Source organism: Rutidosis leptorrhynchoides, chromosome 8 (assembly GCF_046630445.1).
Source record: "Rutidosis leptorrhynchoides isolate AG116_Rl617_1_P2 chromosome 8, CSIRO_AGI_Rlap_v1, whole genome shotgun sequence".
NCBI classification, from domain to species: Eukaryota; Viridiplantae; Streptophyta; class Magnoliopsida; order Asterales; family Asteraceae; genus Rutidosis; species Rutidosis leptorrhynchoides.
Window position 1 is genome coordinate 211424427 of NC_092340.1, and position 144179 is coordinate 211568605.

Consider the following 144179-nt stretch of genomic DNA (forward strand, 5'->3'; position numbering starts at 1 on the left):
CTGAACGAGGATGTAATTGTAAGCATTTTTGTTAAGTAGAAGTATTTTGATAAGTGTATTGAAGTCTTTCAAAAGTGTATAAATACATATTAAAACACTACATGTATATACATTTTAACTGAGTCGTTAAGTCATCGTTAGTCGTTACATGTAAGTGTTGTTTTGAAACCTTTAGGTTAACGATCTTGTTAAATGTTGTTAACTCAATGTTTATAATATCAAATGAGATTTTAAATTATTATATTATCATGATATTATCATGTATGAATATCTCTTAATATGATACATATACATTAAATGTCTTTACAACGATAATCGTTACATATATGTCTCGTTTAAAAATCATTAAGTTAGTAGTCTTGTTTTTACATATGTAGTTCATTGTTAATATACTTTATGATATGTTTTCTTATCATAGTATCATGTTAACTATATATATATATATATATCCATATATATGTCATCATATAGTTTTTACAAGTTTTAACGTTCGTGAATCACCGATCAACTTGGGTGGTCAATTGTCTATATGAAACATATTTCAATTAATCAAGTCTTAACAAGTTTGATTGCTTAACATGTTGGAAACATTTAATCATGTAAATATCAATCTCAATTAATATATATAAACATGGAAAAGTTCGGGTCACTACATCGTCAACCCCCGAAGTCCTTAAGTTGTAACAATGACCCGGGAACCTCTAAACCACCAGGTTTTTCTAAACCAATGTGGACAACGACGGCTCGTATTAGGGGAACATCATATATCCCTAGAAACTTGGCAAAACGAACCAAAACCGAAGAAGAAGAAACGAGCGAGTCGGAATAAGATAGTTGTATTCGTGTGGTGTAATATATGGAATATAGTGTTCTTATGCTTTATGATATATGTAAAAATTGCTTGTATTAATAAGTATTTTTTTTTATGAATCTAACTCTTGTCTATTTTACAGTTTAAAAACACAAAATGGATAGACAACCCAATATTTTAAGAGACCTACCCGGAGACATGATTGATGAAATCTTGTCTAGAGTCGGCCAGAATTCTTCGGCACAACTATTTAAGGCGAGATCAGTTTGTAAGACATTCGAAGAACGTTCCAAGAATGTCTTGGTTTATAAGAGACTTTCGTTTGAAAGATGGGGGATATCACATTGGGAAACCCATAAGTTACGATGTGTTTACTTTGACGCATATATTGCGGGGAACCCAAATGCTATTTTACGCAACGGGTTAAGAAATTATTTTGACTCAATATATCCGAATATTGGACTTCGTGATTTAGAAAAAGCGGCTAACATGCAACATAAAGAAGCATGTTATGCTTACGGATTAGTAATGTTCGCTTCTCACCAAAGTGAGAACAAGAACATCGGGCTACAACTATTAAACAAAACGTTTCCACAAGTGACGGAGTCGGTAATTGGGGTAAGAAATGAGGTTTTTAGATTATTACGGGACTGTTGGACATTACGTAACCCTCGTCCCTTTGATGACGTTACAACACGCTGTCTTATCAACGGCCATAACGGTTATGTTGCACAAGACCAAGGATGGGAAGTAGTCCTAGTAAAACCAGAATGCATGACTTGTTTCTGGACGTATGAATTACGTGTCTTTATTGCCTTTGCTGAACGACTTGTGTACTAGCTAGAATTGTCTTCACAACTATCTTGTATCAAAGTTATTGTGTGCTATATTTCATGCTTTATGTAAAATAAGCGGTATTGTAAGTTTGTAAAATATTGTATAAAAGTTTGAACGCGAAATATTATTATAATCAGTTTTTCATATAGAATTGTAGGAGTTGAATTGTATATTAGCTACTAAGTATGAACTTAACGGGTAGGTACTACCCGAATTTAAACTTATAAAACGCTAATATGAAGAAAAAGCTTTTATAAATGAGTTCATATTATGCTACGAAATACTATTAACTACTCTTAATATTCTGTATGATTAACTTGTTCCATTTAACTATTTTGAAGGAAATGGCACCGACTACTCGACACACCGTGAATATGAATGAAGAGGAATTCCGTACTTTTCTAGCTTCAAACATAGCCGCAGTACAGGCTGCGCTACATACCAACAATAACCTTGGATCTAGCAGTACAGGAAATCGTGTAGGATGCACCTACAAAGAATTCACTGCCTGCAAACCTTTGGAATTTGATGGAACCGAAGGACCGATCGGATTGAAACGGTGGACCGAGAAGGTTGAATCGGTGTTTGCCATAAGTAAGTGTACTGAAGAGGACAAAGTGAAGTACGCTACGCATACCTTCACAGGTTCTGCGTTAACATGGTGGAATACCTATCTAGAGCAAGTGGGACAAGATGATGCGTACGCACTACCGTGGTCAGCATTCAAGCACTTGATGAACGAGAAGTACCGTCCCAGAACCGAGGTCAATAAGCTCAAGACAGAACTTAGAGGGTTACGAACCCAAGGATTTGATATTACCACGTACGAAAGACGATTCACAGAATTGTGCCTATTGTGTCCGGGAGCATTCGAAGATGAGGAAGAGAAGATCGACGCGTTTGTGAAAGGATTACCGGAAAGAATCCAAGAAGATATAAGTTCACACGAGCCCGCCTCCATACAACAGGCATGTAGAATGGCTCACAAACTAGTGAACCAGATTGAAGAAAGAATTAAAGAACAGACTGCTGAAGAGGCCAATGTGAAGCAAGTCAAAAGAAAGTGGGAGGAAAACGGTGATAAGAATCACCAATACAATTACAACAGCAATTACAACAATAATCGCAACAATTATCCCAACAATCGCAACATCAATCGCAACTACAACAAACGGCCCAACAACAACAACAACAACAACAACAACAACAGCAACTACAACAATCATCCCAACAACAATAATAACCGCAACAACAACAACAATCAGAAGCAACTATGCCAAAGGTGTGAAAAGAATCACTCGGGGTTCTGCACCAAATTTTGCAACAAGTGTAAAAGAAATGGTCATAGCGCGGCGAAGTGTGAGGTCTACGGACCAGGGGTTAATAGAACGAAAGGAACAAATGGTGTCGGAACGAGTAATGGCGGAGCAAGTAGTGTCGGAGCAAGTTATGCCAATGTAGTTTGTTATAAATGTGGAAAACCAGGCCACATTATTAGAAATTGCCCGAACCAGGAGAACACGAATGGACAAGGCCGTGGAAGAGTTTTCAATATTAATGCGGTAGAGGCACAGGAAGACCCGGAGCTTGTTACGGGTACGTTTCTTATTGACAATAAATCTGCTTACGTTTTATTTGATTCGGGTGCGGATAGAAGCTATATGAGTAGAGATTTTTGTGCTAAATTAAGTTGTCCATTGACGCCTTTGGATAGTAAATTTTTACTCGAATTAGCAAATGGTAAATTAATTTCAGCAGATAATATATGTCGGAATCGAGAAATTAAACTGGTTAGCGAAACATTTAAGATTGATTTGATACCAGTAGAGTTAGGGAGTTTTGATGTGATAATCGGTATGGACTGGTTGAAAGAAGTGAAAGCGGAGATCGTTTGTTACAAAAATGCAATTCGCATTATACGAGAAAAAGGAAAACCCTTAATGGTGTACGGAGAAAAGGGCAACACGAAGCTACATCTTATTAGTAATTTGAAGGCACAAAAACTAATAAGAAAAGGTTGCTATGCTGTTCTAGCACACGTCGAGAAAGTACAAACTGAAGAAAAGAGCATCAATGATGTTCCCATTGCAAAAGAATTTCCCGATGTATTTCCGAAAGAATTACCGGGATTACCCCCACATCGATCCGTTGAATTTCAAATAGATCTTGTACCAGGAGCTGCACCAATAGCTCGTGCTCCTTACAGACTCGCACCCAGCGAGATGAAAGAACTGCAAAGCCAATTACAAGAACTTTTAGAGCGTGGTTTCATTCGACCAAGCACATCACCGTGGGGAGCTCCTGTTTTGTTTGTCAAGAAGAAAGATGGTACATTCAGGTTGTGTATCGACTACCGAGAGTTGAACAAACTTACCATCAAGAACCGCTACCCACTACCGAGAATCGACGACTTATTTGATCAACTACAAGGCTCGTCTGTTTATTCAAAGATTGACTTACGTTCCGGGTATCATCAAATGCGGGTGAAAGAAGATGATATTCCAAAGACTGCTTTCAGAACACGTTACGGTCATTACGAGTTTATGGTCATGCCGTTTGGTTTAACTAATGCACCAGCTATGTTCATGGACCTTATGAACCGAGTGTGTGGACCATACCTTGACAAGTTTGTCATTGTTTTCATTGATGACATACTTATTTACTCAAAGAATGACCAAGAACACGGTGAACATTTGAGAAAGGTGTTAGAAGTATTGAGGAAGGAAGAATTGTACGCTAAGTTTTCAAAGTGTGCATTTTGGTTGGAAGAAGTTCAATTCCTCGGTCACCTAGTGAACAAAGAAGGTATTAAGGTGGATCCGGCAAAGATAGAAACTGTTGAAAAGTGGGAAACCCCGAAAACTCCGAAACACATACGCCAGTTTTTAGGACTAGCTGGTTAGTACAGAAGGTTCATCCAAGACTTTTCCAGAATAGCAAAACCCTTGACTGCATTAACGCATAAAGGGAAGAAATTTGAATGGAATGATGAACAAGAGAAAGCGTTTCAGTTATTGAAGAAAAAGCTAACTACGGCACCTATATTGTCATTGCCTGAAGGGAATGATGATTTTGTGATTTATTGTGACGCATCAAAGCAAGGTCTCAGTTGTGTATTAATGCAACGAACGAAGGTGATTGCTTATGCGTCTAGACAATTGAAGATTCACGAACAAAATTATACGACGCATGATTTGGAATTAGGCGCGGTTGTTTTTGCATTAAAGACTTGGAGGCACTACTTATATGGGGTCAAAAGTATTATATATACCGACCACAAAAGTCTTCAACACATATTTAATCAGAAACAACTGAATATGAGGCAGCGTAGGTGGATTGAATTATTGAATGATTACGATTTTGAGATTCATTACCACCCGGGGAAGGCAAATGTGGTAGCCGATGCCTTGAGCAGGAAGGATAGAGAACCCATTCGAGTAAAATCTATGAATATAATGATTCATAATAACATTACTACTCAAATAAAGGAGGCGCAACAAGGAGTTTTAAAAGAGGGAAATTTAAAGGATGAAATACCCAAAGGATCGGAGAAGCATCTTAATATTCGGGAAGACGGAACCCGGTATAGGGCTGAAAGGATTTGGGTACCAAAATTTGGAGATATGAGAGAAATGGTACTTAGAGAAGCTCATAAAACCAGATACTCAATACATCCTGGAACGGGGAAGATGTACAAGGATCTCAAGAAACATTTTTGGTGGCCGGGTATGAAAGCCGATGTTGCTAAATACGTAGGAGAATGTTTGACGTGTTCTAAGGTCAAAGCTGAGCATCAGAAACCATCAGGTCTACTTCAACAACCCGAAATCCCGGAATGGAAATGGGAAAACATTACCATGGATTTCATCACTAAATTGCCAAGGACTGCAAGTGGTTTTGATACTATTTGGGTAATAGTTGATCGTCTCACCAAATCAGCACACTTCCTACCAATAAGAGAAGATGACAAGATGGAGAAGTTAGCACGACTGTATTTGAAGGAAGTCGTCTCCAGACATGGAATACCAATCTCTATTATCTCTGATAGGGATGGCAGATTTATTTCAAGATTCTGGCAGACATTACAGCAAGCATTAGGAACTCGTCTAGACATGAGTACTGCCTATCATCCACAAACTGATGGGCAGAGCGAAAGGACGATACAAACGCTTGAAGACATGCTACGAGCATGTGTTATTGATTTCGGAAACAGTTGGGATCGACATCTACCGTTAGCAGAATTTTCCTACAACAACAGCTACCATTCAAGCATTGAGATGGCGCCGTTTGAAGCACTTTATGGTAGAAAGTGCAGGTCTCCGATTTGTTGGAGTGAGGTGGGGGATAGACAGATTACGGGTCCAGAGATTATACAAGAAACTACCGAGAAGATCATCCAAATTCAACAACGGTTGAAAACCGCCCAAAGTCGACAAAAGAGCTACGCTGACATTAAAAGAAAAGATATAGAATTTGAAATTGGAGAGATGGTCATGCTTAAAGTTTCACCTTGGAAAGGCGTTGTTCGATTTGGTAAACGAGGGAAATTAAATCCAAGGTATATTGGACCATTCAAGATTATTGATCGTGTCAGACCAGTAGCTTACCGACTTGAGTTACCTCAACAACTCGCGGCTGTACATAACACTTTCCACGTCTCGAATTTGAAGAAATGTTTTGCTAAAGAAGATCTCACTATTCCGTTAGATGAAATCCAAATCAACGAAAAACTCCAATTCATCGAAGAACCCGTCGAAATAATGGATCGTGAGGTTAAAAGACTTAAGCAAAACAAGATACCAATTGTTAAGGTTCGATGGAATGCTCGTAGAGGACCCGAGTTCACCTGGGAGCGTGAAGATCAGATGAAGAAGAAATACCCGCATCTATTTCCAGAAGATTCGTCAACACCTTCAACAGCTTAAAATTTCGGGACGAAATTTATTTAACGGGTAGGTACTGTAGTGACCCGAACTTTTCCATGTTTATATATATTAATTGAGATTGATGTTTACATGATTAAATGTTTCCAACATGTTAAGCAATCAAACTTGTTAAGACTTGATTAATTGAAATAGGTTTCATATAGACAATTGACCACCCAAGTTGACTGGTGATTCACGAACGTTAAAACTTGTAAAAAAACTATATGATGACATATATATGGTTATATATATAGTTAACATGATATTATGATAAGTAAACATATCATTAATTATATTAACAATGAACTACATATGTAAAAACAAGACTACTAACTTAATGATTTTGAAACGAGACATATATGTAACGTTTATCGTTGTAACGATATTTAATGTATATATATCATATTAAGAGATATTCGTACATCATAATATCATGATAATATAATAATTTAAAATCTCTTTTGTTATTATAAACATTGGGTTAACAACATTTAACAAGATCGTTAACCTAAAGGTTTCAAAACAACACTTACATGTGATGACCCGGAAATTTTCGAACAAATTTAAACTTTAATCTTTATATATATATCCGACACGATAAGAAAAATCTGTAATGTTGAGTCCCAAAAGTTTTGAAAACTATATTCATATAATCAATTACCCTTTGACCATGCCAAACGATTCACGAACAATTATGTGTAAATAAATATATATGTATATATACATGTGTGATTATTAAATTGAGATATATTAGTAAAACATTGGACGGATTAGTTAATATGAAAATAAGCTATGAGATCTAATTTATGAACTTGGAAATGCTATCAAGGTATTGAATGAATAATACTTTATATGAACGTATTTGTTCGATGTAAGTTTATCGACGAGATTAAGAGATAATATCAAATGATTGAATTATCAGATACATTGAATTATGATTTCGAGTCTCTGTTATGAGGCCCACTTTGAATTAGAAAACTCTTACTTTTAACGGTATTCGGAATAAATGGTAAAGTGATTTACAAGTAAGAACAAAGTATCACTTATTGGGAGTTAGACAAAACTTAGTGGAGAATTGAATTTCATAATACTCGATTGATCATATAAAAGGAATAATTGGGATAAGATTCGTTGACTAGATAAACCCATTTGATATGTTATATTTTGATTTATTATTTAGAAAGTTAAAAAAAATTAAACTAAGCTTTTACGCATAAAAGAATGAAATCAAATTAAGTTTTAAAGCATAAACGTTATAGGATTTTCGATTATGTAAATGATCTTAAATTATATAATTAGTTTTGAAAGGATAACTAGTATGTTATTAGATAAATATTTCAAAAATATGTATAAGATTATAAATTTAAATTTGTCACAAAATGTTTTGATTTTAAACTAATATTAATAAATAGGCTTTGATAAATAACAAGATTATGAATTATATAAGGAAATGATCAAAACACTCAAAAGATTAAGTTACACTTTGAGTGGGTTAGTTTTTAATTAATTTAAGTCTAGTTATTAATAAAGGTACATGTCACAAAACGTTTAATTTAAAATAAAATATTGTGACAAACAACGAGACTTTAATTTATAAAAGGAAATGACCACAACACTCAATTTTATAAGTTATATTTTTATAAAGGTAATTTATTGTTGAGTAAGTCTAATTTTTTGTAAAAGGTACACGTCACGTAACGTAAAAGGCTAGTTTTCTAAACGTACGAAAGTGCACCCGAAAAACCGAAAGTGGTACATGAGTCGTGAGACCACGACCGTGTCATTTTTGTAAAAATTATATTTTTACCATGAGCGTAAATATAATATAATATTTAATTAATTCTAAAGATTAAATATATTATATATTAATTAATATATAAAACCTATTACTACACGTTCTTTATGTTAATGAAAAAGTGTCGGCAACAAATTTTTAGTGCATATGAGCTGGGTTTGGTGAGGCCACATTATAAAGGTTGATCATTCTGGCCGATTTTTTTTTATATCATCTATCTATCTACTCTCTAAATCTATATGTATATATATTTATATATTATTATTATTATTATTATTATTATTATTAATCTTATAGTTAGGAGTATTAATATTAGTAGTAATATTATTAGTATTATACATAAAATATTACGACGAGGTCATGAGCGGGTCATTTCAAAACAAGTTTTATGAGTATGATAGGGCTAAGGAAATTATGGGTTATAGCTATGGAGGTGATGGGTATGGTCCATGGGTATGCTCTTGAGGTCAATTTAGTGTTTGTCATCTCCGTTGCGTCTACGTACCTTTCCTACAATATTGAATCTCAATATTGATACGTGAGTACTCATAATTTTTTTTTTATATACTAATAGTGTATCCCTGACTAGTGCTCGAGAATATAGGATTGTGCATGCTTGTATATTTGATATTGCCCTTAGATAAGTTATGTTGAATCTTAAAGGTGGTTATACTAGGGATGAAATAAGATATAAGATATGCATGTCATTGGAAAGCTAGCGAAAAATTAAGAACTTTTCGTTTAGATATCGAATGGATTCAATGAACGGTTAGAAAGTTATGAATTAAACAATCAATTTCGTAATTAAAATTTCTGATATTAATTAGTGAACTAATTTTCTGGGTTATAAAAAGTGGTTATTTGAATTCTACTCGTCGAGTAGATGAATTTTCATATAAAGCACGTCTCGTTTCGTTGAACGGTTGTCAAGTTATGGACAAAAGAAGTTTTGTAAATTTTGATGAAATGTTGAAACGGAAACTGAAATTCTCGCTGACCTGCGTTGTTTCAGATTAAAACAAAAATAACACTAAATTCTTTGCTGTAAGGTCTAACAAACGACTCTGGCCGTTTGTCAATTCGAGTCTCGACGATTTTTCTAAAAATCGTCAAAGTTGACTGTTTGGTCACATTTTAAAATTCTAAAAAGAGCTGGAACTTTTTATTAAAAATGTCAGTTTTGTATCAGTTGCCATGGTCGACCTGATGTGTGTTTACTTTTGCCAAAAATCATGTTATATCTTTGTGGTAACGAGAATTTGAAGGCTTTGACCGCTTGTCAATCCGAGTTTCGAGGAATTTTCTAAAAATCTCCAAAGTAGGCTACTCGGTCACTTTTGTAAATTTATTAAAGCTGAAAAATTAACTTTGAAACGCCGAAACCGCGTTGGCAACTACGAGTTGTCTAGATTTAGTTTACTTCTGTAAAAATTTATGATTAATCTTTTTGGTAATGCGTAACTTTTATCTTTGGCCGTTTATCAATCGGAGTTTCGATAATTTTTCTAAAAATCGCTGAAGTGGTCGTTTAGTCATGTTTGACCGAAAAAAATCATTTTTGTATAAGTTATTGTATTTTTGCATGCGACCTCGTTTTTACTTTAACCTTTGACTTTTGACCTTGAACTTTGACTTTTCCCGTTAACTTTTCAGTTAATTTTTTCGTGTTGACTTTCTCTAAATACTAAAATACTATTTTATGATTATGATACCATTTGTGTTACGTTGTTTCACACGTCACCTTTTACTAGAATTTTAAATGAGCATGGGTAATATAACATGTTACTATACTGTTGAGTCAGACTCGAGCATTAGGATTGTGGTACACTATGACTTGGCCTAAATTGTTAGACAAATATTGACCGTCATATAAATATATATAATTAATATAGGTTCGTGAATCCAAGGCCAACCTTACACTTGTTCGATGATGTTATATGTATTTTTACTACAAAATACAGTATGGTGAGTTTCATTTGCCTTTTTTTCCCTTTATATTTTTGGGACTGAGAATACATGCGCTTTTATAAATGTTTGACGAAATAGACACAAGTAATTGAAACTACATTCTATGGTTGAATTATCGAAATCGAATATGCCCCTTTTTATTAAAGTCTGGTAATCTAAGAATTAGGGAACAGACACCCTAATTGACGCGAATCCTAAAGATAGATCTATTGGGCCTAACAAACCCCATCCAAAGTACCGGATGCTTTAGTACTTCGAAATTTATATCATGTCCGAAGGAGGATCCCGGAATGATAGGGGATATTCTTATATGTATCTAGTTAATGTCGGTTACCAGGTGTTCACCATATGAATGATTATTTTTGTCTCTATGCATGGGACGTATATTTAAGAGAACTGGAAATGAAATTCTTGTGGTCTATAAAAATGATGAAAATAAATGATTATGATAAACTAATGAACTCACCAATCTTTTGGTTGACACTTGAAAGCATGTTTATTCTCAGGTTTGAAAGAGATCTTCCGCTGTGCATTAGCTGATTTTTAAAGATATTACTTGGAGTCATTCATGACATATTTCAAAAGACGTTGCATTCGAGTCGTTGAAGTTCATTAAAGATTATATTTATGTAGATGACAGATTAGGTCATTTATAGTTTGGATATTATGAAATGGTATGCATGCCTGTCAACTTTCGATGTAAATGAAAGCTTTTCTTTTAAAACGAATGCAATGTTTGTAAAATGTATCATATAGAGGTCAAATACCTCGCTATGTAATCATATGTTATTGTATTCGTCCTTATGGATTGGGACGGGTCATCTCATGTGGTATCAGAGCGGTGGTCTTAGCGAACCAGGTCTTGCATTAGTGTGTCTAACTGATAGTTGTTTAGATGCATTAGTGAGTCTGGACTTCGACCGTGTCTGCATGTCAAAAGTTTTGCTTATCATTTAGTCGGAAATCATCTACCTACCATCCTTAGAAATTACCTGATTATCATTCTTTAGTCTATACGCGTTTTCTTGCATTTATTGCATAATAGTGTATAGACGAAATCTTATCCTGGCATATCTGTTACTGTGAACTTTGACTGACATCTTTCAAAGTTTCTTCCGTAATTTATGGGATTTTGATAATATATATACATATGTAAATTATGTATTGAAGAATATCAAATCTAATTCCTATAATTTATTTCATAACAAAATTCTTTCCCTAATCATACAAGATGGATCCCTCAACCAGTTCGAACTCCTCAGATTTCGATAGCTATGTCGATATGGATTTCCATTCGAGCTCCGAAAACAGTGTGACCGGAATAGATCAACCAATCAGTCATCATCTATTCTGGATGAAATGGGGATGGGTTCGTAGCCTCCTCAATTATTGGAGACAAGAAGAAGGTGATCCTTTTCATCCACCACATTACCCTCTTGGCGATGAAACTGAAGCACTTACCGGCGAACCTGTTCGTGAAACCATTTTCTCTCTCATTTCCAGAGTATCTCGTCACGATTATATACTACATCAAATTCTAGATTTTATTTATCCGCTCGTCCCAACCAACAATCATCCCGGTATACTAGCAGAAGTTAACGAACTTCGTGCTCGTGTGACGGCTTTGGAGCTTATGGTGCAAGGATTACAAACACCATCAGCAGCACCAGCAGCATAATCAGTACCGCCAGTAACATCAACATCGCAAGCCTCAATACCCTAAGCACCAGCAGCATCACCGGCATCAACAACACCACCATCAACAACAGGATCATTACCACCACCAACAATCACATATGCATCACACACCTCAATATCCCAATCTATATATATGATATCAACGTCACACGCACCAAAGATACCAAGGAGTACCAACAACAACAAATGATGAAGTATTGATTCATAACTTCATCGGAGAAACATTCTGTGGTGATTATGTAATCTCTAAAGTTTTAGAGATTATCTATCTCAGCCTTAACCAAAAACTAGATGAGTGGACAGAGATGATAGAGAGAAGAACCGAAACCCTAACAAGACTAGTGCGTAAGGTACAAGCTAGACTTGTTTTACCAACAACATCAGCAGTACCAATAGCCTCACCAACACAGTCAAATGCTGTCAACATAGTGAGAATCGTCAACACCTCCAACCTCACAAGCTTCGCCAGTTCAAGAATCACTGTGGAAATCATTACGAATTAATAACGAGTATATTATATCAACGAGTTATGAAGTATTAACTCAGTTCCTCCAAAGAATTTATATGTATATCCTATATATATATATATATATATATATATATATATATAAAAAATAAAAAAAAAAAAAAAAATTTAACCATAATAAATCTTTCTGTACTAAGCTATTATGTATGGAACTTAACTATCCGGTTAATTCATATTACTAATATGCTATGATGTACATTATTCGTTAACAATTTCATCATTGTTAACCACAATCTCTGCTTCAATTCAATGAATTCCGTCTCATAATAAGTCAAGTGTATCATTCAATAACATGTTTGATTTTACACTTTCATCTTCGATGCACTCGAAACTTTCTAGAAAACATCAATCGTACTTTGCGAAGTTCGCAAGAATTCTTCAAGTGTCAACATCCTTCACTGAAGAATATCAATAAGAATAAATATTGAAGTATTGACTACATTAGTGAAATACTCCGCAAAGATTATGAAATCTCTAATGTTTTAGAAAAAAAAAAAAAAAAAATTCATTTCTAATTCAATCTGAAAATCAAATGAGCTTAGTATGATTTAAACTCATTGAATCTGTATTACATCTGAAGAAAATATATTCACATATATTTTCATAAGGACTGTAATGAAAATTCTTATTCAAAACATTATTTGTGAATTTTTTTTAACGGGTAGGTAATACCCGAGAGATGTCTAAATTCACAATTAATATGTTACATTCTTTGAATCTGATTCAGCAATCACCAACTGTATTCACTACTCTCTCAACAATATACATTCTTTCGTAAAAATCAAAATAACTATTCTCATCCAAATTTGATTACATATTCTAATTTTGACAAATTAAAAAAAAAATCCAAGTCAAGATTTAACAGAAGACATCACTCTTAGAATTCCTACATCTATCAAAGTCATACTTTGAATTCAAAACTGTGACAGAACATCACTTTTATTCGTAACACTCAGAAATAGATGAAATTCATTCGGGAATCAGGACGATTTTATCATTTGGATATTGACTATGACAATCTGCATTTAAAACCCTTCGAAATCCTGGAAGACACTTCAAACATTGAACAATCGAGATGATGATCCAACCACACATTATCCGAAGTCTTGTACCTGAAAAGCTCTCGAAACCAAAGTCGTAGTTTAACACGTACCCTCGTCAAATTCTTTAGCATTTATTAGCAAAAAAAAAAAAAAAAAAAAAAAAAAAAAACATTTCAATTCCTTTTCAAAGTAGCCGATTTTGTCACAGCTTCAGCAAGTCAACTTCGACGTTTCAGTCGGACTAGTCTTATTTTAACCCCGATAAATACGTTGCCCTTTCGTCATTATTACTGGAAAACCTTTCATATTACACCATATTACCACCAGCGTTTAATCATCTAAAACACGATTCTTCTGAACCCACCGCGGATTGATAACCAGAGATTCAGATATTATAGCATTAAATGCAGAGGAAACATAAAAATGGTAGATGGTTTAAACGGTCAAAAGTCTGATGATAAAAGATAGTGAGTTGGTAAAGCACAGAAAAAGAAAGAATTTGGTACTGAAAAACGGATTGAGCAAAGTATGAAGGAAGCCATGGACAAATCACAGAGACTGAATCTGCCTTCAAAGGATCCAAATGATTCAGTGCCTGCTGAACTCGTTAGCAAACACCTTACTTCTTATTCTAAACCTTCACAGACAGATATTCTTCATCATCATCATATCTAAAATATTATAAGATATCTTCGTATCTTCCATTATACAGATTCTCCATATCTTTGGAGATATTTTCACAACTATTCTTATCAAGTATCATTTATCTCTCCGTAATATCTGCAACATAAAAGAAACTGTGTTAGTTTCTAAATTCTGAAAAATTTGAATATGAATGTTTTTGAAGTGGTGTTGGGAACTGATGCATGGGTTAGTATAATATAATGACACTTGATCAACGTCATTATATTACAGTAATTCATGCTGAGTTTCTAATGGACGTGATGATTCACAGGACATACCGTCATCATGTGTCATTTACACGACTCTTACATTCTATCTAACCTCTAAATATATCAAGAAAATATTTCTTGATGATTCGGTCTTTTCCAGGGTATTCTGGTAATTTAACAAATCAATATTTTACCATTACCATTTTCTTCTTAGAACAATTACTATGTTCATTCTGAAATCTATACCTACGAATTCTGGACCATTACAAGAGATGTTAAATCGAAAGAAGAAGAAACGAAAGGACAAAGCTCCGAAACAGAAATTGGAGTATAGATCGCAACAAATAGAAGGGAGCATTAACTATGGATGACAATGATTATAGAAGACAGAAGTAGGGACATCGAAGTATAAGGGAAGATATAAAACCCAACAACCACCCGTAAATTATAAACCATAGATGTCAATGCAAATAGCAATATAAAGACACGGGACAACTAGAAAAACTATAAACCCAAGAGTATATTAGAAGTAAATAGATTCTTCCGGTGACAGATTAAAAAGAAGAATGACAGATATGAAAGTTAAGAGGATATCAAGGATCAGGATGGGATGGAGCATATTAATGAATACTTTAAAGTATGAATTGAGGAAGAAAGAATAGAAGGTGTAAGTTGTAAGAAAACGAAGGGGGTGGATTTATAGACACAGCAATCAAAGCAGATTATCGCGTATAACCAAAGAGGATCCTAATCTCCTTAATTACCGACGAATCAAATCTTATTATGGAGATCTTCTTCTAAATTCCTTAAATTTCGGAAATCAATCTTGACTACGCCACCTGTTAGGTCAAACGTGCATTTATTCATTTTCACTCTTAGGTGATAGCTTCATTCGTGCTCTTCACAAAAACAAATCGTTTTATCTATATCATTCAATTATGATAAAACTCTATTATCGATTCATATTCGTCATGAAAACATTTTATTAGTTAACCATGACGACCTCGATCAAATTTCGGGACGAAATTTCTTTTAACGGGTAGGTAATGTGATGACCCGGAAATTTTCGAACAAATTTAAACTTTAATCTTTATATATATATCCGACACGATAAGCAAAATCTGTAATGTTGAGTCCCAAAAGTTTTGAAAACTATATTCATATAATCAATTACCCTTTGACCATGCCAAACGATTCACGAACAATTATGTGTAAATAAATATATATGTATATATACATGTGTGATTATTAAATTGAGATATATTAGTAAAACATTGGACGGATTAGTTAATATGAAAATAAGCTATGAGATCTAATTTATGAACTTGGAAATGCTATCAAGGTATTGAATGAATAATACTTTATATGAACGTATTTGTTCGATGTAAGTTTATCGACGAGATTAAGAGATAATATCAAATGATTGAATTATCAGATACATTGAATTATGATTTCGAGTCTCTGTTATGAGGCCCACTTTGAATTAGAAAACTCTTACTTTTAACGGTATTCGGAATAAATGGTAAAGTGATTTACAAGTAAGAACAAAGTATCACTTATTGGGAGTTAGACAAAACTTAGTGGAGAATTGAATTTCATAATACTCGATTGATCATATAAAAGGAATAATTGGGATAAGATTCGTTGACTAGATAAACCCATTTGATATGTTATATTTTGATTTATTATTTAGAAAGTTAAAAAAAATTAAACTAAGCTTTTACGCATAAAAGAATGAAATCAAATTAAGTTTTAAAGCATAAACGTTATAGGATTTTCGATTATGTAAATGATCTTAAATTATATAATTAGTTTTGAAAGGATAACTAGTATGTTATTAGATAAATATTTCAAAAATATGTATAAGATTATAAATTTAAATTTGTCACAAAATGTTTTGATTTTAAACTAATATTAATAAATAGGCTTTGATAAATAACAAGATTATGAATTATATAAGGAAATGATCAAAACACTCAAAAGATTAAGTTACACTTTGAGTGGGTTAGTTTTTAATTAATTTAAGTCTAGTTATTAATAAAGGTACATGTCACAAAACGTTTAATTTAAAATAAAATATTGTGACAAACAACGAGACTTTAATTTATAAAAGGAAATGACCACAACACTCAATTTTATAAGTTATATTTTTATAAAGGTAATTTATTGTTGAGTAAGTCTAATTTTTTGTAAAAGGTACACGTCACGTAACGTAAAAGGCTAGTTTTCTAAACGTACGAAAGTGCACCCGAAAAACCGAAAGTGGTACATGAGTCGTGAGACCACGACCGTGTCATTTTTGTAAAAATTATATTTTTACCATGAGCGTAAATATAATATAATATTTAATTAATTCTAAAGATTAAATATATTATATATTAATTAATATATAAAACCTATTACTACACGTTCTTTATGTTAATGAAAAAGTGTCGGCAACAAATTTTTAGTGCATATGAGCTGGGTTTGGTGAGGCCACATTATAAAGGTTGATCATTCTGGCCGATTTTTTTTTATATCATCTATCTATCTACTCTCTAAATCTATATGTATATATATTTATATATTATTATTATTATTATTATTATTATTAATCTTATAGTTAGGAGTATTAATATTAGTAGTAATATTATTAGTATTATACATAAAATATTACGACGAGGTCATGAGCGGGTCATTTCAAAACAAGTTTTATGAGTATGATAGGGCTAAGGAAATTATGGGTTATAGCTATGGAGGTGATGGGTATGGTCCATGGGTATGCTCTTGAGGTCAATTTAGTGTTTGTCATCTCCGTTGCGTCTACGTACCTTTCCTACAATATTGAATCTCAATATTGATACGTGAGTACTCATAATTTTTTTTTTATATACTAATAGTGTATCCCTGACTAGTGCTCGAGAATATAGGATTGTGCATGCTTGTATATTTGATATTGCCCTTAGATAAGTTATGTTGAATCTTAAAGGTGGTTATACTAGGGATGAAATAAGATATAAGATATGCATGTCATTGGAAAGCTAGCGAAAAATTAAGAACTTTTCGTTTAGATATCGAATGGATTCAATGAACGGTTAGAAAGTTATGAATTAAACAATCAATTTCGTAATTAAAATTTCTGATATTAATTAGTGAACTAATTTGCTGGGTTATAAAAAGTGGTTATTTGAATTCTACTCGTCGAGTAGATGAATTTTCATATAAAGCACGTCTCGTTTCGTTGAACGGTTGTCAAGTTATGGACAAAAGAAGTTTTGTAAATTTTGATGAAATGTTGAAACGGAAACTGAAATTCTCGCTGACCTGCGTTGTTTCAGATTAAAACAAAAATAACACTAAATTCTTTGCTGTAAGGTCTAACAAACGACTCTGGCCGTTTGTCAATTCGAGTCTCGACGATTTTTCTAAAAATCGTCAAAGTTGACTGTTTGGTCACATTTTAAAATTCTAAAAAGAGCTGGAACTTTTTATTAAAAATGTCAGTTTTGTATCAGTTGCCATGGTCGACCTGATGTGTGTTTACTTTTGCCAAAAATCATGTTATATCTTTGTGGTAACGAGAATTTGAAGGCTTTGACCGCTTGTCAATCCGAGTTTCGAGGAATTTTCTAAAAATCTCCAAAGTAGGCTACTCGGTCACTTTTGTAAATTTATTAAAGCTAAAAAATTAACTTTGAAACGCCGAAACCGCGTTGGCAACTACGAGTTGTCTAGATTTAGTTTACTTCTGTAAAAATTTATGATTAATCTTTTTGGTAATGCGTAACTTTTATCTTTGGCCGTTTATCAATCGGAGTTTCGATAATTTTTCTAAAAATCGCTGAAGTGGTCGTTTAGTCATGTTTGACCGAAAAAAATCATTTTTGTATAAGTTATTGTATTTTTGCATGCGACCTCGTTTTTACTTTAACCTTTGACTTTTGACCTTGAACTTTGACTTTTCCCGTTAACTTTTCAGTTAATTTTTTCGTGTTGACTTTCTCTAAATACTAAAATACTATTTTATGATTATGATACCATTTGTGTTACGTTGTTTCACACGTCACCTTTTACTAGAATTTTAAATGAGCATGGGTAATATAACATGTTACTATACTGTTGAGTCAGACTCGAGCATTAGGATTGTGGTACACTATGACTTGGCCTAAATTGTTAGACAAATATTGACCGTCATATAAATATATATAATTAATATAGGTTCGTGAATCCAAGGCCAACCTTACACTTGTTCGATGATGTTATATGTATTTTTACTACAAAATACAGTATGGTGAGTTTCATTTGCCTTTTTTTCCCTTTATATTTTTGGGACTGAGAATACATGCGCTTTTATAAATGTTTGACGAAATAGACACAAGTAATTGAAACTACATTCTATGGTTGAATTATCGAAATCGAATATGCCCCTTTTTATTAAAGTCTGGTAATCTAAGAATTAGGGAACAGACACCCTAATTGACGCGAATCCTAAAGATAGATCTATTGGGCCTAACAAACCCCATCCAAAGTACCGGATGCTTTAGTACTTCGAAATTTATATCATGTCCGAAGGAGGATCCCGGAATGATAGGGGATATTCTTATATGTATCTAGTTAATGTCGGTTACCAGGTGTTCACCATATGAATGATTATTTTTGTCTCTATGCATGGGACGTATATTTAAGAGAACTGGAAATGAAATTCTTGTGGTCTATAAAAATGATGAAAATAAATGATTATGATAAACTAATGAACTCACCAATCTTTTGGTTGACACTTGAAAGCATGTTTATTCTCAGGTTTGAAAGAGATCTTCCGCTGTGCATTAGCTGATTTTTAAAGATATTACTTGGAGTCATTCATGACATATTTCAAAAGACGTTGCATTCGAGTCGTTGAAGTTCATTAAAGATTATATTTATGTAGATGACAGATTAGGTCATTTATAGTTTGGATATTATGAAATGGTATGCATGCCTGTCAACTTTCGATGTAAATGAAAGCTTTTCTTTTAAAACGAATGCAATGTTTGTAAAATGTATCATATAGAGGTCAAATACCTCGCTATGTAATCATATGTTATTGTATTCGTCCTTATGGATTGGGACGGGTCATCTCATTACATGTAACGACTAACGATGACTTAACGACTCAGTTAAAATGTATATACATGTAGTGTTTTAATATGTATTTATACACTTTTGAAAGACTTCAATACACTTATCAAAATACTTCTACTTAACAAAAATGCTTACAATTACATTCTCGTTCAGTTTCATCAACAATTCTACTCGTATGCACCCGTATTCGTACTCGTACAATACACAGCTTTTAGATGTATGTACTATTGGTATATACACTCCAATGATCAGCTCTTAGCAGCCCATGTGAGTCACCTAACACATGTGGGAACCATCATTTGGCAACTAGCATGAAATATCTCATAAGATTACAAAAATATGAGTAATCATTCATGACTTATTTACATGAAAACAAAATTACATATCCTTTATATCTAATCCATACACCAACGACCAAAAACACCTACAAACACTTTCATTCTTCAATTTTCTTCATCTAATTGAACTCTCTCAAGTTCTATCTTCAAGTTCTAAGTGTTCTTCATAAATTCCAAAAGTTCTAGTTTCATAAAATCAAGAATACTTTCAAGTTTGCTAGCTCACTTCCAATCTTGTAAGGTGATCATCCAACCTCAAGAAATCTTTGTTTCTTACAGTAGGTTATCATTCTAATACAAGGTAATAATCATATTCAAACTTTGGTTCAATTTCTATAACTATAACAATCTTATTTCAAGTGATGATCTTACTTGAACTTGTTTTCGTGTCATGATTTTGCTTCAAGAACTTTGAGCCATCCAAGGATCCATTGAAGCTAGATCCATTTTTCTCTTTTCCAGTAGGTTCATCCAAGGAACTTAAGGTAGTAATGATGTTCATAACATCATTCGATTCATACATATAAAGCTATCTTATTCGAAGGTTTAAACTTGTAATCACTAGAACATAGTTTAGTTAATTCTAAACTTGTTCGCAAACAAAAGTTAATCCTTCTAACTTGACTTTTAAAATCAACTAAACACATGTTCTATATCTATATGATATGCTAACTTAATGATTTAAAACCTGGAAACACGAAAAACACCGTAAAACCGGATTTACGCCGTCGTAGTAACACCGCGGGCTGTTTTGGGTTAGTTAATTAAAAACTATGATAAACTTTGATTTAAAAGTTTTTATTCTGAGAAAATGATTTTTATTATGAACATGAAACTATATCCAAAAATTATGGTTAAACTCAAAGTGGAAGTATGTTTTCTAAAATGGTCATCTAGACGTCGTTCTTTCGACTGAAATGACTACCTTTACAAAAACGACTTGTAACTTATTTTTCCGACTAGAAACCTATACTTTTTTTGTTTAGATTCATAAAATAGAGTTCAATATGAAACCATAGCAATTTGATTCACTCAAAACGGATTTAAAATGAAGAAGTTATGGGTAAAACAAGATTGGATAATTTTTCTCATTTTAGCTACGTGAAAATTGGTAACAAATCTATTCCAACCATAACTTAATCAACTTATATTATATATTATGTAATCTTGAGATACCATAGACACGTATACAATGTTTCGACCTATCATGTCGACACATCTATATATATTTCGGAACAACCATAGACACTCTATATGTGAATGTTGGTGTTAGCTATACAGGGTTGAGGTTGATTCCAAAATATATATAGTTTGAGTTGTGATCAATACTGAGATACGTATACACTGGGTCGTGGATTGATTCAAGATAATATTTATCGATTTATTTCTGTACATCTAACTGTGGACAACTAGTTGTAGGTTACTAACGAGGACAGCTGACTTAATAAACTTAAAACATCAAAATATATTAAAAGTGTTGTAAATATATTTTGAACATACTTTGATATATATGTATATATTGTTATAGGTTTGTGAATCAACCAGTGGCCAAGTCTTACTTCCCGACGAAGTAAAAATCTGTGAAAGTGAGTTATAGTCCCACTTTTAAAATCTAATATTTTTGGGATGAGAATACATGCAGGTTTTATAAATGATTTACAAAATAGACACAAGTACGTGAAACTACATTCTATGGTTGAATTATCGAAATCGAATATGCCCCTTTTTTATTAAGTCTGGTAATCTAAGAATTAGGGAACAGACACCCTAATTGACGCGAATCCTAAAGATAGATCTATTGGGCCTAACAAACCCCATCCAAAGTACCGGATGCTTTAGTACTTCGAAATTTATATCATATCCTAAGGGTGTCCCGGAATGATGGGGATATTCTTATATATGCATCTTGTTATTGTCGGTTACCAGGTGTTCACCATATGAATGATTTTTATCTCTATGTATGGGATGTGTATTGAAATATGAAATCTTGTGGTCTATTGTTACGATTTGATATATATAGGTTAAACCTATAACTCACCAACATTTTTGTTGACGTTTTAAGCATGTTTATTCTCAGGTGATTATTAAGAGCTTCCGCTGTCGCATACTTAAATAAGGACAAGATTTGGAGTCCATGCTTGTATGATATTGTGTAAAAACTGCATTCAAGAAACTTATTTTGTTGTAACATATTTGTATTGTAAACCATTATGTAATGGTCGTGTGTAAACAGGATATTTTAGATTATCACTATTTGATAATCTACGTAAAGCTTTTTAAACCTTTATTGATGAAATAAAGGTTATGGTTTGTTTAAAAATGAATGCAGTCTTTGAAAAACGTCTCATATAGAGGTCAAAACCTCGCAACGAAATCAATTAATATGGAACGTTTTTAATCAATAAGAACGGGACATTTCAACTCCGTCGTAATATTTTATGTATACTAATAATATCTTGAAATAATACGAAGTAAATATATATATATATGTAAATCGATTGAGAGAGTTTAGAAAAAAATATTTTCAAGTTTCTATGAAATAATGAAACCTATTGAATTCTATTTATAATAGATTTTTGAATTATTAAAGTGAATTATTAAAGTATGAATTATTAAAGTGAATTATTGAAGTATGAATTATTAAAGTATGAATTATTAAAGTGAATTATTAAAGTATGAATTATTAAAGTAAATTATTAAAGTATGAATTATTAAAGTGAATTATTAAAGTTAAAGTAAAGTAAAAATAAAGTAAAGGTAAAGTTTAAGTATAGTAAAAGTATAAAACTATGTACGTATAATACGCGTATAAATATATATAATATTAATTTAAATCGTTATATATATTTAATAAAATAAAATATAAATATCGTTATCTTTATGATACTAGTTAAGTAATGAGTTATCAAAAGTGGTTCTAGATATTTATAAAAGTTATATACATTTTAATAATAAAGTTCTTTTTAAACTAAAAACGTTTTTGTACGTTTGAAAATAAATCAAATAAATATGATAATTTTATTTTCCAAAACTAAATATATTTAAGAATCATTTTGTTAAAAGGTTAAAATAATGGAAATCGTTATATCATAAAACGTTTTAGAAAAGTAGAATCATATATATTCATAATAGGTTTCAAGTTTTTAAATTCGGTCTGTTGGTGAAGCATGGGATAAAGTCCAAAGGTTAAATAAACGTATGAAAAATGTCGAGTTACTTAACTTGTCGATATCCAACATCTAAGTTATTTACACTCCACGTTCTTACTTATAAATCACTTTACCATTTTCCGAATGTTGTCAAAAAGAATAGATTTCTTAAATCACAGTGGACCTCATAACATAGACCCGTAATCATATCACAATGTATCTGATAAATCAATCATTTGATATTATCTTCTAATTCCATCGATAAACATATTGAAACAAATGCGTTCATGTAAAGTAATATACGTTTAATACTTTATTAATATTCTCAAGTTATAATATATATATATATATATATATATATATATATATATATATATATATATATATATATATATATATATATATATATATATATATACATATATATACATATCTATTTATATATAACGGTTCATGAATCGTCGGAATTTGGTCGAGGTTCTAATGAATGTATGAACACAGTTTAAAATTCTTGAGATTTAACTTAACAAATATTTCTTATCGTGTCGGAAATATATAAAGATTAAAGTTTAAATTTGGTTGGAAATTTCCGGGTTGTCACATTGTTACCGGGTGCCTACAACTTATAGAATACTTTTATACATTTGCGAGTGTACATATATTTATAAACGGAAATCTTGTGGTCTATTAATATATTGAAATGATTGTTATGATAAACCTATGAACTCACCAACCTTTTGGTTGACACTTTAAAGCATGTTTATTCTCAGGTAGTAAAGAAATCTTCCGCTGTGTATTAGCTCATTTTAAGGATATTACTTGGAGTCATTCATGGCATATTTTGAAAGACGTTGCATTCGAGTTATTGAGTTCATCAAGATTATTATTAAGCCAATTATAGTTGGATGTATTATGAAATGGTGTGCATGCCGTCAACTTTCGTTATAAAGAAAGTTTGTCTTTTAAAAACGAATGCATTGTTTGTAAAATGTATCATATAGAGGTCAAATACCTCGCGATGTAATCAACTATTGTGAATCGTTTATAATGTATATGAACGGGTCCTTTCACCTAACCCCAAGTAAAATATAAAAAGTTTTAAAATTTAACAAATATCTTCTAAATACATTTTTAATAAGCTTATAATTTATAAAAACTCATTTTTGAATCACCGTTTATTTTAAAATCGCATAAGTTTAATTTTAACTTACTTATTATCTATCGAATAACAATTGAGCGTTATTGTTGCTTACAAAATAAATTCAAAACTATATATATATTCATTATACATGAATTACATATATAGTTATATTTTAAATATTAGTTGTTAAATATTATTTTATTTTACATTAATAATTCTAACAATTATGTCATATATTATTTTAATTCATATTTTAAATTTATTTATTTTAAATATATACGTATCTATTTACAAATAGTGGTTCGTGAATCGTTCGGGTGTAGTCAAAGGTCAAATGATATAATGAATATAGTTTACAACTTTGTTACTCAACATTACTAGCTTTGCTTATCGTGTCGGAATTCTATAGAGATTAAGTTTAAATTTAATCGGAAATTTCCGGGTCGTCACAGTACCTACCCGTTAAAGAAATTTCGTCCCGAAATTTGAGTGAGGTGGTCATGGTTAACAATAAAAATGTTTTCATGACTAATATGAGTTGATAATTAGAGGCTTATCATCATTGAATAATAATGATAAAATAATTCGATTATTCGAAGGGTACGAATGAAGCTATCACCAAAGAGTGAAATAGAAAAGTAAAGATTCATCTTAACTTTTGACAGAGTCAGGGTTGAATTTCGGAATTCAAGGGATTTAAATAAAATCTTCGAAATCTAAAAGATTTGATTCTTCGGGATTTATGGAAATTAAGATCTCTATAATTAAATACGGTGATCTGCCTTCATTACTCTGTCTGATATTTCCATTATATATTTACCTTTTCCGTTCCATTTGTTTCCATCACTTCTATACTCAATTCCCAAATTCAAAAGATTTATGAAAATGCTTAACCCTGTTTTGATCCTTGTTCTTATTCTAACTATCGCAATGATCGTTCTTCTTTTCCAACTCCCACCTGAAGAATCTGTTTATTTCTATTATGCTCTAGGGATTATTGTATTCATAATCCTCCCGTGTCTTTATATTACTATACGCACTGATATCCACAGTTTGTAATTTCGGTGTTGTTGTTGGGCTTTATATTTTCCCTTATATATCGGAGCTTCATGTTCTTATTTTCTCTTCCCGATTTTAAATCAAGCGAATAATGGTCTAGAATTCGTAGGTATAGAATTTCGAATGAATTTAATGTTCTAAACAAGAAAGAACGTAATAGCACGATTTGATTTGTCAAATTACCAGAATCACTGAGAATAGAACTATCAAGAATATATTTTCTTGATATGTTCAGAAATTAAGCAGAATGAAAGAGTTATGTAACATGACACATGATGATGTTATAGTCTGTGAATCATCACGTTCCATTAGAAACTCAGCATGACTTACTATAATATAATCACGTTGATCAAGTGTCATTATATTATACTAATTTATGCATCAGTTCCCAACATTACTTCAATAACATTCATATTCTAAACTTGAAAGTTTACAGAATATAGAAACTAACAGTTTCTATGTGATGTAATACTGATTGCACCAAGAGATTAATGATTTCAGATAAGAATAGTTATGAAAATATCTTCAGAAATATGGAGGATATTTATAATAAAAGATACGATAATATCTTTGAATATCTAAGATTAAAGGATGATGGAGACTTTTGTCCGCAAGGGTTTAGAGTAATGAGCAAGATATTCGTTAAAGACTTCAGCAGGCATTGAATCTTTTGGATTCTTTGAAGTCAAACTTATTCTTTGTGATTTGTCCACGGTTTCTTTCATAGTTTCGCATAATCCACCTTTCGGTACTAAATTTTTCTATTAAATGTTTCCAATATAATGATACACGAGAAGCACGAAGAGGTATATAATTTTAGACGAGAATATTTATGAAAATATCGTCAGAAATATCGAAGATATTGATGATGATATTTTGGAATTTCTAAGTTTGATGGTTGATGGAGAAAAATTTTCCGCAAGATTTTAACATGACTTTGGAGCAAGATATTCTCTAAAGATTTCAATGGATTCAGAATTATCTGGATTCTTTGAATACAGGGTATGGTCCTTGTATTTGTCCTTGGTCTTCTTCGTGGTTAGCTCAATCCATTTTCCAGTTCCAATTTTTCTGAGCTTTTCCAACATACTATTCCTTATCATCAAACTTTCAATGATTAAGGTCGTTTTATGGTTGTCTATGGTTTCTGCTGCTTCATTAAGCTTTTTCAACATTCAGAGTATTGATTTGTGACTGAGTGTTTTTCAGAATTTCAGAATAATAGATCATCATTCTAAGAGATAAATGTCATACATATAATTGTGATGTAGATATGTTGTGAGCTTTCAAAGTACTGATTGCTGATTCTCGGTAACTGTTATGGCAGTTCTCGTTACCAGATGCGGATGAGTATATGATTGTTGAAACAGATTCGAAGAACGTACAATGTAACTTATTAATGTGAAATTTAAATATTCCTCGGGTATTACATACCCGTTAAAATATTTTCACCGTTAACAGTTTGTACAAGAGAATTTTTAATTATGAAAACATATATACATATATATTTTCTTCAGATGTATTCATGGATTTAATGAGTTAATATGATATTAAACTCATTTGCTTTTCGGTTGAGACTAGAATAAATAATCTTTAAAACTTTAGAGATTACATATTTGTCATGTCCAACGAAGATAAACGAGGTAGAACGATACGTAGAACGAAGATCATACTCAAAGTACAGATGATGATATTAAAGCATGGATTGTTGGTGGTACTGGTGCTGTTATTGATGGTACCGTTGGTGCCGGTGATATTGCTGAAGCTGGTACATTTTGCACCATATTCTCCGAATTGATTATTCGAGCACGAAGTTCGTTGACTTATTACTCCAGGATAATTGTCGGTCGAAACGAGCAGATGAATAAGGTTCAGAATTGTGGATAGAATATAATCTTGTCGAGTTACCCTGAAAATGAGACTGAAAATGGTGTCTCGAACAGGTTCGTCGGTAAACATTTCAGGTTTATTGTCAAGAGGTGAATTTGGTTGGTGGAAGGGATCGTCTTCTGCGCGTTTCCATTGATTAAGTCGACTACGAACCCATCAGATGAATTGATAATGGCTGATTGATTGATTCATGCCAATGACGCTGTTTTCGGAGCTTAGGTGAACATCTATGTCGGAATAGCCGTCGGAATAACTATCGGAATAGCTATCGGAATCTGAGGGACTCGAACTGGTTGCAGGATTCATTTCGTACGATCAGATGAAGGATTTTCGATAAGAAATAGATTATAGGATGTAGATTAGTACTCTGCAATACATAATTTACATATGCATATATAATACTAAAATCCCATAAGTTACGGAGGAATCTACGGAAGTTGTCAGGCAAAGTTACAGTAACATATACACTAAGATATAAAGTAGCAGATACACTAAGATATGAATTTTTCTATACACTATTCATGCAGTCAATGCAGTAAAACGTGTCTAGACTAAGAATGATAAGAAAGTAATTTCCTAAGGATGATAAGCAGATGATTTCCGACAAAAATGATAAGCAAAACTTTTAACATGCAGACACGGTCGAAGTCCAGACTCACTATTGCATCCTAACGACTTATCAGTTAGACACACTAATGTAGACCTGGTTCGCTAAGACCATCGCTCTGATACCAACTGAAAGGACCTGTCCTAATCCATCCGGACGAAGTCCATATCGATTATAAACGATTCACAACAGTTGATTACATCGCGAGTTACTTGACCTCTATATGATACATTTTACAAACATTGCATTCGTTTTGAAAAGACAATCTTTCATTACGTCTAAAGTTGACGACATGCATACCATTTCATAACATATCTTACTATAATTGATTCAATAATAATCTTGATGAACTCAACGACTCGAATGCAATGTATTTTGAAATATGTCATGAATGACTCCAAGTAATATCCCTAAAATGAGCAAATGTACAGCGAAAGATTTCTTTCGTACCTGAGAATAAACATGCTTTCAAGTGTCAACCAAAAGATTGGTGAGTTCATTAGTTTAACATAAATAATCATTTCATAATTTTAATAGACCACAAGATTTCAATTTCTCATAAATATGCGTCCCATGCATAGAGACAAAAATATCATTCATATGGATTGAACACCTGGTAACCGACATTCACAATATACATATAAGAATATCCCCATCATTTCGGGATCCTCCTTCGGACATGATATAAATTTCAAAGTACTAAAGCATCCGGTACTTTGGATGGGGCTTGTTGTGATGACCCGGGAATTTCCGACCAAATTTAAACTTTAATCCTTATATGTTTCCGACACGATAAGCAAAGTATGTAATGTTGAGTCATAAAATTTTGAAAACTGTTTAGATGAATTCATTTGACCTTTGACTATTCCCGACGATTCACGAACCATGGTTGAAAATAAAGACGTATATATATATAACTTTGAAGATAAGTATATATAAAATACAAATTTAATCCCTAGAATTAAAAATGTAAAATAAGATACAGAATAGTTAAACTGCTAAAAGAATAAATATTTGTATATATATTAAAATGTATAGGTATTAGATAAGCAAATACATAGTATATATTATATAACTATCATGTATTACATAAATAATAAGATGTAATATTAACAAAGTGAATTTGATTACAAATCAAAATTTAATTGTTGAAATAATATAATTATTATTTTCATACGAATATCAATATTTTGTGTTATTACTTGTTATAGTAGTAAACATTAAAAGTCTAATAAATTTAAGGCTAGGATTCTTAAAAGAAAGGTTTTATTCGTATAAGAATGATTAAAATTGTAATTTAAATGTAATTCAAATATTATTAGTTATTATATTACTACTTTAATAATTGTCTTTAACATTAAAAATCACTGTGATAATTATAAGTTATCATTATTATTATAGAAATTCATCAATTACAATACTATTATCATTTTTGATTAATATCATTATTATTATTAGTATTATTATTATTAACATACTTATTTATTCATTTATACCAAATATATTATGAAATTAAGTATATATATAAATATTTACATATAAATTCAGTTACATATTTATATATATAAAATAGATATGCAGATAAACATATATACTACAATTATTATTATTAATAAATTTAATTGTTATTAATAATAAGTTATACAGAATCCAGATGTATATATATATTACTCTTTTTGTTCCAATTGCCATCAACGATTTATTTTATATTTTTCTGACCTGCTAAATGGATCTGTCCACTTCAATCAGCATTCCATATCCAAAATCTGTTACATGTCGATATCTAACATGGTACAAAATCTATTTTTAATTCATTATCTGTTTTATTTTTTTTCTTTTCTTTTTTTTTCTTTTCTTCTTATGCTATTTCTGATTTGATTCCTGTCGACAGCCTTTAGCCATAAAACAAAGAAATGTTGTTTGTATTCTCATAATCATACTAACTACTTCCATCACTATCAATTACAGCTAATCACACTTGAAGAGTTTAACCAGAAAAACCCAAGGAAAACCCGTCAGTTCCCTGTTTTAACTCAATTACTCAAAAGTCAGTAAACGAATTGAATAAAAGAAATCTATTAATGTAGTTTCATTTTAAATCTTTCATTCAAGCTATCTGGAAGGTTTCGTGATCCAATTTCTCCTATTGATGTCAAATTTTGAGAGTCAAGGTTTCGGTTTCAAAGGTCAAACGAAGTGTTCATCCTAAAATTTGGATTCATTTCAGTGTTTTCCGTCAAATTGACTTTCCAGAAAGTTTCTAAAGGTGAAATGGAATCACTTTCATGTTTTAATCATTAGCTAAAACGTCTTATAATTGGAGTTTGATTTTCGAGTTCTTAAACGAAGGAGTTAGGTTACAGAAATTTTATTTTGAGTATTTGATTTTGTTTTAATTAGTTTAAATGATTACTAAAGGATTCTGTATCACTTATCAGTCCTAAAACAAATTTTAAATCAAAATTATGATTTCTGTAAGTTTGATGCAGTAACGTGGTTGAAGGAGATGGGATTTAAGCAGTTTAATTACGGTTTATATGAATTAAAAGGGGTAATAAATCAGAGAAAAGGCAACAGCCTAGACGGTTTAGGGAGGTGACGAATATCTGAGAGGTCGAGGGTTCGAGTCACTAATGGAGCATTTTTTTTATAGCCTTTTTCATTGAAGGTAATTTTTATCTATTTATTATCTTTTCCTTTATTATTATTATTATTATTATTATTATTATTATTATTATTATTATTATTATTATTATTATTATTATTATTATTATTGTTATTATTATTATTATTATTATTGTTATTAGTATTATTATTATTATTGATTGAAATTATTATTATGTCTTAGTAGTATTAATATCATAGTTATTACTATGATTATGAATATTATTAATATTATTAAAATTTCTATAAAAATCATAAAATTTATTATTTGTTCATTATAAACTAATACTTGTATCATTTTATAAGTTATAATATTATTATTAGTATCATTACTAGTACTATAAGTATTATTAGTATTATAATTATCATTTAAAAGTATTATGTACATTATAATGATTATTAGTATTATGTAATTCCTAAAATCATTAACATAACTAACAATAACAGTAAAATGAATATTTTCTTTTATATATATTATTAATATCATTAATTTTATTACTAATAGAATTATTATCATTATTACTAATGTTAAGTATTATCCTCATCATATTTATCATTACAAGTGTTAAATTGGGTATTACTATAATAACTATCTTAATAAACAAATGATACATATATAAAGATATATTTAGTACTCATAACATAACAAAATTAATATTTTATATACAGAATGAATATATGAGATGTATAAATATGTTATTAATATAAAAATGATACAATTAGTAAATTATATATATATATATATATAAACTTATCCGATTACGATATGTATATTAATAAATATACAAATGATATAGGTTCGTGAATCCGAGGCCAACCTTGCATTGTTTAGTCGTTCAATGTCGTTATATGTATTTTTACTACAAAATACAATACGGTGAGTTCATTTACTCCCTTTTACTCTTTACGTTTTTGGGCTGAGAATACATGCAAATGCTTTATTAACTGTTTTACAATATTTATATGTGTGAGTTTCATTTGCCCTTTTTACTCTTTACATTTTTGAGCTGAGAATACATGCAAATGCTTTATTAATTGTTTTACAAAATTTATATGTGTGAGTTTCATTATTCCCTTTTTATATATATATTTTTGGGCTGAGAATACATGCAATGTTTTAATAACTATTTTACAATATTTATATGTGTGAGTTTCATTTGCTCTCTTTTTTACTCATTACATTTTTGGGCTGAGAATACATGCAAATGCTTTATTAACTGTTTTACAATATTTATATGTGTGAGTTTCATTACTCCCTTTTTAAATGCTTTTACACTATATATTTTTGGGACTGAGAATACATGCGCTGCTTTTATAAATGTTTTACGAAATAGACACAAGTAATTGAAACTACATTATATGGTTGAATTATTGAAATCGAATATGCCCCTTTTTTATTAGGTCTGGTAATCTAAGAATTAGGGAAAAGACACCCTAATTGACGCGAATCCTAAAGATAGATCTATTGGGCCCAACAAGCCCCATCCAAAGTATCGGATGCTTTAGTACTTCGAAATTTATATCATGTCCGAAGGAGGATCCCGGAATGATGGGGATATTCTTATATGTATATTGTGAATGTCGGTTACCAGGTGTTCAATCCATATGAATGATATTTTGTCTCTATGCATGGGACGTATGTTTATGAGAAATGGAAATATGAAATCTTGTGGTCTATTAAAAATTATGAAATGATTATTTATGTTAAACTAATGAACTCACCAACCTTTTGGTTGACACTTTAAAGCATGTTTATTCTCAGGTATGAAAGAAATCTTCCGCTGTGCATTTGCTCATTTTAGGGATATTATTTGGAGTCATTCATGACATATTTCAAAAGACATTGCATTCGAGTCGTTGAGTTCATCAAGATTATATTTAAGTCAATTATATTTGGATATATTATGAAATGCTGTATATGTCTGTCAACTGTCAATGTAACGAAAGTTTGTCTTTTAAAAACGAATGCAATGTTTGTAAAATGTATCATATAGAGGTCAAGTACCTCGCAATGTAATCAACTGTTGTGAATCGTTTATAATCGATATGGACTTCGTCTGGATGGATTAGGACGGGTCATTTCACTTGTTGGGCCCGATAGATCTATCTTTAGAGTTCGCGTCAATTAGGGTGTCTGTTCCCTAATTCTTAGATTACCAGACTTAATAAAAAGGGGCATATTCGATTTCGATAATTCAACCATAGAATGTAGTTTCACATACTTGTGTCTATTTCGTAAAACATTTATAAAAGCATTTCATGTATTCGCAGTTCAAAATGTATATCAAAAGCATTTAATAAAGCAGTTGTAAAAGTAGCGCATGTATTCTCAGTCCCAAAAATGTAAAGAGTAAAAGGGAATCAAATGAACTCACGCATGTAAATATTGTAAAATAGTTAATAAAGCATTTGCATGTATTCTCAGCCCAAAAATGTAATGAGTAAAAAGGGAGCGAATGAACTCACCTAATGTATTTTGTAGTAAAAATACATATGACAAAATTGAACAATGCAGGGTTGGCCTCGGATTCACGAACCTATATCATTTGTGGATATATTAATACACGTAATCGTAATCGATCAATTAAATATATATATATATATATATATATATATATTTGTTATTAATTATACTTGTTATACTATATGTTATTTAGATAAATTTAATATATTTAGTTTATATGTTTTATATAACCATTACCTATCATTAATAATAAAAACTATATATTAAGGTTTAATATATATTTATATATTAATTGATATAGCTTAGCTAATATCTTTTTAGTAATAAAAGTATAACGTAATGTAGTTTTATATCAAAGTATCTTTTTATGATAATATTGATAGTTTTAGTGATAACAAAATAATAATTTATAAAAATGATAATAGTGATAATAAGTTTAGTAATAATGATAGTAAAGATATTACTTTTAATGATTCTATTAGTTTTAACAAAAATGACAGGTTTGAAAGTAATGTTACTTTTAGTAATAATGATATTGCTAATAATACTAATACTGATAATAATAATAATTGTAATAATTTTACTACTGATGATATTAGTGATAATGATAATACTAATAATAGTAATAATAATAATTGATATTCATACTACTTAATAATAATAATACTAATAATAATAATATTATTACTTATTAATAATACTAATACTCATATTAACAATATTACTAATATTACCCATAATGATAATACTTTTAATACTAATTACAACAATAATATTAATCAGAACAATGATAATAATATTAATAATAAAAATAATAATAATAATAATAAAAATAATAATAATAATAACTTGATAAATGAACTACCTTCAAGACTCCAAAAAGATTAATAAACTGTCCAAGCCGGGACTCGAACCCGCGACCTCTCGTTTCCCCCACTAACACCTTAACCATCCATCTATCTGGTATCTTTCTATTTAAACACCGGATATAAACCATATAACCCTAATCACGTAATCTAATTAAATTTGAATTATGGTCCAATTTAGAAAAACTGAATTGTGGCTCATCCCTTTTACTTGGATCACGGCCCAATCACCTATACACAGCCCAATAACCTGTTAAAATATTGCTCGATGTAATTTGTCTGGTAACATGGTAACAGGAACATAAATATGTCTTCCTCATCATTGCATCGTTTAACCTTCATCATCATCCAGATCATCATAACCCTCATAATCTTCACTTCATCATCGTGATATGATCATAACATCACCATAATCATAATCACACCCGTATCATTATCATACATAATCATCATCGAAAACAGCATGTATCATCATCATCCTGTATACCCGTAATCATTATCTTACGCGGATCACGTATAAGTTCAAGCAAAATGCTTAATCTAGTGATTAAAATACGCGGAACGTATAATTAGGTACATGAAACGCGTAATATTTTGGCCATCATTTACTGTAGCATCATCATCTTCGTGGTTTTCATCGTGATTGTTCCGGTTGAAGATGGTGTTCCTCTGGTTTCTGCAACAGTAAACAGCATCATAACGTGATGGTCTTCGATGGAGGTGGTAGTTTTAGTTATCGCAAAGAAGAATTGTAGAGAGACAGAGAGAGTGACGGTTTAGTTCAACGGAGGTGGTGTTGTGTTTATCGAATAATAAAATAGCAGCGGACAGTAAATGGGTTCTCATGGTTTTCAAGTGGTTGATTACAGTGGTGGCGATCCTTGGGTGGTTGTTGAGGTGGTGAAGTAATGGAGGCGACGGGTTGTAGAAGAAGGAGAAGAAGAGGGAGAGTGGTCGTGAGAGATAAAAGTGACCGGAAGTCTTACAGTAGATGGCAGTCGGTGGCCTGAGGTGGTTAAATAGCCACATATAAATAGGAATACGAACAGTAACAACTGATCTCGGTTTTGGAGCAGATTACAGTCACGAAGATTAAGCAGGTGGGTGTTTGGGTTTGAGTTACCCATACAGGAAATAGAATAGAAAATCATGGCGGTCGAGTGGTTGTGGTCACGAAGGGAGAAGGAAAGAAGAAGGGGGAAGAAGTTGGCTAAGTGTTGGTCGATGAATGCATTTATTAATTTAACACAGTGTTGTTTGATGATTGCTATTAGGAAAGTGATGGGAAAGAAAAAAAACACCATTCATAGATTATATGCATATGATATCTATAATTGCATAAAGATAGAATATTAATAATAATAAAATAATATTAGTAATTAAAACATGTTAATGAAATAGATTATAAAAGTATTAGCCATCTTGTTTTCTTGTATATTAGTCAGAAAGAGAAAAGCAAGTGGGCTCTAATTTGTGTGGTGATTTAGTGGTTAATCTATGGTGGTTTAAAGGGTGATAGTAATGGGTTTGTTGATTGATCGAGCAAGTAGTCCAAATATTTCTAATTCATGTAAGTGCATATGTATTATATATTATATCTAGTAGTCTAATAAAGTAACAATAATAAAATAATAAATATACAGTAGAGCACCCATATATATTAGCTTCTTATTACCGACATCAAATATTAGGAGTATTATTTCGTGCCCCATTGTTAATTAATGGCGAATAAAAGTCTTCGGAAAAAATCCCAAATTTTTAAATTAACTATATTTATTTATTTCAGTCATTATGATATAAAATTCGGTCATTAACTACTAAATAAAATTTACATTAATTATTCACTCCTAACCCCAAGTAAAATATAAAAAGTTTTAAAATTTAACAAATATCTTCTAAATACATTTTTAATAAGCTTATAATTTATAAAAACTCATTTTTGAATCACCGTTTCTTTTAAAATCGCAAAAGTTTAATTTTAACTTACTTATTATCTATCGAATAACAATTGAGCGTTATTGTTGCTTACAAAATAAATTCAAAACTATATATATATTCATTATACATGAATTACATATATAGTTATATTTTAAATATTAGTTGTTAAATATTATTTTATTTTACATTAATAATTCTAACTATTATGTCATATATTATTTTAATTCATATTTTAAATTTATATATTTTAAATATATACGTATCTATTTACAAATAGTGGTTCGTGAATCGTTCGGGTGTAGTCAAAGGTCAAATGATATAATGAATATAGTTTACAACTTTGTTACTCAACATTACTAGCTTTGCTTATCGTGTCGGAATTCTATAGAGATTAAGTTTAAATTTGATCGGAAATTTCCGGGTCGTCACACGGAGATTATACAAGAAACTACCGAGAAGATCATCCAAATTCAACAACGGTTGAAAACCGCCCAAAGTCGACAAAAGAGCTACGCTGACATTAAAAGAAAAGATATAGAATTTGAAATTGGAGAGATGGCCATGCTTAAAGTTGCACCTTGGAAAGGCGTTGTTCGATTTGGTAAACGAGGGAAATTAAATCCAAGGTATATTGGACCATTCAAGATTATTGATCGTGTCGGACCAGTAGCTTACCGACTTGAGTTACCTCAACAACTCGCGGCTGTACATAAAACTTTCCACGTCTCGAATTTGAAGAAATGTTTTGCTAAAGAAGATCTCACTATTCTGTTAGATGAAATCCAAATCAACGAAAAACTTCAATTCATCGAAGAACCCGTCGAAATAATGGATCGTGAGGTTAAAAGACTTAAGCAAAACAAGATACCAATTGTTAAGGTTCGATGGAATGCTCGTAGAGGACCCGAGTTCACCTGGGAGCGTGAAGATCAGATGAAGAAGAAATACCCGCATCTATTTCCAGAAGATTCGTCAACACCTTCAACAGCTTAAAATTTCGGGACGAAATTTATTTAACGGGTAGGTACTATAGTGACCCGAACTTTTCCATGTTTATATATATTAATTTAGATTGATATTTACATGATTAAATGTTTTCAACATATTAAGCAATCAAACTTGTTAAGACTTGATTAATTGAAATATGTTTCATATAGACAATTGACCACCCAAGTTGACCGGTGATTCACGAACGTTAAAACTTGTAAAAACTATATGATGACATATATATGGATATATATATAGTTAACATGATACTATGATAAGTAAACATATCATTAAGTATATTAACAATGAACTACATATGTAAAAACAAGACTACTAACTTAATAATTTTTAAACGAGACATATATGTAACGATTATCGTTGTAAAGACATTTAATGTATATATATCATATTAAGAGATATTCATACATGATAATATCATGATAATATAATAAATTAAAATCTCATTTGATATTATAAACATTGGGTTAACAACATTTAACAAGATCGTTAACCTAAAGGTTTCAAAACAACACTTACATGTAACGACTAACGATGACTTAACGACTCAGTTAAAATGTATATACATGTAGTGTTTTAATATGTATTTATACACTTTTGAAAGACTTCAATACACTTATCAAAATACTTCTACTTAACAAAAATGCTTACAATTACATCCTCGTTCAGTTTCATCAACAATTCTACTCGTATGCACCCGTATTCGTACTCGTACAATACACAGCTTTTAGATGTATGTACTATTGGTATATACACTCTAATGATCAGATCTTAGCAGCCCATGTGAGTCACCTAACACATGTGGGAACCATCATTTGGTAACTAGCATGAAATATCTCATAAAATTACAAAAATATGAGTAATCATTCATGACTTATTTACATGAAAACAAAATTACATATCCTTTATATCTAATCCATACACCAACAACCAAAAACACCTACAAACACTTTCATTCTTCAATTTTCTTCATCTAATTGATCTCTCTCAAGTTCTATCTTCAAGTTCTAAGTGTTCTTCATAAATTCTACAAGTTCTAGTTACATAAAATCAAGAATACTTTCAAGTTTGCTAGCTCACTTCCAATCTTGTAAGGTGATCATCCAACCTCAAGAAATCTTTGTTTCTTACAGTAGGTTATCATTCTAATACAAGGTAATAATCATATTCAAACTTTAGTTCAATTTCTATAACAATAACAATCTTATTTCAAGTGATGATCTTACTTGAACTTGTTTTCGTGTCATGATTCTGCTTCAAGAACTTCGAGCCATCCAAGGATCCGTTGAAGCTATATCCATTTTTCTCTTTTCCAGTAGGTTTATCCAAGGAACTTAAGGTAGTAATGATGTTCATAACATCATTCGATTCATACATATAAAGCTATCTTATTCGAAGGTTTAAACTTGTTATCACTAGAACATAGTTTAGTTAATTCTAAACTTGTTCGCAAACAAAAGTTAATCCTTCTAACTTGACTTTTAAAATCAACTAAACACATGTTCTATATCTATATGATATGCTAACTTAATGATTTAAAACCTGGAAACACGAAAAACACCGTAAAACCGGATTTACGCCGTCGTAGTAACACCGAGGGTTGTTTTGGGTTAGTTAATTAAAAACTATGATAAACTTTGATTTAAAAGTTATTATTCTGAGAAAATGATTTTTATTATGAACATGAAACTATATCCAAAAATTATGGTTAAACTCAAAGTGGAAGTATGTTTTCTAAAATGGTCATCTAGACGTCGTTCTTTCGACTGAAATGACTACCTTTACAAAAACGACTTGTAACTTATTTTTCCGACAATAAACCTATACTTTTTCTATTTAGATTCATAAAATATAGTTCAATATGAAACCATAGCAATTTGATTCACTCAAAACGGATTTAAAATGAAGAAGTTATGGGTAAAACAAGATTGGATAATTTTTCTCATTTTAGCTACGTGAAAATTGGTAACAAATCTATTCCAACCATAACTTAATCAACTTGTATTGTATATTATGTAATCTTGAGATACCATAGACACGTATACAATGTTTCGACCTATCATGTCGACACATCTATATATATTTCGGAACAACCATAGACACTCTATATGTGAATGTTGGAGTTAGCTATACAGGGTTGAGGTTGATTCCAAAATATATATAGTTTGAGTTGTGATCAATACTGAGAAGCGTATACACTGGGTCGTGGATTGATTCAAGATAATATTTATCGATTTATTTCTGTACATCTAACTGTGGACAACTAGTTGTAGGTTACTAACGAGGACAGCTGACTTAATAAACTTAAAACATCAAAATATATTAAAAGTGTTGTAAATATATTTTGAACATACTTTGATATATATGTATATATTGTTATAGGTTCGTGAATCAACCAGTGGCCAAGTCTTACTTCCCGACGAAGTAAAAATCTGTGAAAGTGAGTTTATTTGCCTTTTTACCCTTTATATTTTTGGGCTGAGAATACATGCGCAATTTTTATAAATGTTTTACGAAATAGACACAAGTAATCGAAACTACATTATATGGTTGAATAATCGAAGCCGAATATGCCCCTTTTTGCTTGGTAGCCTAAGAATTAGGGAACATCACTAATTTTGAGAATTAGTGCACGCCTAATTGACGCGAATCCTAAAGATAGATCTATTGGGCCTAACAAACCCCATCCAAAGTACCGGATGCTTTAGTACTTCGAAATTTATATCATATCCGAAGGGTGTCCCGGAATGATGGGGATATTCTTATATATGAATCTTGTTAATGTCGGTTACCAGGTGTTCACCATATGAATGATTTTTATCTCTATGTATGGGATGTGTATTAAAATATGAAATCTTGTGGTCTATTATTATGATTTGATATATATTGGTTAAACCTATAACTCACCAACATTTTTGTTGATGTTTTAAGCATGTTTATTCTCAGGTGATTATTAAGAGCTTCCGCTGTCGCATACTTAAATAAGAACGAGATTTGGAGTCCATGCTTGTTTGATATTGTGTAAAAACTGCATTCAAGAAACTTATTTTGTTGTAACATATTTGTATTGTAAACCATTATGTAATGGTCGTGTGTAAACAGGATATTTTAGATTATCATTATTTGATAATCTACGTAAAGCTTTTTAAACCTTTATTGATGAAATAAAGGTTATGGTTTGTTTTAAAATGAATGCAGTCTTTGAAAAACGTCTCATATAGAGGTCAAAACCTCGCAACGAAATCAATTAATATGGAACGTTTTTAATCAATAAGAACGGGACATTTCACTATCATCGACCACTCTTTAACCTTCTTTCTCCTCTTCCTTTCCAAACTAATGTTTCCATTTCAAACCGCCACCTTCATCACCACCTTTGTCTCCCTCTTGTGCTAGTCGACTACCATCACAACCAAAAAAACCATCGAGTATGGGATCATGTTTCCTGTTGAAAACCGTTGCCTGCACCACATATGAAACTCAATTTTTTTTTCTTTTCTTGATCACTCCTGCTCCGGCTACCTACTGCTGCTCGATGTATTCTATTCCTATTTAACTCACTAACATAAGCCCACTTCTTATTACTAGGACGATGAAAGTGGTAATAAACTGTAAATGATGGTATAATATTATTTAAACTATTATTTGTTGCTACAACTTGCATCCCCCTGTCGTTTTCTTTTTACCGAATCCCATTACTTTCCATTGCTTTTTGAATTGGTTTATAGTTGAGCCATATTTCTGTTTTTATACTTGAACCGAGTATATATATATATATTTTTTTTTGTTGTGGGCCGTATTAATTTTGTGAACAACCTGTTGGACGGTTATGATTCTGATTTTAGGCCATAGATTTGGTTATGATGATGAAGTAACATTTAGAAGATGGGTGTTAATTATTGCTGCTACACGCTGAAATGTCCCGTTCTTATTGATTAAAAACGTTCCATATTAATTGATTTCGTTGCGAGGTTTTGACCTCTATATGAGACATTTTTCAAAGACTGCATTCATTTTAAAACAAACCATAACCTTTATTTCATCAATAAAGGTTTAAAAAGCTTTACGTAGATTATCAAATAATGATAATCTAAAATATCCTGTTTACACATGACCATTACATAATGGTTTACAATACAAATATGTTACAACAAAATAAGTTTCTTGAATGCAGTTTTTACACAATATCATACAAACATGGACTCCAAATCTCGTCCTTATTTAAGTATGCAACAGCGGAAGCTCTTAGTAATCACCTGAGAATAAACATGCTTAAAACGTCAACAAAAATGTTGGTGAGTTATAGGTTTAACCTATATATATCAAATCATAATAATAGACCACAAGATTTCATATTTCAATACACATCCCATACATAGAGATAAAAGTCATTCATATGGTGAACACCTGGTAACCGACATTAACAAGATGCATATATAAGAATATCCCCATCATTCCGGGACACCCTTCGGATATGATATAAATTTCGAAGTACTAAAGCATCCGGTACTTTGGATGGGGTTTGTTAGGCCCAATAGATCTATCTTTAGGATTCGCGTCAATTAGGGTGTCTGTTCCCTAATTCTTAGATTACCAGACTTAATAAAAAGGGGCATATTCGATTTCGATAATTCAACCATAGAATGTAGTTTCACGTACTTGTGTCTATTTTGTAAATCATTTATAAAACCTGCATGTATTCTCATCCCAAAAATATTAGATTTTAAAAGTGGGACTATAACTCACTTTCACAGATTTTTACTTCGTCGGGAAGTAAGACTTGGCCACTGGTTGATTCACGAACCTATAACAATATATACATATATATCAAAGTATGTTCAAAATATATTTACAACACTTTTAATATATTTTGATGTTTTAAGTTTATTAAGTCAGCTGTCCTCGTTAGTAACCTACAACTAGTTGTCCACAGTTAGATGTACAGAAATAAATCGATAAATATTATCTTGAATCAATCCACGACCCAGTGTATACGTATCTCAGTATTGATCACAACTCAAACTATATATATTTTGGAATCAACCTCAACCCTGTATAGCTAACTCCAACATTCACATATAGAGTGTCTATGGTTGTTCCGAAATATATATAGATGTGTCGACATGATAGGTCGAAACATTGTATACGTGTCTATGGTATCTCAAGATTACATAATATACAATACAAGTTGATTAAGTTATGGTTGGAATAGATTTGTTACCAATTTTCACGTAGCTAAAATGAGAAAAATTATCCAATCTTGTTTTACCCATAACTTCTTCATTTTAAATCCGTTTTGAGTGAATCAAGTTGCTATGGTTTCATATTGAACTCTATTTTATGAATCTAAACAGAAAAGTATAGGTTTATAGTCGGAAAAATAAGTTACAAGTCGTTTTTGTAAAGGTAGTCATTTCAGTCGAAAGAACGACGTCTAGATGACCATTTTAGAAAACATACTTCCACTTTGAGTTTAACCATAATTTTTGGATATAGTTTCATGTTCATTATAAAAATCATTTTCTCAGAATAACAACTTTTAAATCAAAGTTTATCATAGTTTTTAATTAACTAACCCAAAACAGCCCGCGGTGTTACTACGACGGCGTAAATCCGGTTTTACGGTGTTTTTCGTGTTTCCAGGTTTTAAATCATTAAGTTAGCATATCATATAGATATAGAACATGTGTTTAGTTGATTTTAAAAGTCAAGTTAGAAGGATTAACTTTTGTTTGCGAACAAGTTTAGAATTAACTAAACTATGTTCTAGTGATTACAAGTTTAAACCTTCGAATAAGATAGCTTTATATGTATGAATCGAATGATGTTATGAACATCATTACTACCTTAAGTTCCTTGGATGAACCTACTGGAAAAGAGAAAAATGGATCTAGCTTCAATGGATCCTTGGATGGCTCAAAGTTCTTGAAGCAAAATCATGACACGAAAACAAGTTCAAGTAAGATCATCACTTGAAATAAGATTGTTATAGTTATAGAAATTGAACCAAAGTTTGAATATGATTATTACCTTGTATTAGAATGATAACCTACTGTAAGAAACAAAGATTTCTTGAGGTTGGATGATCACCTTACAAGATTGGAAGTGAGCTAGCAAACTTGAAAGTATTCTTGATTTTATGAAACTAGAACTTTTGGAATTTATGAAGAACACTTAGAACTTGAAGATAGACCTTGAGAGAATTCAATTAGATGAAGAAAATTGAAGAATGAAAGTGTTTGTAGGTGTTTTTGGTCGTTGGTGTATGGATTAGATATAAAGGATATGTAATTTTGTTTTCATGTAAATAAGTCATGAATGATTACTCATATTTTTGTAATCTTATGAGATATTTCATGCTAGTTGCCAAATGATGGTTCCCACATGTGTTAGGTGACTCACATGGGCTGCTAAGAGCTGATCATTAGAGTGTATATACCAATAGTACATACATCTAAAAGCTGTGTATTGTACGAGTACGAATACGGGTGCATACGAGTAGAATTGTTGATGAAACTGAACGAGGATGTAATTGTAAGCATTTTTGTTAAGTAGAAGTATTTTGATAAGTGTATTGAAGTCTTTCAAAAGTGTATAAATACATATTAAAACACTACATGTATATACATTTTAACTGAGTCGTTAAGTCATCGTTAGTCGTTACATGTAAGTGTTGTTTTTAAACCTTTAGGTTAACGGTCTTGTTAAATGTTGTTAACCCAATGTTTATAATATCAAATGAGATTTTAAATTATTATATTATCATGATATTATCATGTATGAATATCTCTTAATATGATATATATACATTAAATGTCTTTACAACGATAATCGTTACATATATGTCTCGTTTAAAAATCATTAAGTTAGTAGTCTTGTTTTTACATATGTAGTTCATTGTTAATATACTTAATGATATGTTTACTTATCATAGTATCATGTTAACTATATATATATCCATATATATGTCATCATATAGTTTTTACAAGTTTTAACGTTCGTGAATCACCGGTCAACTTGGGTGGTCAATTGTCTATATGAAACATATTTCAATTAATCAAGTCTTAACAAGTTTGATTGCTTAACATGTTGGAAACATTTAATCATGTAAATATCAATCTCAATTAATATATATAAACATGGAAAAGTTCGGGTCACTACAGTACCTACCCGTTAAATAAATTCCATCCCGAAATTTTAAGCTGTTGAAGGTGTTGACAAATCTTCTGGAAATAGATGCGGGTATTTCTTCTTCATCTGATCTTCACGCTCCCAGGTGAACTCGGGTCCTCTATGAGCATTCCATCGAACCTTAACAATTGGTATCTTGTTTTGCTTAAGTCTTTTAACCTCACGATCCATTATTTCGACGGGTTCTTCGATGAATTGAAGTTTTTCGTTGATTTGGATTTCATCTAACGGAATAGTGAGATCTTCTTTAGCAAAACATTTCTTCAAATTCGAGACGTGGAAAGTGTTATGTACAGCCGCGAGTTGTTGAGGTAACTCTAGTCGGTAAGCTACTGGTCCGACACGATCAATAATCTTGAATGGTCCAATATACCTTGGATTTAATTTCCCTCGTTTACCAAATCGAACAACGCCTTTTCAAGGTGCAACTTTAAGCATGACCATCTCTCCAATTTCAAATTCTATATCTTTTCTTTTAATGTCAGCGTAGCTCTTTTGTCGACTTTGGGCGGTTTTCAACCGTTGTTGAATTTGGATGATCTTCTCGGTAGTTTCTTGTATAATCTCTGGACCCGTAATCTGTCTATCCCCCACTTCACTCCAACAAATCGGAGACCTGCACTTTCTACCATAAAGTGCTTCAAACGGCGCCATCTCAATGCTTGAATGGTAGCTGTTGTTGTAGGAAAATTCTGCTAATGGTAGATGTCGATCCCAACTATTTCCGAAATCAATAACACATGCTCGTAGCATGTCTTCAAGCGTTTGTATCGTCCTTTCGCTCTGCCCATCAGTTTGTGGATGATAGGCAGTACTCATGTCTAGACGAGTTCCTAATGCTTGCTGTAATGTCTGCCAGAATCTTGAAATAAATCTGCCATCCCTATCAGAGATAATAGAGATTGGTATTCCATGTCTGGAGACGACTTCCTTCAAATACAGTCGTGCTAACTTCTCCATCTTGTCATCTTCTCTTATTGGCAGGAAGTGTGCTGATTTGGTGAGACGATCAACTATTACCCAAATAGTATCAAAACCACTTGCAGTCCTTGGCAATTTAGTGATGAAATCCATGGTAATGTTTTCCCATTTCCATTCTGGGATTTCGGGTTGTTGAAGTAGACCTGATGGTTTTTGATGCTCAGCTTTGACTTTAGAACACGTCAAACATTCTCCTACGTATTTAGCAACATCGGCTTTCATACTCGGCCACCAAAAATGTTTCTTGAGATCCTTGTACATCTTCCCCGTTCCAGGATGTATTGAGTATCTGGTTTTATGAGCTTCTCTAAGTACCATTTCTCTCATATCTCCAAATTTTGGTACCCAAATCCTTTCAGCCCTATACCGGGTTCCGTCTTCCCGAATATTAAGATGCTTCTCCGATCCTTTGGGTATTTCATCCTTTAAATTTCCCTCTTTTAAAACTCTTTGTTGCGCCTCCTTTATTTGAGTAGTAAGGTTATTATGAATCATTATATTCATAGATTTTACTCGAATGGGTTCTCTATCCTTCCTGCTCAAGGCATCGGCTACCACATTTGCCTTCCCCGGGTGGTAACGAATCTCAAAATCGTAATCATTCAATAATTCAATCCACCTACGCTGCCTCATATTCAGTTGTTTCTGATTAAATATGTGTTGAAGACTTTTGTGGTCGGTATATATAATACTTTTGACCCCATATAAGTAGTGCCTCCAAGTCTTTAATGCAAAAACAACCGCGCCTAATTCCAAATCATGCGTCGTATAATTTTGTTCGTGAATCTTCAATTGTCTAGACGCATAAGCAATCACCTTCGTTCGTTGCATTAATACACAACCGAGACCTTGCTTTGATGCGTCACAATAAATCACAAAATCATCATTCCCTTCAGGCAATGACAATATAGGTGCCGTAGTTAGCTTTTTCTTCAATAACTGAAACGCTTCCTCTTGTTCATCATTCCATTCAAATTTCTTCCCTTTATGCGTTAATGCAGTCAAGGGTTTTGCTATTCTGGAAAAGTCTTGGATGAACCTTCTGTAGTAACCAGCTAGTCCTAAAAACTGGCGTATGTGTTTCGGAGTTTTCGGGGTTTCCCACTTTTCAACAGTTTCTATCTTTGCCGGATCCACCTTAATACCTTCTTTGTTCACTATGTGACCGAGGAATTGAACTTCTTCCAACCAAAATGCACACTTTGAAAACTTAGCGTACAATTCTTCCTTCCTCAATACTTCTAACACCTTTCTCAAATGTTCACCGTGTTCTTGGTCATTCTTTGAGTAAATAAGTATGTCATCAATGAAAACAATGACAAACTTGTCAAGGTATGGTCCACACACTCGGTTCATAAGGTCCATGAACACAGCTGGTGCATTAGTTAAACCAAACGGCATGACCATAAACTCGTAATGACTGTAACGTGTTCTGAAAGCAGTCTTTGGAATATCATCTTCTTTCACCCGCATTTGATGATACCCGGAACGTAAGTCAATCTTTGAATAAACAGACGAGCCTTGTAGTTGATCAAATAAGTCGTCGATTCTCGGTAGTGGGTAGCGGTTCTTGATGGTAAGTTTGTTCAACTCTCGGTAGTCGATACACAACCTGAATGTACCATCTTTCTTCTTGACAAACAAAACAGGAGCTCCCCACGGTGATGTGCTTGGTCGAATGAAACCACGCTCTAAAAGTTCTTGTAATTGGCTTTGCAGTTCTTTCATCTCGCTGGGTGCGAGTCTGTAAGGAGCACGAGCTATTGGTGCAGCTCCTGGTACAAGATCTATTTGAAATTCAACGGATCGATGTGGGGGTAATCCCGGTAATTCTTTCGGAAATACATCGGGAAATTCTTTTGCAATGGGAACATCATTGATGCTCTTTTCTTCAGTTTGTACTTTCTCGACGTGTGCTAGAACAGCATAGCAACCTTTTCTTATTAGTTTTTGTGCCTTCAAATTACTAATAAGATGTAGCTTCATGTTGCCCTTTTCTCCGTACACCATTAAGGGTTTTCCTTTTTCTCGTATAATGCGAATTGCATTTTTTGTAACAAACGATCTCCGCTTTCACTTCTTTCAACCAGTCCATACCGATTATCACATCAAAACTCCCTAACTCTACTGGTATCAAATCAATCTTAAATGTTTCGCTAACCAGTTTAATTTCTCGATTCCGACATATATTATCTGCTGAAATTAATTTACCATTTGCTAATTCGAGTAAAAATTTACTATCCAAAGGCGTCAATGGACAACTTAATTTAGCACAAAAATCTCTACTCATATAGCTTCTATCCGCACCCGAATCAAATAAAACGTAAGCAGATTTATTGTCAATAAGAAACGTACCCGTAACAAGCTCCGGGTCTTCCTGTGCCTCTGCCACATTAATATTGAAAACTCTTCCGCGGCCTTGTCCATTCGTGTTCTCCTGGTTCGGGCAATTTCTAATAATGTGGCCCGGTTTTCCACATTTATAACAAACTACATTGGCATAACTTGCTCCGACACTACTTGCTCCGCCATTACTCGTTCCGACACCATTTGTTCCTTTCGTTCTGTTAACCCCTGGTCCGTAGACCTCACACTTCGCCGCGCTATGACCATTTCTTTTACACTTGTTGCAAAATTTGGTGCAGAACCCCGAGTGATTCTTTTCACACCTTTGGCATAGCTGCTTCTGATTGTTGTTGTTGTTGCGGTTATTATTGTTGTTAGGATGATTGTTGTAGTTGCTGTTGTTGTTGTTGTTGTTGTTGTTGTTGTTGGGCCGTTTGTTGTAGTTGCGATTGTTGGGATAATTGTTGCGATTATTGTTGTAATTGCTGTTGTTGCTGTATTGGCGATTCTTATCACCGTTTTCCTCCCACTTTCTTTTGACTTGCTTCACATTGGCCTCTTCAGCAGTCTGTTCTTTAATTCTTTCTTCAATCTGGTTCACTAGTTTGTGAGACATTCTACATGCCTGTTGTATGGAGGCGGGCTCGTGTGAACTTATATCTTCTTGGATTCTTTCCGGTAATCCTTTCACAAACGCGTCGATCTTCTCTTCCTCATCTTCGAACGCTCCCGGACACAATAGGCACAATTCTGTGAATCGTCTTTCGTACGTGGTAATATCAAATCCTTGGGTTCGTAACCCTCTAAGTTCTTTCTTGAGCTTATTGACCTCGGTTCTGGGACGGTACTTCTCGTTCATCAAGTGCTTGAATGCTGACCACGGTAGTGCGTACGCATCATCTTGTCCCACTTGCTCTAGATAGGTATTCCACCATGTTAACGCAGAACCTGTGAAGGTATGCGTAGCGTACTTCACTTTGTCCTCTTCAGTACACTTACTTATGGCAAACACCGATTCGACCTTCTCGGTCCACCGTTTCAATCCATTCGGTCCTTCGGTTCCATCAAATTCCAAAGGTTTGCAGGCAGTGAATTCTTTATAGGTGCATCCTACACTATTTCCTGTACTGCCAGATCCAAGGTTATTGTTGGTATGTAGCGCAGCCTGTACTGTGGCTATGTTTGAAGCTAGAAAAGTACGGAATTCCTCTTCATTCATATTCACGGTGTGTCGAGTAGTCGGTGCCATTTCCTTCAAAATAGTCAAATGGAACAAGTTAATCATACAGAATATTAAGAGTAGTTAATAGTATTTCGTAGCATAATATGAACTCATTTATAAAAGCTTTTTCTTCATATTAGCATTTTATAAGTTTAAATTCGGGTAGTACCTACCCGTTAAGTTCATACTTAGTAGCTAATATACAATTCAACTACTACAATTCTATATGAAAAACTGATTATAATAATATTTCGCGTTCAAACTTTTATACAATATTTTACAAACTTACAATACCGCTTATTTTACATAAAGCATGAAATATAGCACACAATAACTTTGATACAAGATAGTTGTGAAGATAATTCTAGCTAGTACACAAGTCGTTCAGCAAAGGCAATAAAGACACGTAATTCATACGTCCAGAAACAAGTCATGCATTCTGGTTTTACTAGGACTACTTCCCATCCTTGGTCTTGTGCAACATAACCGTATGGCCGTTGATAAGACAGCGTGTTGTAACGTCGTCAAAGGGACGAGGGTTACGTAATGTCCAACAGTCCCGTAACAATCTAAAAACCTCATTTCTTACCCCAATTACCGACTCCGTCACTTGTGGGAACGTTTTGTTTAATAGCTGTAGCCCGATGTTCTTTTTCTCACTTTGGTGAGAAGCGAACATTACTAACCCATAAGCATAGCATGCTTCTTTATGTTGCATGTTAGCCGCTTTTTCTAAATCATGAAGTCCTATATTCGGATACATTGAGTCAAAATAATTTCTTAACCCGTTGCGTAAAATAGCATTTGGGTTCCCCGCAATATATGCGTCAAAGTAAACACATCGTAACTTATGGGTTTCCCAATGTGATATCCCCCATCTTTCAAACGAAAGTCTCTTATAAACCAAGACATTCTTGGAACGTTCTTCGAATGTCTTACAAACTGATCTCGCCTTAAATAGTTGTGCCGAGGAATTCTGACCGACTCTAGACAAGATTTCATCAATCATGTCTCCGGGTAGGTCTCTTAAAATATTGGGTTGTCTATCCATTTTGCGTTTTTATACTGTAAAATAGACAAGAGTTAGATTCATAAAAAAAAAATACTTATTAATACAAGCAATTTTTACATATATCATAAAGCATAAGCACACTATATTACATATATTACACCACATGAATACAACTATCTTATTCCGACTCGCTTGTTTCTTCTTCTTCGATTTTGGTTCGTTTTGCCAAGTTTCTAGGGATATATGATTTTCCCCTAATACGAGCCGTCGTTATCCACATTGGTTTAGAAAAACCTGGTGGTTTAGAGGTTCCCGGGTCATTGTTACAACTTAAGGACTTCGGGGGTTGACGATACATATAAAGTTCATCGGGGTTGGAATTAGATTTCTCTATTTTTATGCCCTTTCCCTTATTATTTTCTTTTGCCTTTTTAAATTTAGTTGGGGTAATTTCTATAACATCATCGGAATTCTCGTCGGAATCCGATTCATCGGAGAATTGGTAATCCTCCCAATATTTTGCTTCCTTGGCGGAAACACCATTGACTATAATTAACCTTGGTCGGTTGGTTGAGGATTTTCTTTTACTTAACCGTTTTATTATTTCCCCCACCGGTTCTATTTCTTCATCCGGTTCCTCCTCTTCCGGTTCTGATTCTTCTTCCGGTTCCGACTCTTCTTCCGGTTCCTCTTCGGGAACTTGTGAATCAGTCCACGAATCATTCCAATTTACATTTGACTCTTCATTATTATTAGGTGAGTCAATGGGACTTGTTCTAGAGGTAGACATCTATCACATAATATCAAACACGTTAAGAGATTAATATATCACATAATATTCACATGTTAAAAATATATAGTTTCCAACAAAATTTGTTAAGCAATCATTTTTCAAGTAAACACGGTCGAAGTCCAGACTCACTAATGCATCCTAAAAAAACTCGATAAGACACACTAATGCAAAATTCTGGTTCTCTAAGACCAACGCTCGGATACCAACTGAAATGTCCCGTTCTTATTGATTAAAAACGTTCCATATTAATTGATTTCGTTGCGAGGTTTTGACCTCTATATGAGACATTTTTCAAAGACTGCATTCATTTTAAAACAAACCATAACCTTTATTTCATCAATAAAGGTTTAAAAAGCTTTACGTAGATTATCAAATAATGATAATCTAAAATATCCTGTTTACACATGACCATTACATAATGGTTTACAATACAAATATGTTACAACAAAATAAGTTTCTTTAATGCAGTTTTTACACAATATCATACAAACATGGACTCCAAATCTCGTCCTTATTTAAGTATGCAACAGCGGAAGCTCTTAGTAATCACCTGAGAATAAACATGCTTAAAACGTCAACAAAAATGTTGGTGAGTTATAGGTTTAACCTATATATATCAAATCATAATAATAGACCACAAGATTTCATATTTCAATACACATCCCATACATAGAGATAAAAGTCATTCATATGGTGAACACCTGGTAACCGACATTAACAAGATGCATATATAAGAATATCCCCATCATTCCGGGACACCCTTCGGATATGATATAAATTTCGAAGTACTAAAGCATCCGGTACTTTGGATGGGGTTTGTTAGGCCCAATAGATCTATCTTTAGGATTCGCGTCAATTAGGGTGTCTGTTCCCTAATTCTTAGATTACCAGACTTAATAAAAAGGGGCATATTCGATTTCGATAATTCAACCATAGAATGTAGTTTCACGTACTTGTGTCTATTTTGTAAATCATTTATAAAACCTGCATGTATTCTCATCCCAAAAATATTAGATTTTAAAAGTGGGACTATAACTCACTTTCACAGATTTTTACTTCGTCGGGAAGTAAGACTTGGCCACTGGTTGATTCACGAACCTATAACAATATATACATATATATCAAAGTATGTTCAAAATATATTTACAACACTTTTAATATATTTTGATGTTTTAAGTTTATTAAGTCAGCTGTCCTCGTTAGTAACCTACAACTAGTTGTCCACAGTTAGATGTACAGAAATAAATCGATAAATATTATCTTGAATCAATCCACGACCCAGTGTATACGTATCTCAGTATTGATCACAACTCAAACTATATATATTTTGGAATCAACCTCAACCCTGTATAGCTAACTCCAACATTCACATATAGAGTGTCTATGGTTGTTCCGAAATATATATAGATGTGTCGACATGATAGGTCGAAACATTGTATACGTGTCTATGGTATCTCAAGATTACATAATATACAATACAAGTTGATTATGTTATGGTTGGAATAGATTTGTTACCAATTTTCACGTAGCTAAAATGAGAAAAATTATCCAATCTTGTTTTACCCATAACTTCTTCATTTTAAATCCGTTTTGAGTGAATCAAGTTGCTATGGTTTCATATTGAACTCTATTTTATGAATCTAAATAGAAAAGTATAGGTTTATAGTCGGAAAAATAAGTTACAAGTCGTTTTTGTAAAGGTAGTCATTTCAGTCGAAAGAACGACGTCTAGATGACCATTTTAGAAAACATACTTCCACTTTGAGTTTAACCATAATTTTTGGATATAGTTTCATGTTCATTATAAAAATCATTTTCTCAGAATAACAACTTTTAAATCAAAGTTTATCATAGTTTTTAATTAACTAACCCAAAACAGCCCGCGGTGTTACTACGACGGCGTAAATCCGGTTTTACGGTGTTTTTCGTGTTTCCAGGTTTTAAATCATTAAGTTAGCATATCATATAGATATAGAACATGTGTTTAGTTGATTTTAAAAGTCAAGTTAGAAGGATTAACTTTTGTTTGCGAACAAGTTTAGAATTAACTAAACTATGTTCTAGTGATTACAAGTTTAAACCTTCGAATAAGATAGCTTTATATGTATGAATCGAATGATGTTATGAACATCATTACTACCTTAAGTTCCTTGGATGAACCTACTGGAAAAGAGAAAAATGGATCTAGCTTCAATGGATCCTTGGATGGCTCAAAGTTCTTGAAGCAAAATCATGACACGAAAACAAGTTCAAGTAAGATCATCACTTGAAATAAGATTGTTATAGTTATAGAAATTGAACCAAAGTTTGAATATGATTATTACCTTGTATTAGAATGATAACCTACTGTAAGAAACAAAGATTTCTTGAGGTTGGATGATCACCTTACAAGATTGGAAGTGAGCTAGCAAACTTGAAAGTATTCTTGATTTTATGAAACTAGAACTTTTGGAATTTATGAAGAACACTTAGAACTTGAAGATAGAACTTGAGAGAATTCAATTAGATGAAGAAAATTGAAGAATGAAAGTGTTTGTAGGTGTTTTTGGTCGTTGGTGTATGGATTAGATATAAAGGATATGTAATTTTGTTTTCATGTAAATAAGTCATGAATGATTACTCATATTTTTGTAATCTTATGAGATATTTCATGCTAGTTGCCAAATGATGGTTCCCACATGTGCTAGGTGACTCACATGGGCTGCTAAGAGCTGATCATTAGAGTGTATATACCAATAGTACATACATCTAAAAGCTGTGTATTGTACGAGTACGAATACGGGTGCATACGAGTAGAATTGTTGATGAAACTGAACGAGGATGTAATTGTAAGCATTTTTGTTAAGTAGAAGTATTTTGATAAGTGTATTGAAGTCTTTCAAAAGTGTATAAATACATATTAAAACACTACATGTATATACATTTTAACTGAGTCGTTAAGTCATCGTTAGTCGTTACATGTAAGTGTTGTTTTTAAACCTTTAGGTTAACGGTCTTGTTAAATGTTGTTAACCCAATGTTTATAATATCAAATGAGATTTTAAATTATTATATTATCATGATATTATCATGTATGAATATCTCTTAATATGATATATATACATTAAATGTCTTTACAACGATAATCGTTACATATATGTCTCGTTTAAAAATCATTAAGTTAGTAGTCTTGTTTTTACATATGTAGTTCATTGTTAATATACTTAATGATATGTTTACTTATCATAGTATCATGTTAACTATATATATATCCATATATATGTCATCATATAGTTTTTACAAGTTTTAACGTTCGTGAATCACCGGTCAACTTGGGTGGTCAATTGTCTATATGAAACATATTTCAATTAATCAAGTCTTAACAAGTTTGATTGCTTAACATGTTGGAAACATTTAATCATGTAAATATCAATCTCAATTAATATATATAAACATGGAAAAGTTCGGGTCACTACACACGCGTATATAATTATGTGGTATACGTTTTCTGTTCCATGTAACGAAGATGATGCTTGTTAATGTTGATTCGATGAGAATGATGTATGATTGTGATGAAGAGCTGTTATGATAAAGGAATGGATAATAATTGAGGTTACATAAAATGATAAGGATGAATATAGAAGAGCAGAAGATATAGAATATATAAATTATAATTCGAGTTTAATACAGAAAAGAGATCGTAGAAGGATGGTTGGGCGTGTTGTGCTTAACCAAGTGGTCCTGAGTTCGAATCTAGGCATCCACGATTTATTTTATTTTTATCAAGTAATTGTACAAGTGGTTGGGCTGAATTTCATTTTCAGTTGGGCCGTAATAATAAGTTCGTAGTTGGGCCGAGGATTAGATTAACTGTTGGGCTTCTTAAAATGGGTTAAATAGTCTTGGGTAGCAAACTAAATCAGATAAACAGAATCAGATGGATAGTTAAGGGTGTTTGCGAGTGAGCGGGAGGTCGTGGGTTCAAGTCTGGGCAATGGCATTCTATTCTTTTTGAAGCCTATTTTATGTGAGGTAGTAATTTTGTTATCTTATTATTATTATTATTATTATTATTATTATTATTATTATTATTATTATTATTATTATTATTATTATTATTATTATTATTATTATTATTATTATTATTATTATTATTATTACTACAATCATTATTATTATCATCCTTAGTTTAGTATTATTACAATTATTAATTTTTGCAAACATAAGATATATATACAAAAATATATTTATGTATACTAATATTACATAATATTATGTTTTAATTAATATTATATTATTTATATTAATATAACGTTAATTAAATCATATATATAAGCATTATGATATATTATTAGTATTAACAAAATTATATATGAATATTAATCTTAATACATAACTAAATAAAGTTTTTCGATAAAATTATATGTGTTAATATATATAATTGAATATAGGTTCGTGAATCCGAGGCCAACCCTACTTTTGTTCAATGTCGTCATATGTATTTTTACTACAAAATACAGTATAGTGAGTTCATTTGCTCCCTTTTACTCTTTACATTTTTGGGACTGAGAATACATGCGCTGTTTTTACAACTGCTTTTTTATATGGTTTTGAAATATATTTTGAAATGCGAATACATGAAATGCTTTTATAAATGTTTGACGAGATAGACACAAGCAAAACATTCCTCGAATGAATTATTATGCAGACAGAAGTTCTGCGGATTATTATTGAATTATGTGGACATGATAATTGCCACCATTGAATCATGTGGACATGATAATTGCCACCATTGAATTATGTGGACATGATAATTGCCACCATTGAATTATGTGGACATGATAATTGCCACCAATTGAAGTGAATGTTATATATCGAGAGAATGATTTTATACAAATTGTTATGTGTATGATATTTTGTACACGAGATATGTGTACGGTTACAAAGATTTGTTAAAATGGTTTCGTACACAAGAAAGGTGTACTGTATTTAAAAGATATCGCATGTACATTACAGGTGGGTATAGGATTCGGGCCCATTTGTACCATGCAGCATTTAAATCTTGTGGTCTATCAAAATAATAAATTTTATTGTTTTATGATAAACTTATGAACTCACCAACCTTTTGGTTGACACTTTAAAGCATGTTTATTCTCAGGTATTAAAGAAATCTTCCGCTGTGCATTTGCTCATTTTAGAGATATTACTTGGAGTCATTCATGGCATATTTCAAAAGACGTTGCATTCGAGTCGTCAAGTTCATCAAGATTATTATTAAGTCAATTATAGTTGGATATATTATGAAATGGTATGCATGACTGTCAACTTTCGATGTAATGAAAGATTGTCTTTTCAAAAACGAATGCAATGTTTGTAAAATGTATCATATAGAGGTCAAGTACCTCGCGATGAAATCAACTGTTGTGAATCGTTTATATTGTATATGAACGGGGCATTTCAGTTGGTATCAGAACGGTGGTCGTAGCGAACCAGGTCTTGCATTAGTGTGTCTAACTAGGAGTTGTTAGGATGCATTAGTTGAAATGTCCCGTTCTTATTGATTAAAAACATTCCATATTAATTGATTTCGTTGCGAGGTTTTGACCTCTATATGAGACGTTTTTCAAAGACTGCATTCATTTTAAAACAAACCATAACCTTTATTTCATCAATAAAGGTTTAAAAAGCTTTACGTAGATTATCAAATAATGATAATCTAAAATATCCTGTTTACACACGACCATTACATAATGGTTTACAATACAAATATGTTACAACAAAATAAGTTTCTTGAATGCAGTTTTTACACAATATCATACAAGCATGGACTCCAAATCTCGTCCTTATTTAAGTATGCGACAGCGGAAGCTCTTAATAATCACCTGAGAATAAACATGCTTAAAACGTCAACAAAAATGTTGGTGAGTTATAGGTTTAACCTATATATATCAAATCATAATAATAGACCACAAGATTTCATATTTCAATACACATCCCATACATAGAGATAAAAATCATTCATATGGTGAACACCTGGTAACCGACATTAACAAGATGCATATATAAGAATATCCCCATCATTCCGGGACACCCTTCGGATATGATATAAATTTCGAAGTACTAAAGCATCCGGTACTTTGGATGGGGTTTGTTAGGCCCAATAGAACTATCTTTAGGATTCGCGTCAATTAGGGTGTCTGTTCCCTAATTCTTAGATTACCAGACTTAATAAAAAGGGGCATATTCGATTTCGATAATTCAACCATAGAATGTAGTTTCACGTACTTGTGTCTATTTTGTAAATCATTTATAAAACCTGCATGTATTCTCATCTCAAAAATATTAGATTTTAAAAGTAGGACTATAACTCACTTTCACAGATTTTTACTTCGTCGGGAAGTAAGACTTGGCCACTGGTTGATTCACGAACCTATAACAATATATACATATATATCAAAGTATGTTCAAAATATATTTACAACACTTTTAATATATTTTGATGTTTTAAGTTTATTAAGTCAGCTGTCCTCGTTAGTAACCTACAACTAGTTGTCCACAGTTAGATGTACAGAAATAAATCGATAAATATTATCTTGAATCAATCCACGACCCAGTGTATACGTATCTCAGTATTGATCACAACTCAAACTATATATATTTTGGAATCAACCTCAACCCTGTATAGCTAACTCCAACATTCACATATAGAGTGTCTATGGTTATTCCGAAATATATATAGATGTGTCGACATGATAGGTCAAAACATTGTATACGTGTCTATGGTATCTAAAGATTACATAATATACAATACAAGTTGATTAAGTTATGGTTGGAATAGATTTGTTACCAATTTTCACGTAGCTAAAATGAGAAAAATTATCCAATCTTGTTTTACCCATAACTTCTTCATTTTAAATCCGTTTTGAGTGAATCAAATTGCAATGGTTTTATATTGAACTCTATTTTATGAATCTAAACAGAAAAAGTATAGGTTTATAGTTGGAAAAATAAGTTACAAGTCGTTTTTGTAAAGGTAGTCATTTCAGTCGAAAGAACGACGTCTAGATGACCATTTTAGAAAACATACTTCCACTTTGAGTTTAACCATAATTTTTGGATATAGTTTCTTGTTCATAATAAAAATCATTTTCTCAGAATAACAACTTTTAAATCAAAGTTTATCATAGTTTTTAATTAACTAACCCAAAACAGCCCGCGGTGTTACTACGATGCGTAAATCCGGTTTTACGGTGTTTTTCGTGTTTCCGGGTTTTTAAATCATTAAGTTAGCATATCATATAGATATAGAACATGTGTTTAGTTAATTTTAAAAGTCAAGTTAGAAGGATTAACTTTTGTTTGCGAACAAGTTTAGAATTAACTAAACTATGTTCTAGTGATTACAAGTTTAAACCTTCGAATAAGATAGCTTTATATATATGAATCGAATGATGTTATGAACATCATTACTACCTTAAGTTCCTTGGATAAACCTACTGGAAAAGAGAAAAATGGATCTAGCTTCAACAGATCCTTGGATGGCTCGAAGTTCTTGAAGCAGAATCATGACACGAAAACAAGTTCAAGTAAGATCATCACTTGAAATAAGATTGTTATAGTTATAGAAATTGAACCAAAGTTTGAATATGATTATTACCTTGTATTAGAATGATAACCTACTGTAAGAAACAAAGATTTCTTGAGGTTGGATGATCACCTTACAAGATTGGAAGTGAGCTAGCAAACTTGAAAGTATTCTTGATTTTATGTAACTAGAACTTGTAGAATATATGAAGAACACTTAGAACTTGAAGATAGAACTTGAGAGAGATCAATTAGATGAAGAAAATTGAAGAATGAAAGTTTTTGTAGGTGTTTTTGGTCGTTGGTTTATGGATTAGATATAAAGGTTATGTAATTTTGTTTTCATGTAAATAAGTCATGAATGATTACTCATATTTTTGTAATTTTATGAGATATTTCATGCTAGTTGCCAAATGATGGTTCCCACATGTGTTAGGTGACTCACATGGGCTGCTAAGAGCTGATCATTGGAGTGTATATACCAATAGTACATACATCTAAAAGCTGTGTTTTGTACGAGCACGAATACGGGTGCATACGAGTAGAATTGTTGATGAAACTGAACGAGGATGTAATTGTAAGCATTTTTGTTAAGTAGAAGTATTTTGATAAGTGTATTGATGATGCGGGTGAGCTGGGCAATGTAACCAGCAACACAGCCAGCTCGAGCTCAAAAGATGTTACACCCGAATCAGGCCAAGCAATGGTCGTGTTGCCATCTATTTCGTATCATCTAAGTATTTTTGGAGCTGGTTCAAGAAGCTCAGGGGTGACCCTACTTCAGTCCTTAAACTGAAGTAGTTATGTTTTCATGAATAAAGTTTTTGATAGTTGAAGGCAAGCCAGCAACGAAGAAGAACCAGCTAGCCGAACCAGCAAATGAGTTTAGTTCAGCCAGTAAAGCTTTAATTCACTCAGCCGGGTAACCAGCAAATCGAACCAGCAAAGTTATGCTTAGGCGAACCAGCTAGTTCAACCAGCTAAAGAATTTTAGTTCAATCAGCACACGAAACTCTAGTACAACCAGCACGCGATGCTTTTTTCTGTCTGAATGGCCAACTTGCTGATACAATTCAAAGTTTACTTATGCTTTTCAATAAACCGGTCAGGTCATGTGCTTAACACGTGTGTGGCTGTTCTAGAAGAATGTTAGCTGTCCAAGGAAGACTCCCATTTATCATTGGATGCTTTTATCATGGGAAGGAGCACTAACAAATGGCAGGCTTTTTACAGATTGTGTCCTTTATTCTTATTGGCTAATTTGTAATTGTTTGTCCTTTTTTGTCTCCATTTCCTTTTTATGTTTTTGTCTTATTTAGAAAATAGCTGTTAAGCTTCTACTATAAATAGAGAGTTCTTGTAATTGTAAAAGTTGGTTGATGATTGAATGAAAAGTTTGATAGAGCTTATCTATTTACAAAATCTCTGTGTCTTTACGAATCTTTGATTCCGGTGGCTAAGAGTGGTTTCTTTATCAGTGTTTGTGGTGTTACTTTATCAAACATTGTGGTGAAATCCAAATCTTCATATCTGATATTATAGTTGTGGTGGAATCTTTATCAGCTGTAGTTGAAGATTTGGAGTGTTTCTAGATCTCTAATTGTGGTGGTATCTTTATCAATTTGGGGTCTAGATTCTTCTATCCTTGTGTTCTTATTTCAGAGTTTTATACTCTGTTTTTGGGGCTGTTACTGTTACAAATTTGGGGGTTTGTGTTCAAATCTGTTTAGGTGAAGAAAGCTTGTTCTAAATTGCGTTTTTAAAGTCATTATCACGCATCAAAGTGGTATCAGAGCTTAGGTTGTTCAAATCGAAGCTTTCTTATCATTTTTATTGTTGTTTCAGTTCATACTCTGTTTTAGAGCTGTTAAGCTTTATTTCAGATCTGGGTTTCTATTTGTTGCTAAAGGTCTATTTCAGATCTGATATTTGAAATGGCTGATATTCCAAGGAATATGACTCTTGAAGAAGCTCATAATCTTAGAAGGGATAGAGCTATTGAAGCTCTACAACATCAGATGGAAAGAATGGTTAACTTATTGGAAGATGGTGTTCCAAGAAGAAATAGAATTAGATCTGAAAATGGAGATACAACTATTGTGTCTTCTAGTACTGAATCTGAGGATGGTAGCCAATCTACTGATGGATCTCATGCTTCTTCACAAAGAAGAAGAAGGCATAGGAAAAAGGCTGATGATTTGAAAGATATCAAGATAGACCCACCTGATTTTGAAGGATCCTCTAATCCTGAAGATTACTTTGAATGGGTTCAGGCCATGGATAGAATTATGGAGGTTAAAGGCTATGATGATAAAAAGGCCTTTAAAGTTGCTGTAATCAGATTAAAGAAGTATGCTTCAATGTGGTATGATAATCTAAGAAAAGAAAGGCAATATGAAGGGAAGAAAACAATCAAAACCTGGTCCAAGTTAAAAGAGTGTATGCAAAATAGGTTTGTTCCTCAAGCTTACAAGCAAGAGCTGTATATCCTGATGAATACACTCAAGCAAGGCAGCATGAATGTTGTTGATTACATCAGAGAGTTTGAGCAGCTCAAGATTCGTACAAATGTTAAAGAAGCTGAAGAACACACTATAGCAAGATTCGTTGGAGGCTTAAATGCTTCTATTGCTGATCAAGTTGAAATGCAGCCTCTATGGACTTTTGAGAGTGCTTGCAAGCTGGCTATTCAAGTAGAGAAACAAGCAAAAAAGAAAATTAATTTTAAGTCTTATTCCAAGCCAGCTGTGCTGCCAATGAAGGGTCAATCATCTATGCTGCCTAGGCATAATGAGGCAGCATCCAAAGTATCTAAAGGCAAAGAGCAGGTTGTAGCTGGTCCTAAAGATGATAGGAGAAAATGCTTCAAGTGCCATGGATTTGGGCATTTTCAAGCTCAATGTCCTAACCAGCGTGCTCTTACACTAAGGGAGATTGAAGATTTGGAAGGGGGTTTTGAAACTGAACCAGCATATGATGAGTCTGATAGTGAAGAGTTTGTTGCTGCTGATATTGGAGAGTTTTTAGTGGTTCGAAGAGTAATGCACTCAGCTGAGACTATTGAAGATAAGAGCCAGCGAGAAAACATCTTTCATTCAAGATGCACAGTCAAGGGTAAAGTGTGCAGCCTGATTGTTGATGGAGGCAGCTGTGCAAACGCAGCATCTGCTCACATGGTGGAAAAGCTTGAGCTGGTTACAAAGAAGCATCCTCATCCATACAAACTTCAATGGCTTAACCAAGGCAGTGAGGTAAAGGTTACTCGCCAAGTTACTGTTCCATTTTCTATTGGTACTGTTTATCAAGATGAGATTACTTGTGATGTTATTCCTATGGATGCTTGTCATTTGCTGCTTGGTAGACCTTGGTTATTTGATAAGTATGTCTATCATAATGGACACCAAAATACTTATTCAATGTATGTGAATGGAAAGAAGATTACCCTCACTTCTTTAAAGCCTAGTGAAATACCTAGAGCTGATCCTACTGTTAAGAATGATAAAACTTTGTTTATGACTCAAGCTGAAGTTGATACTGAGTTAAAGGGTGGTACTGGTGCTTATTTATTGCTGATGGTTGAAAGTGATGAGTTGAACCAGCATGATGAAATACCAGCTAGGGTAAAGCCATTGTTATCCGAATTTACTGATGTGTTTCCTACTGAGTTACCTACTGGTTTACCACCAATCAGGGGTATTGAACATCAAATTGATCTTGTACCTGGATCTGTTCTTCCTAATAAAGCAGCTTATCGATGTTCCCCTCATGAAGCAAAAGAATTAGAAAAGCAAGTTAATGAGTTGGTTGCCAAGGGATATGTTAGAACCAGCATGAGTCCTTGTTCAGTACCAGCTTTGTTGGTTCCAAAGAAAGATGGTTCTATGAGAATGTGTGTAGACAGCAGAGCTATTAACAACATCACCATCAAATATAGGTATCCCATACCTAGATTAGATGATATGCTAGATGAGCTGCATGGTTCTTGTGTGTTTTCCAAAGTTGATCTTAGAAGTGGGTATCATCAGATTCGAATGAAAGAAGGAGATGAATGGAAGACAGCTTTCAAGATCAAAGGTGGATTATTCGAGTGGTTGGTTATGCCTTTTGGGTTGTCTAATGCTCCCAGCACATTCATGAGGCTTATGAATGAAGTGCTCAGGCCACTTATTGGTCAGTTTGTGGTTGTTTACTTTGATGACATCCTAGTGTACTTAAAAACTAAAGAAGAACACTTGGATCATCTGAGGAAAGTATTTGAGCTATTAAGGCAGAATCAGTTATATGCAAAGCTGGAGAAGTGTGATTTCTTTGTCAGCAAAGTAGTGTTTCTTGGATATGTGGTTTCTGAAGAAGGCATTTCAATGGATCCATCTAAGGTGGAAGCAATCAGATCATGGCCTAGTCCTTCTACCATCACTGAAGTCAGAAGTTTTCATGGTTTAGCTTCATTTTATAGAAGATTTATCAAAGACTTCTCCACAATTGTTGCTCCAATTACTGATTGTATGAAGAAAGGGGTATTTGAATGGTCTAGTTCTGCCCAATCAGCATTTGAATCATTGAAAGAGAAGCTAAGTTCAGCACCTATACTTGCTTTGCCTAATTTTGATATGTTGTTTGAACTTGAATGTGATGCAAGTGGTGTTGGCATTGGAGCTGTGCTAGTGCAAGGAAAAAGACCAGTAGCTTATTTCAGTGAAAAGCTAAATGGGTCAAAGCTGAATTATAGCACTTATGATAAAGAGTTTTATGCCATCATTCGAGCTGTTGATCATTGGTCACATTATTTGAAGCCAAGGCAGTTTGTTCTCTTTTCTGATCATGAAGCATTAAAATACATTAATGGGCAGCACAAATTAAATCCAAGGCATGCAAAATGGGTTGAATTCTTGCAGATGTACTCCTTTGTGTCTAAACACAAGGCTGGTACTTCTAATGTTGTTGCTGATGCTCTTTCAAGAAGATATTCTTTGTTGTCAATTCTAGAAGCTAGAGTTCTTGGATTTTCATTTGTTAAGGAGTTATATGAAGCTGATCCAGACTTTGCTCCTATTTTGAACTGTTCTCCTGCTGAGTCCAAAAGAGATTATGTTGAGCAAGATGGTTTTCTATTCAAGGGCAGCAGATTGTGCATCCCAAAAGATTCAATCAGGGAGTTGCTGATTAGAGAAGTACATGGAGGTGTTTTAGCTGGTCATTTTGGGATTAACAAGACATTGGATATCCTAAGTGAACACTTCTACTGGCCATGTATGGATAAAGATGTCAAAGCTGTGATTAATCGTTGTGCTACCTGCTGTCAAGCTAAGTCAACTTTTCACCAGGGTTTATATACTCCTCTTCCTGTTCCCAACCAGCCATGGGAAGATTTGAGCATGGATTTCATTGTTGCTTTACCAAGGACTCTGCGAGGCAAAGTGATGCGGGTGAGCTGGGCAATGTAACCAGCAACACAGCCAGCTCGAGCTCAAAAGATGTTACACCCGAATCAGGCCAAGCAATGGTCGTGTTGCCATCTATTTCGTATCATCTAAGTATTTTTGGAGCTGGTTCAAGAAGCTCAGGGGTGACCCTACTTCAGTCCTTAAACTGAAGTAGTTATGTTTTCATGAATAAAGTTTTTGATAGTTGAAGGCAAGCCAGCAACGAAGAAGAACCAGCTAGCCGAACCAGCAAATGAGTTTAGTTCAGCCTGTAAAGCTTTAATTCACTCAGCCGGGTAACCAGCAAATCGAACCAGCAAAGTTATGCTTAGGCGAACCAGCTAGTTCAACCAGCTAAAGAATTTTAGTTCAATCAGCACACGAAACTCTAGTACAACCAGCACGCGATGCTATTTTCTGTCTGAATGGCCAACTTGCTGATACAATTCAAAGTTTACTTATGCTTTTCAATAAACCGGTCAGGTCATGTGCTTAACACGTGTGTGGCTGTTCTAGAAGAATGTTAGCTGTCCAAGGAAGACTCCCATTTATCATTGGATGCTTTTATCATGGGAAGGAGCACTAACAAATGGCAGGCTTTTTGCAGATTGTGTCCTTTATTCTTATTGGCTAATTTGTAATTGTTTGTCCTTTTTTGTCTCCATTTCCTTTTTATGTTTTTGTCTTATTTAGAAAATAGCTGTTAAGCTTCTACTATAAATAGAGAGTTCTTGTAATTGTAAAAGTTGGTTGATGATTGAATGAAAAGTTTGATAGAGCTTATCTATTTACAAAATCTCTGTGTCTTTACGAATCTTTGATTCCGGTGGCTAAGAGTGGTTTCTTTATCAGTGTTTGTGGTGTTACTTTATCAAACATTGTGGTGAAATCCAAATCTTCATATCTGATATTATAGTTGTGGTGGAATCTTTATCAGCTGTAGTTGAAGATTTGGAGTGTTTCTAGATCTCTAATTGTGGTGGTATCTTTATCAATTTGGGGTCTAGATTCTTCTATCCTTGTGTTCTTATTTCAGAGTTTTATACTCTGTTTTTGGGGCTGTTACTGTTACAAATTTGGGGGTTTGTGTTCAAATCTGTTTAGGTGAAGAAAGCTTGTTCTAAATTGCATTTTTAAAGTCATAATCACGCATCAAAGTGGTATCAGAGCTTAGGTTGTTCAAATCGAAGCTTTCTTATCATTTTTATTGTTGTTTCAGTTCATACTCTGTTTTAGAGCTGTTAAGCTTTATTTCAGATCTGGGTTTCTATTTGTTGCTAAAGGTCTATTTCAGATCTGATATTTGAAATGGCTGATATTCCAAGGAATATGACTCTTGAAGAAGCTCATAATCTTAGAAGGGATAGAGCTATTGAAGCTCTACAACATCAGATGGAAAGAATGGTTAACTTATTGGAAGATGGTGTTCCAAGAAGAAATAGAATTAGATCTGAAAATGGAGATACAACTATTGTGTCTTCTAGTACTGAATCTGAGGATGGTAGCCAATCTACTGATGGATCTCATGCTTCTTCACAAAGAAGAAGAAGGCATAGGAAAAAGGCTGATGATTTGAAAGATATCAAGATAGACCCACCTGATTTTGAAGGATCCTCTAATCCTGAAGATTACTTTGAATGGGTTCAGGCCATGGATAGAATTATGGAGGTTAAAGGCTATGATGATAAAAAGGCCTTTAAAGTTGCTGTAATCAGATTAAAGAAGTATGCTTCAATGTGGTATGATAATCTAAGAAAAGAAAGGCAATATGAAGGGAAGAAAACAATCAAAACCTGGTCCAAGTTAAAAGAGTGTATGCAAAAGAGGTTTGTTCCTCAAGCTTACAAGCAAGAGCTGTATATCCTGATGAATACACTCAAGCAAGGCAGCATGAATGTTGTTGATTACATCAGAGAGTTTGAGCAGCTCAAGATTCGTACAAATGTTAAAGAAGCTGAAGAACACACTATAGCAAGATTCGTTGGAGGCTTAAATGCTTCTATTGCTGATCAAGTTGAAATGCAGCCTCTATGGACTTTTGAGAGTGCTTGCAAGCTGGCTATTCAAGTAGAGAAACAAGCAAAAAAGAAAATTAATTTTAAGTCTTATTCCAAGCCAGCTGTGCTGCCAATGAAGGGTCAATCATCTATGCTGCCTAGGCATAATGAGGCAGCATCCAAAGTATCTAAAGGCAAAGAGCAGGTTGTAGCTGGTCCTAAAGATGATAGGAGAAAATGCTTCAAGTGCCATGGATTTGGGCATTTTCAAGCTCAATGTCCTAACCAGCGTGCTCTTACACTAAGGGAGATTGAAGATTTGGAAGGGGGTTTTGAAACTGAACCAGCATATGATGAGTCTGATAGTGAAGAGTTTGTTGCTGCTGATATTGGAGAGTTTTTAGTGGTTCGAAGAGTAATGCACTCAGCTGAGACTATTGAAGATAAGAGCCAGCGAGAAAACATCTTTCATTCAAGATGCACAGTCAAGGGTAAAGTGTGCAGCCTGATTGTTGATGGAGGCAGCTGTGCAAACGCAGCATCTGCTCACATGGTGGAAAAGCTTGAGCTGGTTACAAAGAAGCATCCTCATCCATACAAACTTCAATGGCTTAACCAAGGCAGTGAGGTAAAGGTTACTCGCCAAGTTACTGTTCCATTTTCTATTGGTACTGTTTATCAAGATGAGATTACTTGTGATGTTATTCCTATGGATGCTTGTCATTTGCTGCTTGGTAGACCTTGGTTATTTGATAAGTATGTCTATCATAATGGACACCAAAATACTTATTCAATGTATGTGAATGGAAAGAAGATTACCCTCACTTCTTTAAAGCCTAGTGAAATACCTAGAGCTGATCCTACTGTTAAGAATGATAAAACTTTGTTTATGACTCAAGCTGAAGTTGATACTGAGTTAAAGGGTGGTACTGGTGCTTATTTATTGCTGATGGTTGAAAGTGATGAGTTGAACCAGCATGATGAAATACCAGCTAGGGTAAAGCCATTGTTATCCGAATTTACTGATGTGTTTCCTACTGAGTTACCTACTGGTTTACCACCAATCAGGGGTATTGAACATCAAATTGATCTTGTACCTGGATCTGTTCTTCCTAATAAAGCAGCTTATCGATGTTCCCCTCATGAAGCAAAAGAATTAGAAAAGCAAGTTAATGAGTTGGTTGCCAAGGGATATGTTAGAACCAGCATGAGTCCTTGTTCAGTACCAGCTTTGTTGGTTCCAAAGAAAGATGGTTCTATGAGAATGTGTGTAGACAGCAGAGCTATTAACAACATCACCATCAAATATAGGTATCCCATACCTAGATTAGATGATATGCTAGATGAGCTGCATGGTTCTTGTGTGTTTTCCAAAGTTGATCTTAGAAGTGGGTATCATCAGATTCGAATGAAAGAAGGAGATGAATGGAAGACAGCTTTCAAGATCAAAGGTGGATTATTCGAGTGGTTGGTTATGCCTTTTGGGTTGTCTAATGCGCCCAGCACATTCATGAGGCTTATGAATGAAGTGCTCAGGCCACTTATTGGTCAGTTTGTGGTTGTTTACTTTGATGACATCCTAGTGTACTCAAAAACTAAAGAAGAACACTTGGATCATCTGAGGAAAGTATTTGAGCTATTAAGGCAGAATCAGTTATATGCAAAGCTGGAGAAGTGTGATTTCTTTGTCAGCAAAGTAGTGTTTCTTGGATATGTGGTTTCTGAAGAAGGCATTTCAATGGATCCATCTAAGGTGGAAGCAATCAGATCATGGCCTAGTCCTTCTACCATCACTGAAGTCAGAAGTTTTCATGGTTTAGCTTCATTTTATAGAAGATTTATCAAAGACTTCTCCACAATTGTTGCTCCAATTACTGATTGTATGAAGAAAGGGGTATTTGAATGGTCTAGTTCTGCCCAATCAGCATTTGAATCATTGAAAGAGAAGCTAAGTTCAGCACCTATACTTGCTTTGCCTAATTTTGATATGTTGTTTGAACTTGAATGTGATGCAAGTGGTGTTGGCATTGGAGCTGTGCTAGTGCAAGGAAAAAGACCAGTAGCTTATTTCAGTGAAAAGCTAAATGGGTCAAAGCTGAATTATAGCACTTATGATAAAGAGTTTTATGCCATCATTCGAGCTGTTGATCATTGGTCACATTATTTGAAGCCAAGGCAGTTTGTTCTCTTTTCTGATCATGAAGCATTAAAATACATTAATGGGCAGCACAAATTAAATCCAAGGCATGCAAAATGGGTTGAATTCTTGCAGATGTACTCCTTTGTGTCTAAACACAAGGCTGGTACTTCTAATGTTGTTGCTGATGCTCTTTCAAGAAGATATTCTTTGTTGTCAATTCTAGAAGCTAGAGTTCTTGGATTTTCATTTGTTAAGGAGTTATATGAAGCTGATCCAGACTTTGCTCCTATTTTGAACTGTTCTCCTGCTGAGTCCAAAAGAGATTATGTTGAGCAAGATGGTTTTCTATTCAAGGGCAGCAGATTGTGCATCCCAAAAGATTCAATCAGGGAGTTGTTGATTAGAGAAGCACATGGAGGTGGTTTAGCTGGTCATTTTGGGATTAACAAGACATTGGATATCCTAAGTGAACACTTCTACTGGCCATGTATGGATAAAGATGTCAAATCTGTGATTAATCGTTGTGCTACCTGCTGTCAAGCTAAGTCAACTTTTCACCAGGGTTTATATACTCCTCTTCCTGTTCCCAACCAGCCATGGGAAGATTTGAGCATGGATTTCATTGTTGCTTTACCAAGGACTCAGCGAGGCAAAGATTCTATTATGGTTGTTGTTGACAGGTTTTCAAAGATGGCTCATTTCATAGCCTGCAACAAAACCAATGATGCTACTGTTGTTGCTACTTTATTCTTCAAAGAAATTGTTCGTCTTCATGGAGTTCCCAAAACCATTGTGTCTGATCGAGATACAAAGTTCTTAAGCTATTTTTGGAAGACATTATGGAAGCTTCTTGGAACAAAGCTTTTATTCAGCACTTCTCACCATCCCCAAACTGATGGTCAAACTGAAGTTACCAATAGAACTGTGGGAATGTTGCTAAGGGCACTTGTGAAGAAAAGTTTGAAGGAGTGGGATTTGAAGCTTGCTCAAGCTGAATTTGCTTTTAATAGAGCACCTAATTACTCCACAGGAAAATCACCATTTGAAATCTGCTATGGTGCAAATCCACTCACACCGATTGATCTGATTCCTTTTGCAGTTGAGCCTAAGGTAAGTGTTGATGCAGTAGCAAAGGCCAAAGAAATGAAGAAGCTGTATGAGCAAGTGAGGGCCAAAATTGAGAAGACCAACCAGCAATACAAGGCTAAAGCTAACCAGCACAGAAAGCAGCCCACGTTTGTTCCTGGTGATCTTGTTTGGATTCATCTAAGGAAGGAAAGGTTCCCAGCAAAAAGGAAGAACAAGCTGATGCCAAGAGCTGAGGGTCCATTTAAAGTGTTGGAAAAAGTTGGTGATAATGCTTACAAGGTCGAGCTGCCTGGTGATACTGCTGTGTATAGCACTTTTAATGTTGGTGATTTGATGCCCTACTTGGAAGATGACAACCTCGAGAACTTGAGGTCAAGTTCCTTTTTAGAGGGAGAGGATGATGCGGGTGAGCTGGGCAATGTAACCAGCAACACAGCCAGCTTGAGCTCAAAAGATGTTACACCCGAATCAGGCCAAGCAATGGTCGTGTTGCCATCTATTTCGTATCATCTAAGTATTTTTGGAGCTGGTTCAAGAAGCTCAGGGGTGACCCTACTTCAGTCCTTAAACTGAAGTAGTTATGTTTTCATGAATAAAGTTTTTGATAGTTGAAGGCAAGCCAGCAACGAAGAAGAACCAGCTAGCCGAACTAGCAAATGAGTTTAGTTCAGCCAGTAAAGCTTTAATTCACTCAGCCGGGTAACCAGCAAATCGAACCAGCAAAGTTATGCTTAGGCGAACCAGCTAGTTCAACCAGCTAAAGAATTTTAGTTCAATCAGCACACGAAACTCTAGTACAACCAGCACGCGATGCTATTTTCTGTCTGAATGGCCAACTTGCTGATACAATTCAAAGTTTACTTATGCTTTTCAATAAACCGGTCAGGTCATGTGCTTAACACGTGTGTGGCTGTTCTAGAAGAATGTTAGCTGTCCAAGGAAGACTCCCATTTATCATTGGATGCTTTTATCATGGGAAGGAGCACTAACAAATGGCAGGCTTTTTGCAGATTGTGTCCTTTATTCTTATTGGCTAATTTGTAATTGTTTGTCCTTTTTTGTCTCCATTTCCTTTTTATGTTTTTCTCTTATTTAGAAAATAGCTGTTAAGCTTCTACTATAAATAGAGAGTTCTTGTAATTGTAAAAGTTGGTTGATGATTGAATGAAAAGTTTGATAGAGCTTATCTATTTACAAAATCTCTGTGTCTTTACGAATCTTTGATTCCGGTGGCTAAGAGTGGTTTCTTTATCAGTGTTTGTGGTGTTACTTTATCAAACATTGTGGTGAAATCCAAATCTTCATATCTGATATTATAGTTGTGGTGGAATCTTTATCAGCTGTAGTTGAAGATTTGGAGTGTTTCTAGATCTCTAATTGTGGTGGTATCTTTATCAATTTGGGGTCTAGATTCTTCTATCCTTGTGTTCTTATTTCAGAGTTTTATACTCTGTTTTTGGGGCTGTTACTGTTACAAATTTGGGGGTTTGTGTTCAGATCTGTTTAGGTGAAGAAAGCTTGTTCTAAATTGCATTTTTAAAGTCATAATCACGCATCACAAAGATTCTATTATGGTTGTTGTTGACAGGTTTTCAAAGATGGCTCATTTCATAGCCTGCAACAAAACCAATGATGCTACTGTTGTTGCTACTTTATTCTTCAAAGAAATTGTTCGTCTTCATGGAGTTCCCAAAACCATTGTGTCTGATCGAGATACAAAGTTCTTAAGCTATTTTTGGAAGACATTATGGAAGCTTCTTGGAACAAAGCTTTTATTCAGCACTTCTCACCATCCCCAAACTGATGGTCAAACTGAAGTTACCAATAGAACTGTGGGAATGTTGCTAAGGGCACTTGTGAAGAAAAGTTTGAAGGAGTGGGATTTGAAGCTTGCTCAAGCTGAATTTGCTTTTAATAGAGCACCTAATTACTCCACAGGAAAATCACCATTTGAAATCTGCTATGGTGCAAATCCACTCACACCGATTGATCTGATTCCTTTTGCAGTTGAGCCTAAGGTAAGTGTTGATGCAGTAGCAAAGGCCAAAGAAATGAAGAAGCTGTATGAGCAAGTGAGGGCCAAAATTGAGAAGACCAACCAGCAATACAAGGCTAAAGCTAACCAGCACAGAAAGCAGCCCACTTTTGTTCCTGGTGATCTTGTTTGGATTCATCTAAGGAAGGAAAGGTTCCCAGGAAAAAGGAAGAACAAGCTGATGCCAAGAGCTGAGGGTCCATTTAAAGTGTTGGAAAAAGTTGGTGATAATGCTTACAAGGTCGAGCTGCCTGGTGATACTGCTGTGTATAGCACTTTTAATGTTGGTGATTTGATGCCCTACTTGGAAGATGACAACCTCGAGAACTTGAGGTCAAGTTCCTTTTTAGAGGGAGAGGATGATGCGGGTGAGCTGGGCAATGTAACCAGCAACACAGCCAGCTCGAGCTCAAAAGATGTTACACCCGAATCAGGCCAAGCAATGGTCGTGTTGCCATCTATTTCGTATCATCTAAGTATTTTTAGAGCTGGTTCAAGAAGCTCAGGGGTGACCCTACTTCAGTCCTTAAACTGAAGTAGTTATGTTTTCATGAATAAAGTTTTTGAAAGTTGAAGGCAAGCCAGCAACGAAGAAGAACCAGCTAGCCGAACCAGCAAATGAGTTTAGTTCAGCCAGTAAAGCTTTAATTCACTCAGCCGGGTAACCAGCAAATCGAACCAGCAAAGTTATGCTTAGGCGAACCAGCTAGTTCAACCAGCTAAAGAATTTTAGTTCAATCAGCACACGAAACTCTAGTACAACCAGCACACGATGCTATTTTCTGTCTGAATGGCCAACTTGCTGATACAATTCAAAGTTTACTTATGCTTTTCAATAAACCGGTCAGGTCATGTGCTTAACACGTGTGTGGCTGTTCTAGAAGAATGTTAGCTGTCCAAGGAAGACTCCCATTTATCATTGGATGCTTTTATCATGGGAAGGAGCACTAACAAATGGCAGGCTTTTTGCAGATTGTGTCCTTTATTCTTATTGGCTAATTTGTAATTGTTTGTCCTTTTTTGTCTCCATTTCCTTTTTATGTTTTTGTCTTATTTAGAAAATAGCTGTTAAGCTTCTACTATAAATAGAGAGTTCTTGTAATTGTAAAAGTTGGTTGATGATTGAATGAAAAGTTTGATAGAGCTTATCTATTTACAAAATCTCTGTGTCTTTACGAATCTTTGATTCTGGTGGCTAAGAGTGGTTTCTTTATCAGTGTTTGTGGTGTTACTTTATCAAACATTGTGGTGAAATCCAAATCTTCATATCTGATATTATAGTTGTGGTGGAATCTTTATCAGCTGTAGTTGAAGATTTGGAGTGTTTCTAGATCTCTAATTGTGGTGGTATCTTTATCAATTTGGGGTCTAGATTCTTCTATCCTTGTGTTCTTATTTCAGAGTTTTATACTCTGTTTTTGGGGCTGTTACTGTTACAAATTTGGGGGTTTGTGTTCAGATCTGTTTAGGTGAAGAAAGCTTGTTCTAAATTGCGTTTTTAAAGTCATAATCACGCATCAATTGAAGTCTTTCAAAAGTGTATAAATACATATTAAAACACTACATGTATATACATTTTAACTGAGTCGTTAAGTCATCGTTAGTCGTTACATGTAAATGTTGTTTTGAAACCTTTAGGTTAACGATCTTGTTGAATGTTGTTAACCCATTGTTTATTATAACAATTGAGATGTTAAATTGTTATATTATAATGATATTATAATATATAATATATCTTAGTATGATATATATACAGTTAAATGTTGTTACAACGATAATCGTTACATATATGTCTCGTTTCGAAATCATTAAGTTAGTAGTCTTATTTTTACATATGTATTTCATTGTTAATACACTTAATAATATATTTACTTATCATTTAACATAATTAACAAAGTGTATCAATATCTTAATATGATTCATATGTACCTAGTAAGACGTTGTTATAACGATAATCGTTATATATATCGTTTTCGAGTTTCTTAAATTAATAGTCTCATTTTTATGTATATAACTCATTGTTAAAATACCTAATGAGATACATACTTATAATAAAATCATGTTAACTATATATATAACCATATATATGTCATCGTATAGTTTTTACAAGTTTTAACGTTCGTGAATCACCGGTCAACTTGGGTGGTCAATTGTCTATATGAAACGTATTTCAATTAATCAAGTCTTAACAAGTTTGATTGCTTAACATGTTGGAAACATTTAATCATGTAAATATCAATCTCAATTAATATATATAAACATGGAAAAGTTCGGGTCACTACAGTACCTACCCGTTAAATAAATTTCGTCCCGAAATTTTAAGCTGTTGAAGGTGTTGACGAATCTTCTGGAAATAGATGCGGGTATTTCTTCTTCATATGATCTTCACACTCCCAGGTGAACTCGGGTCCTCTACGAGCATTCCATCGAACCTTAACAATTGGTATCTTGTTTTGCTTAAGTCTTTTAACCTCACGATCCATTATTTTGACGGGTTCTTCGATGAATTGAAGTTTTTCGTTGATTTGGATTTCATCTAACGGAATAGTGAGATCTTCTTTAGCAAAACATTTCTTCAAATTCGAGACGTGGAAAGTGTTATGTACAGCCGCGAGTTGTTGAGGTAACTCAAGTCGGTAAGCTACTGGTCAGACACGATCAATAATCTTGAATGGTCTAATATACCTTGGATTTAATTTCCCTCGTTTACCAAATCGAACAACGCCTTTCCAAGGTGCAACTTTAAGCATGACCATCTCTCCAATTTCAAATTCTATATCTTTTCTTTTAATGTCAGCGTAGCTCTTTTGTCGACTTTAGGCGGTTTTCAACCGTTGTTGAATTTGGATGATCTTCTCGGTAGTTTCTTGTATAATCTCCGGACCCGTAATCTGTTTATCCCCCACTTCACTCTAACAAATCGGAGACCTGCACTTTCTACCATAAAGTGCTTCAAACGGAGCCATCTCAATGCTTGAATGGTAGCTGTTGTTGTAGGAAAATTCTGCTAACGGTAGATGTCGATCCCAACTGTTTCCGAAATCAATAACACATGCTCGTAGCATGTCTTCAAGCGTTTGTATCGTCCTTTCGTTCTGCCCATCATTTTGTGGATGATAGGCAGTACTCATGTCTAGACGAGTTCCTAATGCTTGCTGTAATGTCTGCCAGAATCTTGAAATAAATCTGCCATCCCTATCAGAGATAATAGAGATTGGTATTCCATGTCTGGAGACGACTTCCTTCAAATACAGTCGTGCTAACTTCTCCATCTTGTCATCTTCTCTTATTGGCAGGAAGTGTGCTGATTTGGTGAGACGATCAACTATTACCCAAATAGTATCAAAACAACTTGCAGTCCTTGGCAATTTAGTGATGAAATCCATGGTAATGTTTTTCCATTTCCATTTCGGGATTTCGGGTTGTTGAAGTAGACCTGATGGTTTCTGATGCTCAGCTTTGACCTTAGAACACGTCAAACATTCTCCTACGTATTTAGCAACATCGGCTTTCATACCCGGCCACCAAAAATGTTTCTTGAGATCCTTGTACATCTTCCCCGTTCCAGGATGTATTGAGTATCTGGTTTTATGAGCTTCTCTAAGTACCATTTCTCTCATATCTCCAAATTTTGGTACCCAAATCCTTTCAGCCCTATACCGGGTTCCGTCTTCCCGAATATTAAGATGCTTCTCCGATCCTTTGGGTATTTCATCCTTTAAATTTCCCTCTTTTAAAACTCCTTGTTGCGCCTCCTTTATTTGAGTAGTAAGGTTATTATGAATCATTATATTCATAGATTTTACTCGAATGGGTTCTCTGTCCTTCCTGCTCATGGCATCGGCTACCACATTTGCCTTCCCCGGGTGATAACGAATCTCAAAGTCGTAATCATTCAACAATTCAATCCACCTACGCTGCCTCATATTCAGTTGTTTCTGATTAAATATGTGTTGAAGACTTTTGTGGTCGGTATATATAATACTTTTGACCCCATATAAGTAGTGCCTCCAAGTCTTTAATGCAAAAACAACCGCGCCTAATTCCAAATCATGCGTCGTATAATTTTGTTCGTGAATCTTCAATTGTCTAGACGCATAAGCAATCACCTTCGTTCGTTGCATTAATACACAACCGAGACTTTGCTTTGATGCGTCACAATAAATCACAAAATCATCATTCCCTTCAGGCAATGACAATATAGGTACCGTAGTTAGCTTTTTCTTCAATAACTGAAACGCTTTCTCTTGTTCATCATTCCATTCAAATTTCTTCCCTTTATGCGTTAATGCAGTCAAGGGTTTTGCTATTCTGGAAAAGTCTTGGATGAACCTTCCGTAGTAACCAGCTAGTCCTAAAAACTGGCGTATGTGTTTCGGAGTTTTTGGGGTTTCCCACATTTCAACAGTTTCTATCTTTGCCGGATCTACCTTAATACCTTCTTTGTTCACTATGTGACCGAGGAATTGAACTTCTTCCAACCAAAATGCACACTTTGAAAACTTAGCGTACAATTCTTCCTTCCTCAATACTTCTAACACCTTTCTCAAATGTTCACCGTGTTCTTGGTCATTCTTTGAGTAAATAAGTATGTCATCAATGAAAACAATGACAAACTTGTCAAGGTATGGTCCACACACTCGGTTCATAAGGTCCATGAACACAGCTGGTGCATTAGTTAAACCAAACGGCATGACCATAAACTCGTAATGACCGTAACGTGTTCTGAAAGCAGTCTTTGGAATATCATCTTCTTTCACCCGCATTTGATGATACCCGGAACATAAGTCAATCTTTGAATAAACAGACGAGCCTTGTAGTTGATCAAATAAGTCATCGATTCTCGGTAGTGGGTAGCGGTTCTTGATGGTAAGTTTGTTCAACTCTCGGTAGTCGATACACAACCTGAATGTACCATCTTTCTTCTTGACAAACAAAACAGGAGCTCCCCACGGTGATGTGCTTGGTCGAATGAAATCACGCTCTAAAAGTTCTTGTAATTGGCTTTGCAGTTCTTTCGGAAATACATCGGGGAATTCTTTTGCAATGGGAACATCATTGATGCTCTTTTCTTCAGTTTGTACTTTCTCGACGTGTGCTAGAACAGCATAGCAACCTTTTCTTATTAGTTTTTGTGCCTTCAAATTACTAATAAGATGTAGCTTCGTGTTGCCCTTTTCTCCGTACACCATTAAGGGTTTTCCTTTTTCTCGTATAATGCGAATTGCATATTTGTAACAAACGATCTCTGCTTTCACTTCTTTCAACCAGTCCATACCGATTATCACATCAAAACTCCCTAACTCTACTGGTATCAAATCAATCTTAAAAGTTTCGCTAACCAGTTTAATTTCTCGATTCCGACATATATTATCTGCTGAAATTAATTTACCATTTGCTAATTCGAGTAAAAATTTACTATCCAAAGGCGTCAATGGACAACTTAATTTAGCACAAAAATCTCTACTCATATAGCTTCTATCTGCACCCGAATCAAATAAAATGTAAGCAGATTTATTGTCAATAAGAAACGTACCCGTAACAAGCTCCGGGTCTTCCTGTGCCTCTGCCGCATTAATATTGAAAACTCTTCCGCGGCCTTGTCCATTCGTGTTCTCCTGGTTCGGGCAATTTCTAATAATGTGGCCCGATTTTCCACATTTATAACAAACTACATTGGCATAACTTGCTCCGACACTACTTGCTCCGCCATTACTCGTTCCGACACCATTTGTTCCTTTCGTTCTATTAACCCCTGGTCCGTAAACCTCACACTTCGCCGCGCTATGACCATTTCTTTTACACTTGTTGCAAAATTTGGTGCAGAACCCCGAGTGATACTTTTCACATCTTTGGCATAGCTGCTTCTGATTGTTGTTGTTGTTGCGGTTATTATTGTTGTTGGGATGATTGTTGTAGTTGCTATTGTTGTTGTTGTTGTTGTTGTTGTTGTTGTTGTTGTTGTTGTTGTTGTTGTTGTTGTATTGGTGATTCTTATCACCGTTTTCCTCCCACTTTCTTTTGACTTGCTTCACATTGGCCTCTTCAGCAGTCTGTTCTTTAATTCTTTCTTCAATCTGGTTCACTAGTTTGTGAGCCATTCTACATGCCTGTTGTATGGAGGCGGGCTCGTGTGAACTTATATCTTCTTGGATTCTTTCTGGTAATCCTTTCACAAACGCGTCGATTTTCACTTCCTCATCTTCGAATGCTCCCGGACACAATAGGCACAATTCTGTGAATCGTCTTTCGTACGTGGTAATATCAAATCCTTGGGTTCGTAACCCTCTAAGTTCTGTCTTGAGCTTATTGACCTCGGTTCTGGGACGGTACTTCTCATTCATCAAGTGCTTGAATGCTGACCATGGTAGTGCGTACGCATCGTCTTGTCCCACTTGCTCTAGATAGGTATTCCACCATGTTAACGCAGAACCTGTGAAGGTATGCGTAGCGTACTTCACTTTGTCCTCTTCAGTACACTTACTTATGGCAAACACCGATTCGACCTTCTCGGTCCACCGTTTCAATCCGATCGGTCCTTCGGTTCCATTAAATTCTAAAGGTTTGCAGGCAGTGAATTCTTTGTAGGTGCATCCTACACGATTTCCTGTACTGCTAGATCCAAGGTTATTGTTGGTATGTAGCGCAGCCTGTACTGCGGCTATGTTTGAAGCTAGAAAAGTACGGAATTCCTCTTCATTCATATTCACAGTGTGTCGAGTAGTCGGTGCCATTTCCTTCAAAATAGTCAAATGGAACAAGTTAATCATACAGAATATTAAGAGTAGTTAATAGTATTTCGTAGCATAATATGAACTCATTTATAAAAGCTTTTTCTTCATATTAGCGTTTTATAAGTTTAAATTCGGGTAGTACCTACCCGTTAAGTTCATACTTAGTAGCTAATATACAATTCAACTACTACAATTCTATATGAAAAACTGATTATAATAATATTTCGCGTTCAAACTTTTACACAATATTTTACAAACTTACAATGCCGCTTATTTTACATATAGCATGAAATATAGCACACAATAAATTTGATACAAGATGGTTGTGAAGATAATTCTAGCTAGTACACAAGTCGTTCAGCAAAGGCAATAAAGACACGTAATTCATACGTCCAGAAACAACTCATGCATTCTGGTTTTACTAGGATTACTTCCCATCCTTGGTCTTGTGGAACATAACCGTTATGGCAGTTGATAAGACAGCGTGTTGTAACGTCGTCAAAGGGACGAGGGTTACGTAATGTCCCCCAGTCCCGTAACAATCTAAAAACCTCATTTCTTACCCCAATTACCGACTCCGTCACTTGTGGGAACGTTTTATTTAATAGTTGTAGCTCGATGTTCTTGTTCTCACTTTGGTGAGAAGCGAACATTACTAATCCGTAAGCACAACATGCTTCTTTATGTTGCATGTTAGCCACTTTTTCTAAATCACGAAGTCCAATATTCGGATATATTGAGTCAAAATAATTTCTTAACCCATTGCGTAAAATAGCATTTGGGTTCCCCGCAATATATGCGTCAAAGTAAACACATCGTAACTTATGGATTTCCCAATGTGATATCCCCCATCTTTCGTGATGGAATTTGACATACTTTTAAAGAAACATGTTCTACATTATAACAAGTTCATAAAAGTCCATTTTTATGAAGATAAAGTGAGCGGAAGCATGCATGTTCATGTTATATAACAACCATTTTTAAAAGGACAAATTCCATAAATATATCAAGTCTTGAATAATATGCTTACGTACAACAAGTGGGTTTAGTATTTTACCTCCTCAAGCTAGTTGAGGGTTACAACAAGATGATGAAGAAGATGAAGATGAATGGAGCTTCAAAAGTATGAAACCTCAAGAGATAATACCCCAAACTTATCACCAACACCCTAACCTTTAGTTAGGATTTATTTGACACTTAAAATTGAGCTTCCAATAAACTCAAAAAAAACTCCTTTGATGCTCAAATATTTCGGCCAGAATTGGGGCAAAAGGGAGAGCAAAAAATCTTTGTTACTTGATGGAAGAGAGAAGTGTGCAAGTCTTAAAACAAGTGGGATTGGTTAGGTGCATTTGTAGAAGCAAAAGTCCCTTAAGAAAGAGCCAATCACAATCCATGCAATGCACCAACCTCCCATGCCCATTTAATTATATAAATTTGAATTTTAAATAAATACAACTTATATAAATGTATTATAAATAATACTTGCATCTTTTCTTTTATTTTATGCTTACATTATATTTTATAAAACCAATTTATAAAAATGTAACATAAAATAATTAATTATTTAACCTATAAATAATTAAATCCTTTATATATAAATTATTCCAGAATTTATATATATATACATCAAGTGAAATATTTTTAGAAACCATTTTCTAAAATTCAAGTGTCGCGTATTTATTTAATGATCCAACCGTAAAGATCAAATACGTATAAGGTGTCGGTAAGCTTGTTATTGGGTATGACCCGACTTGGATCATAACATGTTAGCCACATTAGTTTAATATGTCTCTCGGGCATATGAAATACCTTCAATCTCCCACTTGCACGAGAAACATAAGAAATTAATGCAAGTGATGGATACCACCTAACGACCGTCCATCACCCCTAATATGTTATGACTTAGTGCCATTCAATAACATCATCCCTTTCGAGTTCCCATCTCGAATATGATTTAGGTGAATCTTTCAATATATCCTTTTGTCCTAGATGTCATGTTAAATCCAAGAGACATAGAATGATCACTCTCTTATAGATTTAACTTTATCAGGCCTTAGACATCTGACTCTCAACGAATAAGAGGGACAAATTCCATCTTGACTACATACGTTGTAGACACTACACTTAGTACTATACCTGAAGCCTCCCTTATGAGCTACCTTTTCAGAATAGCGAAGGAAAGAATCAAGGCACAATATTCGGTGAATGTCCGAACCCAATATGTGTCTCAGGTCAGAGGATATAATGATATTCTCCTTTACTCAAGATTACATGTGATCAACCACAAAGGCTCCATACAGTAAATCTTGAGAGCGGGTCTTCCAATATTTGTGTCCCACAAATATCTATGAACCTTGGTTGCAACCTTGCCCCACATTCACCATTTGAATGTTGACCAATCCAAGTTCATAATAGTCTAGACCTCACACTTGTTCCCACAAATGTGATCAACTACGGAATTCAGAATAATAGTTTATTCATGGATAAAATATGCAAAATTGGAACATGACTCATAATTAAATTAATACCATAATTATATTAATGAGTTTGAACTAATTCGTTCCGTTACAATACATAAAATAGATCATTTCCAATCACTAGAATATCGAAGCCCTAATGCACAAACATGTCCCTCATGTTTTGGCCCATGTAGAAGCTTCGTGAGTGGATCCGCAACATTTTGATCTGTGTGAACTTTGTGAATACGTATCTTTCCCTTTTCAACCTCATCCCTGATGTAGTTGAATCTCCACTCAATGTGACGAGTCTTTTGATGAGCACGAGGTTCCTTGATTTGAGCAATCGCACCCTCATTGTCACAAAAGATCTCAAGAGGGTCCTGAATGGAAGGGACCACTCCTAAGTCGTCGATGAATTTCTTCATCCATGCAGCTTCCTGAGCTGCCAGTGAGGCGGCAATGTACTCCGACTCTGTAGTGGATAACGCAACAACCTCCTGTTTCGAACTCTTCCAAGAGACCGCACCACCATTTAACATGAAGACATAACCGGATTGTGATCGAGAGTCATCTCGGTCAGTTTGGAAGCTCGCGTCCACGTAACCTTTTACAGCGAGTTCCTCCTCACCAGACCCATATATTAGAAACATATCCTTAGTTCTCCTAAGGTATTTCAATATACTTTTAACAGCAATCCAATGACTGTTTCCTGGGTTGTTCTGGTATCTACTTGTCAAGCTTAGAGCGCATGACACATCCGGTCTAGTACATATCATTGCATACATGATAGACCCAATAGCAGATGCGTATGGGACTTTCTTCATTCTCTCTTGTTCATCTTTCGTGGTAGGACACTGAGATGAACTGAGAACGGTTCCTCTTTGAATAGGTACCAAACCTTTCTTAGAGTTTTCCATCTTGAACCTTTTCAAGATTTTATCAATGTATGTACTTTGACTTAAACCTATCAATCTCTTGGATCTATTCCTATAGATCCCTATCCCCAATATGTATTGTGCTTCTCCAAGATCCTTAATGGAGAAGCAACTCTTTAGCCAAGTTTTGACTTCTTGCATTGTGGTAATATCATTCCCAAATAATAATATATCATCCACATATAGCACAAGGAACATTATAGAGCTCCTACTAGCCTTCTTGTATACACAAGCTTCATCACCATTTTTAATGAAGCCAAATTTCTTTGCCTCTTCATTAAAACGATGATTCCACATTCTAGATGCTTGTTTCAATCCGTAGATTGATTTCTTTAACTTGCATACCTTTTTAGGATTTTTCAGATCAACAAAACCTTCGGGCTGTACCATATAGACATCTTCCTCAAGATATCCATTTAGGAAAGCGGTTTTGACATCCATTTGCCATATTTCATAGTCATAGTGAGCAGCTATGGCAAATAATATCCTAATAGACTTTAGCATTGCCACAAGCGAGAAAGTTTCATCATAATCAACCCCTTGAGTTTGAGTGAAACCTTTTGCTACAAGTCTAGCTTTGTATGTATCCAAGTTTCCATGTATGTCGGTTTTCTTCTTGAAAAGCCATTTGCAATCAACTAGCTTGGAGCTAGGAGGTTGCACAACAAGTTCCCAAACTTGGTTTTCATACATGGATTGCATCTCGGCGTTCATGGCTTCCTGCCATTTATCTTTATCAATCCTTGATAAAGCATCTTCGTAGTTTGTCGGTTCATCCAAATCAACCGTATAGCAACCATCCACGAGAAAACCATATCTCTCAGGAGGATTACTAATTCTACTAGATCTTCGAACGTCTTGTGTGTTTTGATCATCCACTTGATCATTTTCAACATCGTCATGTTGAGTACTAGTGTCAACCATTTGTGTATCATCGACTTGATCTTGTACCTCTATAAGATCTATTTTCCTTTCACCATCACCTTCCATAAGGAATTTGGTTTCAAGGAATTCCGCCTTTCGAGCAACAAATACATTTTGCTCGGTAGGATCATAGAAATAGTATCCCATATCATCCTTGGGATATCCTATGAAGATACACTTTGTGGATCGAGCATGTAACTTATTAGCTACATGGCGCTTAGGATAAGCTTCACATCCCCATACTTTCAAGTATGAAAGAGAGGGAGGTTTTCCAAACCACATCTCATGAGGAGTTCGTTCCACTTTCTTGGTTGGGGCCATATTTAAAATACGAACCGCGGAGCTCAGACAATAACCCCAAAATGATAGAGGTAACGAGCTTCTTGCCATCATAGATCAAACCATATCCATTAGGGTTCGGTTCCTCCTTTCGGAAACTCCATTAAGTTGGGGTGTTCCGGGTGGAGTAAGTTGTGAGATGATCCCACAACTCCTAAGATGATCTTGGAAAGCATCGCTTAGGTATTCACCTCCTCTATCGGTACGAAGTACCTTAATTGTCTTATTGAGTTGATTTTGTACTTCGTTTTGGTATTCTTTGAATGCTTCAAACGTTTCGTCCTTGTGTCTTAATAAGTAGACATATCCGAAACGACTAAAGTCATCAATGAAAGTAACAAAGTATCTTTCACCATTCCTTGTCATGGGCTTAAAGGGTCCACACACATCCGAATGTATTAATCCCAATAAGTCTTTAGCCCTTTCATAGGTCCCTTTGAAAGGTGCTTTAGTCATCTTGCCTTGTAAACAAGACTCACATACATCAAACGAATCCATCTCATTTGATTTCAAAAGTCCATTCTTTTGAAGTGTATGCATTCGGTTCTTGTTTATGTGACCAAGGCGACAATGCCATAAGTAGGAATCACTCAAATCCCTTTTGAGTTTCTTGGTGCTTGTATGGTACATTGAGCTACTAGATGATGTGTCATCATGAACCAATTCATAAATTCCATTTGAAGGCGAAGCCTTGAAATATAATACATTATCTAAATAAACATGGATATCATCATTAATAAAATTAACATTAAAACCACATTGTCTCAAACGGGAAACAGAAATAATGTTTCGACATAAGTCGGGTGCATACAAAACATCATTCAAAATAAGTTCCAAGCCACTTGGAAGTTTTAACACAAAGTCTCCTTGAGCTTTCACTTGTACTTTAGCTCCATTCCCCATGAAGAGACTTGATGTTCCCGTTTGCTTGTTACTTCTTTTGAACCCCTGCAAAGAATTGCAAATGTGAGTTCCACATCCAGTGTCTAATACCCATGTATTAGAAGAAGTAATACTAAGCTCTATATATACCATATATATATTACCTGAGGATTGCCCCGCATCCCTCTTTTCTTTCAACTCCTTAAGGTAGACCGGACAATTTCGTTTCCAATGACCCATCTCACCGCAACCGAAACATGGGTCTTCCTTGGGGTTTGCCTTTTTCGCAACCTTTTGCTTTTTGTTCTTGTTCTTGGTTGGGGTAACCATCTTCCCCTTTCCCTTGCCTTGATAGGCGGGTCCTTTTCTCTTAGCTACCTTTGGCTTAGAGGTGTTACCTTTGGACCCACCTTGATCGATTGCTAACACGGGTAAAGCCCTTTTACCCATGCTAGTTTCCGCCGTTCTAAGCATACCGTGGAGCTCACCTATGCTCTTATCCATCCCATTCATATTGTAATTAATTACAAATTGATCAAACCTTTTTGATAGGGAGTTAAGGATAAGATCGGTGGCTAACTCATTTGATATGTTTAGGTTAAGACGGTTAGCACGATCAATAAGGCTTTTCATCTTAAGGACATAAGATGAAACCGATTGGGTATCATCCATACGACAAGCATGTAGCGCCCGAACGGTCACGAAGCGCTCGACACGCGCTTGTTGAAGGAACATCTCCTTCAATTGCGTTATCATGTCGTATGCACTATGATGCTCGAAATCCTTTTGGAGTTCGGGAATCATAGTCCCAAGCATTAGGCATGAGACTTGAAGGGAGTCGTGGCAATACTTATCGTAAAAGGCCATTGCCTCCACATCATCCTCATCCGGTTGATCGGGAATGGGGTCCTCAAGTACATACGCTTTATCCTCTTGTTTGAGGACAATCCGAAGATTGCGGAACCAATCCATAAAGTTGGTATGGTTGAGTTTGTCTTTCTCTAAGAGAGACCTTAATGATAGGTTGTTTAGGTTAATTGGTGCGTTTTGCATGTTGTTGTTGTTATTAGCGGCCATCTACAAAATTCAACAAAGTTCTTTTAAGTATTGATTTTAAATTTAATAAACAATACCCTTTTATATTTCAATTGTTTAATTAAATCTTAGAATCCAACGGTAAATCAAATTTCGGTTAGGTGACCTTTATCCCGTCATTTGATTTAGCTAGGTAGTCATTTATATGACAATTGCAATCCTTTTGCAACTTCTAAGTTATGGGATCATGCAATCCTTTTGCATGGCATATTAATCCCATCAATGCCTATTTGTTCCTCATGCTTCGGTGACGCTAAGTTCATGATTCCCAAATCAAGTCGTCCTACTTGTGTTAACATGTAAAATTAACATGCAAGTGGTTAGGTGACCTTTATCCCACAATCATGTAAATTTTACCTTAACCATATTAGTTTGCTCATAACGGTTAGGTGACCTTTATCCCATTATGAGTTCACTACTATGTTCAAGTGTCCCACAATAGGATGGCGTTTAACTTGTTTTCCTTGTTTTAGTTGTTAAGGGATTTTTTAGTCTTTCTTAAATTCTAGTTTAAGAAAACATTTTGCCATACACCAACATGCATTTGATGTATGGTATATAATGAAAAACCTATTTCATGTCATTAGTAAAATAACCAAATTTTACTTGATATAAACCATTTTATATACATTTTTCATCTAGCACCTAATAACCATTTATTAGTGTCTTTTGTTGTTTTAATTATAACCAATTATAATGTCATTTTTGCAAGTTGTTCATGTGAACTTGTATCAACCAAACACATACACAAAATCATACAAGCATGCAAAAGAAAAGTCCACAATCAAGCCATGGTGGTGAACACTTGTTTAGCCAAAACAAGTGTTACCTAAAGGGTTAAAATTACAAAAGTAAGAGATTAACAAATCTCCCACTAGCTCTTGCATCCTTATGCTTCATCTTGTGATCTTCTTGAATCTTCACTTCTTTTACAAAAAAAATATAACCTAATACATTTTTTCTAGAAAAAGAAATTACAACCTAATCTATTTTACATACCAAATAAAATAAATTACATCATAAAATTACAAGATTATTACAAACCAAATGAATGAATAATTATTACAAACCATAAGAATGAATAATCAACCAAATCATATACAAATCCAACCACAAGATCAAGGCTTGATTGTGAACCAAAATAACAACAAAACTTGGCCAAATTTGAAGCTCCAAACCCCATTTGGAAGCCCTAAAATTCGGCCAAATGGAGAACCCACCCAAAATCCAAAAATTTTTACATTCTAGTTTTATGCATGTTACTAGATTGTAAGATTAGTGGATTTAAAAGTCATAAACAAGAAGCATATTTCAAAGACCTTGGCTCTAGATACCATTGATGGAATTTGACATACTTTTAAAGAAACATGTTCTACATTATAACAAGTTCATAAAAGTCCATTTTTATGAAGATAAAGTGAGCGGAAGCATGCATGTTCATGTTATATAACAACCATTTTTAAAAGGACAAATTCCATAAATATATCAAGTCTTGAATAATATGCTTACGTACAACAAGTGGGTTTAGTATTTTACCTCCTCAAGCTAGTTGAGGGTTACAACAAGATGATGAAGAAGATGAAGATGAATGGAGCTTCAAAAGTATGAAACCTCAAGAGATAATACCCCAAACTTATCACCAACACCCTAGCCTTTAGTTAGGATTTATTTGACACTTAAAATTGAGCTTCCAATAAACTCAAAAAAAACTCCTTTGATGCTCAAATATTTCGGCTAGAATTGGGGCAAAAGGGAGAGCAAAAAATCTTTGTTACTTGATGGAAGAGAGAAGTGTGCAAGTCTTAAAACAAGTGGGATTGGTTAGGTGCATTTGTAGAAGCAAAAGTCCCTTAAGAAAGAGCCAATCACAATCCATGCAATGCACCAACCTCCCATGCCCATTTAATTATATAAATTTGAATTTTAAATAAATACAACTTATATAAATGTATTATAAATAATACTTGCACCTTTTCTTTTATTTTATGCTTACATTATATTTTATAAAACCAATTTATAAAAATGTAACATAAAATAATTAATTATTTAACCTATAAATAATTAAATCCTTTATATATAAATTATTCCATAATTTATATATACATATACATCAAGTGAAATATTTTTAGAAACCATTTTCTAAAATTCAAGTGTCGCGTATTTATTTAATGATCCAACCGTAAAGATCAAATACGTATAAGGTGTCGGTAAGCTTGTTATTGGGTATGACCCGACTTGGATCATAACATGTTAGCCACATTAGTTTAATATGTCTTTCGGACATATGAAATACCTTCATTTCGAACGAAAGCCTTTTATAAACCAAGGAATTCTTGGAACGTTCTTCGAATGTCTTACAAACTGATCTCGCCTTAAATAGTTGTGCCGAAGAATTCTGACCGACTCTAGACAAGATTTCATCAATCATGTCTCCGGGTAGGTCTCTTAAAATATTGGGTTGTCTATCCATTTTGTGTTTTTATACTGTAAAATAGAACAAGAGTTAGATTCATAAAAAAAAAATACTTATTAATACAAGCAATTTTTTCATATATCATAAAGCATAAGCACACTATATTACATATATTACACCACACGAATACAACTATCTTATTCCGACTCGCTTGTTTCTTCTTCTTCGGTTTTGGTTCGTTTTGCCAAGTTTCTAGGGATATATGATGTTCCCCTAATACGAGCCATCGTTTTCCACATTGGTTTAGAAAAACCTGGTGGTTTAGAGGTTCCTGGGTCATTGTTACAACTTAAGGACTTCGGGGGTTGACGATAAATATAAAGTTCATCGGGGTTGGAATTAGATTTCTCTATTTTTATGCCCTTTCCCTTATTATTTTCTTTTGCCTTTTTAAATTCAGTTGGGGTAATTTCTATAACATCATCGGAATTCTCGTCGGAATCCGATTCATCGGAGAATTGGTAATCCTCCCAATATTTTGCTTCCTTGGCGGAAACACCATTGACCATAATTAACCTTGGTCGGTTGGTTGAGGATTTTCTTTTACTTAACCGTTTTATTATTTCCCCCACCGGTTCCGATTCTTCTTCCGGTTCCGATTCTTCTTCCGGTTCCGACTCTTCTTCCGGTTCCGACTCTTCTTCCGGTTCCTCTTCGGGAACTTGTGAATCAGTCCATGAATCATTCCAATTTACATTTGACTCTTCATTATTATTAGGTGAGTCAATGGGACTTGTTCTAGAGGTAGACATCTATCATATAATATCAAACGCGTTAAGAGATTAATATATCACATAATATTCACATGTTAAAAATATATAGTTTCCAACAAAATTTGTAAAGCAATCATTTTTCAAGTAAACACAGTCGAAGTCCAGACTCACTAATGCATCCTAACAAACTCGATAAGACACACTAATGCAAAATTCTGGTTCTCTAAGACCAACGCTCGGATACCAACTGAAATGTCCCGTTCTTATTGATTAAAAACGTTCCATATTAATTGATTTCGTTGCGAGGTTTTGACCTCTATATGAGATGTTTTTCAAAGACTGCATTCATTTTAAAACAAACCATAACCTTTATTTCATCAATAAAGGTTTAAAAAGCTTTACGTAGATTATCAAATAATGATAATCTAAAATATCTTGTTTACACACGACCATTACATAATGGTTTACAATACAAATATGTTACAACAAAATAAGTTTCTTGAATGCAGTTTTTACACAATATCATACAAGCATGGACTCCAAATCTCGTCCTTATTTAAGTATGCGACAGCGGAAGCTCTTAATAATCACCTGAGAATAAACATGCTTAAAACGTCAACAAAAATGTTGGTGAGTTATAGGTTTAACCTATATATATCAAATCATAATAATAGACCACAAGATTTCATATTTCAATACACATCCCATACATAGAGATAAAAATCATTCATATGGTGAACACCTGGTAACCGACATTAACAAGATGCATATATAAGAATATCCCCATCATTCCGGGACACCCTTCGGATATGATATAAATTTCGAAGTACTAAAGCATCCGGTACTTTGGATGGGGTTTGTTAGGCCCAATAGAACTATCTTTAGGATTCGCGTCAATTAGGGTGTCTGTTCCCTAATTCTTAGATTACCAGACTTAATAAAAAGGGGCATATTCGATTTCGATAATTCAACCATAGAATGTAGTTTCACGTACTTGTGTCTATTTTGTAAATCATTTATAAAACCTGCATGTATTCTCATCCCAAAAATATTAGATTTTAAAAGTAGGACTATAACTCACTTTCACAGATTTTTACTTCGTCGGGAAGTAAGACTTGGCCACTGGTTGATTCACGAACCTATAACAATATATACATATATATCAAAGTATGTTCAAAATATATTTACAACACTTTTAATATATTTTGATGTTTTAAGTTTATTAAGTCAGCTGTCCTCGTTAGTAACCTACAACTAGTTGTCCACAGTTAGATGTACAGAAATAAATCGATAAATATTATCTTGAATCAATCCACGACCCAGTGTATACGTATCTCAGTATTGATCACAACTCAAACTATATATATTTTGGAATCAACCTCAACCCTGTATAGCTAACTCCAACATTCACATATAGAGTGTCTATGGTTGTTCCGAAATATATATAGATGTGTCGACATGATAGGTCAAAACATTGTATACGTGTCTATGGTATCTCAAGATTACATAATATACAATACAAGTTGATTAAGTTATGGTTGGAATAGATTTGTTACCAATTTTCACGTAGCTAAAATGAGAAAAATTATCCAATCTTGTTTTACCCATAACTTCTTCATTTTAAATCCGTTTTGAGTGAATCAAATTGGGTTGGTTTCATATTGAACTCTATTTTATGAATCTAAACAGAAAAAGTATAGGTTTATAGTCGGAAAAATAAGTTACAAGTCGATTTTGTAAAGGTAGTCATTTCAGTCGAAAGAACGACGTCTAGATGACCATTTTAGAAAACATACTTCCACTTTGAGTTTAACCATAATTTTTGGATATAGTTTCTTGTTCATAATAAAAATCATTTTCTCAGAATAACAACTTTTAAATCAAAGTTTATCATAGTTTTTAATTAACTAACCCAAAACAGCCTGCGGTGTTACTACGATGCGTAAATCCGGTTTTACGGTGTTTTTCGTGTTTCCGGGTTTTAAATCATTAAGTTAGCATATCATATAGATATAGAACATGTGTTTAGTTGATTTTAAAAGTCAAGTTAGAAGGAATAACTTTTGTTTGCGAACAAGTTTAGAATTAACTAAGCTATGTTCTAGTGATTACAAGTTTAAACCTTCGAATAAGATAGCTTTATATATATGAATCGAATGATGTTATGAACATCATTACTACCTTAAGTTCCTTGGATAAACCTGCTGGAAAAGAGAAAAATGGATCTAGCTTCAACAGATCCTTGGATGGCTCGAAGTTCTTGAAGCAGAATCATGACACGAAAACAAGTTCAAGTAAGATCATCACTTGAAATAAGATTGTTATAGTTATAGAAATTGAACTAAAGTTTGAATATGATTATTACCTTGTATTAGAATGATAACCTACTGTAAGAAACAAAGATTTCTTGAGGTTGGATGATCACCTTACAAGATTGGAAGTGAGCTAGCAAACTTGAAAGTATTCTTGATTTTATGTAACTAGAACTTGTAGAATATATGAAGAACACTTAGAACTTGAAGATAGAACTTGAGAGAGATCAATTAGATGAAGAAAATTGAAGAATGAAAGTTTTTGTAGGTGTTTTTGGTCGTTGGTTTATGGATTAGATATAAAGGTTATGTAATTTTGTTTTCATGTAAATAAGTCATGAATGATTACTCATATTTTTGTAATTTTATGAGATATTTCATGCTAGTTGCCAAATGATGGTTCCCACATGTGTTAGGTGACTCACATGGGCTGCTAAGAGCTGATCATTGGAGTGTATATACCAATAGTACATACATCTAAAAGCTGTGTATTGTACGAGCACGAATACGGGTGCATACGAGTAGAATTGTTGATGAAACTGAACGAGGATGTAATTGTAAGCATTTTTGTTAAGTAGAAGTATTTTGATAAGTGTATTGAAGTCTTTCAAAAGTGTATAAATACATATTAAAATACTACATGTATATACATTTTAACTGAGTCGTTAAGTCATCGTTAGTCGTTACATGTAAATGTTGTTTTGAAACCTTTAGGTTAACGATCTTGTTAAATGTTGTTAACCCATTGTTTATTATAACAATTGAGATGTTAAATTGTTATATTATAATGATATTATAATATATAATATATCTTAGTATGATATATATACAGTTAAATGTCGTTACAACGATAATCGTTACATATATGTCTCGTTTCGAAATCATTAAGTTAGTAGTCTTATTTTTACATATGTATTTCATTGTTAATACACTTAATAATATATTTACTTATCATTTAACATAATTAACCAAGTGTATCAATATCTTAATATGATTCATATGTACCTAGTAAGACGTTGTTATAACAATAATCGTTATATATATCGTTTTCGAGTTTCTTAAATTAATAGTCTCATTTTTATGTATATAACTCATTGTTAAAATACCTAATGAGATACATACTTATAATAAAATCATGTTAACTATATATATAACCATATATATGTCATCGTATAGTTTTTACAAGTTTTAACGTTCGTGAATCACCGGTCAACTTGGGTGGTCAATTGTCTATATGAAACGTATTTCAATTAATCAAGTCTTAACAGGTTTGATTGCTTAACATGTTGGAAACATTTAATCATGTAAATACCAATCTCAATTAATATATATAAACATGGAAAAGTTCGGGTCACTACATTAGTGAGCCTGGACTTCGACTTAGTAGTTGTTAGGTTATATTAATAAGTCTGGACTTGAACCTGTTCTGCATGTCAAAAAAAAAAAGTGTTGCTTATTATTTGGTGTCGAAAATTATCTACTTATCATTCTTAGTCTAGACACGTCTTGCTGCATTGATTGCATGATTAGTGTATAGACAAAAATTCATATCTTAGCATATCTGCTAATTCAAATCTTAGCGTATCTGTTATTGTAAACTTTGCCTGACATTTTCTGTAGATTCCTCCGTAACTTATGGGATTTTAGTATTATATATGCATATGTAAATTATGTGTTGCATGCTACTAATCTACATCCTATAATCTATATCTTATCGAAAATCCTTCCTCTGATCGTACGAGATGAATCCCTCAACCAGTTCGAATTCCTCGAATTCCGACAGCTATTCCGATATGGAGTTTCACCTAAGCTCCGAAAGCAGTGTCACCAGAATGAATCAAACAATTCATCTGATGAGTTCGTAGCCTACTCAATCATTAGAGACAAAAAGAAGGTGATCCTTTCCATCAACCAAATTCATCTCTTGGCGGTGAACCTAAAGCACTTACCGACGAACCTGTTCCAGATACTATTTTCTCACTCATTTCCCGAATATCTCGCCACGATTATATTCTATCTAAAATTCTAAACCTTATTCATCCATTCTTTTCGACCGACAATCACCCTGGAATAATGGAAAAAGTCAACGAGCTTCGCGCTTGAATAATCAATTTGGAAAATATGGTGCAAAACTTACCAGATTCAGCAACATCACCGGCGCCAAAAGTACCACCAACAACCCAAGTTTCAACATCACATGCCTCAATATCTCATTCTGTACCTCGAGTATAATCATCATTCTACGTATCGTTCTATATCAATTATCTTCGTTCTTCATGGCGATTAAGTAATATCTAAATGTTTTAGAGATTATGTATTCTAGTTCTAACAGTAAACCAAATGAGTTTAATATCATATTAACTCAATGAATCTATGATTACATCTGAAGAAAATATATATGTATATATATTTTCATAAAGATTGTAATTAAAATTTTTGCGTACAAAGTGTTAATTGTGAAAATATTTTAACGGGTAGGTAATACCCGAGGAATATTCAGATTTCACATTAATAAGTTACAATGTACATTCTTCGAAGCTGATTCAACAGTCATTTACTATCTTACTTACAACCACCGATATACGTATCCGTTCACCGCAGAATAACCATTTTCATTCAATTTCATATTTGGATTTTGACCTATCAGAATCCAACAAGTGGCATAATGAAGAAAACATTTGACAAAATAAAATTTGTTAGGAACAAACAAATTAACTATGAGAAATTTTGTTAAGAATCCACGCTAACTGTTCCTAGCTAATTATTCCTAGCTAACTGATTACATTTTATTTATCGCAATTTAATTATCGCAATTTTATTTATCGTCATTTAATTTCTGTTATTTTTTTTACGCACTTTAAATACCGGGACACGTATACAAGGTTTTGACATATCATATCGACGCATCTATATATATTATTTGGAATAACCATAGACACTCTATATGCAGTAATGCGGGAGTTAGCTATACAGGGTTGAGGTTGATTCTATAATAATATATATACTTTGAGTTGTGATCGAGTCTGAGACATGTACACGGGTCACGATACGTATTAATTAATTCGAATATTACATATTAAACTATATATGAATTATTGGACTGTAACTGTGGACTATCGACTGTGGACTAATGACAGTGGACAAATTAAAATGAATTAAAATATTGATTATAATATATGAAACTAAATAATTCTTCAAGTTTGCCACTTGATTTCATCTTAAACCTCATTTGTATCTTGACGATTACAATCTGCATTCAAACCTTTCATAATTTTTGAAAACACCTCAATCGAGAGGATGAACCAACTGCACTTCATCTACGGAAGAAAAGATTAATGCATATAGTTATGCACCTGAGAAACTCTCGGCAAATGAGTAAATGTTTAACACGTAACTGTGCTAATTCCTTAGTGTTATTATTACCCAAAATAACTTGGTAATCCCTTTCAAAGTAGCAAATTTTGTCACAGCTCCATCAAGTCAACTTCGATTTTTCGTTCGAAACAACCTTATTATAACCTTGACATATATGCGTGCTCTTTTATTGTTACCGGAGAACCTTTTATATTACACCATATTACAATCAGCGTTTAATCATCTAAAAACACAATCCTCCTGAAACCACCTCGGATTGATAACCGATGATTCAGATATCGTAGCATTAAATGCAGAGGAAACAGAAAAATTGTAGGTGATCTAAAACGACTAAAAGTTTGATGATAAAGAAAGGAGTGTTAGGAACGCTCGATAGAAAATTTGGTACTGCAAAACAGATTGAGCAAACCATGAAGAAGAACAAGGCCAAATACAAGGACCATACCATATATTCAAAGAAACCAGGTAATTCTGGATCCGATGAAATCTTCAACGAATATCTTGCTCCGTACTCATGTTAAAATCTTGCGGAAAATCTTTCTTCATCAACTATCGAACTTAGAAATTCCAAAATATCTTTGATATTTTTGAAGATATTTTCATAAATATTCTCGTCCGAAATTATTTATCTCTTCACGCTATTAGTATTACATCATATAAGAAACTGTTAGTTTCTATATTCTGTAAATGTAACGACCCGTCCTAATTCACCTGGACGAAATCATCAACATTTGGTCCCATTGCGATGATCGACTCCAAGTGGATTAGGACGGGTCGTTACAGGTGGTATCAGAGCGGTGGTCTTAGCGAACCAGGTCTTGCATTAGTGTATTTAACTGATAGTTGTTTAGATGCATTAGTGGGTCTGGACTTCGCCCGTGTCTGCTTGTCAAAAGTTATGCTTATCATTTAGTGTCAAAAATTACCTGCTTATCATTCTTAGGGAATCATTTGCTTATCATCTTAAAGTCTAGACACGTTGTGACAACCCGGAAATTTCCAATCAAATTTAAACTTTAATCTTTATATGTTTCCGACACGATAAACAATATTTGTTAAGTTAAATTTCAAGAATTTTAAACTATGTTCATACATTCATTAAACCTCGACCAAGTTCCAACGATTCACGAACCATTAAACGAATATGATTATATATGTATATGTGTATATATATTATAACTTGAAACGTAAACAAAATATTAGATTAAATACTTTATATGATTGTATCTGTTTCAAAATATTTATCAATGGAATTAGAAGATAAGATCAAATGATTGAATTATCAGATATATTGAATTATGATTACAAGTTTCTGTTGAAAGGCCCACGTTGATTTGAGAAATCTTTCCATTTTAACAATATTCGAAAAATGGTAAACTGATTTATAAATAAGAACAAATTATCAATCATTGAGAACTAGACAAAGGATAGTGGAAGATTGAATCTCATAAAGACTCGATTGATCTATTTAGTTTCAAACGTACAAAAAACGTTTTCAGTTTAAAAAGAACTTTATTATTAAAACGTACATAACTTTTATAAATATCTAGAACCACTTTTGACAACTCATTACTTAACTAATATGATAAAGATAACGATATTTATATTTTATTTTATTAAATATATATAACGATTTAAATTAATATTATAAATTTATACGCGTATTATACGTACATAGTTTTATACTTTTACTATACTTAAACTTTACCTTTACTATATTTTTACTTTACTTTAACTTTAATAATTCACTTTAATAATTCATACTTTAATAATTCACTTTAATAATTCATACTTTAATAATTCACTTTAATAATTCATACTTTAATAATTCATACTTTAATAATTCACTTTAATAATTCAAAAATCTATTATAAATAGAAATCAATAGGTTTCATTATTTCATAGAAACTTGAAAATATTTTTCTCTAAACTCTCTCAATCGATTTACATATATATATTTACTCCGTATTATTTCAAGATATTATTAGTATACATAAAATATTACGACGGAGTGCTGTCCGAGTGATTTCGAAATTGTTTTTCGAGTGGGATAGGATTAAGGAAATTATGGGTTATAGTTATGGAGGTGATTGAGTATGGTTCATGGGTATGCTCGTGAGGTCAATATAGTGTTTATCATTTCCGTTGCGTCTACGTACCTTTCCTGCAATATTGAATCTCAATATTGATACGTGAGTACTCATAATTTAACTTTTACATACTAATAGTGTATCCCTGACTAGTGCTCGAGTATTTAGGATTATGCATGCTTGTACTTTTGATATTGCCATTAGACAGGTTAGGTTGAATGTTGAATTAGTTACACTTGCGGTTGAGATAAGGTATAAGATATGCATGTCCTTGGAAAGCTAGCGAAAAATTAAGAACTTTTCCTTTAGATATCGAATGGTTTCGATGAACGGATTAGAAGTTATAATCAATTGAATTTTCGATATTTTTATTAAAAATGATTATTATTATCGTCGTTTTTATCGTCGTTCTAGTTTTATCTTATTATTATCATTATTATTATCTTTATCAATAAAAGGGATTTATCATTAAAAATTGTTATATTTTTTTATTATTACTATCGTTATTATCGTTAGAGTTATAATTAGTATTATTATTATTATCCAATTATTATTATTATTATTATTATTATTATTATTATTATTATTATTATTATTATTATTATTATTATTATTATTATTATTGGTATTATTATTATTATTATCATTATTAATATATATATCATTATTTAAAAATGGTTATTGTTATTGTTATTATTATTATTACTATATTATCATTAAGATAATTATTAGTATTATCGTTAATAATGTTATAGTAACTATCATTATTAATATTAGTGTAATTAAAACAAATATTTGTAACACCTAATTATTTTGATTACTATTATTATCATTATTATGAACACGATATAAAAGACGATTAAAAGCTATTAAACGAAACGATTAGGAAATAATGGGTAAGAGTATCATGATGAAATTAAAATATTATAAGATATTGATTTAGATAAAATTATAGTTCTTATTATTTTTATCATTACAATTATTATTAAAAGTATCGTTAGTATTAAAACTATCATTTTAACAAAAATTATCATTTTAATAGAAATGTCATTGTTACTATAAAATATCATTATTATTATTATTTTAAATAGAATTATTATTTTAAAGATAATATTAAAAATTATCGTAAATATTAAAGTTATCATAATTAGAATTATCGTTTTATCATAACGCCATCTTAGTAATTATAAATATTGATATTTTTATAATAATAATTTATTATTACAAAATAATACAACTTTTACTTACTATCATTATAGATATTATTTTATAAAATAAATATGTGATACAAACATATTTTACTACGTGTAATAACTTACTTTAATAATACCTATCATATTATCTTTATGATATTAAATGAACCCTATAAATTTATTACTTAATATATATAAAAGTATATTTTATTATATAAATTTAATATAAAATTTTATTTATTAATAAATAAATTATATTATTTACTCTAATAAATCTTTTAAAAATATTTAAAAATATAAAACAGCGATATTTAAACTATATATTAATCATGTATAGATTTTTGGAAATTATTTTGAGTCAAATTTACTTTTGTTGACTTTTGCATATTAGTCTCGAGCATTAGGATTGTGGTACACTATGACTTGACCTAAATTGTTAGACAAATATTGACCAACAAATAAATATATACAATTAATTTAGGTTCGTGAATCCGAGGCCAACCTTGCACTTGTTCAATGACGTTATATGTATTTTTACTACGAAATACACTATGGTGAGTTTCATTTGATCCCTTTTTACTCTTTACGTTTTTGGGCTGAGAATACATGCAAATGCTTTATTAACTGTTTTACAATATTTATATGCGTGAGTTTATTTTACCTTTTTACCCTTTATATTTTTGGGCTGAGAATACATGCGCAATTTTTATAAATGTTTTACGAAATAGACACAAGTAATCGAAACTACATTATATGGTTGAATGATCGAAATCGAATATGCCCCTTTTTAGTCTGGTAATCTAAGAATTAGGGAACAGACACCCTAATTGACGCGAATCCTAAAGATAGATCTATTGGGCCTAACAAACCCCATCCAAAGTACCGGATGCTTTAGTACTTCGAAATTTATATCATGTCCGAAGGAGGATCCCGGAATGATAGGGGATATTCTTATATGTATCTAGTTAATGTCGGTTACCAGGTGTTCACCATATGAATGATTATTTTTGTCTCTATGCATGGGACGTATATTTATGAGAACTGGAAATGAAATTCTTGTGGTCTATTAAAATGATGGAAATAAATGATTATGATAAACTAATGAACTCACCAACCTTTTGGTTGACACTTTAAAGCATGTTTATTCTCAGGTGTTAAAGAAATCTTCTGCTGTGCATTTGCTCATTTTAAAGATATTACTTGGAGTCTTTCATAGCATATTTCGAAGAACGTTGCATTCGAGTCATTGAGTTCATCAAAGATTATTATTAAATCAATTTATAGTTGGATAGTGGATATTATGAAATGGTATGCATGCCTGTCAATTTTCGATGTAAAGAAAGATTGTCTTTTAAAAACGAATGCAATGTTTGTAAAATGTATCATATAGAGGTCAAATACCTCGCAATGTAATCAACTATTGTGAATCGTTTATAATATATATGAACGGGCCCTTTCACACGTCTTACTGCCTCTATTGTTTAGACAGTGTATAGATAAATTCATATCTTAGCGTATCAGTTATTGTTACCTTTGCCTGACAGCTTCCGTAGATTCCTCTGTAACTTATGGAATTTTAGTATTATATATGCATATGTAAATTATGTATTGCAGGGTACTAATCTACATCCTATAATCTAATTCTTATCGAAAATCCTTCATCTGATCGTACGAGATGAATCCCTCAACCAGTTCAAGTTCCTCGAATTCCGACAGCTATTCCGATATGGAAACACACTTGAGCTTCGAAAGCAGTATAACTGGAATGGATCAACAAAATCAGTCATCACCAATTCTAGATGAATTGGCGATGGGTTTGTAGTCCACTAAACCAATAGAGACAAGAAGAAAGCGATCCTTTCCATTCCACCAACCGAATTTACCTCTTGGTGATGAACCTGAAGCACTTATCCGTGAACCAGTCCGAAATATCATTTTCACCCTTAATTTTCCGAATATCTCGCCACGATTATATTTTATCTAAAATTATAAACCTTATTCATCCGCTTGTTCAAACGGCCAATCATCCTGGAGTGATCGAAGAAGTCAACGAATTTCGCGCTCGAGTAATCAATTTGGAGAATATGGTGCAAAATTTACCAGTTTCAGCAACATCACCGGCACCAAAAGTACCATCAGTAACAACACCAGTACCATCCACAATTCATGCCTCAACATCTGTAACGACCCGGAAATTTCCGACCAAATTTAAACTCTAATCTCTATATGGTTCCGACACGATAAGCAAAAACCCTAAAGTTGACCCGCACTTTTTCGATCGTTCTATACTTATAAGATTAATATTTACATAAATTAAACCTTACCAACATGATAAGTAATCCAAACTGTTGAGACTTATGTTTTCGAAAAGAGTTTTACACAACGTTTGACCGTCTAGTTTGACCGATGATATCACGAACTATACAATATATGATAATTATACGTTTGTGTATATATATGTATATATACATATTTAACATGATCTAAGAATGTTTTAATATCTCATTTTGTATTAATAACAATAAGTTATAAGTATATTTTGAAACTACTAACTTAAGTTTTCAAAACGATAACCATACGTAACGTTATTTGACTTAAATACTTATGACCTATAATGTTTATACATATATCGTATAAGTAATGTATTTAATCACTTTTAAAGACTTAAATACATAAAACAATATAAGTATATTTACAAAAGATAGTATATTTGAATCCTCATTCCGTTTTCTCAAAGATTTCTATACGTATACCTAGGGTATATGTACCCGTATCATACGCAGCTTCTAGATGTATTTACTATTGGTATATACCAATAAAAATCTGCTCCTTAGCAGCCTTAAATGATTAAAAAACATGTGGAACCAACCATTTGTCAAGTAGCATGAATTATTTAGCAAGAAAACAAAGTTAGGTATTTTTTTTTCCTTTATAACCTAAAAACGTTTTTATGCATGCACACCATTTCTTCACCCCATTTTCTCATACTTACACTTCCATTTCTCTCTCTCAAAATACTCTTAACTTCATACTTGATCATCTCTAAGCATTTTCCCCATCATTTAGCTTCAAAAACAACACTTAAACCTCATAAGAAAACCTTACAAAAACACTTCAAGAAATCCTTCCAAGAACACAAACTTACTTCCAATCTTTCATCCAATTCCATCACCCTTTTGGTTCTAGCTTTTTACTCCTCTTTTACAGCAACCTTGTCCAAGGAACTTAAGGTAGTAACTATGTTCATAACTTTATTCGATTCATATATATATATAGCTATCATATTTTGTGGTATACAATTTTAACAACAAGAACATAGTTTGAAAGTTTTCAAACTTGTTTGCAAACTAAATAGATCCTTCTAACTTAACTTTTAAAATACTTCAAGACCTGTAATATAACTTAAGTATATGCTAATTTAACAAGGTATAACTTGGTTTTTCAAAGAACACCTTAAAAACTGTTTTTACGACGTCGGAGTGCAACCGGGGGCTGTTTTGGGTTGGATAATTAAAAACCATCTTAAACTTTGAATTGGAAGTTTATTCTCTGGAAAAATGATTTTTACTATAAATATGTTAACACATAAAAATTTCATGATTTAATTCAAAGTATAAGTATTTTTAGAAAAATGGTCATTAAATGATATTTTTTGTAACAAAAATGTTTAACTTCATAAGTTTCACTAAAGTTTCACCTATGCCGTGTGATTTTGAATACAAACTAAGGTATTTACAGTTCATAGTCTTAAAGAGGGACTCGATCCAAGGAGATGGCAAGTTGAATCAATGAAAACGGAGTTGTAACGAAGAAACTATGACCGAAACAAAATCGGATATCCAAGACTAGTTTAGCCACGAAAATAATTGGGAAAAATTAAATAAATCACATCTTTTTAAGATAACATGATATTTTATATATATGTACTTATAATTCAATTTTATATGGTTCAGGATTACCCGTAAACAACACGAGAAGATTAATCATAAGATCCCATGATTGTACGCAACACGTCATTTGACAACACCGGTACTTTATGTACGCAACACGTCATTTGACAACACCGGTACCGTGGGTCAAGATTAATCTCGACCAATACATATACGATGGGGGTTTTATTATTTCGTTGGGGGTTTATTAAACATCTAAAAATGAACCATTAAAATTGAATTACTAACATCGAACTGCTAACTACGGACTAAGGAATTATTAAAAGTATTAAAAGTATAACAAGTATATATATGTGACGTTTGTTTAAAAAGAAAATGTATTGATATATTATATATGGATAGGTTCGTGATATCAACCGGAGACCAAGTCAAAATATATATATCTTCAAGACGAAAGTGAGTATATAGTCCCTTTTAAACTCTAAATATTTTTCGGCTGAGAATACATGCGCTGTTTTTATAAATGATTTACGTTATGGACACAAGTAACTGAAAAATATATTCTACGTTGAGTTGTACCACTGGCATACTTCCCTGTAGCTTGGTAACTAATATTTACAGCGGTATTGTAAACGCGAATCCTGTTGATAGATCTATCGGGCCTGACAACCCCAACCGGACTGGACGACCAGTATTCAACGGTTGCACAGTACTTCGTTTTGTGACTACACTTGGTACGGTGTAGTAAGATTTCATATTAAAGGGAATATGCGACGTGATTGAATGTTAAGTATGGTTACCAAGTGCTCAACCACTTAGAATATTTTTATGAAAATGTTTATATATGAAATCTTGTGGTCTATATATATATATATATATATCGCTGCCGGCATTAAACCTATATCTCACCAACTTTATGTTGACATTTTAAAGCATGTTATTCTCAGATATGAATTAAGTCTTCCGCTGTGCATTAGCTCGTACTAAGGATACTACTTGAGGCTATTAAGGACTTATATCATAAGGCGTTGCATTCGAGTCATTGAAGTTCATAGAGACTATTATTAAGTAAATGGCGGTTTATGTCATTTGAATATTATGAAATGTCAGGCGATTATGTCAATTCTGGATGTAACTATAGATTGCCTTTTAAGAATAAATGCAACGTTTGTAAGATGTATCATATAGAGGGCAAGTACCTCGCAATGTTATCAACTATTGTAATTCGTTTGTAATCAATATGGACAACGTCCGGATGATTAGTTTCGGATCCTTTCAGTTGGTATCAGAGCGTTGGTCTTAGCGAACCAGGCTTTGCATTAGTGTGTCTAACTAGTAGTTGTTAGGATACATTAAGTGAGTCTGGACTTTGACCGTGTCTGCCTGTCAAAAGTTTTACTTATCAATCCTAGTCGGAAATCATCTGCTTATCATCCTTAGGGAACTGCCTGCTTATCATTCTTAAGTCTAGACACGTCTTACTGCATTTAGTGCATCGATAGTGTATAGACAAAATTCATATCTTAGCGTATCTGTTACTATAGACATTGCTTGACGTATTTCAAAGATTCTCCGTAATTCATGGGATTTTGATATTATATATACATATGTAAATTATGTATTGAAGAGTACCAAACCCAACTCCTATAATCTATTCCAAACCAAAAATTCATTTCTCCGACTATACAAGATGGATTCTTCATCCAGTTCGAATTTCTCCTACTTCGATAGCTACGCCGATATGGATTTCCATTTGAGCTCCGAGAACAGCGTCACCGGAATGGATCAACCAATTTCCCATCATCTATTTTGGATGAATTGGGGATGGGTTCGTAATATACTAAATCTCTGGAGACAAGAAGAAGGTGATCCATTCCATCCACCAAATTGTCCTCTTAACGATGAACCTGAAGCACTTACCGGCGAACCTATTCGAAACACCATTTTCTCGCTCATTTCTAGAGTATCTCGTCATGATTACATACTATCCCATATTTCGAATCTTGTTCATTCGCTCGTTCCAACTGTCAATCATCCCGGTATAATAGAAGAAGTCAACGAGCTTCGCGCTCGGGTAGTGGCTTTAGAAAATACGGTGCGAAGGTTACAAACACCAGCAGCAGCACCAGCAGCATAATCTGTATCACTATCAACAACGCCGACAGTACTTTTGTCACCCCCAAAATCTCAACATCACAAACTGTATCTCGGATATCAACATCACATACCTCAAAAACCTCATCGGAACTTCGAGTATGATCTTCGTTCTATATATCGTTCTACATCGATTATCTTCGCTTTACGTATCGTTTTACCTCATTTATCTTCGTTCGACCTGGAGATTATGTAATCTCTAATGCTTTAGAAGTTATGTAATCTAGTATTAACGATAAATCAAATGAGTTTAATACTTCATTGACTCATTGAATCTATGATTACATCTGAAGAAAATATATATGCAAGTATATTTTTATAAAGATTGTAATTAAAAATTCTTTCGTACAAACTGTTAATGATGAAAATATTTTAACGGGTGGGTAGTACCCGAGGAATATTTAGAATTCACATTAATAAGTTACGTTGTACATTCTCTAAATCTGATTCAACGGTCATTTACTATCCTACTTACAACTACCGATATACGTATCCGTTCACCACAGAATAACCATTTCTATTCAAATTTCATATTTGGATTTTGATCTATCAGAATCCAACAAGTGGCATAATGAAGAAAACATTGGACAAAAATAAAAAGTGTTAGAAACAAACGAATTAATTAATTGAAATTGTGATAGGATTTCACGCTAACTGTTCCGGCTAACTGTTCCCAGTTAACTGATTAACATTTAATTTATCGCAATTTACATTCTCGCAATTTTATTTATCATCATTTAATTTCTGTTATTTACTTTTACGCACTTTAAATAACGGGACACGTATGCAAGGTTTCGACTTATCATATCGACCCATCTATATATATATTTTGGAACAACCGTAGACACTCTATATGTGAAGGCGGGAGTTGGATATACAGGGTCGGAGTTGATTTCAAAATATATATATACTTTGAGTTGTGATCGACACCGAGACCGGTATACGGGTCACGATACGTATTATTTAATTCGAATATTATATATTAAATTATATATGAATCATTGAACCATCGGACTATTGGACTGCTAACTTTGGACAATTAAAATGAATTAAATTAAAATATTGATTATAACATATGAAACTAAATAATTCTTCAAGTTTGCCACTTGATTTCATCCTAAACCTCATTTGTACTTCGACAATTATAATCCTCATTCAAATCTTTTCATGATTCTTGAAAACACCTCGATCGAGAAGTTGAACCAGCCGCACCTCGTTTACGGAAGAAAGATTTATGCATACAGTGATGCACCTGAAAAATTTTCGAAACCGAAGTTATAGTTAAAACGTATCCGCGTCGAATTCCTTATCATTCATTATCAAAAACAATCATACGATTCCTTTTCAAGAAGCTAATTTTGTCACAGCTCCACTTCGACTTCTCAGTGAGACTACTCCTATTATAATCTCGATATTTATACTTTGTCCTTTCGCCGTTGTTACCGGAGAACCTTTTTCACAACATCATCAGCAGACGTACCAGCAACTCGTTATCTCTTTGGCGAGATCCGCAATCAGTATTTTGAAAATCTCGTAGAAATTCTCCCAGTTATACCGAGAACGACTATCCCTAAGAATTACATATTTCGAATGTGAAGTTCTGAAAAAAAATCCTGGACTATGAAGTAGTTCTTGAAATGCTGAAGAAGCAGCAAAAACTGTAAACGACTTTAACAGTCAAAAGTTTAATGATGAAGTACATTGTGTTGGTAAAGCTTAGAAAAAGAGGAGAGTTGGAACTGGAAAACGGATTGAGCAAAGTATGAAGGAGGATGTAGATAAATCACAAGAACTGAATCTGCTTTCAAAGGATTCAAACGATTCAGTGCCTGCTGAAACCATTAGTAAAAACCCTACCCCTTATCCTAAACCTTTCCCGATGATATTCTTCATCATCATCTTATCCTAGATATTATAAGATATCTTCATATCTTCCGTTATACATATTCTCCATATTTCTGGAAATATTTTCACAACTATTCTTATCTGAGAATATTTATCTCTCCGTAATATCTGCGTTACAACATAAAAGAAACTGTGTTAGTTTCTAAGTTCTAAAACCTTCAAGTTTAAAATAGGAATGTTCTGAAGCAGTGTTGGGAACTGATGCATGAATTAGTATAATATAATGAAACTTGATCAACTTCATTATATTACAGTAAGTCATGTTAAGTTTCTAATGAAATGTGATGATTCACAGTACCATCATCATGTGCCATGTTACACGGCTCTTACATTCTATCCAATTCTCAAACATAATAGGAACATGTCATCCTGACAGTTCTATCTTTTCCGGGGTATTCTGGTAATTTGACAAATCAAAATTTGTCCTATTACCATTTCTTTCTTAGAGCATTAGCTATACTCATTTCGAATCTCATATCTACAAATTCCGGACCATTACTCGCTTGACTCGAAGTCAGGAAGAGAAAACGAAAGTATGAAGCTTTGAAAAATAATGAAGAATACAAAGGCTGAAAATCACCCAGGATTTACAAACCGTGTATATCAATACGTATTGCAACGTAAAGACACGGGAGAATTAAAAATATTATAATTCCGAGGAAAGGATAGAAGTAAATAGATTCTTCTGGCGATAAATGAAAGAGAAGAATGAAAGATATGAAAGTTAGAAGTATAACAAGAATTAGAACGGGATGGAGCATTTAAAAGAATACTTTAAGGTATGAGTTGAAGGAGAAAGGATAGAAGATGTGAGTTGTGGAAATAAGGAAGAGAAGGAAATGGATTTATAGCAAAATATTCGACAAAGAAATCGAAACAGATCGCCGCACTAAATCAAAGAAGATCTTGATCGCCAAAGAACCAAATCTTATTACGTAAGATTTTCCATAAATTCCGGAAATCAATCCTAATCACGTCATCGGTTAAAACAATTCTATATTTACTCATTTCACTCTTTTGTGATAGCTTCGCTCGTGCGTCTCACATAACCGAATCGTTTTATCTAAATCTTTCAATAATGATAAAATTTCATTATTACCTCATATTCGTCATGAAAACATTCCTATTGTTATTTATGACAACCTCTACCAAATTTCGAGGACGAAATTTCTTTAACGGGTGGGTACTGTAACGACCCGGAAATTTCCGACCAAATTTAAACTCTAATCTCTATATGGTTCCGACACGATAAGCAAAAACCCTAAAGTTGACCCGCACTTTTTCGATCGTTCTATACTTATAAGATTAATATTTACATAAATTAAACCTTACCAACATGATAAGTAATCCAAACTGTTGAGACTTATGTTTTCGAAAAGAGTTTTACACAACGTTTGACCGTCTAGTTTGACCGATGATATCACGAACTATACAATATATGATAATTATACGTTTGTGTATATATATGTATATATACATATTTAACATGATCTAAGAATGTTTTAATATCTCATTTTGTATTAATAACAATAAGTTATAAGTATATTTTGAAACTACTAACTTAAGTTTTCAAAACGATAACCATACGTAACGTTATTTGACTTAAATACTTATGACCTATAATGTTTATACATATATCGTATAAGTAATGTATTTAATCACTTTTAAAGACTTAAATACATAAAACAATATAAGTATATTTACAAAAGATAGTATATTTGAATCCTCATTCCGTTTTCTCAAAGATTTCTATACGTATACCTAGGGTATATGTACCCGTATCATACGCAGCTTCTAGATGTATTTACTATTGGTATATACCAATAAAAATCTGCTCCTTAGCAGCCTTAAATGATTAAAAAACATGTGGAACCAACCATTTGTCAAGTAGCATGAATTATTTAGCAAGAAAACAAAGTTAGGTATTTTTTTTTCCTTTATAACCTAAAAACGTTTTTATGCATGCACACCATTTCTTCACCCCATTTTCTCATACTTACACTTCCATTTCTCTCTCTCAAAATACTCTTAACTTCATACTTGATCATCTCTAAGCATTTTCCCCATCATTTAGCTTCAAAAACAACACTTAAACCTCATAAGAAAACCTTACAAAAACACTTCAAGAAATCCTTCCAAGAACACAAACTTACTTCCAATCTTTCATCCAATTCCATCACCCTTTTGGTTCTAGCTTTTTACTCCTCTTTTACAGCAACCTTGTCCAAGGAACTTAAGGTAGTAACTATGTTCATAACTTTATTCGATTCATATATATATATATAGCTATCATATTTTGTGGTATACAATTTTAACAACAAGAACATAGTTTGAAAGTTTTCAAACTTGTTTGCAAACTAAATAGATCCTTCTAACTTAACTTTTAAAATACTTCAAGACCTGTAATATAACTTAAGTATATGCTAATTTAACAAGGTATAACTTGGTTTTTCAAAGAACACCTTAAAAACTGTTTTTACGACGTCGGAGTGCAACCGGGGGCTGTTTTGGGTTGGATAATTAAAAACCATCTTAAACTTTGAATTGGAAGTTTATTCTCTGGAAAAATGATTTTTACTATAAATATGTTAACACATAAAAATTTCATGATTTAATTCAAAGTATAAGTATTTTTAGAAAAATGGTCATTAAATGATATTTTTTGTAACAAAAATGTTTAACTTCATAAGTTTCACTAAAGTTTCACCTATGCCGTGTGATTTTGAATACAAACTAAGGTATTTACAGTTCATAGTCTTAAAGAGGGACTCGATCCAAGGAGATGGCAAGTTGAATCAATGAAAACGGAGTTGTAACGAAGAAACTATGACCGAAACAAAATCGGATATCCAAGACTAGTTTAGCCACGAAAATAATTGGGAAAAATTAAATAAATCACATCTTTTTAAGATAACATGATATTTTATATATATGTACTTATAATTCAATTTTATATGGTTCAGGATTACCCGTAAACAACACGAGAAGATTAATCATAAGATCCCATGATTGTACGCAACACGTCATTTGACAACACCGGTACTTTATGTACGCAACACGTCATTTGACAACACCGGTACCGTGGGTCAAGATTAATCTCGACCAATACATATACGATGGGGGTTTTATTATTTCGTTGGGGGTTTATTAAACATCTAAAAATGAACCATTAAAATTGAATTACTAACATCGAACTGCTAACTACGGACTAAGGAATTATTAAAAGTATTAAAAGTATAACAAGTATATATATGTGACGTTTGTTTAAAAAGAAAATGTATTGATATATTATATATGGATAGGTTCGTGATATCAACCGGAGACCAAGTCAAAATATATATATCTTCAAGACGAAAGTGAGTATATAGTCCCTTTTAAACTCTAAATATTTTTGGGCTGAGAATACATGCGCTGTTTTTATAAATGATTTACGTTATGGACACAAGTAACTGAAAAATATATTCTACGTTGAGTTGTACCACTGGCATACTTCCCTGTAGCTTGGTAACTAATATTTACAGCGGTATTGTAAACGCGAATCCTGTTGATAGATCTATCGGGCCTGACAACCCCAACCGGACTGGACGACCAGTATTCAACGGTTGCACAGTACTTCGTTTTGTGACTACACTTGGTACGGTGTAGTAAGATTTCATATTAAAGGGAATATGCGACGTGATTGAATGTTAAGTATGGTTACCAAGTGCTCAACCACTTAGAATATTTTTATGAAAATGTTTATATATGAAATCTTGTGGTCTATATATATATATATATATATCGCTGCCGGCATTAAACCTATATCTCACCAACTTTATGTTGACATTTTAAAGCATGTTATTCTCAGATATGAATTAAGTCTTCCGCTGTGCATTAGCTCGTACTAAGGATACTACTTGAGGCTATTAAGGACTTATATCATAAGGCGTTGCATTCGAGTCATTGAAGTTCATAGAGACTATTATTAAGTAAATGGCGGTTTATGTCATTTGAATATTATGAAATGTCAGGCGATTATGTCAATTCTGGATGTAACTATAGATTGCCTTTTAAGAATAAATGCAACGTTTGTAAGATGTATCATATAGAGGGCAAGTACCTCGCAATGTTATCAACTATTGTAATTCGTTTGTAATCAATATGGACAACGTCCGGATGATTAGTTTCGGATCCTTTCAACATCCCATTCTATACCTTGAGTATGATCATCGTTCTACGTATCGTTGTACATCAATAATCTTCGTTCTTCACGGCGATTATGTAATCTCTAAAGTTTTAGAGATTATTCATTCTAGTTTCAAACGAAAATCAAATGAGATTAATATCACATTAACTCATTTAATCAATGATTATATCTGAAGAAAATATATATGTATATATATTTTCATAAAGATTGTAATTAAAATTCTTTCGTACAAAGTGTTAATTGTGAAAATATTTTAACGGGTAGGTAATACCCAAGAAATATTTAAATTTCACATTAATAAGTTACAATGTACATTCTTCGAAGCTGATCCAATAGTCGTTTACTTTCCTACTTACATCCAACGATATACAAATCCGTTCACCACAGAATAACCATATTCATCCAATTTCATATTTGGATTTTGATTTATCAAAATCCAACAAGTGGCATAATGAAGAAAACATTGGACAAAATAAAATTTGTTAGAAACAAACAAATTAACTATGAGAAATTTTGTTAAGAAACCACGCTAACTGTTCCTAGCTAATTGTTCCTAGCTAACTGATTACATTTTATTTATCGCAATTTAATTATTGCAATTTACATTCTCGCAATTTTATTTATCGTCATTTAATTTCTGTTATTTACTTTACGCACTTTATTTATCGTTATTTAATTTTTGTTATTTATTTTATGCACTTTAAATAACGGGACACGTATACAAGGTTTTGACATATCATATCGACGCATTTATATATATTATTTGGAATAACCATAGACACTCTATATGCAGTAATGATCGAGTTCTCTATACAGGGTTGAGGTTGATTCTACAATAATATATATAATTTGAGTTGTGATCGAGTCTGAGACATGTACACGGGTCACGATACATATTAATTAATTCGAATATTATAAATTAAATTATATATGAATTATTGGACTGTTAACTATGGACTATCGATTGTGGACTATCAAGATTGGACAGTTAAAAATGAATTAAAATATTGATTATAACATATGAAACTAAATAATTCTTCAAGTTTGCCACTTGATTTCATCTTAAACCTCATTTGAATCTCGACGATTCCAATCCATGTTCAAACCTTTCATAATTCTTGAAAACACCTCAATCGAGAGGATGAATCAACTGCATCTCATCTACGGAAGGAAAGATTTATGCATATAGTTATGCATCTGAAAAACTCTTGGAACTTGAGTAAACGTTTAATAGGTATCTGTGCTAATTCCTTTAGCGTTATTATTACCGAAAATAACTTTGCAACTCATGTTCGAGATAGCCAGTTTTGTCACAGCTCCAGCAAGTCAACTTCGATTTTTTGTTCGAATCAACCTTATTATAACTTTGATATATACGTTTGCCATTGTTATTGTTACCAGGAAACCTGTTATATTCTACAATATTATCAACAGACGTACCAGCAACCTCGTTGCTCCTCGGCTTAAATCTCTCCTACAAATCACAATATTTATCCATTGAAGTCTTATCATGTACTCATCGACATCTTGTAGCGATAGTTGTCATACCAAATACCGGGAAGCATTAATCATTAATTCTCGAATTTCACAGTGTTCCTACGTCAACAGTTATATATCTATATATAACGTATATCTTCTGGACCGATGAATTTCAATTCAGAATCTCTGAATTTCCTGAAAAACCCTCTAGTTTACGAATCAGATCTCTGAGTTCTGAAAATGCTGATGAAGCAGCAAAAGTTGTAGATGGTCTTAATGGCCAAAAGTTTGATGATAAAGAATGGAGTGTTGGAAACACTCAATAGAAAATTGGTACTGGAAAACGAATTGAGCAAACCATGAAGGAGACTGTGGACAAATCACAAGGAGTAAACATGTACTTAACGAATCTAGACGATTCAGTATCTGAAGAAATCTCCAGCGATTATCTTGCTTTCTACTTATTTCAATTCTTTGCAGAAAAAGTTTCTGCATCACCCTTTAATTTCAGGTACTTTAGAAATTCTAAGATATCATCGTATCTTCCGTTATAAATATCTTCGATATTTCTGAGGATACCTTCATAGCTATTCTTGTCCAAAATTATTTATCTTTTCGTGCTATCTATATTACATCATAAAAGAAACTGTTTTAGTTTCTATATTCTGTAACAATCGAGTTTAAATTATGAATGATTTCCTAGGGAAGTGTTGAGAATTGAAGCATAAGTTAGTATAATATAATGACGTCAGGCCAATGTGGTTATATTACAGTAAGTCATGCTGAGTTTCTAATGAAACGTGATGATGGTTCACAGTAGATCATACCATTATTATGTGCCATGTTACACAGCTCTTTCATTCTACTTAACCTCTAAACATATCAAGAGATTATTTTCTTGACAGTTCTATTCTTACCGTAGTTCTAACAGCTTGCTAATGAATCGTCCCATTGTATTTCCTTTCTGATTAGAAGTTTTCTTTAAATTCCTTGAATTCCAGAAGAATAATCGCGACTACGTCAAAAGTCAGGTCGAATCTTATTTATCTCATTTCACTATTTTGTGATAACTTCACTCGTACGCTTCACATGATCGAATCGTTTTATCTATATTAATCAATAATGATAAAACTCTAATTATCAACTCATATTCGTCATGAAAACATTTTTATTGTTAGCCATGATGTAGTGACCCGAACTTTTCCATGTTTATATATATTAATTGAGATTGTTATTTACATGATTAAGTGTTTCCAACATGTTAAGCAATCAAACTTGTTAAGACTTGATTAATTGAAATAGGTTTCATATAGACAATTGACCACCCAAGTTGACCGGTGATTCACGAACGTTAAAACTTGTAAAAACTATATGATGACATATATATGGATACATATATAGTTAACATGATATTATGATAATTAAACATATCATTAAGTATATTAACAATGAACTACATATGTAAAAACAAGACTACTAACTTAATGATTTTGAAACGAGACATATATGTAACGATTATCGTTGTAACGACATTTAATGTATATATATCATATTAAGAGATATTCATACATCATAATATCATGATAATATAATAATTTAAAATCTCTTTTGATATTATAAACATTGGGTTAACAACATTTAACAAGATCGTTAACCTAAAGGTTTCAAAACAACACTTACATGTAACGACTAACGATGACTTAACGACTCAGTTAAAATGTATATACATGTAGTGTTTTAATATGTATTCATACAATTTTGAAAGACTCCAAGACACTTATCAGAATACTTCTACTTAACAAAAATGCTTACAATTACATCCTCGTTCAGTTTCATCAAAAATTCTACTCGTATGCACCCGTATTCGTACTCGTACAATACACAGCTTTTAGATGTATGTACTATTGGTATATACACTCCAATGATCAGCTCTTAGCAGCCTATGTGAGTCACCTAACACATGTGGGAACCATAATTTGGCAACTAGCATGAAATATCTCATAAAATTACAAAAATATGAGTAATCATTCATGACTTATTTACATGAAAACAAAATTACATATCCTTTATATCTAATCCATACACCAATGACCAAAAACACCTACAAACACTTTCATTCTTCAATTTTCTTCATCTAATTGATCTCTCTCAAGTTCTATCTTCAAGTTCTAAGTGTTCTTCATAAATTCCAAAAGTTCTAGTTTCATAAAATCAAGAATACTTCCAAGATTGCAAGTTTACTTCCAAGTTTTCTAAATCCATTCCAAGTAATCATCCAAGATCAAGAAACCTTTGTTACTTACAGTAGGTTATCTTTATAATACAAGGTAATAATCATATTCAAACTTTAATTCAATTTCTATAACTATAACAACCTTATTTCGAGTGAAAATCTTACTTGAACAGTTTTCGTGTCATGATTCTGCTTCAAGAACTTTCAAGCCATCCAAGGATCCTTTGAAGCTAGATCCATTTTTCTCATTTCCAGTAGGTTTATCCAAGGAACTTGAGGTAGTAATGATGTTCATAACATCATTCAATTCATACATATAAAGCTATCTTATTCAAAGGTTTAAACTTGTAATCACTAGAACATAGTTTAGTTAATTCTAAACTTGTTCGCAAATAAAAGTTAATCCTTCTAACTTGACTTTTAAAATCAACTAAACACATGTTCTATATCTATATGATATGCTAACTTAATGATTTAAAACCTAGAAACACGAAAAACACCGTAAAACCGGATTTACGCCGTCGTAGTAACACCGTGGGCTGTTTTGGGTTAGTTAATTAAAAACTATGATAAACTTTGATTTAAAAGTTGTTATTCTGGGAAAATAATTTTTATTATGAACATGAAACTATATCCAAAAATCATGGTTAAACTCAAAGTGGAAGTATGTTTTCTAAAATAGTCATCTAGACGTCGTTCTTTCGACTGAAATGACTACCTTTACAAAAATGACTTGTAACTTATTTTTCAGACTATAAACCTATACTTTTTCTGTTTAGATTCATAAAATAGAGTTCAATATGAAACCATAGCAATTTGATTCACTCAAAACGGATTTAAAATGAAGAAGTTATGGGTAAAACAAGATTGGATAATTTTTCTCATTTTAGTTACGTGAAAATTGGTAACAAATCTATTCCAACCATAACTTAATCAACTTGTATTGTATATTATGTAATCTTGAGATACCATAGACACGTATACAATGTTTCGACCTATCATGTCGACACATCTATATATATTTCGGAACAACCATAGACACTCTATATGTGAATGTTGGAGTTAGCTATACAGGGTTGAGGTTGATTCCAAAATATATATAGTTTGAGTTGTGATCAATACTGAGATACGTATACACTGGGTCGTGGATTGATTCAAGATAATATTTATCGATTTATTTCTGTACATCTAACTGTGGACAACTAGTTGTAGGTTACTAACGAGGACACCTGACTTAATAAACTTAAAACATCAAAATATATTAAAAGTGTTGTAAATATATTTTGAACATACTTTGATATATATGTATATATTGTTATAGGTTCGTGAATCAACCAGTGGCCAAGTCTTACTTCCCGACGAAGTAAAAATCTGTGAAAGTGAGTTATAGTCCCACTTTTAAAATCTAATATTTTTGGGATGAGAATACATGCAGGTTTTATAAATGATTTACAAAATAGACACAAGTACGTGAAACTACATTCTATGGTTGAATTATCGAAATCGAATATGCCCCTTTTTATTAAGTCTGGTAATCTAAGAATTAGGGAACAGACACCCTAATTGACGCGAATCCTAAAGATAGATCTATTGGGCCTAACAAACCCCATCCAAAGTACCGGATGCTTTAGTACTTCGAAATTTATATCATATCCGAAGGGTGTCCCGGAATGATGGAGATATTCTTATATATGCATCTTGTTAATGTCGGTTACCAGGTGTTCACCATATGAATGATTTTTATCTCTATGTATGGGATGTGTATTGAAATATGAAATCTTGTGGTCTATTGTTACGATTTGATATATATATATATATATATATATATATATATATATATATATATATATATATATATATATATATATATATATATATATATATATATATATATATATATGTAGGTTAAACCTATAACTCACCAACATTTTTGTTGACGTTTAAAGCATGTTTATTCTCAGGTGAATACTAAGAGCTTCCGCTGTTGCATACTAAAATAAGGACAAGATTTGGAGTCCATGTTTGTATGATATTGTGTAAAAACTGCATTCAAGAAACTGATTTTGATGTAACATATTTGTATTGTAAACCATTATGTAATGGTCGTGTGTAAACAGGATATTTTAGATTATCATTATTTGATAATCTACGTAAAGCTTTTTAAACCTTTATTTATGAAATAAAGGTTATGGTTTGTTTTAAAAATGAATGCAGTCTTTGAAAAATGTCTCATATAGAGGTCAAAACCTCGCAACGAAATCAATTAATATGGAACGTTTTTAATCAATAAGAACGGGACATTTCACATGACAACCTCGATCAAATTTCAGGACGAAATTTCTTTAACGAGTAGGTACTGTCACGACCCGGAAATTTTCGACTAATTTTAAACCAATCTCTCGATACGATTTAATTTTTTTGACACAATAAGCAAAGTCCGTTAGGTTGAGTCTCAAAAATTTTGAACTATTTTCATGTTATCATTTGACCTTTGACAAAATTCCCGACGACTTACGATATGATTACTTGTAAATATGTATGCATATATTTAAAATGAAATATTATATATTGTAATTGTTAGAATTAATTATGTAAAATAATAATATATAATAATTATTATTTAAAAAGTATCTATATATATAAAGTATATACACAGGATTTTAAAGTTATTTAATAAATGACGATAACGCTCAACTGTCATTCGATTGATAGTAAATAAGTTAAAAAGGAATTTATGTGATAAACGGTGATCCAAAAATGAGTTATAGGCTCAATAAAAATGTATTTAGGAGCTATTTGTTAAATTTTAAAACTTTTATATTTTACTTGGGGTTGAGAGCTAATAATTAATTTAATTATTTTAACTAGTTAATGGCCAAATTTTATATCATAATGACTAGAATAAATATAGATAATTACTGTAAAAATTTGGAATTTTTTTTTCAAAAGACCTTTATCCGCCACTGATTAACAACGAGGTACGGAATCCAGTCCGTAAAAGATGACGACTAACTAATCACATGTTTATTATTATTAATATATTATTTATATTATTATATAGATTGCAATCTCAAAAGATCCGTGAAAGGAAAACAGACATGTACTACTGTATCCAAATTGAAATTTGTAACAACCCTCACTTTTCGACTTCTAAATTACTGAATTAATCCTAGGGTTATATGTCTGACTATATGTATTAAGGGTTGTTATATAAAATTAAATATTGACCGAATAGTAATTTTTAGTCAACAATGTACGCTTAAATAAATAATATATTATTAATTTATATAATTTGACATAATTTAACTAAGTATATAAACTTTGTATCACTTTTATTATTTAGTTAATGTATTATATATTTAACTATATAATAAATCCAATTATATATAAATGTAATAATATTTACAAACTTACTAAAACTATAGTTTAATAATTAAAATCATAATTATTATTAAAAATACAAAATACCGAATTATTTATTATTTTTATGCAAAATTTGTATTTATTAATTAAATAAAACAAAAATAAAAAAATAAAAATAAAAAATAAAATATTATTGACAAATATTCTTGGAAAAGCATTAAATCAATTTGTTTATTTATATAAAAAAATCCTTAAAATAAATGAAAAAAAATAAATAAATAAATAAATTACTTTTTAATTAAAAATTGTAATGGAAAAACTACTTTTATTATTTTATTTTGTGCATTATCCCATGACCTAACATTTAATATTTTTTAATTTTAAAATCCCATTAAGAATTAAAATATTTCTTTTTATTTTAATTATTTTATTCTTTTTACCTAATTTTTTCAAGTATAAATACCCCTCATTTCTCATTCAAACTCACACCAAAATTTCTCTCATTCTCTCTTTGAAGAATTACTACTAGTAAGTATTCTTTTCTTACTTTTTATTTTTTTACTTTTTACTTTTTACTTTTTACTTAGGTTATTATTTTTACCGAAACATGTAAATAATGTTATAAATTATATGCAATTAAAAATAAAATAAATAACATGTATACACTATTACTATTACTAGCACCTATAAGCTACTACTTATATTGTAACATAAAAACATTTTGGGATATGTATTAGAGATGTATAGATCTTCGAACTTTCTTGACGAATGGTTTCTATGAGATTCTAGGCAGAGGGTTTGGATTTCCGATTTAAAGGGTCCTATGGCTCAAGCCCCTAGATCTAAATTAGCCATTCGAAGGGAAAGGGGTGATTGGAAGCTTATCTAATACGACAAGTATCCTAAAATGGAAAACACTGATAAAAGTAGAAACTCTCTAGTCATAGAAACTTAGTAAAATAAGAAACTTTCTAAAAATGGAAACTTTATAAAAATAGTAACTTACTAGGAATAGAAACTTAGTAAAACAAACTATACTTAAACACATACTTAAACTTAAACATGGGCAAAACACTTAACTACTCTTAAATGTCAATAGGTTGACTTTCCTGCTCACTCGTTCAACTCTTTATTCCGAGGAATAACACTCTCTCTACTTACTAAGGTGAATTCATAGCCCCTATTTATTGCTAGCAAACTTACTTACTTTTACTTGGGGTGAGACACATGCTGTTTTTACTTTTTACACTTTAGACACAAGTACCAAACTGTTAAACTATGCTATACCCGGCTATGTCCGACTAAGTCCCTACAGTGATATTTTTAATTGCTGCGGCATGCTTAATTATTGGGGGTAGGCCTATCGGGAGCAACGTCCCCGATACATTTGACCAAGTCATTGTATTACTTAATAATGAAATTAAACCGACAAAGACAGACACAACTTGTCATTGGGCAAACTTGAACGTTTAGTCTAAATATCACGCATTGGCATAACTTTTTGATCCTGCGGGAGATCAACTTTACAAACTAAATCTTGTGGCCTAAAACAACGACAAACTTTTTGTTAAACCTATGAACTTCACTCAACCTTTTTGGTTGACACTTTAGCAAGTTTTGTCTCAGGTGCTGTTTGATTCAAGCTCTTATACTTACTGCTTATGTGATGCTACTTGGACGTAGGATCAAGAGATATCGCATTTATTACTTCTGCATGTGAACATTTACGATATTGTTATTCCTGTCATTGTAACGATATTTCATTTTCCGCTGCGTACTCATTAAAGTTAAATTCATCATTTAGTATTGTTCTCATTTATTATAATATGTTGGTATGTTTTGATATTAGTGACGTTCCTTCCAGACCCTATTGGGAGGACGTTACAGATTGGTATCAGAGCATAACCAGGCTGTTATAGAGAACCAGGATTGCATTTTTATGTGTGCCTTACTTGTTAGCTAGGGTGCCTTAGCAATCTAGGAAACTATAACCTTTCCTGCCTTAGAATTAAAGCACTTAGGATTGCTCCATAATCTTAACGATTATGCTTTAATATACTTGACTTAAAGATTCTAATCAAAATCTCTTTCCTAATATTAGGATGTCTAATTCTCATCAAGCGAACAAAATGAATCTTTTCGAGCCAACCGAAAAAGATACTGAAAGATCTTCCACTGAAAGACCAGTCCAAAGCCCACCTTATGGCTTTGGTGGTCCTCCATCACCAAATTATAGCCCAAATACTATTATAAAGTCACATGGGTCTCCTGAATACTATCCAACCCCAAGGAATAAAGACAAGAGGAAATGTCTTGAAGAAACTGGGCCGTCCAAGAAAAGATCCCGATCTCCTTCCTATGATGAAGTTGATGCCAAGTACGAGCTCATGAATCTGCGAAAAACTACCGATGACCGTATTCGCCATATTGTAAGGATCGATGCTCAAATTAAGGAAAAAGACCTAGCGATCAAGAAGCTCATGGAGGAAAATGCTGAGCTAAAGAAAGAGATTATATACATACATTTGTTTTATCCCATGACCGATGTGGACTTTGGTTTGCATCCTTACAAGAAATGCCCGATGGGGGAAGCAATATCTCTCCTACCTAAGAGAAGATGTTGACTTTAGATTGAAGATGGAGGAAAACCGTGTGAATAATCAACTTTCTATGAGGGACCACAAGTACCATGTAATCAACAATGATGTTTCCAATCTTTATGATAACATCGAGTATCTTTATGAGGAACAAAAGGAGAAGAACGACAAGTTTGAGAAGTTTATGAAGGAGGTTGAGGACGAGAAGAAGAAATATGAAGACTACTTTAATCTTAATATTTCCTAGTTATTTTCTATCTATGCAAAGGCTAGGCCTTAAACTATTTCTATCCCCGAATCGTGTAATAAGAAGGCTTGTTTAAAGCCTTGTTCTTAATAAAATAAAGTGTTTCGTTTATATCATATTCATCTTTATTCCACTTAATTTTTTTTTTCAAACTTATGACCTATCAAGTTTATCAAACTTCTATATGTTATTGAAGATAACGGTTCGTCCACAAGCTCCTGCTACTACTTCAAACACTCACGTATCTTATGCCTTTATGCATCGGTTTGCGAACCGGAAAATATTATTGGGTTATCACAGTATACGAATTGAAATTCTTTAATCAATATCTGGTTACAAATCTCAACACGTCATACCACCATTATTACATAAATGGATGACACATCATATCTTATCATATATTATCATGTCTATAAACTTTGTCTACCACTTATCCTAAATTTCCTCCGTAAATTATGGAAATCTTTTTGCTATAAATACGTATTCAAGGAGACGAATATATCATTCGGTATTCAATACCCATTTCATATCAAATCCTATTCCAAACATATAATATGAATTTCTCAAACTCTTCAAGCTCCCACGGCAGCGTAACCGGAACAAACGAACCAATCAGCCATCATCTATTCTGGATGAATTGGGGATGGGTTCGTAGCCGACTCAATCAATGGAGACAAGAAGAAGGTGATCCCTTCCACCAACCGAATTCACCTCTTGGCGAAGAACCTGAAGCGCTTACCGGCGAACCAGTCCGAAACACCATTTTCTATCTTCTTTCCAGGGTATCCCATCACGAATATATAATATCGAAGATTCTAGATCTTATTCACCCCCTCGTTCCAACCACCAATCATCCCTGAAATGTCCCGTTCTTATTGATTAAAAACGTTCCATATTAATTGATTTCGTTGCGAGGTTTTGACCTCTATATGAGACGTTTTTCAAACACTGCATTCATTTTAAAACAAATCATAACCTTTATTTCATCAATAAAGGTTTAAAAAGCTTTACATAGATTATCAAATAATGATAATCTAAAATATCCTGTTTACACACGACCATTACATAATGGTTTACAATACAAATATGTTACATCGAAATCAGTTTCTTGAATGCAGTTTTTACACAATATCATACAAACATGGACTCCAAATCTCGTCCTTATTTAAGTATGCAACAGCGGAAGCTCTTAATACTCACCTGAGAATAAACATGCTTTAAACGTCAACAAAAATGTTGGTGAGTTATAGGTTTAACCTATATATATCAAATCGTAACAATAGACCACAAGATTTCATATTTCAATACACATCCCATACATAGAGATAAAAATCATTCATATGGTGAACACCTGGTAACCGACATTAACAAGATGCATATATAAGAATATCCCCATCATTCCGGGACACCCTTCGGATATGATATAAATTTCGAAGTACTAAAGCATCCGGTACTTTGGATGGGGTTTGTTAGGCCCAATAGATCTATCTTTAGGATTCGCGTCAATTAGGGTGTCTGTTCCCTAATTCTTAGATTACCAGACTTAATAAAAAGGGGCATATTCGATTTCGATAATTCAACCATAGAATGTAGTTTCACGTACTTGTGTCTATTTTGTAACTCATTTATAAAACCTGCATGTATTCTCATCCCAAAATATTAGATTTTAAAAGTGGGACTATAACTCACTTTCACAGATTTTTACTTCGTCGAGAAGTAAGACTTGGCCACTGCTGATTCACGAACCTATAACAATATATACATATATATCAAAGTATGTTCAAAATATATTTACAACACTTTTAATATATTTTGATGTTTTAAGTTTATTAAGTCAGCTGTCCTCGTTAGTAACCTACAACTAGTTGTCCACAGTTAGATGAACAGAAATAAATCGATAAATATTATCTTGAATCAATCCACGACCCAGTGTATACGTATCTCAGTATTGATCACAACTCAAACTATATATATTTTGGAATCAACCTCAACCCTGTATAGCTAACTCCAACATTCACATATAGAGTGTCTATGGTTGTTCCGAAATATATATAGATGTGTCGACATGATAGGTTGAAACATTGTATACGTGTCTATGGTATCTCAAGATTACATAATATACAATACAAGTTGATTATGTTATGGTTGGAATAGATTTGTTACCAATTTTCACGTAGCTAAAATGAGAAAAATTATCCAATCTTGTTTTACCCATAACTTCTTCATTTTAAATCCGTTTTGAGTGAATCAAATTGCTATGGTTTCATATTGAACTCTATTTTATGAATCTAAACATAAAAAGTATAGGTTTATAGTCGGAAAAATAAGTTACAAGTCGTTTTTGTAAAGGTAGTCATTTCAGTCGAAAGAACGACGTCTAGATGACCATTTTAGAAAACATACTTCCACTTTGAGTTTAAACATAATTTTTGGATATAGTTTCATGTTCATAATAAAAATCATTTTCTCAGAATAACAACTTTTAAATCAAAGTTTATCATAGTTTTTAATTAACTAACCCAAAACAGCCCGCGGTGTTACTACGACGGCGTAAATCCGGTTTTACGGTGTTTTTCGTGTTTCCAGGTTTTAAATCATTAAGTTAGCATATCATATAGATATAGAACATGTGTTTAGTTGATTTTAAAAGTCAAGTTAGAAGGATTAACTTTTGTTTGCGAACAAGTTTAGAATTAACTAAACTATGTTCTAGTGATTACAAGTTTAAACCTTCGAATAAGATAGCTTTATATGTATGAATCGAATGATGTTATGAACATCATTACTACCTTAAGTTCCTTGGATAAACCTACTGGAAAAGAGAAAAATGGATCTAGCTTCAACGGATCCTTGGATGGCTCGAAGTTCTTGAAGCAGAATCATGACACGAAAACAAGTTCAAGTAAGATCATCACTTGAAATAAGATTGTTATAGTTATAGAAATTGAACCAAAGTTTGAATATGATTATTACCTTGTATTAGAATGATAACCTACTGTAAGAAACAAAGATTACTTGAGGTTGGATGATCACCTTACAAGATTGGAAGTGAGCTAGCAAACTTGAAAGTATTCTTGATTTTATGTAACTAGAACTTGTAGAATATATGAAGAACACTTAGAACTTGAAGATAGAACTTGAGAGAGATCAATTAGATGAAGAAAATTGAAGAATGAAAGTGTTTGTAGGTGTTTTTGGTTGTTGGTATATGGATTAGATATAAAGGATATGTAATTTTGTTTTCATGTAAATAAGTCATGAATGATTACTCATATTTTTGTAATTTTATGAGATATTTCATGCTAGTTGCCAAATGATGGTTCCCACATGTGTTAGGTGACTCACATGGGCTGCTAAGAGCTGATCATTGGAGTGGATATACCAATAGTACATACATCTAAAAGCTGTGTATTGTACGAGTACGAATACGGGTGCATACGAGTAGAATTGTTGATGAAACTGAACGAGGATGTAATTGTAAGCATTTTTGTTAAGTAGAAGTATTTTGATAAGTGTATTGAAGTCTTTCAAAAGTGTATAAATACATATTAAAACACTACATGTATATACTGAAGGTATTTCGTATGCCCGAGAGACATATTAAATTAATGTGGCTAATGTGTTATGATCCAAGTCGGGTCATACCCAATAACAAACTTACCGACACCTTACGTATTTGATCTTAACGATTGGATCATTAAACAAATACGCAACACTTGAATTTTAGAAAATCAGGTTTCTAAAATATTATCACTTGAGATAAATTATTTGGATAATTTATATATATAATTATTTATGGGTTTAAATGATTATATTGTGTTATATTTTATAAAAGGTTTTATAAAATGTATAAGTAACAAAATAATACATAAGTTTATAAAAGGTTTATAAACTTTTAAAAAAAAACCTTACAAGTATTATTATAAAACATTATGTGGTGCAGAATTTGGGACTCCAAGGAAGGGCACACATGCTTGTTTTGTTACTTTTAATACTACACAACACCACATGAGCATGACTAACACTTCTACCAAGTATTTGACTCATTCTTTCAAGTGATACATGCAAGATACTCCAAAAAAAAACTGCACAAAAACCCTCTAAAAGGGCTGTCCAGGCCGTGGCTGTTGAGGGAGAAAAAGAGGGTTCTAAATTTGGTTTTTGGAAGTTTGATTCAAGTGTTGATAAATCCTAACCAAAGTACAAGGTGTTGGTGCAAAGTTTGGGGTATAACTACTTGAGGTTTCATAGTTTTGGAGCTCCATTCATCATCATCTTCATCATCATCTATCAACAAGCTAGGAGAAGGTATAAACTCCTTTCTTACTTGTAGTTTGTAAGTATGTTTCACAACTTGATCCTAATTGGGATTTAACTTTAAAAGGTTAAAGATTAACAAGTTTAATTGGTAATATTTTCATGCTTCCGCTTTAATTTGATTCTTAAAATGGTTTAAGTATATTTTGAACTTGTTAAATCCCAACAATGGTATCTAGAGCCGAAGTTGTTGAAATATGCTTCGAGATGGTTATTAAACCCACTATAATTTTGCATTCTATGAACATGCATGAAGTAGAATGTAAAATTTTCGGTTTTGGGTGGTTTGTCTTTTTGGCCAAAATCACTTGTGATTCTGCATTCGGTACTGCCAATCACTTGTGATTCTGTACTGCAAATCACTTGTGATTCTGTACTGCCAATCACTTGTGATTCTGTGTTGCCGATCACTTGTGATTCTGTATTGCCAATCACTTGTGATTCTGTGTTGCAGATCACTTGTGATTCTGTGTTTCCAATCACTTGTGATTCTGTATTGCCTATCACTTGTGTAGTTAATGTTCACAATCTAAGCCTTGACCTTGTGTTTGGTTGCATGCATGGTTGATTGATATTTATTCAATTGGTTTGTAATAATATTTATTCATTTGGCATGTAATAATTCATTTGGTTATGTAATTTATTTTATATTTGGTATGTAAAATAGATTAGGTTGTAATTTCATTTTTTTTTAGACAAAATGTATTAGGATATATTTTGTAAAATGATGAAGAATGATGAAGACTTGAAGAACACATGAAGAAGCATTTGGATGCAAGGTTAAGTGGGAGATTTGAAATCTCCTACTTTGTGTAATTACCCCTTATCCGGTGGCATTTGTTTTCGGCTAAACAAATGTTTACCAATATGGCTTGATTGTGAACATATGATTTTGCATGCGTGGTTGTTTTGTATGATTATGTGGATTGTATGTTTGTATGCTACAAGTTAATCACACAAGTTAACAACAAGCAAAATGGAAATTTAATTGGTTAAATTATACATTAATTAACAACATGCAAAACGACAATTTAATTGGTTAAATTAAAAATGGCTAAAAGGACATTAATAAACGGTTATTAAGATCATGATTAGGATCATACATATAAAATGGTTTATAGACATGAAATTGGCTTTTCATAATGAACTATACACCAAATGCATGTTGGTGTATGGTATAAATGTTTTCTTAAACTAGAATTTATGAAAACTTAAAATCCCTTAACTAAAACAAGGTAAACAAGTTAAACGCCATCCTTTTGTGGAAACACTTAGACATATTAGGAATCTCTTGATGGGATAAAGGTCACCTAACCGTCATGAGTGAACTAATATGAATAAGGTACACTTCGCATACATGTGGGATAAAGGTCACCTAACCACTTGTATGTTAAGTCTACATGTTTACACAAGTAGGACGACTTGATTTGGGAATCATGAACTTAGGGTCACCGAAGCATGATGAACAAATAGGCGTTGATGGGATAAATATACCATGCAAAAGGATTGCATGATCCCATAACTTAGAAGTTGCAAAAGGATTGCAATTGTCATATAATGACTACCTAGCTAAATCAAATAACGGGATAAAGGTCACCTAACCGAAATTTGATTTACCGTTGGATTCTAATATTTAATAAAGTCAATTAAAATTTAAAAGGGTATTGAATGTTAAATTAAAAATCGATACTTAAACGAACTTTGTTAATTTTGTAGATGGCCGCAAATAACAACAACATGTAAAATGCACCACTTAACCTAAACAACCTATCATTAAGGTCTCTCCTCGAGAAAGACAAACTCAACCATACGAACTTTATGGATTGGTTCCGTAATCTTAGGATTGTCCTCAAACTTGAGGACAAAGCGTATGTGTTGGAGGACCCTATTCCCGACCAACCGGATGAGGAAGATATAGAGGGCATGACTTATTATGACAAGTATTGCGCCGATTCGGTGCAAGTCGCTTGTCTAATGCTTGGGACTATGATACCCGAACTCCAAAAGGATTTCGAACATCATAGTGCATATGACATGATTACGCAATTGAAGGAGATGTTCCTTCAACAAGCACGTGTCGAGCGCTTCGAAACGGTTCGAGCGCTACATGCATGTCGTATGGATGACACCCAATCCGTCTCCTCTTATGTCCTCAAAATGAAGAGCCTTATTGATCGTGCTAACCGTCTTAACCTAAACATATCAAATGAGTTAGCCACCGATCTTATCCTTAATTCCCTATCAAAAAAGTTTGATCAATTTGTAATTAATTACAATATGAATGGGATGGATAAGAGCATAGGTGAGCTTCACGGTATGCTTAGAACGGCGGAAACTAGCATGGGTAAAAGGGCTTTACCCGTGTTAGCAATCGATCAAGGTGGGTCCAAAGGTAAGACCTCTAAGCCAAAGGTGGCTAAGAGAAAAGGACCCGCCTATCAAGGCAAAGGGAAGGGGAAGATGGTTACCCCAACCATCAACAAGGCTAAGAAGCAAAAGGTAGCCGAGAAGGCAAACCCCAAGGAAGACCCATGTTTCGGTTGCGGTGAGATGGGTCATTGGAAACGAAACTGTCCGGTCTATCTTAAGGAGTTGAAGGACAAGAGGGATGCAGGGCAAACCTCAGGTAATATATATATGGTATATATAGAGCTTAGTATTACTTCTTCTAATACATGGGTATTAGACACTGGATGTGGAACTCATATTTGCAATTCTTTGCAGGGGTTCAAAAGAAGTGATCATAAGGCGGGAACATCAAGTCTCTATATGGGCAATGGTGCAAAGGTGCATGTTAAAGCTCAAGGAGATTTTATTTTGAAGCTTCCAAGCGGATTGGAACTTATTTTAGAAAATGTTTTGTATGCTCCGGATTTGTGTAGAAACATTATTTCTATTTCTCGCTTAAAACAATGTGGTTACGTTGTTAATTTTATTGATGATGATATTCATGTTTCTAAAGATAATGTATTCTATTTCAAGGCTTCGCCTTCAAATGGAATTTATGAATTGGTTCATGATGACACATCATCTAGTAGCTCAATGTACCATACAAGCACCAAGAAACTCAAAAGAGATTTGAGTGATTCCTATTTATGGCATTGTCGCCTTGGTCACATAAACAAGAACCGAATGCATACACTTCAAAAGAATGGACTTTTGAAATCAAATGAAATGGATTCGTTTGATGTATGTGAATCTTGTTTACAAGGCAAGATGACTAAAGCACCTTTCAAAGGGACCTATGAAAGGGCTAAAGATTTATTGGGATTAATACATTCGGATGTATGTGGACCCTTTAAACCCATGACTAGGAAAGGTGAAAGATACTTTGTTACTTTCATTGATGACTTTAGTCGTTTCGGATATGTCTACTTATTAAGACACAAGGACGAAACGTTTGAAGCATTCAAAGAATATCAAAACGAAGTACAAAATCAACTCAATAAGACAATTAAGGTACTACGTACCGATAGAGGAGGTGAATACCTAAGCGATGCCTTCCAAGATCATCTTAGGAGTTGTGGGATTATTTCACAACTTACTCCACTCGGAACACCCCAACTTAATGGAGTTTCCGAAAGGAGGAACCGAACCCTAATGGATATGGTTCGATCTATGATGGCAAGAAGCTCGTTGCCTCTATCATTTTGGGGTTATTGTCTAAGCTCCGCGGCTCGTATTTTAAATATGGCCCCAACCAAGAAGGTGGAACGAACTCCTCATGAGATGTGGTTTGGAAAACCTCCTTCTCTTTCATACTTGAAAGTATGGGGATGTGAAGCTTATCCTAAGCGTTATGTAGCAAATAAGCTACATGCTCGATCCACAAAGTGTATCTTCATAGGATATCCCAAAGATGACATGGGATATTACTTCTATGATCCATCCGAGCAAACCGTATTTGTTGCTCGGAAAGCGGAATTCCTTGAAACCAAGTTCCTTATGGAAGGTGATGGTGAAAGGAAGATAGATCTTGTAGAGGTACAAGATCAAGCCGATGATACACAATTGGTTAACACTAGTACTTAACATGAGGATGTTGAAAATGATCAAGTGGATGATCAAGGTACACAAGACGTTCGAAGATCTAGTAGGATTAGTAATCCTCCCGAGAGATATGGGTTTCTCGTGGAAGGTTGCTATACGGTTGATTTGGATGAACCAACAAACTACAAAGATGCTTTATCAAGAATTGATAAAGATAAATGGCAGGAAGCCATGAACGCCGAGATGCAATCCATGTATGAAAACCAAGTTTGGGAACTTGTTGTGCAACCTCCTAGCTCCAAGCTAGTTGATTGCAAATGGCTTTTCAAGAAGAAAACCGACATACATGGAAACTTGGATACATACAAAGCTAGACTTGTAGCAAAAGGTTTCACTCAAACTCAAGGGGTTGATTATGATGAAACTTTCTCGCCAGTGGCAATGCTAAAGTCTATTAGGATATTATTTGCCATTGCTGCTCACTATGACTATGAAATATGGCAAATGGATGTCAAAACCGCTTTCCTAAATGGATATCTTGAGGAAGATGTCTATATGGTACAGCCCGAAGGTTTTGTTGATCCGAAAAATCCTAAAAAGGTATGCAAGTTGAAGAAATCAATCTACGGATTGAAACAAGCATCTAGAATGTGGAATCATCGCTTTAATGAAGAGGCAAAGAAATTTGGCTTCATTAAAAATGGTGATGAAGCTTGTGTGTACAAGAAGGCTAGTGGGAGCTCTATAATGTTCCTTGTGCTATATGTGGATGATATATTATTATTTGGGAATGATATTACCACAATGCAAGGAGTCAAAACTTGGCTAAAGAGTTGCTTCTCCATTAAGGATCTTGGAGACGCACAATACATATTGGGGATAGGGATCTATAGGAATAGATCCAAGAGATTGATAGGTTTAAGTCAAAGTACATACATTGATAAAATCTTGAAAAGGTTCAAGATGGAAAACTCTAAGAAAGGTTTGGTACCTATTCAAAGAGGAACCGTTCTCAATTCATCTCAGTGTCCTACCACGAAAGATGAACAAGAGAGAATGAAGAAAGTCCCATACGCATCTGCCATTGGGTCTATCATGTATGCGATGATATGTACTAGACCGGATGTGTCATGCGCTCTAAGCTTGACAAGTAGATACCAGAATAACCCAGGAAACAGTCATTGGATTGCTGTTAAAAGTATATTGAAATACCTTAGGAGAACTAAGGATATGTTTCTAATATATGGGTCTGGTGAGGAGGAACTCGCTGTAAAAGGTTACGTGGACGCGAGTTTCCAAACTGATCGAGATGACTCTCGATCACAATCCGGTTATGTCTTCATGTTAAATGGTGGTGCGGTCTCTTGGAAGAGTTCGAAACAGGAGGTTGTTGCGTTATCCACTACAGAGTCGGAGTACATTGCCGCCTCACTGGCAGCTCAGGAAGCTGCATGGATGAAGAAATTCATCGACGACTTAGGAGTGGTCCCTTCCATTCAGGACCCTCTTGAGATCTTTTGTGACAACGAGGGTGCGATTGCTCAAATCAAGGAACCTCGTGCTCATCAAAAGACTCGTCACATTGAGCGGAGATTCAACTACATCAGGGATGAGGTTGAAAAGGGAAAGATATGTATTCACAAAGTTCACACAGATCATAATGTTGCGGATCCACTCACGAAGCTTTTACATGGGCCAAAACATGAGGGACATGTTTGTGCATTAGGGCTTCGATATTCTAGTGATTGGATATGATCTATTTTATGTATTGTACCGGAACGAAATTATTCAAACTCATTAATATAACTATGGTGTTAATTTATCTGAGTTATGTTCCTATTTTGCATATTTCATCCATGAATAAGCAATTATTCTAAATTTCCGTAGTCGATCACATTTGTGGGAACAAGTGTGAGGTTTAGACCATTATGAACTCGGATTGGTATACATTCATAGGTTGAATGTGGGGCAAGGTTGCAACCAAGGTTCATAGATATTTGTGGGAAACAAATATTGGAAGACCCGCTCTCAAGAATTACTGTATAGAGCCTTTGTGGTTGATCACATGTAATCTTGAGTAAAGGCGAATATCATTGTATCCTCTGACCTGAGATACATATTGGGTTCGGATATTTACCAAGTATGGTGCCTTGATTCTTTCCTTCGCTATTCTGAAATATGGTAGTTCATAAGGAAGAGCTCAGGTACAATGCAAGGTACATATTTAGGACGTATGTAGTCAAGATGGAATTTGTCCCTCTTATTCGTTGAGAGTCAGATGTCTAAGGCCTGAAAAGTTAAATCTATAAGAGAGTGATCACTCTGTATCTCTTGGATTTAACATGACATCTAGGACGAAAGGAAATAATGAAAGATTCACCTAATCATATTCGAGATGGGAACTCGAAAGGGATGATGTTATTGAATGGCACAAAGTCATAACATATTAGGGGTGATGGACGGTGTGTTAGGCTGTATCCATCACTTGCATTAATTTCTTATGTTTCTCGTGCAAGTGGGAGATTGAAGGTATTTCGTATGCCCGAGAGACATATTAAATTAATGTGGCTAATGTGTTATGATCCAAGTCGGGTCATACCCAATAACAAACTTACCGACACCTTACGTATTTGATCTTAACGATTGGATCATTAAACAAATACGCAACACTTGAATTTTAGAAAATCAGGTTTCTAAAATATTATCACTTGAGATAAATTATTTGGATAATTTATATATATAATTATTTATGGGTTTAAATGATTATATTGTGTTATATTTTATAAAAGGTTTTATAAAATGTATAAGTAACAAAATAATACATAAGTTTATAAAAGGTTTATAAACTTTTAAAAAAAAACCTTACAAGTATTATTATAAAACATTATGTGGTGCAGAATTTGGGACTCCAAGGAAGGGCACACATGCTTGTTTTGTTACTTTTAATACTACACAACACCACATGAGCATGACTAACACTTCTACCAAGTATTTGACTCATTCTTTCAAGTGATACATGCAAGATACTCCAAAAAAAAACTGCACAAAAACCCTCTAAAAGGGCTGTCCAGGCCGTGGCTGTTGAGGGAGAAAAAGAGGGTTCTAAATTTGGTTTTTGGAAGTTTGATTCAAGTGTTGATAAATCCTAACCAAAGTACAAGGTGTTGGTGCAAAGTTTGGGGTATAACTACTTGAGGTTTCATAGTTTTGGAGCTCCATTCATCATCATCTTCATCATCATCTATCAACAAGCTAGGAGAAGGTATAAACTCCTTTCTTACTTGTAGTTTGTAAGTATGTTTCACAACTTGATCCTAATTGGGATTTAATTTTAAAAGGTTAAAGATTAACAAGTTTAATTGGTAATATTTTCATGCTTCCGCTTTAATTTGATTCTTAAAATGGTTTAAGTATATTTTGAACTTGTTAAATCCCAACATATACATTTTAACTGAGTCGTTAAGTCATCGTTAGTCGTTACATGTAAGTGTTGTTTTGAAACCTTTAGGTTAACGATCTTGTTAAATGTTGTTAACCCAATGTTTATAATATCAAATGAGATTTTAAATTATTATATTATCATGATATTATCATGTATGAATATCTCTTAATATGATATATATACATTAAATGTCTTTACAACGATAATCGTTACATATATGTCTCGTTTAAAAATCATTAAGTTAGTAGTCTTGTTTTTACATATGTAGTTCATTGTTAATATACTTAATGATATGTTTACTTATCATAGTATCATGTTAACTATATATATATCCATATATATGTCATCATATAGCTTTTACAAGTTTTAACGTTCGTGAATCACCGGTCAACTTGGGTGGTCAATTGTCTATATGAAACATATTTCAATTAATCAAGTCTTAACAAGTTTGATTGCTTAACATGTTGGAAACATTTAATCATGTAAATATCAATCTCAATTAATATATATAAACATGGAAAAGTTCGGGTCACTACAATCCCGGAATAATAGAAGAAGTCAACGAGCTTCGCGCTCGAGTAGTGGCTCTGGAAAATCTGGTGCGAAACATACGAACACCAGCAGCAGCACCAGCAGCATAACCAGCATCACCACCAGTACCATCAACATCACCACTAACAGCATCAGCTTCATCAACAACAACATTCGCATCCCCCACCTCAACAACACACTCAGTACCTCAAACATCAACATGATACGCCCCATAGATACCAAGGAATATTAGCAATAAAGAGTTAAGATGTATTGACTCATTCTTCGTGAAGAATTATATATGTATACCTTATATATATATATGATTTGGAACAATAATAAATCTTGTCGTACTAAGCAATTACGTGAGAATCTCAACTAGTATGTACTACTTGGTTAATTCATATCACTAATATGCTATGATGTACACCCTTCGCTAATGACTTAACAATTGTTAATCACTGCTTCAGCACAATAAACTCCATTTCATAATAAATCAAGTATAATGATGAATGTATTGATTCATAACTTCATTAGCGAAATATTTCGCAACAATTATGAAATCTCTAAGATTTTGGAGATTATTTACTCTCGTTCCAAACCGCAAATCAAATGAGTTTAATATATAATAACTCATTAAATCCATGATTATATCTGAAGAATACATATATGAACGTATATCTTCATAAAGATTGTAAAAACTGTTAATTGTGAAAATATTTTAACGGGTAGGTAATACCCAAGAAATATTTACATCTCACATAAATACACTGTACATTCTTCAATTTCGATTCATAAATCATTAATTATACTCACTGCCTTTACTGTGATACACAATCATTTTCATACAAATTTAATTACACATTCTGAAATTAACATACCAGAATTCAAGTAAAGCTTTAGCAGGTGTTATCTTCCTAAAGATCACTACATTCATGAATTATATTCATTCGTATTCTATGATGAATTATCACATCAAACCACCGAAATTATCATCAACAACGCCTATTCGTTAACCATTAGATCCGTTGACGATTACAATCAGCGTTTAATCATCTAAAAAATAAAATTTCTTGAAACCATCTCGGATTGATAACCAATGATTCAGATATGGTAGCATTAAATGCAGAGGAAACAAAAGAATTTTCCTCGTCATTGGAACTAAGAAATTCTGAGATATCACTGTATCTTTCGTTATAAATATCCTCTATATTTCTGAAGATATCTTTATAACGATTCTTGTCAGCAATTAATTATCTCTTTGCGATATCTTTATCACATCATAAAGGAAACTGTTTTAGTTTCTATATTCTGTAAAGTTCAAGTTTAAATTATGAATGATTTGAAGTAGTGTTGGGAATTGAAGCATGAGTTAGTATAATATAATGACGTCAGGCCAACGTGATTATATTACAGTAAGTCATGCTAAATTTTTAATGGAAGATGATGATTCATAGACTTTATAATCATCATTTGCCATGTTACACGACTCTTATCTATTTAAACTCTAAACATATCAAGAAAATATTTTTCTTGATAATTCGGTCTTTTCCGGATATTCTGGTAATATGACAAATCAAATCGTGCTATTACCTTTCCTTCTGCTTTAAATATCATGATCATTCAAAACTTCATGAAATGTCCCGTTCTTATTGATTAAAAACGTTCCATATTAATTGATTTCGTTGCGAGGTTTTGACCTCTATATGAGATGTTTTTCAAAGACTGCATTCATTTTTAAAACAAACCATAACCTTTATTTCATAAATAAAGGTTTAAAAATCTTTACGTAGATTATCAAATAATGATAATCTAAAAAATCCTGTTTACACACGACCATTACATAATGGTTTACAATACAAATATGTTACACCGAAATCAATTTCTTGAATGCAGTTTTTACACAATATCATACAAACAGGGACTCTAAATCTTGTCCTTATTTTAGTATGCAACAGCGGAAGCTCTTAATATTCACCTAAGAATAAACATGCTTTAAACGTCAACAAAAATGTTGGTGAGTTATAGGTTTAACCTATATATATCAAATCGTAACAATAGACCACAAGATTTCATATTTCAATACACATCCCATACATAGAGATAAAAATCATTCATATGGTGAACACCTGGTAACCGACATTAACAAGATGCATATATAAGAATATCCCCATCATTCCGGGACACCCTTCGGATATGATATAAATTTCGAAGTACTAAAGCATCCGGTACTTTGGATGGGGTTTGTTAGGCCCAATAGATCTATCTTTAGGATTCGCGTCAATTAGGGTGTCTGTTCCCTAATTCTTAGATTACCAGACTTAATAAAAAGGGGCATATTCGATTTCGATAATTCAACCATAGAATGTAGTTTCACGTACTTGTGTCTATTTTGTAACTCATTTATAAAACCTGCATGTATTCTCATCCCAAAATATTAGATTTTAAAAGTGGGACTATAACTCACTTTCACAGATTTTTACTTCGTCGAGAAGTAAGACTTGGCCACTGCTGATTCACGAACCTATAACAATATATACATATATATTAAAGTATGTTCAAAATATATTTACAACACTTTTAATATATTTTGATGTTTTAAGTTTATTAAGTCAGCTGTCCTCATTAGTAACCTACAACTAGTTGTCCACAGTTAGATGTACAGAAATTAATCGATAAATATTATCTTGAATCAATCCACGACCCAGTGTATACGTATCTCAATATTGATCACAACTCAAACTATATATATTTTGGAATCAACCTCAACCCTGTATAGCTAACTCCAACATTCACATATAGAGTGTCTATGGTTGTTCCGAAATATATATAGATGTGTCGACATGATAGGTCGAAACATTGTATACGTGTCTATGGTATCTCAAGATTACATAATATACAATACAAGTTGATTAAGTTATGGTTGGAATAGATTTGTTACCAATTTTCACGTAGCTAAAATGAGAAAAATTATCCAATCTTGTTTTACCCATAACTTCTTTATTTTAAATCCGTTTTGAGTGAATCAAATTGCTATGGTTTCATATTGAACTCTATTTTATGAATATAAACAGAAAAAGTATAGGTTTATAGTCGGAAAAATAAGTTACAAGTCGTTTTTATAAAGGTAGTCATTTCAGTCGAAAGAACGACGTCTAGATGACCATTTTAGAAAACATACTTCCACTTTGAGTTTAACCATAATCTTTGGATATAGTTTCATGTTCATAATAAAAATCATTTTCTCAGAATAACAAATTTTAAATCAAAGTTTATCATAGTTTTTAATTAACTAACCCAAAACAGCCCGCGGTGTTACTACGACGGCGTAAATCCGATTTTACGGTGTTTTTCGTGTTTCCAGGTTTTAAATCATTAAGTTAGCATATCATATAGATATAGAACATGTGTTTAGTTAATTTTAAAAGTCAAGTTAGAAGGATTAACTTTTGTTTGCGAACAAGTTTAGAATTAACTAAACTATGTTCTAGTGATTACGAGTTTAAACCTTCGAATAAGATAGTTTTATATATATGAATCGAATTATGTTACGAACATCATTACTACCTCAAGTTTTTGTAGGTAAACCTACTACAAGTGACAAGAAATGATCTAGCTTCAAAGGATCTTGGATGGCTTGAAAGTTCTTGAAGTAGGATCATGACACAAAAACAAGTTCAAGTAAGATTTTTACTCGAATTAAGATAGTTTATAGTTATAGAAATTGAATCAAAGTTTGAATATGAATATTACCTTGAATAAGAAAGATAACCTACTGTATATAACAAAGGTTTCTTGATCTTAGATGATTACTTGGAATGGATTAGAAAGCTTGGAAGTAAATTAGTAAACTTGAAGGGATTTTTGAAGTGTTCTTGAAGTGTTCTTCCTATGATGATTATAGCTTGATTCTTGAAGTGATTTTTGATGAAGATGATGATTAACTACTGGAAAAAGACGTTCATAATAGTGTGTGTGTGTTGAGAGAGAATTAGAAAGAGAATTGGAAGTGAAATGGAGTGAATGATGAGTGGTAATTGGTGAGTGGTGAGTGGGGTTAAAAGGAGTTCTAGTTAGTTGACTAGCTCATGGTAGAAGTTAAAATTGATTAGTCATACATGACATAATCAAGAGTGGAATCCCATGCTAGTTCCTATTGGTATATACCCATAGTAAGTACGTTTTGAAGCTGTGTATAATACGGGTAAGAATACGACTAGAATTCTTGATGAAAGAAAAGAATGGGAAAGTAACTGTAACCATTTTTGTTAAGTATGAGTGTTTTGATATATGTCTTGAAGTCTTCCAAAAGTATTTTAATACATCTAAATACACTACATGTATATACATTTTAACTGAGTCGTTAAGTCATCGTTAGTCGTTACATGTAAGTGTTGTTTTGAAACCTTTAAGTTAACGATCTTAATTAATGTTGTTAACCCATTGTTTATTATATCTAATGAGATGTTAAATTATTATATTATCATGATATTATGATATATTAATATATCTTAATATGATATATATACATTTAAATGTCGTTACAACTATAATCGTTACATATATGTCTCGTTTCGAAATCCTTAAGTTAGTAGTCTTGTTTATATGTATATAACTCATTGTTAATATACTTATGGAGATACTTACTTATCATAATCTCATGTTAACCATATGTATATCCATATATATATCGTCATGTCATTTTTACAAGTTTTAACGTTCGTGAATTGCCGGTCAACTTATATTTCAATTAATCAAGTCTTAACAAGTTTGATTGCTTAACATGTTGGAAACATTTAATCATGTAAATATCAATCTCAATTAATATATATAAACATGGAAAAGTTCGGGTCACTACAGTACCTACCCGTTAAATAAATTTCGTCCCGAAATTTTAAGCTGTTGAAGGTGTTGACGAATCTTCTGGAAATAGATGCGGGTATTTCTTCTTCATCTGATCTTCACACTCCCAGGTGAACTCGTGTAGTGACCCGAACTTTTCCATGTTTATATATATTAATTGAGATTGATATTTACATGATTAAATGTTTCCAACATGTTAAGCAATCAAACTTGTTAAGACTTGATTAATTGAAATATGTTTCATATAGACAATTGACCACCCAAGTTGACCGGTGATTCACGAACGTTAAAACTTGTAAAAACTATATGATGACATATATATGGATATATATATAGTTAACATGATACTATGATAAGTAAATATATCATTAAGTATATTAACAATGAACTACATATGTAAAAACAAGACTACTAACTTAATGATTTTTAAACGAGACATATATGTAACGATTATCGTTGTAAAGACATTTAATGTATATATCATATTAAGAGATATTCATACATGATAATATCATGATAATATAATAATTTAAAATCTCATTTGATATTATAAACATTGGGTTAACAACATTTAACAAGATCGTTAACCTAAAGGTTTCAAAACAACACTTACATGTAACGACTAACGATGACTTAACGACTCAGTTAAAATGTATATACATGTAGTGTTTTAATATATATTTATACACTTTTGAAAGACTTCAATACACTTATCAAAATACTTCTACTTAACAAAAATGCTTACAATTACATCCTCGTTCAGTTTCATCAACAATTCTACTCGTATGCACCCGTATTCGTACTCGTACAATACACAGCTTTTAGATGTATGTACTATTGGTATATACACTCCAATGATCAGCTCTTAGCAGCCCATGTGAGTCACCTAACACATGTGGGAACCATCATTTGGCAACTAGCATGAAATATCTCATAAAATTACAAAAATATGAGTAATCATTCATGACTTATTTACATGAAAACAAAATTACATATCCTTTATATCTAATCCATACACCAACGACCAAAAACACCTACAAACACTTTCATTCTTCAATTTTCTTCATCTAATTGATCTCTCTCAAGTTATATCTTCAAGTTCTAAGTGTTCTTCATAAATTCCAAAAGTTCTAGTTTCATAAAATCAAGAATACTTTCAAGTTTGCTAGCTCACTTCCAATCTTGTAAGGTGATCATCCAACCTCAAGAAATCTTTGTTTCTTACAGTAGGTTATCATTCTAATACAAGGTAATAATCATATTCAAACTTTGGTTCAATTTCTATAACTATAACAATCTTATTTCAAGTGATGATCTTACTTGAACTTGTTTTCGTGTCATGATTCTGCTTCAAGAACTTCGAGCCATCCAAGGATCCATTGAAGCTAGATCCATTTTTCTCTTTTCCAGTAGGTTTATCCAAGGAACTTAAGGTAGTAATGATGTTCATAACATCATTCGATTCATACATATAAAGCTATCTTATTCGAAGGTTTAAACTTGTAATCACTAGAACATAGTTTAGTTAATTCTAAACTTGTTCGCAAACAAAAGTTAATCCTTCTAACTTGACTTTTAAAATCAACTAAACACATGTTCTATATCTATATGATATGCTAACTTAATGATTTAAAACCTGGAAACACGAAAAACACCGTAAAACCGGATTTACGCCGTCGTAGTAACACCGCGGGCTGTTTTGGGTTAGTTAATTAAAAACTATGATAAACTTTGATTTAAAAGTTGTTATTATGAGAAAATGATTTTTATTATGAACATGAAACTATATCCAAAAATTATGGTTAAACTCAAAGTGGAAGTATGTTTTCTAAAATGGTCATCTAGACGTCGTTCTTTCGACTGAAATGACTACCTTTACAAAAACGACTTGTAACTTATTTTTCCGACTATAAACCTATACTTTTTCTGTTTACATTCATAAAATAGAGTTCAATATGAAACCATAGCAATTTGATTCACTCAAAACGGATTTAAAATGAAGAAGTTATGGGTAAAACAAGATTGGATAATTTTTCTCATTTTAGCTACGTGAAAATTGGTAACAAATCTATTCCAACCATAACTTAATCAACTTGTATTGTATATTATGTAATCTTGAGATACCATAGACACGTATACAATGTTTCGACCTATCATGTCGACACATCTATATATATTTCAGAACAACCATAGACACTCTATATGTGAATGTTGGAGTTAGCTATACAGGGTTGAGGTTGATTCCAAAATATATATAGTTTGAGTTGTGATCAATACTGAGATATGTATACACTGGGTCGTGGATTGATTCAAGATAATATTTATCGATTTATTTCTGTACATCTAACTGTGGACAACTAGTTGTAGGTTATTAACGAGGACAGCTGACTTAATAAACTTAAAACATCAAAATATATTAAAAGTGTTGTAAATATATTTTGAACATACTTTGATATACATGTATATATTGTTATAGGTTCGTGAATCAACCAGTGGCCAAGTCTTACTTCCCGACGAAGTAAAAATCTGTGAAAGTGAGTTATAGTCCCACTTTTAAAATCTAATATTTTTGGGATGAGAATACATGCAGGTTTTATAAATGATTTACAAAATAGACACAAGTACGTGAAACTACATTCTATGGTTGAATTATCGAAATCGAATATGCCCCTTTTTATTAAGTCTGGTAATCTAAGAATTAGGGAACAGACACCCTAATTGACGCGAATCCTAAAGATAGATCTATTGGGCCTAACAAACCCCATCCAAAGTACCGGATGCTTTAGTACTTCGAAATTTATATCATATCCGAAGGGTGTCCCGGAATGATGGGGATATTCTTATATATGCATCTTGTTAATGTCGGTTACCAGGTGTTCACCATATGAATGATTTTTATCTCTATGTATGGGATGTGTATTGAAATATGAAATCTTGTGCTCTATTATTATGATTTGATATATATAGGTTAAACCTATAACTCACCAACATTTTTGTTGACGTTTTAAGCATGTTTATTCTCAGGTGATTATTAAGAGCTTCCGCTGTCGCATACTTAAATAAGGACGAGATTTGGAGTCCATGCTTGTATGATATTGTGTAAAAACTGCATTCAAGAAACTTATTTTTTTGTAACATATTTGTATTGTAAACCATTATGTAATGGTCGTGTGTAAACAGGATATTTTAGATTATCATTATTTGATAATCTACGTAAAGCTTTTTAAAACCTTTATCTATGAAATAAAGGTTATGGTTTGTTTTAAAAATGAATGCAGTCTTTGAAAAATGTCTCATATAGAGGTCAAAACCTCGCAACGAAATCAATTAATATGGAACGTTTTTAATCAATAAGAACGGGACATTTCAGTTGGTATCCGAGCGTTGGTCTTAGAGAAGTAGAATTTTGCATTAGTGTGTCTTATCGAGTTTGTTAGGATGCATTAGTGAGTCTCGACTTCGACCGTGTTTACTTGAAAAATGATTGCTTAACAAATTTTGTTGGAAACTATATATTTTTAACATGTGAATATTATGTGATATATTAATCTCTTAACGCGTTTGATATTATGTGATAGATGTCTACCTCTAGAACAAGTCCCATTGACTCACCTAATAATAATGAAGAGTCAAATGTAAATTGGAATGATTCGTGGACTGATTCACAAGTTCCCGAAGAGGAACCGGAAGAAGAGTCGGAACCGGAAGAAGAATCGGAACCGGAAGAAGAATCGGAACCGGATGAAGAAATAGAACCGGTGGGGGAAATAATAAAACGGTTAAGTAAAAGAAAATCCTCAACCAACCGACCAAGGTTAATTATGGTCAATGGTGTTTCCGCCAAGGAAGCAAAATATTGGGAGGATTACCAATTCTCCGATGAATCGGATTCCGACGAGAATTCCGATGATGTTATAGAAATTACCCCAACTGAATTTAAAAAGGCAAAAGAAAATAATAAGGGAAAGGGCATAAAAATAGAGAAATCTAATTCCAACCCCGATGAACTTTATATGTATCGTCAACCCCCGAACTCCTTAAGTTGTAACAATGACCCGGGAACCTCTAAACCACCAGGTTTTTCTAAACCAATGTGGATCACGACGGCTCGTATTAGGGGAACATCATATATCCCTAGAAACTTGGCAAAACGAACCAAAACCGAAGAAGAAGAAACAAGTGAGTCGGAATAAGATAGTTGTATTCGTGTGGTGTAATATATGTAATATAGTGTGCTTATGCTTTATGATATATGTAAAAATTGCTTGTATTAATAAGTATTTTTTTTTATGAATCTAACTCTTGTCTATTTTACAGTATAAAAACACAAAATGGATAGACAACCCAATATTTTAAGAGACCTACCCGGAGACATGATTGATGAAATCTTGTCTAGAGTCGGTCAGAATTCTTCGGCACAACTATTTAAGGCGAGATCAGTTTGTAAGACATTCGAAGAACGTTCCAAGAATGCCTTGGTTTATAAAAGGCTTTCGTTCGAAAGATGGGGGATATCACATTGGGAAATCCATAAGTTACGATGTGTTTACTTTGACGCATATATTGCGGGGAACCCAAATGCTATTTTACGCAATGGGTTAAGAAATTATTTTGACTCAATATATCCGAATATTGGACTTCGTGATTTAGAAAAAGCGGCTAACATGCAACATAAAGAAGCATGTTATGCTTACGGATTAGTAATGTTCGCTTCTCACCAAAGTGAGAACAAGAACATCGGGCTACAACTATTAAACAAAACGTTCCCACAAGTGACGGAGTCGGTAATTGGGGTAAGAAATGAGGTTTTTAGATTGTTACGGGACTGTTGGACATTACGTAACCCTCGTCCCTTTGACGACGTTACAACACGCTGTCTTATCAACGGCCATAGCGGTTATGTTCCACAAGAACAAGGATGGGAAGTAATCCTAGTAAAACCAGAATGCATGACTTGTTTCTGGACGTATGAATTACGTGTCTTTATTGCCTTTGCTGAACGACTTGTGTACTAGCTAGAATTATCTTCACAACCATCTTGTATCAAAGTTATTGTGTGCTATATTTCATGCTTTATGTAAAATAAGCGGTATTGTAAGTTTGTAAAATATTGTATAAAAGTTTGAACGCGAAATATTATTATAATCAGTTTTTCATATAGAATTGTAGTAGTTGAATTGTATATTAGCTACTAAGTATGAACTTAACGGGTAGGTACTACCCGAATTTAAACTTATAAAACGCTAATATGAAGAAAAAGCTTTTATAAATGAGTTCATATTATGCTACGAAATACTATTAACTACTCTTAATATTCTGTATGATTAACTTGTTCCATTTGACTATTTTGAAGGAAATGGCACCGACTACTCGACACACCGTTAATATGAATGAAGAGGAATTCCGTACTTTTCTAGCTTCAAACATAGCCGCAGTACAGGCTGCGCTACATACCAACAATAACCTTGGATCTAGCAGTACAGGAAATCGTGTAGGATGCACCTACAAAGAATTCACTGCCTGCAAACCTTTAGAATTTGATGGAACCGAAGGACCGATCGGATTGAAACGGTGGACCGAGAAGGTCGAATCGGTGTTTGCCATAAGTAAGTGTACTGAAGAGGACAAAGTGAAGTACGCTACACATACCTTCACAGGTTCTGCGTTAACATGGTGGAATACCTATCTAGAGCAAGTGGGACAAGACGATGCGTACGCACTACCGTGGTCAGCATTCAAGCACTTGATGAACGAGAAGTACCATCCCAGAACCGAGGTCAATAAGCTCAAGACAGAACTTAGAGGGTTACGAACCCAAGGATTTGATATTACCACGTACGAAAGACGATTCACAGAATTGTGCCTGTTGTGTCCGGGAGCATTCGAAGATGAGGAAGAGAAGATCGACGCGTTTATGAAAGGATTACCGGAAAGAATCCAAGAAGATATAAGTTCACACGAGCCCTCCTCCATACAACAGGCATGTAGAATGGCTCACAAACTAGTGAACCAGATTGAAGAAAGAATTAAAGAACAGACTGCTGAAGAGGCCAATGTGAAGCAAGTCAAAAGAAAGTGGGAGGAAAACGGTGATAAGAATCACCAATACAACAACAACATCAATTACAACAATAATCGCAACAATTATCCCAACAATCGCAACATCAATCGCAACTACAACAAACGGCCCAACAACAACAACAACAACAACAACAGCAACAACAACAACAACAGCAACCACAACAATCATCTTAACAACAATAATAACCGCAACAACAACAACAACAACAACAACAATCAGAAGCAGCTATGCCAAAGGTGTGAAAAGTATCACTCGGGGTTCTGCACCAAATTTTGCAACAAGTGTAAAAGAAATGGTCATAGCGCGGCGAAGTGTGATGTCTACGGACTAGGGGTTAACAGAATGAAAGGAACAGATGGTGTCGGAACGAGTAATGGCGGAGCAAGTAGTGTCGGAGCAAGTTATGCCAATGTAGTTTGTTATAAATGTGGAAAACCGGGCCACATTATTAGAAATTGCCCGAACCAGGAGAACACGAATGGACAAGGCCGCGGAAGAGTTTTCAATATTAATGCGGCAGAGGCACAGGAAGACCCGGAGCTTGTTACGGGTACGTTTCTTATTGACAATAAATCTGCTTACGTTTTATTTGATTCGGGTGCGGATAGAAGCTATATGAGTAGAGATTTTTGTGCTAAATTAAGTTGCCCATTGACACCTTTGGATAGTAAATTTTTACTCGAATTAGCAAATGGTAAATTAATTTCAGCAGATAATATATGTCGGAATCGAGAAATTAAACTGGTTAGCGAAACATTTAAGATTGATTTGATACCAGTAGAGTTAGGGTGTTTTGATGTGATAATCGGTATGGACTGGTTGAAAGAAGTGAAAGCAGAGATCGTTTGTTACAAAAATGCAATTCGCATTATACGAGAAAAAGGAAAACCCTTAATGGTGTACGGAGAAAAGGGCAACACGAAGCTACATCTTATTAGTAATTTGAAGGCACAAAAACTAATAAGAAAAGGTTGCTATGCTGTTCTAGCACACGTCGAGAAAGTACAAACTGAAGAAAAGAGCATCAATGATGTTCCCATTGCAAAAGAATTTCCTGATGTATTTCCGAAAGAATTACCGGGATTACCCCCACATCGATCCGTTGAATTTCAAATAGATCTTGTACCAGGAGCTGCACCAATAGCTCGTGCTCCTTACAGACTCGCACCCAGCAAGATGAAAGAACTGCAAAGCCAATTACAAGAACTTTTAGAGCGTGGTTTCATTCGACCAAGCACATCACCGTGGGGAGCTCCTGTTTTGTTTGTCAAGAAGAAAGATGGTACATTCAGGTTGTGTATCGACTACCGAGAGTTGAACAAACTTACCATCAAGAACCGCTACCCACTACCGAGAATCGATAACTTATTTGATCAACTACAAGGCTCGTCTGTTTATTCAAAGATTGACTTACGTTCCGGGTATCATCAAATGCGGGTGAAAGAAGATGATATTCCAAAGACTGCTTTCAGAACACGTTACGGTCATTACGAGTTTATGGTCATGCCGTTTGGTTTAACTAATGCACCAGCTGTGTTCATTGACCTTATGAACCGAGTGTGTGGACCATACCTTGACAAGTTTGTCATTGTTTTCATTGATGACATACTTATTTTCTCAAAGAATGACAAAGAACACGGTGAACATTTGAGAAAGGTGTTAGAAGTATTGAGGAAGGAAGAATTGTTCGCTAAGTTTTCAAAGTGTGCATTTTGGTTGGAAGAAGTTCAATTCCTCGGTCACATAGTGAACAAAGAAGGTATTAAGGTGGATCCGGCAAAGATAGAAACTGTTGAAAAGTGGGAAACCCCGAAAACTTCGAAACACAAACGCCAGTTTTTAGGACTAGCTAGTTACTACAGAAGGTTCATCCAAGACTTTTCCAGAATAGCAAAATCCTTGACTGCATTAACGCATAAAGGGAAGAAATTTGAATGGAATGATGAACAAGAGAAAGCGTTTCAGTTATTGAAGAAAAAGCTAACTACGGCACCTATATTGTCATTGCCTGAAGGGAATGATGATTTTGTGATTTATTGTGATGCATCAAAGCAAGGTCTCGGTTGTGTATTAATGCAACGAACAAAGGTGATTGCTTATGCGTCTAGACAATTGAAGATTCACGAACAAAATTATACGACGCATGATTTGGAATTAGGCGCGGTTGTTTTTGCATTAAAGACTTGGAGGCACTACTTATATGGGGTCAAAAGTATTATATATACCGACCACAAAAGTCTTCAACACATATTTAATCAGAAACAACTGAATATGAGGCAGCGTAGGTGGATTGAATTGTTGAATGATTACGACTTTGAGATTCGTTACCACCCGGGAAAGGCAAATGTGGTAGCCGATGCCTTGAACAGGAAGGACAGAGAACCCATTCGAGTAAAATCTATGAATATAATGATTCATAATAACCTTACTACTCAAATAAAGGAGGCGCAACAAGGAGTTTTAAAAGAGGGAAATTTAAAGGATGAAATACCCAAGGGATCGGAGAAGCATCTTAATATTCGGGAAGACGGAACCCGGTATAGGGCTGAAAGGATTTGGGTACCAAAATTTGGAGATATGAGAGAAATGGTACTTAGAGAAGCTCATAAAACCAGATACTCAATACATCCTGGAACGGGGAAGATGTACAAGGATCTCAAGAAACATTTTTGGTGGCCGGGTATGAAAGCCGATGTTGCTAAATATGTAGGAGAATGTTTGACGTGTTCTAAGGTCAAAGCTGAGCATCAGAAACCATCAGGTCTACTTCAACAACCCGAAATCCCGGAATGGAAATGGGAAAACATTACCATGGATTTCATCACTAAATTGCCAAGGACTGCAAGTGGTTTTGATACTATTTG